At 48.7% G+C, this 121896-nt stretch overlaps 1 protein-coding gene across 2 annotated transcripts; it reads right to left on the bottom strand.

The window, feature by feature from the left end:
* Nucleotides 1-5894: 5894 nt before the first annotated feature.
* Ark2c (arkadia (RNF111) C-terminal like ring finger ubiquitin ligase 2C) lies at nt 5895-103389 on the bottom strand. Of its 2 annotated transcripts, XM_057789188.1 has the most exons (8): nt 103061-103389; nt 30706-31021; nt 26887-26997; nt 22204-22333; nt 19966-20070; nt 19573-19668; nt 12162-12268; nt 5895-11926 (listed from the first exon to the last, which is right to left on the bottom strand). In XM_057789188.1, the coding sequence occupies exons 1-8, from the start codon at nt 103119-103121 to the stop codon at nt 11809-11811; spliced, it is 1044 nt and encodes a 347-aa protein (XP_057645171.1). In that variant the 5' UTR covers nt 103122-103389; the 3' UTR covers nt 5895-11808. The 2 variants fall into 2 exon arrangements, with proteins under 2 accessions (XP_057645171.1, XP_057645173.1); XM_057789190.1 differs by lacking the exon at nt 26887-26997.
* Between the last annotated feature and the right edge of the window lie 18507 nt (nt 103390-121896).

The raw sequence follows: 121896 nt of genomic DNA, 5'->3' as shown, positions 1-121896 counted from the left end.
GAAGGCAAAGGTCCATAAGTTCTGTTAATGTCTAAACATCAAGCTCAAAGCCAAAGATGACGATTTTAGATGCTGGTGACAGGAAGCAAGCAGCTTTCAGTGTGATGAATGCCTGAGAGCAGACATGAGGCAGAGGTCTGTGTTGAGGAATCAGGAATGGCTTATTCTCCTAGTGCAATAAATATCTTTATCCTAGGAATCTAGGAAAGTGTGTGAAGCCCCGCTCTGGCCCATCTAAAGTACCAACTAGTTCTTTATATGTGCCGTTTCCTAGCTGTGTAAGATACCCATAGAAGGGGAGGGTGGGGAAACCATACATCTGTTCTCCTACAGAAAACTTGCCCTGTTTACCATGAAGAACCTTCCAAAACACCCTCTGGCACTGCCCTGGGACTCAAATTCTTATGGTTCTACCCTGTCAATGGATATTTCTCCAGAAACACCTACAGTTGCCCAATTCCTAGTGTCCTGCCATCTGACTAAAGAGAAGTCCTTCCTGTTGAGCTTGGTGCTAGGGGACAGGAGGAGATTTAGGGTCCAAAGACTGGAAAATTCAGCATTCCTCCAGTGGGTTATTTACCCACTATAACACAAAATACCCCAGTTACATGTGCAAATTTGAAATGCATGGGCCATCATGGACTGGAGATGCTAACAGTAGCCCCCTAGGCAACTTGCCAAAACACACAGCCTTTCAGTGTGTGTCCTTCCAAGACCATGGGAGCCCTGCTGGATAGGGACTTTCTTCTCAAGTATTAGGATTGCTGTGGGAATCTCTGTTCACTGAAGACAAGAGAATAGAAACCACGTGAACCCTTCACGGCCGTGTTCCTAAGTGCCAACACAGGACTTCCTAGCATTGTAACCATCTGTGTGCTTCCTATGTGTGTGAGCAACGACCATCATGGAAATGACATCATCATCTCCAAGGAAACTGTGTCAGACAAACTCCATCACTGACTTCCAAAGGCAACGTCATCCAGAAACAGCGGCTTTTAGGATGCACACGCAGAAATGAATCTTCCCTCAGTTTCTTCTGATCTTCCTATCAAACCTGCCTATCTGGACTCTGTTTGGCTCATTACAAAGCCCTGAAATGCTGCACAGGAGATTTCTTAAAGCTATATGCAGTGTGTCTCTTAGTAGATACTATAACTATCTACATCAGATTTTAACACAAAACTGAAGAAATATTTTTTTAAGCAACTACTTTGAATCTAGGTCCTTAGGATAACCTTATCATTACCGTTTTAAAACTTGTTGTTTAGCCTGCTTCCTCCACCCCCTCATGTTTTTTAACCCAGGCCCTAAACTGCAATGGACTAGACAGTTGCCCCTGGTTTTCTTAATACACATCTCACAGACTCTCCCCAATTTCCTTCAGCTTCGCCATTTTGTTTCTACCTGAAAACTAAAGACACTGCGGGGAAAGGCTGACCATTTAATGGCGGGGCAGGGGCTTAAAGGTGTGGCTCAGTTGATAGAGAACTTCCCTACCATTCTCAAAAGCCCTGGGTTTGATCCCTAGCAACCCATAAGCTGTGTGGTGATGCGCCCCTGTCACCTCAGCATTCGGGAGATGGGGGCAGGGGGAGCAGAAGTTCAAAGTCATTCTCAGATACATGGAAAGTGGGAGGCGTGCCTGGACATGTGAGACCCTCCCTGCCTCAAGTGTATAAGCTGGGACATCTTATGAACTGTATGGCCCAAGGTACAGGCTCCCATCCCCAGTCTTGGTGCTTTTGTTCCTTTGACTCTGGTCTGGCTGTGACAGGGTCTACTCTTCCTTGCCAGTTGCCAGGCACGTGGAGTGTCACTGACCCTGTCACATTCAGCAGTAGAGGTAACGACATTCATCTGTCTTCAGGGCCGACACGTGATGGCTTCTCACGCTGCCCCTCAGATTCACAGGCTTCGCTCCCCAGTTGGAGTGTTGAGATGGCCTTGCACTGGCGTTCATTCTTTACATAATATAGTAGGTGTTGATTGCTATGCTCAGTGGGCCATCGTAATGTCCATGTTAAAACTGTGAAGACTATGCCATTACTAATGGTCACCCATGATTTGATCTTTAAAAAGGGCATTGTGTGATTTTCATAGTCCCAAATATTTTTCTGTTTCAGGGAAAACAAATTCAGGTTCGTGGTAAATGAAGGTTAGTAATGTCTTCCAAGTATTCTGTTATCCTACAGTTCCTGAAACACTGACAAAGCCTTTGGAACTTCAGGACGATACAGCTGTGCTAATTTAGGGCTTGTTTCTGGTTAGCCTTGCACCTGGCTTGTATCTGAATGGCAAAAAGTAGGGAAAGTAGGTAGTTGAAGCTTTAAGGCTTTGAAGCTCTGAGGTCTATCTTTAAATGAAGGCAGCAATCATTTATTTAGTGAATGTGACAATATTTTTTATGTGTATAACGAATCTAATGTCACATTAAAGACTCGGCAATGATGCTGTGAGTAGGTAACACAAATGCAGGAAGGAGATCTAAGTTAAACACTCCACTGGAGCCCAGAGTCCTGCTAACACGTCTGGGCTCTTGGTTTAGATCACATGAAAGCTGTTCTGTTGTATTCATAGGTCAGTGCCTAGCCCAACTTCACCCAGCAACTGATGGAAACAGATGCAGAGACCCCCATCCAAATATTAGGCAGAACACAGGGAATCTTGCAGAAGAGGGGGAAGATTGTAGGACCCAGTGGTGTTAAGGGAACGGAAGAAAGCCCACAGAATGAACTAACCTGGGTGCACAGGTGCTCACAGAGACTGAGCCAACAACAGGGAACCTGCGTGGGCCTGACCTAAGCGCGCTGCATATATGTTAGTTACACTTGTGCGACTTGGTCTTCGTGTGAGACCCCTAACAGTGAGAACGGGACCTGCCTCTGACTCTGTTGCCTCTTACTGGATTGCCTCATCCAACCTTGGTGGAGCAGTGGGTGCCTGGTCTCAGTGCAGCTTGACATCCCGTGGCTGGCTGATATCATGGGATGCCCACCTGAATCTGAAGAGAAACAGTGGAGAAGAGTGGGTGGGGGTGGGGGAGAGGAGGTGGGGATGGAGAGCTGGGAAGAGGGGAGGGAAGGGAAGCTTCGGTTAGGATGTAAAAACAAGAAATTTTTTTAAAAGAGAGAGAGAAAAAAGACATTCCCAAGAATGGAAAAAAAATGCAGGTGAGCAAGCCAGGTATGGTGGTGCTCATTTTTAATCTCAGCATTCAGGAGGCAGAGACAGACAGATTTCTGTGATTTTCTAACCAACAAAGTGAATTCCAAGACAGGGCTACACAGAGAAACCTTGTCTCAAAAAACCAAGCAAACAAAACGTAGCTAAGGGCATTCATTCCAATTTTTAGACTATGATTCTATGACCAAATTGACCAGATTAGTTTGTGATTGTCTAAACTATGCTGTTCTGAAAATATAGACATCAATAGTAAGAGTAGACTCACATATGTAACACACACACAGCGTTTCTATGTCATCCCTGTCATTTTTCCCGGTATACTTATGTGATGTGGTTGTTTTCAACATGCTAAAAGTTTAAAAGACTAAAATAAAGACCAATGAAACAGATGCTATTGATTATTCCAATTTCAATCGATGGATAAAGTGAAGCATCAGAGTTTCAGTAACCTTCCCAACGTCACACAGCTACCAGGAATGCATGGGGAACCCACAGCAAGGGCTTTCCATCAGATGGAGTGTAGGGAATCAGCTCTAGTCACAGTTCAAAGGCATATGTGGAAAAAGACATGAACCTGCCGTGTCTGAGACAGGAAAGTTCCTGGTAAGAGAAGGCTTGAGAATGGAAGGTGCTTCTGGGACTGGAGAGGTGGGTCAGTAGAAGCTGGTGGCAGAGTGTGTTGTGTCCTGGAGGCACCAAGGATGCCCAGGAATGATATAACATGAGGGCCTGCTTGTTGGGGCTTTTGTCTGCCTGGTTTCTGTCCTCCCACAAGGTCCCACAGCCATTCAGCCCCAAAGAAATCACAGAGGTCTACATAAGTTATAAACTGATTGTCCCATTAGCTCAGGTTTCTTATTAACTCTTAGAACTTATATTAGCCCATTATTCTAGTATATGTTAGCCTCATGGCTCGGTAATTTTTTTTTTTTTTTTTTTTTTTTTTTTTTGGTTTTTCGAGACAGGGTTTCTCTGTAGCTTTGGAGCCTGTCCTGGAACTCCCTTTGTAGACCAGGCTGGCCTCGAACTCACAGAGATCCGCCTGCCTCTGCCTCCCGAGTGCTGGGATTAAAGGCGTGCGCCACCACCGCCCGGCTATGGCTCGGTAATTTTTTCAGCAGGGCAGGTCACATCTTCCTTCTTCAGTGTCTGGACAGGACTGGAGAGGAATGGGCTTCCTCCTTCCCAGAATTCTCCTGCTCCATTGACTCGCCTACTTCCTATCTGGTTGTCCCGCCTATACTTCCTGCCTGGCTACTGGCCAATCAACATTTATTTAAAACATAACTGACAGAATACAGAATTGTCCCATACCAGAATGAGGACAAGCTCTGCTCCTCCTTAACCTGAGGATCATTCTAGTGGCCAGAACTCAGGGAGCCCGGAGAGAGTTCACCCCTGTGCTTCCTGAGAAACCACCTTCCTCCTGGCAGTGCAGTGAGAGAGCAAGAGGAAAGACCCGGAAGGCTCAATGGGTGGAGAGTGGACGCCAAGTCCAGAGGGGAAACTGGTCCCGATTCCCACCAGCTCCCACAACCCTGCCTACCCCTGCTCCACCTAAACCATAAACAGGAGCTAGAAGGAACTGGGTCTGTAGAGACCCGGACTAGAGAGCTAGACCTAGCTGATGAGCCACACTGACAACACCTGGGAGAGGCAGTGCTATACCCATGTTCCATGTTTACACAGTGGGCATGGCAGCTGGCTGCTGAGACAAGGACCAAGATTCTGACTCACGGTTCCAAAGGAAAAGAAATGCATAAAAACCCACAGACAGAACTTGGTTCCTCTGGTTGAACACGAAGTAAGAATTTAAATGGCTCATTAACATAATATAACTTATGGGCTTTAATAATAATGTGTCAATATTGGCTCACGTATTGCACTAATGAACAGTGTTAAGAGCAGAGCAAGGTTGTCAGGTGTACGTGTGTGTGAGGGGGGTGTCTATACAGACATTCTCCGCAATTTATCTGCATTTTTTCTATGAGTCTAAAGCTACTCTTTTAAAAAATGTCCATTTTTTTTTTTTTTTGTAATTGGTTGCTGTGGTCTGTTTGTAGCTTATAAGACAAAGTGAGTTTTCAGGCCTCTGAGACAATACATTGGAACTAAGTCCGTGGCCCAAGAGTTTGGGCTCTTCAGATGGGCTGGAAACCCACGCCAGCTGTTTAAATCAAGCTCCGTTTTGCTGCAGAACAAGTAATTATATAACAGGCTGTTTGAAAGTTGATCAAAACCGGGAACTTCCCCCTTAAAAATCTATAAAGTTCGGAAGACAGGTAGCAGGTGGCTGACTCTACTAAGAGACAAAGGAAACTGTTAGGCAGCTTTCTTTTGCTGTGTCAAAATGCCTGGGGTAATCACCATACTAGAAGGAAAGCATCATTCGGGTTCCCAGTTTTGGGGAGCAGAACACCATGACAGGATGGAGTGGTTGAGGAAGTCCCTGTCTGGTGGCTTACAAGTAGAGAAGAGGAGGTTAAGCCCCCAGGACACTACTGGAGTTCCCGGCCACTGTAACCTAACATCCTTCCACCAAATCCCACCTCATAAAGGTTCCCACTTCTCAGAAGTACCTAGCTGGGGACCAAGCAACACATGAGCCCTTGGGGAACACGGTGGCCAGCAGAAGTTCTTCTGACGTTCCCCTTCCACATGCCTTAGGCAGGCACCGAGACAAACACTCTGCACTCGTGAGGTGTAGTTAGCAATGCAGTTCGTTTTTATTCATTGTAAATAAAGTACAAAAAAATCCACCCAAAGTGAATCTAAGCGTTTACACAATTCCTAATGTCTCCGCCTGCTCGTTGATGCACTATTGCTTTAATAGTCATAATAAATATTTTTCTAGCTTTCTGCTATAAAATAGTCTATGTAGCAAAAGGTTGCACAGCACAACAGAAGAGAACAGCAGGAGGATTACAAAAGAAGGACAATCAACACCAGGGGTAATCCTTTCACCTACCAGGGGCAGCAAATGACCCCTCGGAGAGCCTGGCGTGGCCCTCTCCACAGCTGAGGGGGGAAAGACCGCATCCCAGAGTGGGGAGGCTCAGGGTGGGTCATAGCCAGCCAGAGCGTAGGGCCTGTCTTCCTCTGACCCCACACAACGGCATAGCACGGCCATGCGGAGCCCTGAAGGGGGCAGTGTCTGCCAGGCCTGGCAGTGTGTGGCGATTGTGCTCCACCAGCGTGGTGGGTGACTCCACAGGCCATCTCCAAGGAAAGCAAGGCTCCGGGGTATCGGCAGAGGAGAAGCAAGGCAGCAGCAAGCAAGAAGCCCCATCACAGGGGTGGGGCCGAAGGACCACATCTGGTCTAGCCACACAGGTAGGTGGTGTGGCAACCCCAGGTCTTTATTTCCTCCTTCGTGCCAGAGCTATCCAAACCCACGGGGCCTCCTGTGGAGGGTGGAGCTACCCACCAGGCAAAGGCAGTGATGTCAAGAGCCAAGAAAGGGGGAGGGGTGAGTGAGGAGCAGAGGGAGAGGGGAGGGTCGGCATGCCAGGGTGCCTGCCCACTCACAGGCTTAATCTAGGGCGGCTTCCTCGAGGCCTCCTCACCATCAGCTCTTACAGACTTGCGAGGCTGGAGCCAGACCCCTCTAACTCCACAGCAGGCCCTCGTGTCTGCAGCCTCTGTGGAACACAGGCAAGGAGCGGTGGTGGGGAGAAGGCATGGCGCAATTCTATATCCCAGTGCTGGCCAAAGAGCGATGGCGCAACCACGAAGATTCCAGACAAGCCTGGTGGTGGTGGAGGGTGCGGATCCCAAACACGCTAGTCTGGGAGTTCTAGTCTCCCAGCTCGTTCCCTCTGGCAACAGGACATGGATCTCCGCTCACTCTGGGAATGACCTAGCCCTGAGAAAATCCACCTTTCACACCCAAGGATGTAGCTACCTAGTTGGCCTCCTTGCCACCTGCAGGACGCAGTATTTAAGAGGACCCTGCGGGTGGCTGTTCTGACCAGCTCTCTAAGGTCATTCTTAACTGGCTCCCTCTGGTCTCCATTTCTCTCCGTGCCTTCCCCCTTCCTTTCCTCTTCAGTCTCTCCCAAGAGAATGAGACCCATTCTTGTGACCTCACCTGGGACTGTGGTATATTCTTTCTGAATGGGGGACCCATCTTGCCCCCCTCTCTAAGAACAGAAAGCTGACTCAGGGAAACCCTGAACTTGCCCTTGATCCCAGGGAGTCTGCCGTGGAGCTGGTGTAAAAACCAAAGTCTTCCGGCCTGCCCCTTAATAAAACAGACTTTTTGTCTTTCAGAGGACCATGCCCGCTGTGACTGAAGGACCCCAATTCTGGAACCTTAGTGAGTGGGAGCCAATGACCCCCTGTGCCCTGAGACGGTCCTCAGGGGAGGGAAGATGAGTGGGCTTGAGGAGATAGGAAGGGGGAGGGAACAAGGGAAGCAGGCTTGAGGTGGGAAAGAGGGCTGGGGGAGGGGCCAAGGGTGCCAAGTGAAAGGATTACCCCAGCCTGCTGACGAGTGCAAATTATATTTATATATGTGCTAAATACAGTCACTATGTTGGAGCTTTTCACTAGATCACAGCATACAGAATCAAAGGTTTGCATTTCGTATGGAATGTATCCAAAGAGGCCAGCACCACAGTAGGACAGCTTGCAATCACACACCCTGATAGTTTGGACGAAATAAAGTTCGCAGACTTATTTAAAATGGGTTTTTTTTGTTTGTTTGTTTTCGCAGTTGTTATCGTACCAATGCATGCAAAGCATTCCACTCCCAGAAACGACGCCAAAATGAGGTAATAGGAGCAATAAAAAACATTAGTATCCTTTCTAAATAAATAAATTATAATTAAAAATGCAAAACAACTATAAAAATAATTAAATAAGAACCCACGATATCTACAAGTTAGTCATAAATTATGATTGTTAAATATAAGGCATTGAAACTCACAAAACCCTGTAAACTAGCAACGTGCCATGTTTTTTATTTTTTGTGTTTTTTTTTTTTCTTTTTTTGTTTTTCTATCAGCTGAAATCGCTCTAGCATTTGCTCTACACGCGCGCGCGGGAGATGAAACACAAGGGGACCTGACAGACGTTGCTACAGCCCCACGTGGGGAATGTTTGTCCCGCAGGCAGGGCGGCTTGGGGGATTTCTTCAAGAAAAAAAAAATAGTCTGGTGCTTTTTCTTCACCATTGAAAAAACTGTGCTTGTTCGTTAGGCGTAAAGAGTTAAGAATGCTTGCACGGAGGCTGGGGGCCTTTGCAGAGGAGAACTTGAGGCCTGTCACAGGTGGTGGCGAAAATGACACGGGGACCTGGGGGCCTGGCCAGGTGGAGGAACGGAACGTGCAGCCCCTGCTGCCCTCTGCCTGTGCCCAGCTGGATTCGTGGCGTTGGGTTGATTGGTGTCCTAGGCGGACCTGCTGAGCCATGGCTGCGGTTAGGAGGCCCAACTTGAACCTGGGGCCGCTGTCAAAGGCACTCATGCGTCTCAGTCAGAAAAGGGTCTGAGTCCCTTGAGTTGAGCAGGAGAACTACATACGTCTCTCTCCTGAAGATGGTAGATGTGAGATGCTGAGGCCTGGCCCTGCCTCATCTCCACTCAGCTCTGGCTCAATGGCCAGTCTGGAGACCCGGAACAGAGGCACTGGCTTTCCTCTAACCAATCAGAAGTCCCGAAACGGGGACTGGGCGGGTTCTAAGTGCTACTCCAGCCCCTACCATCAGGACACAGGGACCCCCAGGTAGGTGGGAACGGGAGGGGGCGGCAGGAACAACCCCTCCCCTGCCCAGGTCCTAATGTTAGCCTGGGGCTTTCAAAGAGCCTGTGTGAACGGGAACAAGGAGAAACCACTCTACCCTCTCCCCCAGCCTGCATGCCTCAGCCTCTGAAGCAGATATGTGGGGGCATAAAAGGCCTCTCAGCAGCATGGGCAGCAACAGCTCTACCTGAAGGATGCATTGACGTTAGAAAGAATCACAGAATGTGTATCGGGAGAATTTAGTGAGCATCCAATCCAACCTCCTTGGGTCGCAGCTGAGGAAGCAGAAGCCCAGCAGGGCAAGGGGTGTGGGTGAAGGTTCCAGCATCTCTCCGTTTGCCCGTGAGGAGCCGGGACTAGAATCAGGGACACTAGTTCCAGTTCCCCCCGGGTCTCTGCCAATTCTCTTTCCCTGTCAGCCTTGCAGGACAGCCTCAAAGCAAAGAGTAGAGAGTGAGTGGCCTCGGGGAGCAAAGACCTGCCTGAACCACCCGTTATCTCTGAGCCACAGTCGTCTTCTGGTGAAATCTTGGTTTTGGCACGGCCACGGGGAGGAGCAGGAGAGAATTCACAAGTCCTGGTGGCTTTCGGTCAGCAGCTCCCTGACATCCTGACTCAAACATTCTTTCCCCACCTGGTGGGTATCCAGCCCTGGCGTTGGAGACATTGTCCAAGCAACCAAAGTTGTCCTGGTCTTCACTGTCTGACCGTCCACCGTAAGCAATGTTGGATGTTCCCCGATCCTCTCATAATTCCACCAGGCAAAGACGTTGCCTTAGTGATCATCTTCATCAACTCTTGCCCCAGTAGGCACTCAACAGATTTTAGGAGATATCAGAAGGCGGGTCGTGGGTGTAGCCTTCGTCTGGATAGTGGATAGACAGCCGCTCCTTCATGATGGTATCCGTTGTGCTAGAAAGATCTCTCTCGAGTCCAGTGGTCACCTGTCAGTTTTGGTCCTGATTCATTCTCATGGGGTTTCTTCCTTTATCCGACCAGCACCCTAGTTCCTTGACACGGGAGCACTGAAACGGGCTAGGGGTCGAGGTCGGACTGGATTCTGAGGGCAATGCCAATGAGGGACGACGAGGAGGGCCGGGGGCAAAGGAAGGTCACAGCATGCCAGGTGCCCTGGCGTTTTTTTTTACACGTGATTAAGAGCTACACTTGGGTTAGAATTATCAGAATGTTTCTCACTTCCAATATTCTGTCATCTCTCTGAAAAATTATGGAGCAGTACAGAGAGCACACTGTCATACAGCATCACTACATCTTCCCTATCTTCCCATCAGATCTTCCCATCTCTTCGTCCACACCCATCACTAAGCCCTCTGAGACCGCCATGAGAGAGCAGGGCGCACACAGACGCTGGATAGCGCCAATTCTCAGATCTGGGTGAAGTAGAAGGAATGGGGGACATGGGGACACAAGGTTGTCTCTCCCCACTGGAACTGAGGCACAGAGAAAGAAAGGGACTTTCCCAAGATTACAGATGAATCAAAGGATCAAGAGGCTAGGGACACGGGCCTCCCAGCCCAGGCAAGTGGTCTCATAGCAAGGGCCATCTCTGAGGGGCTGATCAGACAGGATCCTGAAGGATGCTCAAGTTACTCCCAAATTTAGGGACTTGGCTTCAGCCCTGAGTGCTAGCGGAGAGCACGTTGGCCAAGGCCAAGTGTACACTGCCAATACTATTTCATCTGCATCATCTGGTTGATTGTTTGCATAGGGAAGCAGTGGCTACATTGCCTCTTTATGGCAAGATGAGAGCTCAGGATAAAGTTAGGAACTGGAGTGCAGAGGGGGCTGCTAGCTCCCAGGAACATAGGACCACTGTGGCTGGAGACAGAGTCTTCCCTGGTTCAGTGTGGAACCTAGGAAGACAGCTGGGGCCAAGCAAATGGGCCCCAGGACTGGGGAGCTCACCTTTATATGGGCCCCCTTCACCGGCGAGGGTTCTGCCCTCCTCACCTTCCCCAAAAGCCTCAGAAACCCAGAGACCCCATCTGTTCCTTTTAAGCCCTACCCCCTTCTCAGATGCCCCTGCCACACTCCGTGCACTGTAAACATGAGAAAAACAAAGCCCAAGGAAACAAACAAACAAAAAAAAACAATAACAACAACAACAAAAAAAAAAACAACAAACGAGAACCCCCTCCCGCCTCCCAACCTGGGTGAAAAATTTTCATCCTTTTTCACCGTAAACAGGATTTGGCTTTTTTCTTTTTCTTTCTTTTTTTTTTTAACCTTTGATTCCTTTTTTTTTTTCCTTTTTGCTCATAAAGACGGGAAGATTGGGGCTGTCGTTGGTTGGTTGGTTCGGTCAGGCACCAAAACAAGAAACTCAATGAGAAATATTTGGTGCAAGTTCAGTAATAGCGACATGTCCACCACAGATGACGAGAGCACCACACACGACATTTTTCTTAAGCTAACATGCTCTGGCTGCCATCCACAGAATAGCTAGAGACCCCTACATGGTTTCTACGTGGTCAAGAGGTATATACACAATCCTTCAAAGGACAGGATTGAGGGGCCGGTCACCAGCTAGTACCCTCGAGATCACTTCTAGTTCTCAGCAGCTGGGCCCCCCGCTTCCCGCCCCTGCTCTGGGCACGGCCAGCTCCCTCCCCCTGCGCAGCAAGGCGATGAGGCAGTCACCATTCTGGATGGGTGGGTCCCCCGGGTGGGTCCCCCCCACCCCTTACTCTCCCTCAGACACTGATACCAACTCCTCTTTCCACCAAATGTGCTTGCAGGCTTCTTCTCTACGTCAAATGGCTCAGAAGGCAAAGTTTGGCTGCAAGGGCTATGGCCGTGGGGGGCGAGGGGGCGGGGCCTGGTGAAGGAAACAGGGCGTCCACTGGCTAGCTTCCTCCCTCAGCTGTCGGCTCCCAGTTGTGTCTCAATGTCCACTCGGCAGATGGGGCATTTCTTGCTCATGGCGAGCCACTGGTCCACACACAGTTGGTGGAAGAGATGCATACAAGGTAGGCGTCTGGAAAAGAGGAGAGTTGGTTTTCTGGATAAACCCAGACCCAGGAGATGAGAAACCATGGCTGCAAGTAACTCTCAAAGCCCTTCTTCCATAAAGGCCTTGGCGTTGGCTTAGACCCCTCAGAGCCGATAGCACATTGTGGCCACGCCCCCATGTTCGTGGTCACCACCTCTATACTATTTCGCCCTCAGCTTTACTAGTGCAACCATGAAACTTTGTGGCAGTGGCCTCTTACCTCACGTCTTCTCCATCCTCCAACATAGACAGACAGATCGTGCATTTCTCATCTGTGTCTGACTCCTCCCCTTCGTCTTTCTTGCCCTTGCTGTCCTGGGGTCTTCGCTGTGAGTAGAGGAAAGAAAAAAAAAAAAGAATATTCATTTTAGTTACTTGATGATACCAGCTCTTGCTGACCATTGGCTTTCACCCACAGGCTCCTCCCACACTGGTAGCCTCTTCCTTAGCTCACTGCTATCTCCTCACTCTTGCTGATGCAGGGAAGTTAAAAGCAAGAGAGGAAGAGGTGGGTAGACTGCTGGTGGCTGTCCTAGACACTGTCAAGGGGCCTCAGGGTTTGCAAAGGAGCTAGGCTCCTAGTCATTCTGCCCTGTGCAGAGCTACAGCCTGTGAATTTTGGCTTCCCCTGTCTCCCTCACATTGTCCACTCCCTCTCACACCCTGTCCAACATGTGCCCCTGCCTCTAAGTCAGAATGCGTCATTCATTCATTCATTCATTCATACACACATTCCTCATTCATTCTTTCCACTAATGTCCATTCATCTATGCTCTCATTATTATATGAACACAAAATTTCTCCACCACCATTAACCCCTTTAATTTGTACCACGTGGTTCTAAACTGTTTTCTATAGTTGTGCTTCTCTCCCTAGACAGAAAGTTCCCTTAAGCTACTAAGTGATAGCTCTAGTACGAGGTTAAACACCACGCAGCTGCTGTTCATACTTCCCGATATACACCTTTCTATCCCTGATGCTACGGTAATTATTTGACAACAGTTAAGCACTCTGCAGAAAGTTTTCAAGTGGCACCTGTGGCCATGTACAAGGCATATCATTGCTGCTTAATAAATATATAAATATTCTGGGGAAGGAAAAATGTAACCATCGAATTAAATCTGTCTGCCTTCCACGTCCCTATGCCCCATGCTGCAGATGTCTGATTGTAAGGATGAGAGTAACCACGGACAGAAAGTCATCCAATCTGGCCTCCCTCCAGAGGCAAGCAAACTGCAAAGTCATTTTGCAAAGAGACACATGGAGTCACAGATGAAGACCAGAGAGTGACATTGGGTACATGTCAAGACTACCTCCCTAGTTGAAAGCTCAAAAGCTCCCTACTCTGATTTCATCTGGGGTTGTCCCGCCCTGGTTAGAACACACAAGGAAGCCTATTGCTTCCACTGGCTGCACCCGCTCATGTGCCCTGTGTCCCAGCTGCAAGTGATGCCAGGCTGCTGCAAGGTCCCCTTTATCCAGAAAACCAAGCAGTAGCCATTGTCCTACATGTTGGCCATGCATTATTTTTAGTATTAATAGAGTCCTGACCCACTGTCACTAAGACAGAAAGGCAACCCACTGACTGGGAGAAGATCTTCACCAACCCCGCAACTGACAAAGGTCTGATATCCAAAATATACAAAGAACTCAAGAAATTAGACCGTAAAAGGTTAATCAATCCAATTATAAAATGGGGCACTGAGCTGAACAGAGACTTTTCAACAGAAGAAGTTCAAATGGCCAAAAGTCACTTAAGATCATGCTCAACTTCCTTAGCAATCAGGGAAATGCAAATCAAGACAACATTAAGATACCATCTTACACCGGTCAGAATGGCTAAAATCAAAAACACCAATGATAGCCTCTGCTGGAGAGGTTGTGGAGAAAGGGGCACTCTCATCCATTGCTGGTAGGAATGCAAACTTGTGCAACCACTTTGGAAAGCAGTGTGGCGGTTTCTCAGGAAAGTCGGGTTCAACCTACCTCTTGACCCAGCAATACCACTATTGGGAATATACCCAAGAGATGCCCAAACATACAACAAAACTATATGCTCAACTATGTTCATAGCAGCATTGTTTGTAATTGCCAGAACCTGGAAACAACCTAGATGTCCTTCAATGGAAGAATGGATGAAGAAAGTATGGAATATATACATATTAGAGTACTACTCAGCAGTAAAAAACAATGACTTCTTGAATTTTGCATACAAATGGACGGAAATTGAAAACACTATCCTGAGTGAGGTAAGCCAGACCCAAAAAGAGGAACATGGGATGTACTCACTCATATTTGGTTTCTAGCCATAAATAAAGGACATTGAGACTATAATTCGTGACTCTAGAGAAGCTAAATAAGAAGGTGAACCCAAAGAAAAACATATAAGCATCCCCCTGAATATTAACCTTCATCAGGCGATGAAAGAAGACAGAGACAGAGACCAACATTGGAGCACTGGACTGAAGTCTCACGATCCAAAGGAGGAGCAGAAGGAGAGTGAGCACGAGCAAGGAACTCAGGACGGCGAGGGGTGCACCCACACACTGAGGCAATGGGGATGATCTATCGGGAACTCACCAAGGCCAGCTGGCCGGGGACTGAAAAAGCATGGGACAAAACCGGTCTCGCTGAACATAATGGACAATGAGGACTACTGAGAACTGAAGAACAATGGCAATGGGGTCTTGATCCTATTGCATGTAATGGCTTTGTGGAAGCCCAGGTAGTTTGGATGCTCACCTTAATAGACCTGGACGGAGGTGGGTGGTCCTTGGACCTCCCACAGGGCAGAGAAACCTGCTTGCTCTTTGGGCTGAGGAGGAAGGAAGACTTGATTGGGGGAGGGGGAGGGAATGGGAGGTGGTGGCGGGGAAGAGGCAGAAATCTTTAATAATTAAATTAATTAATTAATAAAAAAAATCAGCAAGAAAAAACAAACAAACAAACAAAAAAAAAATAGAGTCCTGACCATCTGCCTGCTGAAGGTCAACAGTCTTTGTGGCAGGACTGGCTCCACTAGAAAAGAAATGTCCAACCAAACAGCGTTAAGCCCCAGCCATATGCCTCGTTTCTATTGCTTTTAGCCACCATTTTTATGATTTCCTTTTTGTGTCATAACTTCAGTTCAGCACTGTCTTGTTTAGCTATTTCTAATCCTTCCTTCTCTCCTTTCACAGCGCATTTCTTAGCCTCAATATTTAATCTCTTAAATCTTTCTTTTTCTCCATTGTCTCCAGAACTTTGTGATGTGGAATATTATTTTAACTAGGCAAAGATGTGCTACACTTATTTCTGCTGTGGATTATTACTTTGTGTAAAGGTGTACTACATTTGTTTCTGCTTCCTTTGTTAATGATGTAAGGGTGTGTTTCATTTATTTATGCTGCATTTGTTTAACAATTATGTAAAGATGTGTTGCTGCCAAATGCACCTGATTGGGCTAATAAAAAGAGGAACGGCCAGTAGTAAGGCAGGATAGGGATTGGCAGGGTGACCAGCAAGAGAATAAGTAGGAGGAGAAATCTAGGCTTGGAAGAAGAGAAGAATAATGAAGAGAAAAGAGGAGAAAGAGAGGCACATCCTGGGGCCAAAAGCCAGGCAGCTTCCAGCCAGATGTGGAGACAGCAGGAAAGTAAGATATACAGGAAGAAAGAAAGAAAGAAAGAAAGAAAGAAAGAAAGAAAGAAAGAAAGAAAGAAAGAAAGAAAGAAAGAAAGGCAAAATGTAGACAAAGAGAAGTGGGTGAAGTTATAAGAGTTAGCAGGAACAAGCACAAGTTAGGGCCAAGCATTCGTAACTAATTTTAAGGGTAAGTGTTGTCATTTTGGAGCTGCTTGTGGCCCAAAAGAAAGCCTGGTGCAACTTTGATTTTAACTTCAACATTTTTCAGCATTTATTTAATATTCACTACTCATCTACCTTCTTATTTCATCAGCATTTCTTTTTAACTTTGATAATCTTGGTTTTTGTTTTGTTTTTGTTTTTTTGCTTTTCAAAACAGGGTCTTACTGTATAGCATTGACTGTCCTGTAACACAGAGATCCCCTGCCTCTACCTCCAAAGTTCTGGAATTAAAGGTGTGCCCTACCTACCATTCCTGACTTAACCTTGATTATTTTATACTCTGCTTTCATTCCTCTTCCTATTCTTATTTCTTTCATATGGTTCTATTTTTAATGTCTATATATTCTATTTTTATTATTAGTTAAAATACACTTTTTACTTTATATTATTTTAGTCTCTGTTAAAAATTTAAAAACTGTTTTAACATTGATTTGGATCCTAAAGTTTATTAAAGTTGTCTTACCTTAATTCTTCCTATTCCTTCTCTACAATATTTTTCTCTTGATTCTGCCTTGAGTTTTACTCCTCCTATTTTTTCTCACTGATTCAGCTCCCTGAGCTGATATATTTATATGGTCCCCAGTTAGTGGAATTGTTTGGGATGGATTAGGAGGTGTGGCTTTGTCGGATGACATACGTCACTGGAGGCAGACTTTTAAGATTTCAAAAGACCTGTGCCATTCTTTTTGGATCAAGATGTGAGCTCTCAGAGGTTCTTTCTGCCATGCCTTTGTTCTGCCAATGGGGTCTCCAACCTCCTGAAACTGTAAGCCCAATTAAACACTTTCTCTTATGAGTTGACTTGGTCATGATATTTTATTATGACAACAGAAGTAACAAACGTGGTGGGGACACTGTTTGCTGATTCGTGCTCTTTGATACTGACACCCGGCACACAGGCAGGAACTGGGAACAGTGGCTCACCGTTGGCTGTTCCTTCACACCAGGCACCTGGACCTATGTATGAAGCTGCACCATCCCACTGTGTCCTGAAGCAGCCGTGTTGAAAACAGAAGGAATGGGCCACTGTCCACACCCACACAGCCATGCTCAGAAGAAGTGAAACTCAAAACTGGCTGACTTTAGTCCCTGATGGAGGTGGGTCTTGTATTAATCTGTTGCTTTCATTGGTTAATTAATAAAGAAACTGCCTAGGCCCATTTGATAGGCCAACCCTTAGGTGGGTGGAGTAAACAGAACAGAATGCTGGGAGAAAGAAGCCGAGTCAGGAGTCGCCATGATTCTCCCACTCCAGACAGACGCAGGTTAAGATCTTTCCTGGTAAGCCAGCTCATGGTGCTACACAGATTATTAGAAATGGGTTAATCTAGATATGAGAGCTAGTCAGTAAGAGGCTAGAGCTAATGGGCCAAGCAGTGTTTAAAAGAATACAGTCTCCGTGTAATTATTTCGGGGCATAAGCTAGCCATGCGGGCGGCTGGGTGCCCGGGACGCAGCCCTGCCGCTCATATTACAAGTCCCAAGTGATTTCAACGACTGCCGTGTTGGGTATCAAGAGAGTGAATGAAGGTCTCTGGGTGGACCACGATGAACCTTGGCCTGTCCTTATTTTCTCTAAATTTGTTTAATTTTCATTCGACATTAACTTTTTTGGTATAGTGATTCAAGGTTACACAAAAACTAAGCAACAATAATGTATTTTCAACTTCCACTATAGGGAGCAAAGGAAGTCCTGAGTTGTTGGGACCAATTGGAGTCCTGGCCTTCAGCTATTCTTCCCTGCTCGAGCCTTCTGATTGGAGTTACTAAAAGCTGTGCCTTGCCTAGAGGATCAGAGGATGGGGTTTTCACCTGTTGGCCCACTTGACTGCTGAGTATTTAAGCCTCCATGGTGCTATGAAATAAAGGGCTTTGTACCAGTGATTAGACATCCATGTGTCTGTCTGTCTCTGTGTGTGTTTGTGTTTTCTCAACCTCCAGCCCCTTGCCCAAAGCTCACGAACTGTATTGTAGCACAAAGAGCACAGACGGGCGTTGTGTGCTGCAATGAGTGATGTAATCCTTGTTGAGTGTGTATTTTGACATGTGCATGGTCATGTCAAGGATGCCCAAGTCCCAGACTCGTGGGACAACTGGCAAATCTGTTACCCATAAGGCTGGGTCTCAAAAGAAATGGCAAAGCTTCTCTTGAAAGTCTAAGTGTTTACATACATTTCATCAAGACGTGCAGACTAGCAACTTCAGTTTCCTCTGCCTGGATGTTTGCATCCAGCTCACCTACAGAGACTACCAGCCATGCTGAGGTTCCGGGCTGCAGTGGTCACGTTAGAGAATCCTACCTGAACCCAGCTTCATTGTATGTGTGTCTGAGTTTTTTCATTCCGTCACTGCCCCTAGCCAGGGTTCTAGGACCCAAGTCACAAGCAGGATGTAGCCCCGCCTCACAGCATCTCCTTATGTGAATATCTCATATTACATGGTAAACTTGGGACAAGTGATGAAACAATACTGGCCATTATTAGCTCAAGCCCCATTAGTTTCCATGAGTTAAGGGTTGGAGCTGAAATGTTACAGGTTTGGCTGCACACTGATGGCTTTGGAAAGTGTTGTCGGGGCATTGGTTTTATTAATTGATTAATCCACTGTTGCATTCCTAATTTGATGACATTATAGGTGGTGGGAACTAGGAGGTACGACCTGGTTGAGGAAGTATGTCACTGTGCACGTTCCCGGGAAGAGTAGACCTCCTTCCCAGCATTTCACCCACTCTCTTTCCTATCTACCAGGCCTTGCCACAGTCCCAGAACCAGAGACAAGAAACCACGAACAGACTTCTCAAACTCTGAACCCAAAAGAATCTTCCCTCGGGGAGGATGCTTTCTTGGGGAGTTTGTCATAGTGATGAGCAAGTTTCTGACTCAGAGATAGATCTTGCCTGTAGTTTTGATAAATGCATTGTGTCACCTGTTTAAATAACGATGCCATACACAATAATTTGCTGCACTAACAAAATCCTGGCACTTTGCCTGTGCCTTCCCTCTGCAGTGGCAATCCCTTATCTTTTTTCTTTTTATTCTTTCTGTTGTATCATTTCCAGAACGTCATATAGTTTGCAGCACAGTTTACAGCTGTGTGCTGTCTTCTTTCAGTTTTTAGTGTATATTCAAGCTTCTTCCACAGTTCTTCATGGCTAATGAATTATTTCTTTTCATTATAAAACAATAACCCATTATGGATGTTTACTTGTCTACTTATTAAAGAACACTTTGGCTTCTTCCATGTTTTCATTTCTTTTAATTAAAATAATACTTTAAAAGCTCGTATTTCTGGGTACCAGCCCTACAGATTCTACTTCTAAGGTCAGTGGGTACATTCTACAGTTTTGAAACTTTCAAACGTCCCCAGAAGAGCCCAATCCCACACTGTTTAGAGGCCTCCTTTATCCCTTTGTTCTTATGCAATAGGGCTTTGAATTTTTTCTAAGGTATTTTCTATTAGCCGTGTGTGTAGGATCCCTTTGCTCACCAGACTGGTGCACAAACACTGATGTGTCTGTACGGCTACACATGCATAAATACGCACGTAACCACTCAAGCCAACATTTGCACACTCAGCCTTTCTCCCTTCTCTGTGTAGAGTCCCATCTTCCCTCCTGACCACATTTGCTATGAGCCTATGAGAAAATCCTGAGGAGCCATTCAAACAGAGCAAAGGCTTCTGGGCTTTGGATTGTGTCCCCTGCAGATAGCCAGGCTGGTTCAAGCAGACACACTAATGACTCCCTTCTCAGCCCCTGACTGTGCAGACAGTCTAAGCAGCCTCACCTTCTTGTACTTGTGGGGGAAGGTGAACCTCTCAATGGTGTTTTGTACGGCTCCTCGGGTCACGTTTCCTAACCTGTCCTCGAGCTGCAGCAGCTCCTGTAGAAAGGGAAACACAAACGTGTGATCGACGTGTACGGATAGACATAAACACACGCGAGAGGAATGAGCAAAGAATTCACGTGCAGGAAGCAGGCACGCCACAGCCGGAAGCGCTGGTGCAGTGTGGGAAGCTGCGATTTCTTTTCATGCCCCTGTTCTCTCTTACTTTCAATCCCGGGACTCCCCACCACCATCGGCATCTACCCACTGGTACAGACAGGCAGAGAGAATGGTGTGTGAACGATAGCTCGCCATCCAGTCGGTGCCGCGGTGCCGCCGTATAAAGCAACATACCTCGTAGCTCTCCCGAACAGCAGAGGTGTGCCGACTAGGATTTAGTCCCTGGAGCGCGAGGAAGTGAAGCTGTGGGTAAGGGTAGTTTCGAATTTCATGGACAACCTGACAGGGAGAAAACAGTTTGGAGAGAGTGACTAACGTTCCAGGCTTCTCCTGGGCTTGAGAGGCAACCCCTCCTCCCTCAGCCACCAGAGAGCACACCCAGACCTACTGCCCAGCAGGGCTGCCCCTCCTGATCTTGTTTTCTACCCTGTTCATGAAGAGCCAAGCTTGTGCACAGACTCTGATGCCCATCAATACGGTGCCGCTGACCCTGACTGAGCAACAGTAGTATTCTGCGTGCTTCCTGTGACCTCACCTGATGGAACCTGCAGGGACAATTACAAATCCCCCTTCTACTGAGGGGATGAAGACAGCACCAGGAGATTAAATAATCAGCTCATGTCACTCAAGCAAGTGACAGAGTCAAGGCTCAGGCCCAGGCAACTGGGTGGCGGAGCCTCCTCTACTATCTTCAAGAGCAACAGGATGGCTATGGGTCATCTCCAGGGCCGAAAAGATCAGTAACCAAGGTAAACAGTATTGTAATGCAATAAAAATAAATATGTAAAAATAAATTTTTAGAAACCCATGAGGAACAAAATATTAGTCTTTTAAATACAGACTCTAGCCCCAAAGTTGCTGATCTGTTTTATTCAGCCTTCCATAACCCTGGCGAGGTGACAGACCAGCTGCCATCAAGGTTTCCACTGCATACAATGGAACCAATTACTTCATCTCTCTAGGCCTCAGTTTACCAGTGTGCAAAATGGACATCATGGCTGGCTGCACAGGGTACTGGCAGGAGGAAGTAAGATTAGTTATATGAGGTGTTTATAATTGTGTCTAGTGTGTAGTAAGTGCTCCTTTCCCAAGTCACGGGGTGGCTAGGTGACAGAAACAAGGGTTGAGAAGGGAGAATTCTATTTGGGGACAGCAACAAGAGTTTCTCTTGGTATTATGTGTCACTGGCAGCCTCAAACCCAACCTGAGTTTTCTGGCACATTCTGGGTTCTATAGCCCCAAGAGGGCTGCTCCTGGGAAGCGGGTGTCCTAGGTCTGTGGGGAGGTCCTTCTAGGATCTATTGTGACACTCTCTCAGCCCTGTGAGAGACACGTGTGGTGTCTACATTCCATCTCTCTCCTCTCACACACACACAAAAAGCGTAGTCACGCCCAGGGATGCTGTGGGGCAGTGGTCCTGTGCTTTGTAAAGATTCGTCACTTGTATTTTAATAAAACGCTGACTGGTCAGTAGCCAAGCAGGAAGTATAGGCATGGCAACCAGAACAGAATTCTGGGAAGAGAAAAGACTCAGTCTATAGTCATCACAGATTAAGCAAGATGCTAGCGCCTCACTGATGAACCATACCAAGCCACATGGATAACACAGACAATTATGGGTTAATGCAGGATGTAAGAATTAGTTAATAAGAAGCCTGAGCTAATAGGCCAACCAGTTTATAATTAATGTAGACCTCTGTGTGTTTCTTTGGGGTTGAACAGCTGAGGTACCAGGAGGGACAGAAACCTCTGTCAACACAGAGAGAGAGGAGTGTGTGTGTGTGTGTGTGTGTGTGTGTGTGTGTGTGTGTGTAGGCCTAAGGTCAGCTTCAGGTATTGTCCCTCAGGAGCTGCCCTCTTCATTTTGTGAGACTGAGGTGCTCAGAAGCACCAGGGGCTCACTGATAAGGCCAAGCTGGCAAGCCAGAGCCCCCGGGGGATCTCCTGGCCTCCACTTCCCCAGCTCTGATGTTACAGGCACACACCACCACGCCTGGCTTTTGGTGTGGGTGCTGGGAATCAAACTAAAGTCTCATGCTTGTACAGCAAGCGTTTTTTACTGACTGAGCCATCTCCCCAGCCCCAGGGCAGAGTCTTTCAGCACTGGGCATTTCCCCCAAAGACTACAGCCTGCAGCGCTGCCTCTTCTACCTGACACCCCTCAGCAGGGCTGGCATTTGGACTTGCTCTGTCTCATCTTCCTCAAGCCGGAATAAGAACTGGGGCTGAGAGTGGAGGGCAGCTACTGGTCTGCCTAGGAGCCGGGACTCGGAGGACCCTGAGCACCGGAGAGGAGAGCCACGGCCTCACCTCAGCGCTAGCATGCAGGAGGCAGTGAAGACTTTTATACCCCGCCCCCGCCCCGCCTCCACCCCCCCCCCCCCCGGGCGCCCCCAGGACTCTATCACTCACCATCTGTGTGGAGGAAGAGTTTCTGGGGAAGTGGTGCATTCGAGGAGCGGCTAGGTAATGCTGATACTGCTGCGGGATGGGCCGCACCTGGAACTGGGCAGGACTCAGGCCAGCGTCCACACTGAGATCCCTGTGGGGACACAGCCTCCTGAGCTACAAGGTCGGGGAGGCACCAACCCATTTCAGAAGAGGTCTCCCACACCACCTTGGGGCTAAGTCGGAACTCATGCTACCGACTCTGCCCTTCAGAGTGGAAGAAAATGGCATTGATTAATCTTCCTACAAGCTGCCTACCCACAACGAGCCATTTCCATGTCTCCCTCCACCCTACCCCCTCCTCGGACCCGCATCTAAGACCCGAGGCACCTGGAACAGCCCAGAACCTTAAGAACCATTCTCTAAGAACCAAGCCCAAGGCTCGCTCCCACGGAAGAGTCCAAATGGAATAGGTCAGGGGTACTGAGCAAAGGAAGCCAGGACCAGATTGAGGACGGGCAGTGACCATATTTTCCCCACTCGATAAAACCTCAGGTGAGTGACTCCCCTCGACTGCTTACCCTACAGGCTAGAAATGAATCCCAGTCCACCCTGTCACTTCCTAAAAGTTTCGAAAAACTCACTTCATTTAAACATGAGTTTCACTAAAACATTTCCAAATTCAATGGAAACTGTAAACCTACAGGCTCAAAATGATAAACAAATTTCAACAGTGTAACATAAAGAAAATAACTCAACGTACATAACAATAACATTTTAAAAATAATAAAAAGTTTAAAGCCAACCTGAGATTAAAGAAAAAGGCCCCTTGGATAGAGAAGGGTACAAATTATCACAGAAGCAGCCAGAAGAGAAAGAATTGACAGAAATAAGAAGAAATCAAAAAGATAATATCAAGCATGAAGGCTGCATCCAGTAAAAATGAAGATGAAGCAAAGCTTTGTTGGACGAGCAAAGGCTGGAAGGAGGTATGGGTGCTGATGGACCAGCTCCACAAAAAATAGTAAGCAAGATCTGCAGACAGAAGAAAATGATGGCAGTAAGAACTTAGATCCTCATAAAGAAACAGAGGAACCGGTGGCTAACAAGAAACGGAGCTCATTTGGGGTCTGTGGAGACCATGCAAGAGGAGAAACTGGAACATTCTGCCATAACCAAAGGCAGGAACGCTATTAATGTGCACCAGGGTCACGGCAGAAGGAATTTTCCAGAAGAGGCTTGCAGCAGCCAGGTTTGGATAATGTGCATGTCAGTAACTAACTGCAAAAAAGATAGTGAAGCCCATGAAAGACATTAAATGTGGGCTGAGATGATGCTGAACAAAAGATCCTCTCTGAAGGATGCCAAGGGACCAGCTCCTAACCCAGCAGCCGAGTAAACAAAGAGAAGACCCAAGCGTCTGACTTGCCCTTTCCCTGACTAAGGTACTTCAGGGTAACCAAAGGGCTGATGAGGGTCATTTCTCATATGAAGCTTTCCAGCAAGCATATGAACAAGAAATTATTAAATTATCTGACACCATTTTGCATCCTTCAAATAGATAAAGACCCAGACAGAGGTCATCAATTGCTGCCAACATCACAGAAGGACAGGAAGCCATACCAGAGTATTTTCTGGTATTCCCAAAGTGTTTCTGCTAAGAAACAAGAGAGGGAGAGAGAGGGAAAGTGAAGGACAAAGTGAGGGAGAAAGGGAGAGGGAGGGAGAGACAGAGAGAACTAGGTAGGAACTTTTAAAATGGTTTCTTAAGACAGAGCCTTACTCTGTAGCCCAGGCCAGAAGTGAACTTACAATCCTCCTGCCTCTGCCTTCAAAATGTTAGGATTGCAGGCATGAGCTGCCATTGGTCCACTTTTGAGGATCACCTGAAGTGACTTCAGAGTGGTCAGAATGTAACAGCAAAAACTAAATAATGGGAACTCAACAGGAGGAGCAATCTAGTTTTCACCCTCCCCAACACACACACACACACACACACAGAGAGAGAGAGAGAGAGAGAGAGAGAGAGCGAGAGCGAGAGAGAGAGAGAGAGAGAGAGAGAGAGAGAGAGAGAGAGAGAGAGAGAGAGAGAAAGAAAGGCATCCTGCTTCCCGTCATGTTTTAAGGTAGCAGAGATTGCATTTTTCCTTCACTGTGAGCCACTGGACAGACTCTATACAGCATCTGCATTCAGATATTGCATAAACCAGCACAGAGCTGTGACCCAGAGCGGACCCATGACAAGGATGGAGACCCTGGGCTGTGGCTCAAGTTCAGGGTCAAGTTTCAGACAGAGATGGAGAAGGGGGCTACTTGAGAATCATCTCCCAAGGCCTGATGCTCTCACTCACTCTTAGGCCAGGATATCTACTTGAAGAATTGACTGGGAAGGGTATGATATCACAAAGTAAGACCAGGATAGCCTTAAACTTGGGGCTGGCCCAGACCTGAGGCCAAATCCTCAGAATGACCCAGGGCGGAATTCGGTGACTTCTGATGGTACTAAAGGAAAGGACTGGGTAGGTGGCGGCTGTTGTGACAACCTTCCAGGAGGTCCCTGCAGAGGGTTAGAAGATCTTTCCCTACAATGCATCTCCTGTCACCCAATTACTCGCTGTCTCCTGGAAGATAAGGCAGCTCCATAGAAGAGAATAGAGATACAGTTAGCATGAGTGATGGACAAAAACAAAGGGGGAAAAAAGCCTTCTCACCATTGGGTCCACCCTTGCTGAAGCAGAGCTCCTTGCAGGGAGGAAAATCTGCTGCCCCAGTGGGGACAGGACCAGCAGAATGAGCTCAGGGGTGGGTCCACACAGGACTGTGGAATGTGGATCAGGCTCACCAGCCTCCCAGATCCTTATTCTTAATGTTTCTCAGAGCAGCAGGGAATGCAGAGAGGTTGACAAGAGAAAGAGGATGCGGGTTGGATGCATAAACCAGCTAAGGACAGGGATGATGCTCCGCACTGCTCCTGACTCCTCCCAAGGGTGACGTCCCACTGTGGACCCCGCCTGTGACACGCCCCACACCGTGTCAGACCCGGTGTTTGTGTTCAAATCGCTCAGCTGTGGACAGGGTTCTGGGGGCTCCGTTTACTGCTGAGGGACAGAACTGAATCCAGACTGCAATTAAACTTTCCTCATTTGAATCTGCTAATTGGGAAAAAGGCTGGGCGGAAGTTGGCAGTAATGCGATCTGTCTTTTAAGAGAGATTGTTCAGCTTAGCGGGGAGTACCTGAGAATGCTGAAGATGGCAGCCAACAGAGCATGCTCACAACACTCTTTCTGGCGCCCAGAAGCATGGGAAACAGTGAAATCAGTCCCAGCTATAATGGAAGGGGCTGTCAAAGCCGTCCTGACCTAACCAGCTTTCCCGGCCCCACGTGTGGAAGAAGACACACTGGCATGTCGTCGCTCTCTTTCCATGGAGGAATATTCTACCCACCCCTTCTTGTATTCTTTATCTAAAAGAAAACAAAGAATTCCAGCATCTGCTTCACCTCCATTCCCCCAAAAGCCACCATTACAGCCTATCTGTTTCTTTCTGTGACTCTTTAGGTGCACATAAGTACACACACATAGATAGATAGATAGATAGATAGATAGATAGATAGATAGATAGATAGATAGATAGATAGATAGATAAGCATATGTGTAGATGGGCACATATATGTCAATATGTGCATCCCTCTTTTGAGTGAACTACCGCAGTATATCACTGTCCTCTGAACAAAACTGCCACCACTTCCTGCTTGGCATCAATCAGGACAGGGCCTGGGGACTGCTGACATCCCCTCAGAGAAGGAGGGATGGAGAGGACCACTAAACTGTCCAGTGAGGCTGCCTTGGGGGTTCCCCATGCTCCTGTAAGCATCTCCCTGCCCCTAAAAGGAAGCCCAATAAGTTCACTGGTTCTCAAGGGGAAACTTTGGTGAAATACAACTTTTGATTTGTCATTTGGACCTTGAAGGGAGCGCATAGACACTGTCCCATTTCCCCAGGAAAGGAATTTTATCAACAATTACTCAGAGTTGCACTGCAGGCATGATGGATGCCCTGTATCCAGAAATACCCAGTGAACTACAGGTCTTTTAAAATTATCTGGGGAGGTCTAGTCTGACTCTAGTTAAGACCAGATCTCTCCTAGATGACAGCTGAGGAGGTGAATGGGCTGTAAAGCTCCAGAAGCATGGGAAAATTTCCTAGGGGTCACCTGTCTCTAAGACACAACACCCTCCATCTTCCTCTTTCACTCCTAAGTCCTTCCCTTACCTCTAACCTCTGCCCACGTCACACCCCATGCATGGCCTTGCTGGTGAGTTTTACCATAGCTCTGTGGATTCTTCCAGACCATCGTCTCCAGAAAGCTTTCCCTGACCACCCTGGCACCTCTGCGTTCTCCTCCCAAGCGGTCCTCTAGAGTCTACTAGTTTGTAGTTCTACTGAACCTGGGAAATATTTCACATCCTGTCTCCCTTCTTTCTGGCAGGACCATCAACCAGAATTGGCCCAGGATAGTGTCCAGTTACACTGAGTTCCTTCCTGTAACCACACCCTGTAGGTGACTGAAGTAGACACCAGGTCTCAGTAGACTGGGGTTTAACCTATACCCTTCGAAAGTGATACAAAACGAAAGCCCCCAGGTCTGGTGAGATCTCTCTCCCTCCCTCCTGCGCTCTGCAGCATCCCACCCAACCACCCACTCACCAGTCAGTGCCCTCAGCCAGATACCGGGGCTGAGGTGTCTGCAGTTGGTGGCCAAAGTCAAAGCTGGGGTGGAGGCGGTGGGGGTGGACAGACACTCGATCCTGACTCCGCCTGTACAGAAAGAAAGAAGCCTTTGTGTTAGGGGCTGCCTGGGCCAGGCAAGCTCCCAAGAGCTCTGAGTGATCTGCTATCCCCACAGAAACTAGAGTTCCCTAACATCAACGAATTTCCCAGGTGAGCAGAAACTGGTCCCCTGTATCCTCCATCCGCTCCCACCATCCGTCTCTCCACCACACTCTTCCTAGTTTTCAAGGAAGTGCCATCCTTCTCCAGGAAGCCTTTCCTGAACACACCAGATCATGGCAGCCTTGCTCCTTAACTTCTCACAACACTGTCTGGCGGCCCCAGCCACCCCAGCCACCCAGTCCCAAATGCCTAAGGACCTATACCTATCATGGAACCTTAGGAATCTCTGGAGCCACCCAGTCCCAAATGCCTAAGGACCTATACCTATCATGGAACCTTAGGAGTCTCTGGAGCCACCCAGTCCCAAATGACTAAGGACCTACACCTATCATGGAGCCTTAGGAGTCTCTGGAGCCACCTAGTCCCAAATGCCTAAGGACCTATACCTGTCATGGAACCTTAGGAGTCTCTGGGGCCATTTAGGTAGCTTGAGAGTGAAAAACCCTATTTTCCTTTTCACCCTTCACTCTCTTGCAAGCAAACAGTGGAACTTTCTGGAAACTTTGTGACATAGGACTCTTCAAGATCTAGTACAGAAGCAGACATGAGGGCACAGATAAGTTCTGCCAAGCTGTGTGTCACAGAGACTTACAAATACATTTTGAGTGGTTCTTCTCACTAAACTGATACATGCTCATTTTTCATAAGAATATTTTATAGCCCCGGGAATCCACAGGTCTCTCCAGCCAGGGAAGCAGTTAGGCTAACTGCAGATCTTCACCTCCCTCTCCTTCTCCAGATCCAATCCCCCAGTCTCATCCCACCTCTGTAGCAGACTACCTGCTGTGGCCTCTCCTCACCCCTCTGTCCCATTCACAGGGGATTAGCCAGATCCTCATGGAACACCCTGCTATCCTCCCTCCTGTGGACCCCCTTAGCACCCCTGTTAGTCCATCCCCATTTATAAGTGTCAGCTCCCAATACCTAGAAACACATTTTGCCTGGAACCCCAGTGGCCACAGCTGTCAGGATCCCAGAAGAATCTCCTACCAGGCAACACACAGTTACCACACTCTCCCAAGAATCAGAGAGGAAACAGAAACCAAAGAATAAAGCACCCAACAAAGACGAGACCAGACATCAGCACCTAGAATTTCAATCTTCCCAAACCCAGATGCCCAGACACCAGCATAAAAACACAAACAATAATAGCCAGAAACCCTACCACAGCAAGCCCTAAGTTTCTAACCCAGCTTAAGCACAAGACAAAGACTTTAAAACAGCCTTTGTAGATACGATAAAGGCCCTTAAGGAAGAAATGGACAAACCCTTAAAAAAATTCTATGAAAACAGAAACAGTGGAAAGAAAGGAATAAACCATTCAAGACCTGACAGTGGAAAGAGGATCAATAAATAAATCCCAAACTGAGGGAAATCTGGAAATGAAAAATTCAGGAACAGAACAGGAACCTCGGAGGCAAGCCTCGTGAACGGAATACAAGAGACAGAAGGGAGCATCTCAGGCACTGAAGACCTGACAGAAGAAATGGATAGCTCACTCAAAGAAAATGTTCACTCTTTAACAATCCCGGCACAAAACAACCAGGAAATCTGGGACACTCTGAAAGATGAAAGCTATGAACAATAGGAATAGAAGAATAAGAAATCCAAGTCAAAGGTACAGAAAATATTTTCAACAAAGCCATCAATGAAAATTTCCCTAACGTGAAGAAGGAAGTGCCTATCCAGGAACAAGAAGCTTAGAGAACACCAAATAGATTGAACTAGAAAAGAAAACTCCCTTGACACGTAACAACCAGAACGCTAAGCATGCAGAACAAAGAAAGGAAACTAAAAGCTGCAAGGGAAAAAGACCAAGTAACATATAAAGACAGACCTATTAGAATTACACCTGACTTCTCAATGGGGACTTTAAAAGCCAGAAGGGCCTGGACAGACATTCTATAAACTCTAAGAGACCACAGAGGGCAGCCCAGATCCAGATGCCACACCCAGCAAAACTTTCAGTCACCATAGATGGACAAAATAAGACATTCCATGATAAAACCAAATTCAAGCAATGAATCTACATCTCCAAACCTACAGAAGGTGCTAAAAAGAGAACTCCAACCTAAAGAGGTTAACCACACCCAAGAAAACACAATAAATAAATAACCCCAGTTCAGCAAATCAAAGAGGGAAAACACACATACACATACACGCACGCACGCCCACACATACACACGTGTGCCCCCACCCACACGTCAGGACAGCCAGAAACACATGGTAAAATCCTGTCTTGAAAAAAGAAGAGGAAGAAGAGGAAGAGGAGGAGGAGGAGGAAGAGGAGGAGGAGAAAAATAAAGATTTTCTAGAATTGAATGAAAACAAGTACGTAACATAACCAAACTTCTAGGACACAGTGCAGGCACGACCTTGGGCACACAGCTCTAAATGGGACATCTCCATCAAATCCCTCCCCTCAGAGCTCAAGGGACTCTGAGGAAGAAAGATGGAAAATGTTTAAGAGCCAGAGGGGATGGAGGACGCGAGGAGAACAACACCCTCTAAATCAACATGATCAAATCTCATATGAACTCACAAACTGATGCAGTACACACAGGACCTGCAGGGTTCTGCACCAGGTCCTCTGTGTAAATATTTATGGCTTCCAGGTTCGTGTTTTTATGGGATTACCGAGTGCGTGTCTTTTCTTGATGTTGGTCTGTTTCGTCTAATTCCGACTGCTAATTTCTTGTCTATTTTATCTTATTTCATTTCATTTTATTTTATTATTACCCCTTAGAAGCCTGTTTGTTTTCTAATGAGAGACAGAAAGGGAATGGATCCTGATGGGAGGGGAGGTGCTGAGGAACTGGGAGGAGCAGGGGGAGAGGATATCATAATCTGTATATATTATGTGAGAAGAAAATTCTATGTTCAATAAAAGAATTAAATTAAAAAGAGAAGGTTTTATTAATTTAGCACGAGGAGTCTATTGTTATTTTTAATAAATTAATAGATGCTTTAAAATTTCTAAGCCCCTGTAAGCAGAGATTCTTCGTAGTTGTTACTTTTTAGTGTGATAAATCCCTGTAAGCAGAGATTCTTCATAGTCGTTACTTTTTAGTGTGAAAAGAACCCCGGAACCCAGAAGACTGAGAGGCGCCCAGCTGTGCGCATCCATTTCTTCTTTACAGCTGAGGCGCAGGTAGGATATTTGGACATTAGGACATTTGGTCTCTGCTAATTGTATTCGGTTTCACGGGTGTACAGCCAGTCGCCAACGCCAGTCTCCAACTAGACGCTGGCCCTTTGGAGGCTCCCTTTGGTATCCTGGTGTGGTTTGAGGAAAAACAAAATCAGGCCACCATGAGAGCTGGCGAGGACTTGAGAGACCTTTAGTGAAACCTCCCGAATGCTACAAACATTCATCGTGCCGCTGACCCCTAACCTGGGTGATGTGAGGAGTCATACTAGACTCTGTCCTGAACGAATGCCACTAACTGAAGCAAAAAGTCATCCCCTGCAGAACCACTTGCGACTGCATCCAACTTTGGCTGCTAGAAGCCCAGCCGCAACCCTTGCCCCTCCGCGACCCCGCCCTCTTTCCTCGGCCCCGCCCCTGCCAACCTGGGATGCGAGACAAGCCTGCGGTGCTGAGCTTCCAGGAGCTGCTGCTGCAGCAGGTATTGCTGGTGCAGGGCCTGAGGTAGGAAGGAGGGACCTGTGACGTCCTGGAACTGCAGGGTGGGCAGCGGGGTCAGCGACTGGTGCAGCGCGCCGCTGTGCTGGTGGGCCGGGGCCATGTGGGCGCTGAGGCCCGGCTGCGACTGCACGGGGTGTGCCAGCGGGAAGTCCGGGGCTAGCTGCTGCGGCTGCGGGGGGCCCAGGTGGAAGTGGCGGCAGGAGGTAGCGTGAGGATGCTGAGACCTTTGAAAGGGGGCACCTGTAGAGGCAAAAGACAAAGAGGTCTCCGTGAGGACCTGCAAAGGGCTCTCCCACCTGAGCTGAGCGGGGGTCCCCCACCCCTGGGCAATCGGAGCTGGTGAAAGACAAGCCCTTCCTAACACAGCTGATCCTACAGGTTTTAATATGGGTGCCGCCATCTTTAACGCTCCCAGGTAAAGGTCCTGTGTGCGCTAGCAGAGAAAGAGCGTTTGTTTTCATGTACGGAGAAGTAGCCTTTTTATAAGCACACGTATTTAAAGGTTCTAAACCCAGCCTGGTTTTCTTGAATTAGGCTCCTCCCATGCAATTTCTTATGTACACCCAGAGAAAATTCAGGGCGACTTAGCCAAGCCCTGGGCTTTCCGGAGCAAGTTCTAATTCCAGTATAAGCAACTAAAATTTTGTGTTGCAGTTTTAAGCAGGAAGGGATCACAGAAAATCTGACCTTTTAAAATACCGATCAAGCCTGAGGTTATTGGCTCACGCCTTTAATCCCAGCACTCGGGAGACAAGGTCTCTCTACATAGCCCTGGTGTCCTTGTCTCAAAAAAAAAGGGGGGGGGGGGTAAAACAAAAATATTTAGTCAAAAAAAAATACCAATGTACTTCTGGTAAGATTAGAATTTACTTAGAAGCAAACAAATTCAGGTATAAGCTAGACTCATGTAACATTTAACTTAGGCTTCAGTAGTTTGTGAATAGAATTGAGCTTAATTACAAAGTTTTGTGGATGCCTGGTTGGACAGCAGAGCATCAGCACTAGAGAAGTCCTCCCATGGGGCAGCCAGCAGATTTTACACTGTATAAAGATTCCCAGAGGAATTCCTGTTAAAACTGGTAGATTCAACCAGGTGATGGTGGCACACACCTTTAACCCGAGCACTTGGGAGGCAGAGGTATGGGTTCTCTGAGTTTGAGGCCAGCCTGATCTACAAAGCGAGTTCCAGGACAGCCAGGACTATTACACAGAAAAACCCACTCTCAAAAAACCACAAACAAACAAAAACCTGGTAGATTTAATCCACATCTGCCTCTTCCCCAACCCCACTAAGATAAGAGAGAAAGGATAAGAAAAAGATAGGGACAGAGGGAACAGGAGAGGTGACACCCGCAGACAACAGAGTTTGGAAAGCAGATGGAGAAATTAGCAAAAGTGAGAAATCAGAAACCCACCACCTACCAAAGGGTCAGGGTGAGTCACAAGCAATGGGCAGAAGCCCTGTGAGGCTAAAGCGTCAGTATGGGGGCAGCAGCTACTTTGGAAGGCGGGCTGGAGACAGCATGGAACTGTAAACCTAGGGAGAAGGATCCTAGGTCTGACAGCTGGGCTACAATGCACAGCTCCTTCCCTTTCCCATCCTCCCAGAAAGGTCCCAGTGCATGGGGGAGGGGACACTAGGCACAGAAGGTAGGGGTACTAATAAAGCCAAACAGGGTCCAGCGAAAATCCATCCCGAAATCTATGGAACTTTGGGACCCCTACTTTCCTCTGTCAACAGCTATATGGCATTGCTCTGCATTCTATACAGGCATGGTGGGCTGGAAACTTGGGGCTGCTTCTTCAAAGAAAGTCGCTGGTCCCAGAAGTGCTCTATGGGTGCTTGTGGTTCAGAACACCCCCAATAAAATGTCCAGTCTATATACCCTGAAGCCCACTTGTCAAATTATTTCTATATGTGTGCATTAGGTTTCTAAACAGCATCTCATGACTTGCTCTGACACAATCAGGAAACTCTACAAAGTGAAGAGAGAGAACATACCTACTTTCATATGAGAAAGAGAGAACGAAAAAACAAGAGAAGAGAGATAATGCAAGGACCAGAAAAAAAAATTCAATATCTTTTTCAAAATAAGATATGAAATCTGTGAAACAACAGGAAGTGCTCTCAAAGGGAACAATGACAAAGATGAAGAGCGCTTGGAAATTAAAATCACAAGGTAAAATCTAGAGTTCAATAGGAGGGCTGGAAGGCAAGCTGAAGACACTCCCTGGGATGCAGATGAGACCAAACTCTGAAGAAGGGAGGGGATAGAAGAGATGCTGAGGAGAAGATGGAGGAGATGCTGAGGAGAGGATGGGGGAGATGCTGAGGAGAGGATGGGGGAGATGCTGAGGAGAGGATGGGGGAGATGCTGAGGAGAGGATGGAGGAGATGCTGAGGAGAGGATGGGAAAGAGGATGGGGGAGATGCTGAGGAGAGGATGGAGGAGATGCTGAGGAAAGGATGGGGGAGAAGATGGAGGAGATGCTGAGGAGAGAATGATTAGGGGAGGATTTTTAAAAAATACTTCCCAGACAGACTGTTTTTCCAGATAGGAAAGGTAGTTTCAGCAGCCAACAAGACAGGCAGTGGCAAGAACCACACACCAGGGCATACGATAAACAACAAACAGTAATTTTAGGGTTGGGATCACCACAACATGGGGAACTGTACTAAAGGGTCACAGTGTTTGGAAAGTTGAGATCCACTGACCTAGAACTTACTGAGTTCAAGGATGGCCTTGAACTTCTGATCCTCCTACCTCTGCCTGCAGAGTGCTAGGATTATAGGCATGCCTGGTCCAAACATTAACCTTCTTTGCTCCTTCTATAAGAGATGCTGACACATATTTAGAAAGAAAAACAATGAAATAGTAGGCCATACTTTGAAGAGGTGGGATATTCCCAAGCATACAGCTGCTCAGGACCCCAAACAAGCTGTGGAATCTGAAAGGTTGTCTGGGAACAGGAGGACAGAAATAGTATTTGAAGGAATTTTACACATTGATAGAGACTTCTGTAAGAATTTGCATAAATACCATAAGAATCTAGGCAGCCATAAAGGGGCAGTGATCATCTCCAGGGAGATAAAAAGTTATGCAAGCAAGTGTAATTATTTCACACTACTTGACTCAACAATGAACAATGGATACTAACCATAAAGCAAATAATAAGAACAAGAATATTATTAGAACAAAAACAGTGTGAGGAACATGAGCAATGGTCAGGAATTTTTAAATCAACAAATAGCAATCTAATAATTTAGTTTGAAATTTACATAGTAATGTGTGTAATTCAGGAATAAATGCCCAACTCAAAAGAGATATTGGCCCTGAGGAATTTGATTCTCAAGGAGAAAGTAGAGACAACAGTTGTTTGGCTAAAGTTATCTCATGTTGAAGTTTGTAGACAATGCACAGTCTGCACAGCTTTGTAACCTGCAATTTGGAAAGTGATGTGAAAGTAAAATCCATTCTTGCTTGACTCCAAGTCTGCCAGAGAAGATTTGCCAAAACATCAATTCCCATGAACATCTGGATAAGTCAGGTCCCTCAGCCATATGACTCTGGCTCAGGGTATCCAAAAACCTGCAGCCTGAGAGGGCAGACACTAGTTCCCCCTTCCCAAGCCTCCATCCATCATCAGACACGCTAACAGGGGAGGAGAAAGTCAGCAAGACAGAGGGAAAGAGGGCTTGAAGAAGAAGGAAAAGGCTGCTCTGAGAATGTACAGGAGCAGAAGACTACACTGGAAAGAAAGAAGTGGAGTTGTCTGTCTGTCTGTTTTTGTTTTTAAAGGATATAGGTGAGACTAAAGCCAGCTCTGCCCAGAGTTATGTGAGAAACACACAGGTAATTTTAAATTTTCACATCAAAAGAGACAGGTACAATTGATTTTAAAAACATTTAACAATATACCTAAAATGGTCTCCTAACAGGTATTCAGTATAAGAGTGTTTTGAGCTTTGTTCTGTCTTCTTTTCATACAAGTCTCCATGGTCGGCTGTTGTTCTGCCCTTCCAATGCCTTCTAGTCAGTGGAGTCTGTGGTGTGTGGCTTCCCTGTGGACAGTGCAGCTATCAGGAAGAAGCCAACACCACAGAGATCCAGGCTTTCCCAGATGGTCTTCCCTCCAATGGAATGGGAGCCCTCTCCTTCCTACCCGTGAAACCCACACACCATAGCCTGGTGTTAAAGCTTCTCCTCTACTTTCCCTAAGTCTTATATGGTATGGATGGATGCTCATTGAATGCCTGGGTTTCTGCCTGGTTATGGGAGGAAATGAGGGGGAAACAGAGGAGGTTAGGGTCTGGGGCCAACTGAACTCAAACCTGCTTGAAATGGGCAGTGACAGAAAGGAGTAAGGAGGTCCTGGATGAGCCATGAGTTTAACAAGGGCAGAGCAGGGACAGATCAGGCCAGCGTCCAGTGTCTTCCACCTCTGCCCCACTGGATTCTGTCTTGCTGCCAGGAGCAGCCGCTGTCCCTCCCATCCCACAGCCCCTCCTGCTCCTTGCAGGGAGATTCACATTCTAGTTGGCAGATGCCCCTCTCCAGAGTGAGCGGCGGAGGAAGCGCTTGTCAAATAACACTAAATGCAAGTTTTGCCTGCAGAGGACTCTTCTCTTGTGGGACCAGGCATTCCCAGGGAGTTCCTGGGCCTCATCACCTCTACAAAAGTGCATAGAAGCTGGGGACACCCTAACTAAGCCCTATGCCGTGTAGTCTTTATGAAAACAGCTGCTTGGTTTGGTTTCCAAAACCAACAGTGGAACTCAGGAGAATGTGGCGTCTTTGACAAGCCAATGCCAGAGATATCTGAACAACCCTGACATCTCCAGTCCCCCCCCCCCCCGCCGCCCTTTAGGAGGCAACCCACATTTTTTCCCATTAGAGTCATTCCATCTCATTAAAAAATAATTTCCAGATGTCCCTGATTATTCTATGCATTTATCATATGTCCATCCCCAGGGTTAAAATGCCACCAACTGCAAGATTCATCATGGACTAAATAACATTTTCAGTAAGGAAATAAACAAAACCCACCATATTAAATAAACACATCAATTATAAGACACAAATTGCTATCAGAAGGGGGGAAATGTATGTCTTAGGATGGTGGAAACAGATGCTGACAGTTGCCACCTCTTGAGACTTATCCAGGAGCACTGCTGACAGGGGGAGGGGGGGAGGCTGGTCCCGAGTGATGCAGGTGCAGGGCTGGGGATGGGAAGCTCAGGTCAGGCCTGAACAACTGGGACCAGGGAAGCCCACAGGTGTGTGGCTCACCTGCTGCTCGCCTGGTACACATGGGACACAAGACAGATGCTCCATAAACGCCTAGAAACTGGTTGCATCATGCCTCTCAGGCAAGGAACGCAAAAAAGCCAGCAGCTGGAGAGTGGGTGGGTCTAAGGACTGAGATCACTAACAGCAGCAAGTCTGAAAGGTTTACTGATTTGCATAGCACATACCCCTTGGAGTGAGTGACAGGTGGAGATTTAAGCCTAGATGTCTCACTGTGGAGTGAGAAGATGGGCAGAGCCAAAGGAGCTAGAAGCCTCGAGGAGCCATAAAAGAAGCTGTGGTCTGAAGGTCTGCATGTTCAAATCCCAACTCCCAGCGTGGTTGTATTAGGAGGTAGGGCCTTTTGGGAGTGATTAACTCTCAGAAACGGATTAATATCTTTAGAAAAGAGACCCCAGAGAGTTCACACTGGCCCGTCACAGTGGAAGGATACAGCTGGAAGGCACTGTCTAGGAAAAGGAGAACCATCCCCAGACACGGTGTCTGCCAGCATCTTGACCTTGGACCAGACTCCAGAACTGTGAGCAATGAATGTCTGTTCTTTACCAGTCACCCAGTTTATGGATTTGTTATAGGAACCCAAGGGGTTCAGGGTGGAGCCCCCATAGAGGACAATTATGACCATTCACCTTTATTGTCAGCCTGATATCACTGAGAATCACCATGTCAATAACTCTCTAGCCATGGCTGTGAGGAGTTAGCTAGATGGGCTTCATTGAGATGGAATGACCCACCCTAAAAATGGGTGGTACCATTCCTTGGGCTGGGGTCCTAGAATGAATCAAAAGGGAGAGAAGTAAGCAAGGCATGACATTGGTCCCTTTGTTTCCTGACTGTAAACACAATGTTACTGGCCACCTCTGTTCATACCATCATGCCTTCCCCTCCATGATAAACTGTATCCCCTTGACTGGGAGCTGAAATAAACCTTCCTGCATTGACTGCTTTTGTTGAGTATCTTATTGCAGTAACAAGATAATTAAATTAAAACAAGGATGATGCAGGGACAGGAAGAAGGTACCTAGAGGACACCCTGCTCTGTCTGAAGCCTTCGCTGACTGGATGAAGGGAGTCAGAACTGGGCCTAGGTGGAAGCCAAGAGCCCAGCTAAGACCAGAGTGCTCAGTGCCAAGATCCCGAAGACCAGCAGAAGTTCCTCCAGGGAACACTCACACACACAGAAGGAGGGGGAGAGGAGAGTTAATTCATTCTTCAGGCAGTGACTCACATTCTCAAAACTTGAGGACTGAGACACACTGCATTCAAGTTCTCAAAGATGGAGCTGTCTGGGTGATGGATAACTTCTGCCCATGAATATGTTGAGCACAGGCCTGTGACAGACTTCCCAGGTGTCCTGGGCTAAACCTTCCCTGACTCCTCCCAGGAGTAGGTGCAAGACCCTAGGGGTGGGGAGCAGGGAGGATGGGAACCAGATCCTCTAGGAGGGCCTCTAGGAAGCTGGCAGCCTGCCCCCTCCTGCTCAAACTGGTTCTCAGGGTGTCTAGTTTCCTGTTGTCTTCAGCTCACTGACCCAGGCTACTCCCCATCAGCCCTGGGACAGAACAGAGAGCAGATACTGGAACAGAGCCCTTGGGAGAATGAAGCGAAGCTGGTGCAGGCCAGAGAGACCCCTCCTCAGGGAAACTATGCTGGTACAGAGAGAGGACAGGGCCCAGTCTCATGGAGCTTTGTGTACTCCTTTTTGTAAAGCTTACACGAGCGAGAGACCAAATCCTCCTCAGAGCCAATGTCTGTCCACAGAGGCCACTTGGCAAGCCACTTCCAAGGGCAGGCCCTCTGGTCTCAGGGCTCCATCTAAGAGGTTAGGCCACCTCTCTTCATGGTCATAGTGGACTTCTCTGAGCCTCACGTTGACCTGTGACCTGTGTATCTGCTAACAAGGAGCCCCCAGATGAATACCTTTGGAACAGGCCTCTTCCACTCATTCACAGGAAAGCCAAGCAGAAGGCATAGGAAGATTCTGATGAACCAAATTGAGGGCACCTGAATCCTGGTGTGCCGTGCCCTGCCCTGTCTGCCACAGAATCCTTCCTCCCTCTCTGGCATCCTCATACACTTGTCCGTGTCTGCACACGGTCTTCCCAGAGATGGATCCTCCTGCAGACTGGATGCTGAAAGGAATGGCATGCCTTGGCCCTGGTGACCTCCCTCCCTTCCCTTTCCCATGCATTTCCCAAGGTATCCTAGGAATACGTCTATTTTTGCCTAAGGAAGTAACTGTGAGCGGGCAATGCATCTGCCTCTGACATCACGTGGAAAGCTGGAGAGGTACCGAGGGACAACACATAGCGAGATGGCTCAGGCCATGCTCGTCAGTGGCTCCAGCCCTCTCTCTGGGCTGAGATCAAGGATGAGTCCAAGAGCATGACAAAATGAGAGTCTCTCTAGCAAGACAAGGCTTCAAGAGTTTAACTTCAAGAGTTTAATAGAGTTTAACTGATAGAAGAGCAGACGCGTCTAGAGTGCTAGGAACCACTCAGACACCTTGTAGTAAGGTGGACATTCATGACCCGGCCCCTGATGGTGGAGAGTGGGGTTGTGAGGCCACTCAAATTATCCGGCATGAAGAATGGATAGAAATCTAGTTGTGATCAGGGAATCAGTCAGAGCCATCATCAAAGGGACAAAGCCCTTCTGACAGGGAGATTGGGGTCCACATCAGGAGGACATCCTTCAGGAGACACTTTGTCCACCAAAGTTCCTGATCGCTGATGATGCCACAGAGAAGGGGAGAGAGTGCCAGCTTTTGAGGGGAGGGGACAGGGGTGCTCTCTGGGTTTTCCAGAAAGATAGCCCAAGTTCTTGGCATTATCTACCCCCTATTCCCCTTTATGTATGTCAGTTAATCATAGGTGAAATTGCCAACTGGTCGACCTCAAGTATGATAACCTTGATGCTGGGGGAAGACAGAAGGGGCTGAGCAGTAGGGAGAGTAAGCGACAGTACAAGGAGATGCAAGCCACCCTTCAGAGCTCCTCAACACTGATCAAGGAGCCCCTTTCCTTGGGATAACACAGTTTACAATCCTGTTTCCTATATTCTCACTGCATTCTGGGAAACGTTCAGACTTGGACTCCTTGGGACAAGGGAATGTATCCCTTGTGGTTGATTCAGAAGCAGATGCTTCGGGAAGTGCCACAGGAAAAGAGGAGGAAGGGGACCCAGCAGAGAGTCATGAATGACAGCCTGGGAGGCTGGGGTGTATTTGTAAGTCACTACTTGTCTGCAGCCAGGCAAACTGGAGATGAAGAAAATGAAAGTGGGCCATCTGCCCAGAACCCAGCTACCCAGGCCCCTCTTGCAGCCTGCCTCACCTCCAGCTAACTCTGCTCAGCTATTGTTCTACGCTGATCAGCCCTAGGAGGCCTATTTCCAGGCTGAGTCTCTTGGGCAGCCAGATGTCTGCTTCCCTCCTTCTCAATATTTTGGCTCCCTGTCCAATGGAGGCTTAGACAGGAAGTGATATGCCCAAAGGGGTCCTTTACAGCCCAAAGCAGCTTTCTGCTGCTTCCCCAGGGCCAGTCTTTGATCTCTGATGAAAAGCTCAGCTTCTCCCAAGGAGCCGGATTCCTTCTCTCAAAATGCTGCAGGGAGGGGACTGTGCAGTCTGAGAGAACGGATTTGTCCATGGTTTTGAGGCAATTAAGCGGCGTGCCTCCAGCTAGAAGCAAGGACCAATGTCGTGACTCCATTTGCCCCATGGGGCAGGAGAGAGGGAGGATGAGAGGTGGGTGGTCAGAGACAGGATACAATCACAGAAAAGAAACCATTTAAAGCCATTAAGGTGTCGGCAAGCACTCTTCCTCACTACAGGCACAACAGAGCGTTTTCTGGAAAGCATCTGGAGTCCAAAGACCTTGCTACCCAAGGCTAGAGCTAGGTCTGCCTCCTTCCCCTCCATCCCAGCACCTGGCAACAGACACCAAAACACACAGAAGCCTCACTAAATGAAGACTGAGTGAGGCCGTACGGACGAGTGTGTGTAGGAAGCGGCACTAGGCTGCAAACTTCAGGAGAGTTCAGGTCAACGCCTCCCAGCATGTAAACCCAGTGTGGAATTGCAGATGTCAGGGGACTGGAGATCATTCAAGTAGACACGAGCAGGGAGGCTAGCCTGGAAGAAATACAGGAAGGAAGACCATTCTTTGCAACCAGCATCGAGTCACATGACCAGTCTCGTGAGGCGGCAGTCAGTGTGAATCACCGTCAACTAGCCCAGAGAAAGAAGTACCTTCAAGAGCCGGAGAGGAAGCTCCCTGCTGCCAGCATGGCAGAGGTAGAAAGCCTATTCCGCAAAGGCATTGGTTGGTGTTGTGGTTTAGAATGTTACCTCATGCATCAAGGGTTTTGTTCCCAAAGCCATGTTCAGAGATGGGCCACGAGTGTCTAAACTCATCCACTGCTGGACTCATAATTGGGTAGATGACTGGGAGCTGGTGGAAACTGTGGTAGGTGGGGCCTGAATGGAGGAAGTGAATTGCTGGGGGGAGGGGTGCTTTTGAGGACTGTATCTTGTGCCTCTCTCTGCTTCCTGACTGACAGGAGATGAGCAGCCTCTGGCATGTCCTCGTGTGTCTCTGATATTCTGTCTCACTTCAAGCCCAAAGCAATGAGACGAAGCAACCATGAATGGAAACCTCTAAACCACGAACCAATAAACGCCTTCCGTCTTAAGATAATTTTCTCAGACCTTTGTCATGACAATGGAGTCCCAGCATGGCCAACTTACATAAATCATAAAGTCTTCTCAGATCATGAGTTCAGAGAGTTTCCTAACTTATATCCTTAATAAAACTCAAGTTAAGGCCAGGCACTGGTGGTGTATGCCTTTAATCCCAGCACTAGGGAAGCAGAGGCACATGGACCTCTGTGAGTTTCAGGCCATCCTGGTCTACAGAGCAAGTTCCAGAACAGCCAGAGCTACATAGTGAATAGTGAAATCATGTCTCTAAAATAAATAGATAGATTAAAAACAAAAACAAAAAAAGAAAGAAAGAAAAGGAAAAAAACCACAGTACTACTCTTAAGAAAAAGGGAAACCACCAAACCCCAACATCTTCCTAAATGAGTCCACTCTACATAAACACTGCTCACTTAACTGGGTGCTCAGAGCAGTGGAACAAGTTCACACCCCACCCAGACCTCCCTATCGAGAATGCAGAGCAAGGCTTGTACACACACAGGCCAAACTGACCTGTGTGGACAGGACAGACTCCAACATCCTCCCTTGGCCTCCACTGCTCAGAGAGAATTCTGACATCAGATCACTGCTCCCCTGTCTGCCTGGATCTGACCCCTGTGCAGTGATGAAGGATGACAGAGACGAGCTCTGGCGGTGGCTTTTCTCAGGGGCATCTGTTTCAAGAGACCATGTTCTGGGATTCCAGACAATAGCCTGGTGACACACTGCTGTTCCAGCCTCCCTATCCTCCCAAAAAGCATCTGAGAGGTGCTGGGTATCTGCTTGCCTTCGGAGGAAGCGAGAGTCGGTTAAATTCCCAACCAATACCTTCCTGGGATCCTCCATCTAGCACTGTGTGTGTGTGTGTGTGTGTGTGTGTGTGTGCCTGTGTGTGTCTCTGTGTGTGTGCACGCAACAAAGAGAGAGAGAGACAGAGACAGAGAGACACACAGAGAGGATGTTTGTAGAAATAAAAGAGAAAGGAAGGTGGGAGAGGGATAAGGTTATAAAGAACAGGAAGGGAGATAATAAAAGAGAGGAGGGCGGGCGGGAGGGAGAGAGGGAGGCAGGAGAGGGAAGAGGATACTTGGGAACCAGAGAATTGAAGGTTTCTCATAGCTGTAGCTGGCGGATCCCAGAGGCTGATCTTGCAGCAAGGCCCATTTCAGCTAATCTCGCGTGACTCCCTCAGCTCTCTGGCTGCCTCTGGTTTGTACTGTGACTAGCCCTCTCTTACCTTTCCCCAAGAAGACCTGGCTTAGCTGGACCTTGTGGCTTCAGCTAATCATTTAGAATCCTGCATAGATGTTTCAGGCCAGCCTCCCTTCCACCTCAGGTCCAGCTTTCCTGCTCCCATGCTGGAAAGCCCTCAGGCAAATAAGTGGGACAGATACCTTCTTATCTCTGGTTCCAGCTTCTGATCTTCAGGGCAAGTCTTTAGCATTCGGACTGTCTGAGGTGGCAGGTGACACTGAGACGGGCGTCCCACCAAGTAGAAACGTTTTCAGTTTTACTGGGCCAGCCCAGAGCTGACTGCAGACACTGGGCTCGGCTGAAGAGCCGTTCTGGTGTTGGAGCTCCCCCCAGATTATGAGAGCACCTATTCCCCTCTGCCAGCCCCCCCTTTCTGTCCAATAGAGGGCAGTCAGCCAACAGCAGCACCCCAAGCTGACACCACCTTAGGGGAGAACCAGGGACTCCACTCTGGGAAGCCATGGTGTTGTAAGAGTATTCCCGCTAGAGCCAAAAACTCAGGGAGGGGATTGTGGCTTGGGATTAACCACTGATCCTCTCACCCATTTTCAGAGTGGAGATGTGTTGACAGAGGGTAATACATTAAATCCCTACTGTGCAGGGTGGGGGAGTGGAAAACCATGGCAACATCAAATGAGGTGATAGGGCTGGGGCGCAAAGCCTAGTTCCGCCCCAGCAGCTGGGGATCGACAAAGTGCTTAATAGCTCTCTCTCTGGGTCATACTGCCATGCCGCAAAATTAGATGTCACTCAGAACTTGACTTATTCATTCAGAATAATAAGGCTATGAAGAGCAGGAGGGGCACGATTATGTGCCTACTATGTGCAAGTAATCTGAGTGCAAGAAGTCCAGCCACAGCAAACCAGTCAAAAGCAAAAGCCCTGGCCCGAGGAAACGTGGTCTCCTTCTGCAGTGCTCAGGTGACTAGCACAACAAGAAACAATGCACATACCAGACTCCAGAGACTTAGTAGCAACTTATTTAAAAACAAAACAAAAAATCTTTAAATTGATTATATGTTGAAATTCTATTTTAGATCTATTAGATTAAATAGTGCATATTATTAGGTTTAATTTCACCTGTTTCTTTTTATTTTTATGTGGTTGCTAGAAAAGTTTAAATGACAAAAGTGTCTTGTGTTGTATCTTCAAGGACTCTGGTCTAGATGCTGAGTAGGCACAGAAGAATTTAAGTCACCTGTTAATGGTGGTGGTGATGGTAGCTATGCAGAGACCTGAGGCAGGGAAGGATGGGGTGAGGGACACCCCAATGCAAATAGATTGGCCAGGAGAGTCTTCACAGGAAGGTACCTTTCTCATAAAAAAAAAAAAAATGAGGCACATGGCCAAGCAGAGGCAGATGAACTATGCATGCAAATGCCCCATGGCGAGAATGACCCTGGAAGCATCTTAGGAGATTTGTGTGGTAAGATTTCGGCAAACATGCAGGGCGTATTGGTTTTACATATTGACTTCCACTCTGAATGGGATTAAGCAGCCAAGAAACAAAAGAATGTGATGATCTCCCAGGAAAAAGCAGCAACTGAACAGGAGATAATGGTTTTTGGGGCCAGGGCAGTAACAGTGCAGAAGGAGCAAGGATTGGCCAGGTCCAAAATATTCCTCTGTTCTAGACAGAGGGAGCCAGCCTTGCATGTGGGGTCAAAGTGGAACATGGAAGACAGAGGACGAGGAGCAATGGTCTAACTAAAGCAATGGCATAGTTGATGATTTGCTAACACGGCCTCCTCCTCCCGTATAGTCGCCCACTGTAGCTCTTCTGTCAGGAACTGTTTCCTACCTCTTGAGCTGGCTTGGTCATGTGACTGGCTTTGGCCAAATAACAGAGCAGAAGTGACCCCATGCCAGTTCTGAGACTAGACCTCTAAAGATTTTTGAAGTTCTCTCTGTCTCTCAACAACTCTCAGTCTGTCTCTCCTCACTCCTCGCTCAGCTACCACCATGAACACACGTAAGCACAGGCTAACCCCTGCAGGGGGGGAGGTCATGTGATGCAGACTGTCCTAGCGGAGGACCTAAGGTAGCCTTGTACAAGACAGTCTGGTGGCTGTTTAGCATAAGACTGAAATGACTTCCTAGCCGAGCCAAGTCCAAGCAAGCTGAACAAATAGTGTTGTTGTTTTCTGGGTCAAACTTAATCATTCTGATAAAGTTGCCAGTTAGTGAGATCAAGATTATGTTTTTAGTTCTGTTCTAATTGGTCTGAACATTATATTAATCTAAACACTTAGCAAAAGCCTCCTCTTTTCTCCCTTGACACCCAGATGACCCTCAAGATGGAGCTAGATGGCAGATGGGGTGGGTGTGTGGATGAACTGGATGGATGGATGGATGGATGGATGGATGGATGGATGGATGGATGGACAGATGGGTGGATGGGTGGGTGGACAGATGGGCGGGTGGGTGGGGTGGATGGATGGATGGACAGATGGACGGATGGACGGATGGATGGATGGGTGGCAGATGAGTTGGATGGATGAATGGAGGGATAGTGGGTGAGTTGATGAATGGATGGGAGGATGGGTGGAGGGCAGGTGGGTAGATAGATAACAGGAAGGATGGATGGTGAATGTTCATCAATTGGATCTCCGATCATAAGCTAGGGTCCTATCACCCTTCTCCTGACAAAGTCAGAAGAGCACATCTTGTCTCCCTCCATGCCCACTGCTCTCTTGAATTTGCAGAGAGCCCTTGATTTCCTAGAGCTTTTAGGACATAACCCATGAGCTAGCAACAAAATGTGAAGCCCCATGTTTTCTTTAGAACACGAAGTACTAACTAGCTTGCTTTGACATCCCACACCCAGCCTCTCCCAGACGTGCTAGCAAACAGACAAATCAATTGTTTTGAATTTTTCTCCCTCTCCACCCCCATGCCATGTTAATTAGCAGCAAAAATGCCAGCAGCAAAGTCAAGAAGGCTGAGGACAAACCCTCGCGCTGCCCAGCCAGCCAGTACTGGGCTCCCTAGCTCTCCCTTACACTCTGGTTTCTCTGCTCCGCACTGATTCCTGTCTCCATGCTCAGTGGTCCTCCCACCCTGGTGCTCCAGCTTCCCTGTAAACTCTCCTGCTGTCCCTCTGTGGGGGCCACAAATTGGTACTGGATCACTTGACATCTTAGAAAGCGTTCCCAGCTCATCACTACTTCAAGGACAAGATATGGGCTCATTTGGGGTCAGAGATAAGAAGCCTGGGTCAGGGATTTGAAGCCTGTGGTCCTGTCTTTCACCCCCTGTCAGCATTGTCAAAGGTGTAAAAGGTATGCAGCTGAGGAGCTCCTGGAGACAGTCACTTGGGGACCATGGCTGAATCTTAAGAGGTCAAGGTCAGACAAACGCTAGTAGGGGGTCTCTCCCCAGACAGCTCCAGCATAGTGGGGTGATCTGGCTTCTGCCCCCTCCCCACCCCATCCTCTAGATGTTACCTGAAGTTGTGGGATGTTCCTGAGCCCAGGAAGTGTGGCTTAGATGAGGCCCTGATCACTCACATCCTCCTGTAGCCCTGGGTGTCAGTCCTGCCTTCCCAATTACAACACTGTGATGACATAAAACGGATCCTAAGCAAACCCAATGTAACCTTTCTTACAACCCCTTTCCACCCTTTTGCAGAGGCAAGAGAAGTCCTGAGGATCCTGATTCCACAAGTGGTATATGACCTTCTAAAGTGTGTGTGTGTGTGTGTGTGTGTGTGTGTGTGTGTGTGTGTGTGTGTGTGAAGGGGGGGGGAGAAGTGTATGTGGTGTGTACAAGAGTGTGTACATAACCAGAAAGTGGGTGGCCTGAGCATCCACCCACCCCATGGGATAGTCACCCTGCCTATTGGCAGTGCCTACAGTGCCTAGGCCAAGTACTTTTGAGTTTTTAGATGGGGTCTCATTATGTAACCCACACAGGTCTGGAATGCAGTCTTGCCTCAGTCTCCTGAGTCCTGAGGATACAGTCTCTGCCACTCTACCTGGTTCCAGAGACTTTTAAAATTAAGCAACTGTTCTATGCCAGCACGACAGAGAGGCTTTCTTGAGGACACATCAGGCTGCATCTGCCTGGAAAGTCAGGCAAGCTGCACGCAAGTCCAGCCTTATTTGCTGTGTGACTTTAGCAGATACCTTAGCCTGGCTGAACCTCAGCTTCCTGACCTATGATACACTGTCATCGCTATTCTAGGGTCATCAGGAGTTAAAAGAGATGTGCTGCAGGAGATGGCTTTTGTAAAGTGACTTTCACAAATGAGGCCTGATGTTACAGATGCTGCCATGAACACTCGCAACTCAAGAATGCGGTGGGAGTTGCATGAAGTAGTGTGATTCTAACCGAAGCATGTAAGCAGTACAGTAAATACATGAGAAGGCCCATACACTCCGAGCACAGTGGTTTTCATGAGGAGAGAACCCAGGTGGCTGGGAGAAGGGAATGTGGGTGTCTCTGGGCACTTATACCCTTCCCTACTACAGCCTCTGCACTGTGTACACATGTGATGTGGGTTTTTAAATACCTCGAGTGGTTCTTCAAAACAATAAAAACGTGACGCAAGAGAAATGGAAAAGGCTGTGCTCACCTGCCCTCTCTTGTCCCCACCTCCCAGCCCCAGGTGCCTAGAGCTCCCACAATAGACTCCTTCTCTTCCCAGACTGCAGCCCTGAATTTGGTCTCTGGGACCCACATGATGTAGCCAGACTGCAGCCCTCCCTGCCCCAATAGAGATAACCCAAGTAGAGAGATAACTCCGCTGGCTGCTGGGCCTGAGGACCTGAATTTGGTCCCTGGGAACCACATGATGTAAGGTGAGGGTCAACTCCTACTGACTGTCCTCTGACTTCTACCTACGCACATGTGGCTTGAATGTGCACACATGCATGGCATGCACGCGCACACACACAAAACTTTTATAAAAAAGAAAATATAACTGAAGTTCAAAGAAAGAAAATGCCATGTTGTGACATCCCAGAGCACAGTGCTGGGCTGGTGAGGGATCCAGGGACTTGAGGATGCCAAAGACTGGGAGTATCCCACCCCTTTCAGAGCTGATGGGAAAGCTAAAGAAAGGCCACCCATGGGAGTGTGAGCTCAGACATATAGGTGTGTAGCATCTAATCACAGGGCCTACTCCCTGACTAGGTCGGGCTGCCATGGCACCAGCTAGAAAGATGTCTTGCACTATCTGTAGCCTCTTGGAGAAAAGAGATCTTGCCTGCAATACCTTAGCCAACGATTCTGCAAGTCAGGCTTAAGATCTGTCAAAGTGACAAACTTGAGATGAGTCAGGGCTCCCTAACACCATGGTTTTCAACCTGTGGGTCTCAACCCCATAGAGTCACATGGCAGACCTCCTGCATATCAGATATTTATATTACTATTCATAACACTAACAAAATTACAGTTAAGGAGTAGCAACAAAAATAATTTTATGGTTAGGGGCCACCGCAACACGAGGAACTGTATTAAAGGATCGCAGCATTGGGGGGCTGACAACCACTATCTAATAAGAAGAATCCTGGACACTTGCAAGTTCTCGGAGTTGGGCTGTGGGTTTGGAATCGTTCTTTGCATCCAAAGGACTCATAAGTTTCGGTAGATCTTCAGGGAGAGGGAGGAGCTCTGATCAGGGAGAGAGAGGATGTGGCAGTGAGCTTGGCCAAAGGTTCCCCCTTTGGGCCTCTCTGACATGTGGTGACAGAATGTGGTATCATATGGCCTTGAGCGTGCCATCTAGAGCGTGAAAGGTGGTCACTTGATGTCAGCTGTGGGCAGCAGACTCCACTTCTGTGAAGGTTCCCTCTGAGGTGACATGTCTGTATCTAAGAGCCGTGAGAGGTGAGATCATAAGAACCACCTGAAATTGCCCGCATCTCTGCCCTCAGGCCCTGGGAACATCTCACAGGCAGCACCTGAGGTGGAGCTGGGAGAAAGGAAGGACAGGTGAGAAAATAGTCACCTGCAGCCTTGTCACCCCAGAGAGCTCCCTGACCCTCAGAGTCCTCCCCACCTCCCTGGGCAGAGGCAAGACAGAGCTCAGCTCCCAGCAGGAGTGACAGACAGAGAGGTGGTTGCTCTCTCTGACTTCTGAGCCTGACAGACAGCTGTGAGCTGCCACCAAGAGTTGTAGACAAAGAGGCAGGCAGGGACACATCTGCTCACCGGCTTCAGGGTGAGCCTCTGAGCTGCCAGTCAACCAAGATGCCAGGACTGTGGCTTGCCTCCAGTCGGCCGGGCAACGCGATCACAACACAGGGTGCCACAGCACCGACCCCCCAAGACCTCCAGAGTCCACCCTTCCACAAACCAGTCCCTGTATCGTGCAGGGTTCATGAGTGGCTCCCCAATTGGGGATCTGATACTGGAGGGTGGGGTGAAAGAGCTGTGGAGTGGGAGGGGGCTGTGCTTTGGTTCCCAAGGCTGAGGGATGAGCCGCTCTCTCCCGCTGAGCTGGAGCTCTGCTCTTGGGGAGAGAGGGTGTTTAAAAATAGCCCCAGCTGCCTTGAATACTTCTGCTCCCTGCCTGCTGCAAGTCAGGTCCTATTACCCTGCTGAGGAAAGGCTTTTAGCCCGGAGAGCTTGGATCATGGATGCTACTCCAGGGTGTTAGGCTCCATGGTGCCCAGTGTTCCGCTGAGCTTCCAAGGGCCCTGGATGGAGGGATTAAGGAGATAGAGCATCCGCACACACCGCCCAGCCGCACGCCGTAGTCTGTACACCAGAACCTGCTTTCCTTGCCTCTTTTGCTTGCATGAGGTAAGCATCCCCCAACAGAAGGTCCCTGGCCGAGACTTCCCTGGGGAGCCTCATGCCTCTAGAATATGAAGTTTATCAAGGTATGCCCCTAAGATCCAGCACCCCTCATTTGGACGAGTTCCTGGTCATAGGTTGTGACACTTACGTACCACTAACAGACGTATGGAGAATCACTTCCATGAGGCAGGACCTTAGCTTAGCTACTGACCTCGCTGCTAGCTTTTGACAGTAGCTTACCACAGGTGTGTTGAAATAAATCCATCACTAGAAAAAATACTTGGCAAGGAAATCCAAATTGTAGCCTGACCCTCCTCTCTATTGCATGGATGAAAACTAAGCTGACTCAAAAGCATGTGTCCTGATGGCAACATGGCATCCTGTCATCTTCAGACGCCAGGTCCTTAGACCCCCTAGGAAACCTGCCTTTCCTTTCTCTGGCACAGCCACTGGAGCGCGGTTCTCTCCTCATAAGCCCACCCAATCCAGAGCTACTTGTAAGTGGCCCCAAGTAAACAGCAATCCTCAGAGCTGAGGTGCTCTCCAGACAGGCTTGCTTCTCCTGTCTGCTCTCGCTCGCTCCCTTCATCAACTTGTACCGTTTTCAGATGCTTAGGGATTGCACGCTCAGAATGGTCAGCAGCAGGTGCCAGAGTCCAGTGGGCGCGCTTCCTTGCCTTGGCACGACACCCGTCACTATTCACAATGTGCTTCATCACGAGGAGCCTTGTCTTAGAAGGCTCCCCAGGGTGGAGATGGGGCCTCAATTATCTGCAACCCTGGCCTTGGAGATGTCTGAGTAATAAGTCAACGTGGGCGTGTAGAAGGAGTCTCGTCAGAGTTGCACAGGCATATTTAAAGGATTCAGGGATCAGCTGCTGGCCACACCCATAGGCTGGGACACCTGAGGGAAGGGAATAAGCAAATGTACCACGAGCCAACTGCATCGACGACAACGGAAGCCACAGTCCTGTTCAGGTTTCTGTTTACATCTCCCGTGGGATGGACCTCCCACTCTTTGTTGGTCGTTACCTCTTGCCCGCCCCATCATCTAACTCCAGGGACTTTGCTGGTGTGAGATTTGGGTGCTTTAAGGTGTGGTTTCAGAACTCTGCTAAGAACTAGGGCCTGCCAGCAACTTCCTGGGGTTGAAATCAGCATCAAGGTGTCAGGGGCCTTGTGTAAGCTTGCTAGTTGTGGTACTCCTGCTGAAGGCCACAGAGAAGCCAGGATGCCCCTCAGGCTCATTTCCCCAGAATGAGAATGGCAGGACTCTGACCTTCACCTTGTAACAAGGGCTATGCAACCCCAGCCTTGGGCATGCAGATGTGTGTGCATGGGAGCTGCATACAGTGGCAGTCCCAGCACTTCTGTACTGGAGCACGCGAAACTCTCCCCCTCTCGCTTCTTCTCCCTCCTGTTCTCTCTCACTCTGTTCGGTTTCCTCTCCATAGCTAGAGAACAGAAAGGGAAGGATAGAGGCTGAGGTTCAGGAGAGCAGCAGGAACCTGAGGCTAGAGATAGTTAGACCATCACAGGGATGCCTACTTCTTGCCCTAGAAGTAAACCAGCCACACCCATAGCTTGCCAGTAGAGTGGCAATTTGGTGCGACCTTCACAAAGAACTGTCTGGCAGTGGCCATGGGAAGGGACAACCCCAGCCAACTGACAACTCCACTTGGCACCCTGAAAACAATCACACACCAACTTCATGAAGCTAACCATACACACGGGCACCTGATACCTGTCAGGTCAGTTGGAGGCCAAGGTAGTCCAAGGCCAGCTCTGGCTCAGAGAAGGTTATGGGGACAAGAGATGGCAGGCAGGGCCTGCTTCCAGAAAGATGCACTCACCTACTTTGTGGCAGTCATTGTCCCTTAGAGCAGAATCAGATACTTCTGCTCATCCTCCAAACTGGATGTCGCAGCTCAGCCCCAAGGCCTCCTCTCCACCTCAGGGGATCTTTGCCACCCTGGATTCCTGAAGATGCTGCTATGCCTGCCCCCATCCCCAACCCCACCATGCTTCTCAATAAATCAGGCAGGCCTTCAGGGGGCCTTGTGACATTGGTGATGATGTAATACCTGGGCTTTTTAGATGAGTGGATCTTGTAGATTGCAAACTCCTTCTATGCAAGAGTTATTTGGTATGCCTCAAGGTTTAGAGCCCTATGCCAGCTCACAGCAAGCGTTCCCTTGCTCTTAATTTAAAAATCCAGCTATGACTCATTTCTTCCCATGCAAACCACCGCTGGAGCCTCAGGTCTGAAAATGCCCTGGGCATTAGAGGGGACTAGCCTCCAGCATAAAATAACAACCAAAACAAAACACACTAAGCAGCCCTCATCTGCCTGGGGAGAAAATCTAGATGGATGGGCTAACGTGGACCCCCTGGGTGATGGGATTAGAAAGGATATTTGTCACATTTCCTGATCCATGATTCTGTAATATGGAGAGTTAGAGCCATGTAACTACAATAATAACAATAAACAGTGTATCCCAGAGAGGAAAAACACAGGAACAGATCAGCAGCCATGCTTGAGGGATGATAAGGGCTGCTAAAAGGAGGTGACAGGGCACCTCGGAAAGATTGACAGCAGGCTGGGAGTGGAGCTGCTAGGCCAGAACTGGCTCCCCCACATGTGGGTTAAGGACTGAAGTGGCACTAGAAGGGCAGGCGTGTCCTGTGGCACCAATCCCAGGACTTCAGATAGGTCTCACGAACGACGATTCACGTTGAATGAAAGCCAAACAGTTTTCCGTGTAAGATACAACTTTTAAAGCTCATTTCCCACCACGTAGAGGCAGGGGCAAAAGTCAAGGGCACAGAAGTTTTAGGCAACTCTCAAGCAAGAGTTCCGTAGTCATTTTTGAAGGGAAATTTGGCTTTCTGGCAACATGACGAGGCGGTGTCAGGAAAAACAGTAAAGCGTTTAGCTAGTCCATCCTTGTGTGTTCCCATCAGGTCAGGAATCAAGAAGGAAGGGGCCAAAGCTCAGAGCCATGCAACACCTACCTTCCCAGAAGCTATCCTGTCTCAGAGACTGAGCCAGCTCTCTGAAGGGCATGTGGGGAGCACATGTGGACCCACAGGTCAGGACCTGGTCATTGCTGGCAGGGTGTCATGTGCCTCACCCTCTCACGCATGTTAGAGCATGCGTCTAACCACAACTTGCCAGCCTGTTGCTCTGAGGACACCTGGCTCAAACATACATACCTGGGGCTTCAGTGCCCAGCTTGTCCCAGTCTGGCAAGCCTTTCCTGAGCCTTGATCCCCTCACGCGCACACAGAGCCAAGTGAAGAGCCCTTCAGCTTCTTAAGGTGCTGAGATTAAGTACGTTCCAAAGCCATCTGGCCTGGTGGGTACCACTGGTCTAAAATTAGTAGACTAGAGGGCTTCAAGCACCACAGATGTGTCACTGCGGCTCCTGTCCCCAGCTGGCGTCCACAAGGTCAACGGTGGTGGGGAGCCCGTGTACCGCCTCCCTACGGACCACTTGGCTGTTGCCATGGCACATCTCCTATAGGCATCAGTTCCCAATGACGGCCACTATCTGAGGAGGCTGAGAGCGTATGAATATACAGAACAAGGGCAGGCTGGGACCTGAAGCATGTGCCAAGTGAGAAGGCACACATGCATGTGGCATGTATGTGTCTGAGCATATGCATTGAGAGCGTGTGGGGCTAGGGATGTGTGTATACAATGGAGTGTGGGCGTAAGTGCAGGGGCATAAAAGGCAAATACATTCGGAGTGTGTCCACATGTGTGTGAGGGGAATGTTACATGGGAAAAGGAAGCATGTGATGTGTGGGTGGGTGTGTATGTGTAAAGAGGGTCCCACAGAGAAGTTGTGTTGACAGGGATGCTTTGGGGGGTATATAAATCGACACCTCCAAGAAGTGCTCCCCTTGTAGCATGATTCCCAAACTGTCACCCCCTCCAGACTGTAAGAAGCTCTGCTCTGACCCCATGTATATTACCCTTGACTCATCAAAGCAAATTTCTTTCCCTTCGACTCCCAGTTCTCTCTCTTGGGATGCAGGACCCTGGATCCTTCTGAGCATTTTGGTTTTGCTGTCTTGCCCTCTCTCTTTCTGGCCAGCTCTTCCATGGCTTTTATGGTTTCTTCCACTTCCTGTAACCATCCCCGACAACCACCTCATCCCCCTGCCTCAGCTGTGTATCCTTACACAGTGGCCCCACTGCCACTCTGGCACGCTTAGCCAGTCTACTTCCAACTGCCAGCCCTCCCCGGCTTCCAGCAGCTGCGCAGATGACCTCTCTGACGCCAGCCCCACCCTGACCCTATAACTTCTGGAGAAGCCTTAGAATCGAAGAGTGACTTCCCAGCACTTGAGCTTAAAAGGCTGGTATGGGCCACAAAACGCCTGAGCTCTCTGTGTCCCAGAGAACACACAACAGATGTGTCCAGAATGAATACACTACTATTTGGAAACAAAGTTCTACCTAGAGGAAACCACTTGATGAGCTCTCTAAAAAGTGGACAGGGTAGCCATCCAGCACTTGCTTGAAGTTAAGCTCTATACTGTGCATACCATGGAAAGGTAAGAAACCTCGGGGCCCAACAGAGCTGAATGAGAGTTCCGTATCTGCCACAGGTCCGTGTAGCTGTGTAACTTCTCTGAACTTCTTCAGCCTCACTTTCCCCAGCTCTGCAATGGGACTGACCGTCAGGGCTGCTGTGTTCTGAAAGGGAGGTGATGCAATGTATCCTAATGCTATCTGGTGCCTCACATGGTCCACGCTTTCGTCACCCTTCCTCCATCCTTGACCTGCCCTCCCCACAACTCCTGAGCAAGAATTCATTTATTGAGTGAAGAAGTAACGGAGCCATTCAGTGCCAGGCTGCACCCAAACTTTCCAGCACATGCAACTATAGTGTGGCACCAGGAAAGAGCTTGCAGATGTGCCTGGACCAACCAAGCCATACTGAGAACTCAAGAATCCTGCAGGGGCTGCAGGCTATAAACTGTATTTAAAATTTCTTACAAGGAAAAATGATGAGGTCCAGAACTTGCTGTGGGAATATAAAGCACCTTGACAAATGATGGAATTTGAAATGGTTTGTGATTGCTTAGAAAGATGAGGCCCAGGAAGGGACTGAGGCTCACCAGGGGCCAGCGCAGCTCCCTAAACTATGTGCCTTTGTGATGGGGTCAGCCAGGTTTGTAGATGAAGGACACTAAATTGTAATGAATCTCACTCTCACCAGACAGCTGCCACATTGTGTAAGGAAGCTTTCAATATAGTCATTGAAATGAATGGGTCAGAAAATTGAAGTCGGCTGCCCTGAAATGTTCATGGGTAGAGATGAGCGATGTTGTCTGGGTGACAGCTACCTCACTTGGGTCAGCTGCCCCACCTTGTGGGCTGCAGTTCACAAAGAGGGCTGAAGGGAAGAAGAAAGAGGGGGAGAAGCACCCCTAGGTGGGTGTGCTGGATCATGTCTCCGCCAGTTATTGACTGAAGACCTTCAAACAGGGCGAGCCCAGTTTGACGACATTCAATCCTGGCAGAGTAGGACACTTTGCTAGGTGACAAGCTGTACTCCCTAAGATTCAAATGGCCTGGAAGGGTGACCAAACTGGCATGATGAGTTCTCACGGGCGGTGCCCAGAGGCTTGGGAGGCCAGCCTGAAAGCAGTCCCAGCAAGAGTAAGTCTGGGGTCCACGCTTAGCAGGAGCCATGGGACCTGGCTCAACAGAGCCAACACAATTGTGACTACTGTTGGTGAGACTTGGCACAGGGGTTGGGGGTGGTGCGGCAGGAGTCAGCTCCCTGGGTCATGGACACGCAGCTCCCATGTCTTTGTTTGCAGACAGGGCTTATGGGGAGCAGTCTTGCCCTTGTCCTTACCTCTAAATAGGACCAAGCGGTTCCTGGGGGGCCAAGCACGCAGTAACCCGAGGCTGCAAGCCTGTGTCTATGGCCCTGAGAACTCAGCCTGGGACAGAAATGCTCCTTGTTTCCTACAGGGGTGGTCTCCCCCAAATTTCAGCTGGAGGCTTAGCCCTGGCCAGGAGTTCATTCAAATGAGAGACCACGAGGACAAACAAATGGTTACAAATCAGTATTTGACTGTGGGGAACACAGAAAGTTGACGTTACAGAAAGAACCCCTCCCAGGTTGTGTGGCCACAGGTGAGAGTGTGTGTTAAAGTGCCCTGCAAACACCACCAGCAGTGAGGGAAAAGCTAGACAGACAAGCAGAAAGCACGGGCAGGCTTAGCCAGGGAAGAACATAGGCAACCAAAGTGTTTTAACCAGAGGTCACAAAGTACGAATACTAACTGTGAGTTGAGAGTCCAACCTCCAGCAAAGGGAGTGGCTTAGGGCAAGCCTGTCTGCTTCTTGGTTTCCTTACGGGGGGGGGGGGGGGGATAGATAGGTGGATAGAAATAGATAGATAGATAGATAGATAGATAGATAGATAGATAGATAGATAGATGATAGATAGATAGATAGATAGATAGATAGATAGATAGATAGATAGATAGATAGATAGATAGATAGATAGATAAAATATCTTCCACTGTGGCTGCATGATTCCCAGAGCTCTATCTGTACTCCCAAGAGTACAGGCCAATTCAGGCCTCCAGAGTTGTCAAGACAACTCAAACCACTGCTTCATCGTCTCTCCTTTCCCCTCTTCTCAAAGAGGTCCTGTTAGTCTGTCAGGAGGAATTTGATGGAGGAAGGGAGTAGGGGTCCCTGTATCCATGGGCCCCAGCACAGCCCCGCCTATGACCAGGCTAGCCCATTCTTCTCAGCCACTTCTGAGCACTGCATAGGCACCAAGAGTCTGTTGTCATCCCAGTTCCATCCCTGTTGTTTGATCCTGAGTTGACCCTTCTCCTGCAATCATCTAAATAGTGGGCACAGCCGTGCATCCCATAGGGCACAAGTGAGTTCAAGGAACACCCTACAGTTGGAGGTATTTTGTCAATCATAAGGCTTGATGCAGTTCCTCAGGACCCACCAAGACGCCACTAACTGCACATCGTCATTGTCCTATATGAATTCTTATCATCGGGATCTCTAGGACCACATCCAGAGTCTGCTCTCTCCCAGATGCTCTTGGGGGCTTTGGGACCAAGTAAAATTTCTAGTCACTGGCATATCTGTGAGTTCTAGATGGGGGTTGGATTCGCATCTCCTAGAGGTCATCAGTTGCATGTCTCCTTTGAGATGTAGATTAGAGAGGGACAGAAGCTGCAGGCCAGTGGAATTTTACGAGCAGCAGGCTTTTGGTTCAACAGCAGGTGTCTGGTGGCAGCCATCCCTCACCAAATCCTACCAACCCTGAAGTGCCAGCAGAGCTGAACCCAACCCTGTCCCTCCCTCCCCTCTCCTCTTTTGATGCCTTAGTCCTCAAGCCCTGGCTACATCACTGCATGCTTCAAAGAACACCTTGGCAATCCAGAACCCTTGGCAATTGTCTCACCCGTGTCAGGCTCATGTCCCCACCACGAAGCACCTAGGGCTGGATCTAAGATGCTTCTTCTGGTCCTTCCTTCCATAGCTTTGGAGAGGCCCAGGGAACCTGGCAGACACTTAACACTCATATCTGGTTTTCTGGCATTTATTCTCCTTACTATCCTGCATGATTCCTTTTCTTGCCACCTCACCATGACCACACACGTGCACAGACATGCACACACGAGCATACACACACACCTTCCTATCTCACCATGACCACACATATGCACACACACCCCTTCCCATATCATCATGACCACACACATGCACAGACATGCACACACGAGCATACACATACCTTCCTACCTGACCATGACCACACACATGCACAGACACGCACACATGAGCACACACACACCTTCCCACTGCACCATGACCACACATATGCACACACACTCCTTCCCATATCACCATAACCACACACATGCACACATACCCCTTTCCCACCTCACCAAGACTACACACACACACACACTCCCTTTAACATCTCACCATGACCACACACACATGCACACACACACAAACACTTTCCTCCCACCTCTTCACACATGTATACACACCATTTTCCATATCACCATGACCACACACATGTACACACATCCTCCCACCTCCCCATACATGCAGACACACCTTCCCACAAACACACCTTTTCATCCTACCACACATGCATGTGAATGTTCTCCACACACTATGAACATGCATATACACACATTCCCTCTGATTGCACTATCATTACACAATCCTCTGGCTCGGCTCCTTGCACACCTTGGTCTGACAGGCTCTGTCCAAGACTTGACAACTCACTTCAACAAAACTTGACTTAAGTGGTCTTTGTTCCAGATCTGCTGTCTACTGAATTCAGCTCCCGCTGTCCCAAGAGGAGCCAAGGACAGTGCTCAGTTCACAGTTTAGTTGTCAATACCATGTCCACAGATAATCATGTCCATTCGGGGCTGCAGCATGACCCCAAACTTACCTGGTTTCCTCCACTCCTGATGGCAGTCCCCGCCTCTGGGCCCAGGAAGGGCTATAGGCAAGGACATGAGATGGAAATGCCGCCTAGTTAAGGTCTGTCCCTCATCTTCCAAGCTGGGCTTAGGAAGCAGTGGCATCTTTGTCACAGGCCCTTCTGGCCAGCACCGAGCCTTAGCCTGGCCCAGGGGAGGCGAAGCTCCCCGACTCCTGACACAGACGGCATCCTGCTTCTAAGAATCTAGCCTTAAAGGCGGTGCTGCCCTAGCTGCTTCACACAGCCAGCATTGTGATGACTCTCAAGCCTGTCTCAGATTTCCCCTCCAGAGCTCTCAGACTTTCAAAGGGAAGGAGAGCCAGCAGGCTGTTTCAGACGCCCGCTGCATTTGGCTGAACTAAGCCATCTGAAAATCCACCCAAGTCGCATTATGCCAAGACTTTGTAAAGAGTTTCCAGAGACTTGGCCCCTGTCACACCTTCCTCTTGATGGCTCAAGCTGTCTTGGCCGAGTGGAGTACACTAGGCCGGCATTACCAAAGTTGCTCAGATAGCTTTCCTACAGTCCCATAACTAACGTGATTATATGTGGACATGGTCTTGTCAGCCAGACTGAAGACTGAGCTGAATCCAATAGGCAGCAGGTACTAACAAGGGCCACTGCCATCAAATTACATTGAAGGGAGCTGGTATGAATGAACTGGATTAAGTTTATACTTAGTCATTATTAACAGAGTCTACCGTGAGCCAGGCACATGTTAGATCTTAGTGCTCACATGCCAGGGATGAACATTGGGGATAATGACCATACCGTCACAGAGCTTACATCCTGAGCAGTGGCAGGGATCTGTTTTGTGTCTGGGTAGCAAGAATCTCTATACAGATGCCTATGCCCGCTGATATTTCCCTGTCTTCTCTGGTGGACCCTGAGTTTCCCATAGCTAAGTCAGGACATGTGAGCACTATGCAAGCACTATGCCAGGACAGCATGGCATCCGAGACACCCCATCCCACACCTCCGCTGTGCATGGCATCTGAGACACCCCATCCCACACCTCCGCTGTGCATGGCATCCGAGACACCCCATCCCACACCTCCGCTGTGCATGGCATCCGAGACACCCCATCCCACACCTCTGCTGTAAGGTGACTCTTCATCGTCTCTGGTCAAGAGAGGAGGTCTATTCCCTGCTATGCAACTTGGCTAGCTTGGTAACTTATTGGCCAGTAGAGAAGGGCAGAAACTATTCCCCTTCCGAGCCTAGGCTTCTGAACATCTTACATCATCCTCTCTCAGACTCCTGCTCCTGCCATCCGAGCAAAGCTGAGATCACCCATCACACCAAGGAAGCCGCAGGGAACAAAGCCAGGCTGGCCAGGCCATCCCACCCAGGTCCACAGACACCAGAGAGTAAAGCCACACCTACATGGATGAGCCCCACTGAATCTACACGCGTGTGGAAGGATGAGCGATTAGCATTAACATGACGGTAGTAACCAACCTGCACCCAAAGCAAACAACCTACTGCAGAAGAACAGCATCTCCATCCGCTTCCTCCCATCACCATCTGGCCCTGGGAAGACCCCGAGGAAGATAATTCAGAACTTGGGGCACCCGCTCTGGTCACTAGGTAAGTTGCATCTCCCCAATGCAAACCTAGGTGGGTTACTAGGTGCACACGGCTGAGATCCTCCACTCCAGGGAGATCTTGTGTGTGGAAAGAGTTAGGAATCCTGGTCAAAATTCAAGAAAACAAACTTTGGAAGAGAGCAGGAGGTCTGGCTTTGTGTCATAATGAAGATGGATGCTTAAAAGAAATCACACACTAGCTCAGAATTGAGAATAATAGATGGCTATTTATTTAGGGGTAGACTCACAAATTAATATCCTCTGCTGGAACAGAGAACAGCAACCGAATCCCGCAGCCAGAAAAGAGGCTGGACGCACGCTTTACATCGGCATAAATAGTATAAGAGGCCACGCCCCCAGTGGGCGGGTAACTTAAAGGCTACTGGCTGTAGGATTTCCTACAGCATCAAAATGTTCATGGTGTGGGCCAGAGGTGATATTGAGAAAGTCATGGTTATCGTCCAGCTGTGTGTCCAGTGCCACTCTGCGGACAAGGGAGGCGGGGTCAAGTCCCAGTGGCCTATCAGGATGGAAGACGGGCCAGGCCTCTGGATTCTCTCAGGCAGATGCCACAAAGAACAAAGGCATCACCCACAGAGAGGGTACACTGATGAAATAGTTAGAGAATCCCTAAAAGTACATCCTGGAACAAAAACTCTCTCTCCTGGGACTAGAGGGGAAAAGGGCGGGGCCTAGTTAAAAGTCTACCAGTAAGTAACAGCTACCATCTGATTCATCATAAAAAGCAAATGCCTGGTGTTGTGTAACGTGTACCACAATTTAATTCAGAATTCAGATCATGAATGGATAACAAAATTGTTGCTGGATAGTCCTAACTTAAGTAAAATTGGTTTTATTTAAAAATAGCAATTCTTAAAAAAAATAGCAATTCTTAAATTGTTTAAAAATTTGTTTAAAAATAGCAATTCCAGCTCCATAAATACTATTACTGTTATCTTGTTCTAAAGATAGGGGTGAGCTTTCCTTAAAGATGAGAGATGGCACCTCAAAATCTACTGAAGATTGGTTTTATACTTATATTCATATGAAGGTTATGTAAACATATTTGAACACTGGGGGGCTGAATCTCTCCACCCTTTCAGAACTGAGCAAAGGTTGGTCTGTGCTTCCATTTGTGATCATTTAACTTTATCGGCAACAGCTAAAGATAAGGAGGCAGGTGTCCCATTGTTCTTGAGTATGCTAATTTAATTAGAGGTCTCTAATAGTAAAAAGACACTGCCTTTTACTACTGACGGGCATGTTAGTGGTTATGCACAATACCACAAATGAAGACTATTTAACACTTTTTTTTCTCACACACACATAAAAACCACAGACTTTGATGTCGGGCAGACTCAGGTTTGAGTCCCAGGTCTGTCGTTTACTAACTGCAGAGAAGCAAGCTGATTTGTTAAGGCATAGCAGACTCATCTGTACAGCAGGGACGGTGCTGAGCTGGGGCCTCAAAGTCTTGCCATGAAGACTGCATGTCACACGTGTGGAACATCTGGGGACATCTAGGAGCATTTATAACTGCTAAACTTGGGCAGGTGTACCATTGGTATGTGGTGGGGAGAAGCCAGAGATGCTGCTGGAAAAAAAAAAAAAAAAAAAAAAAACTACCATGATGACCACAGATCTCCAGTCGGCCCAGCCAGTGTCCAGGGTACTGAAATTAAGAAATCCCGTTCTTGGAGCACAGCAAAAGATAATGCCGATGGCTGTGTAACTCCCTGGGAATGTGGGGCGTGGCGATCCCTGCATCCTTCGGGGGCTCAAGGAACACTGACAGCAAATATGCTAGACAAAGAGCCATGTGCCTTCTGTTTTGAATTCACCCAACCCAGAGCCTGAAAAATTGGAGAGAGTGCAGCTTGTCTGGGCCGAGTTCAGGCGGGAAGCTTGCGCTCTGTCAGGGAGGCGTCACCCTGAGTTTCTGACAACCGTGAGTGAGGCTTTGCATGGGACTCACGGCACGCCTGGAGCAAAGCCCGTGCATCCAACGCCCTGGCTCGCCGAATGCTCCAGGTTCATAGGGTTCCCCTGACACGCTCCCACAGGGCGTCTGTTTTAAAAGAACTACCCCGGACTTGATTCAGAAAGCCCTTGGCTGTGGCAGAAACAGTGTGGGGACCATTTCTGAGATCCACAGCTGTTGGGATTGGGGATGGTGTAGAGAGGGGTCGCTAGACTGATACAAGCATGCCTCAAACCGGTTGAAGCTGCATGCTATTTGATGAGTCTGGGTAGAGGGCTCTCTGCGACCGTAGTCACGAGAGTGAAGCGAGACTGAGTGCCAGGCCTGGCCACAGCGAGGAGAGGATGGAGAGTTGTAATTCACAGCAGGAAATATCTCCAAGGACCACGTGGGCATCGGGCAGCAGACTGGGAGGGAGGGGGAGAGGCACGGCAGGATTGAACCCATCACAGCTGACTTTCCTGGACAGCTGGCAGGCTAGACGGGGAGACAAAGCTTCAGGAGACAGGAGACATGACTGGCCAGGGCTACAGCTTCCCAGACGAGGGCTGTACTTGCCATTGTCCCAGAAATATGTTGCCACAATAACGTCAGGGAAGGTCCTGTCACTTCAGGACCCCCCGCCCCCTTCACCCTGTTTAAAGTCTTTCCTCTGCAAGGGATGGGTGCCGTTTGTCTCACCATCTCAGTCACTTGTAGTTAAGTGGAAAGAGTATTCACTCAGGAGATCAATGGCATGCACTCTCTGGGGCAGCAGGAGGTTAGTGGGGAAGGCGGCTCATCTAATTCAGACTCTATCTGCTTCCTGTGGTGCTGAAGACAACCCAGTGGAACCTTCCATTGGAGCCCCCTATATTCCAGCCAAGTGGTGGGCATCTTATCTCACTGGGCATCCAAGAGGGTTAATATTAATGGTCAACTTGACGGGATTTAAAGCCACGTGGGAGATGGGCCTCTGGGTATGCTCGTGAAGATTAAACTTGGTTAAACCAATTAAGACCCACCTCAATAGTGGGAAGGACCATTTTCTGGGTAGGAGATCCTGGGCTACATAAAACGGCCAAAGGGAGCTCAGAGCGGTAGGTATTCAGTCTCCTGCTTGCTACAGCTGCTTCAACCTCCCACCGCCTTGACTGTCTGCCATGACGGATGGTTCCTGGAGCTGTGAGCTAAAAGAGACACGCTCTCCCTCGAGTGGCTTTGTCAGAGTATTTTATCACAGCAATGGGACAAGGAACTAAGACAGCTTGACAGTATCTGGAAGGGTTACAGAGCCACACTGCTGTAGGACAATGGTTTTACCATGTGAAAATTTGTTTCTTGTACTTGTTTAATAAAATGCTGATTAGTCAGTAGCCAGGCAGGACATATAGGTGGGGCAACCAGGCAGGAAGTAGAGGCAGGGTGATGAGAACAGGGGAATTCTGGGAAGAGGAAAGATTCACTCTGCAGCCATCACCCAGACATAAAGGAAGCAAGATGAGAAAGTCTCGCTGATGAAGGTACCAAGCCACGTGCCTGACACAGACAAGAATAATGGGCTAATATAAGTTATAAGAGTTATAAAAAGCCTGAGCTAATAGGCAATCAGTTTATAATTAATGTAAGCCTCTGTGTGTTTCTTTGGGATGAACGGCTGTGGGACGGGGCAGGACAGAAACTCAAGTCAACACCACACAGCTACTGGGCAGCAGACAGGCTTGCATTAGGCTTCACAGATCCAGTCTGGCTGGGCCATAGGAGTGCTCCTAACTGCTAGTCTCTCCCACACAGCCATTGTGTCTTCTCTACTTACAGGCCATGTCCCCAGTGACCCCTGCAGAGCAGCCAGTGCTCCAGAACACTGGGGCATGTCTTCCCAGGTAGATGTGTGAACACTTGGAGAATTCATCCAGGTTGAGAGACATCTGGAGTGGGTGACAAGGGGTCACACGGTGTGAGGACAAACTGGAGTTTTGCTAGATGAAGAGCAAGGCGCCATGGCCCGAACTGTAAAGAAGTGAAGCTTTGGAAGAAAGAAGGGAGCCAGCCTCTCCAGTTGCATTTCTACGTCCCCAGGGAAGAGAGGATATGACACGGACTGTGGCATGGGCTTCCACTGTGGCCTTTTATTTGGGCAGCCCCACTCTTAGGAAGAGCCCCTGGCGGGTCGGGTGGGGTCTGGCCAACTGCCTTTCTCCCCTGAGACCTGGGATACCCACAAACCCAGCACAAGGCTTGGTAGTGTTCGCACACAAAAAACGGGAAACGTTCAGGAGAATGCAAGTGGCCAGGCTGTCTTGCAGCTTAGCATTCATAACACAAAGACCTTTCTGGGGGGTCTTTTATTTCATTTATTTCTAGTTTTAATTTAACCCAAGCTGGCATCAAACTCACAGCCATCCACCTGCCACAAGTGCTGGAATTACAGACATGAGCCACTACACCCGCCTCCCTAGTGCAGCTTTTAAGTGTAGACTCATGACGAATCTGCACACGTGGGAACCCAGGAGAGCTTGTGCATCCCACACGCCAAAGCACTCGTCCTGCCACTAAGTGACTCCAAGCCTGTGCAGCTCTCTGACCTCTCTGGTTCTCTCACCAAGGGACAACCCTGGGCAGGCCAACGTTGCCACAGCCAGGAAGGCCATGTTTGCGGGGGTGGACAGGAGCAGGCGTAATAGCCCCCCACCACGGTCACCCCTGACAACAGCACACTCTGGACCATGAGTGGGAGACTCCCTGTGAGCCTTCAGCAGGGTGACTCCTCCAGAGCCCTACTCAATGTTTCTTTGCCTACCAAAGACAAGAGTGGAATTCAATAACAGACATGTATTGTGTTCTATAACATACCGTGTATCTGTCACATAGGAATTTATCAAAAGCTTTGAGAATTTATAGGGAGTGACAGCATGTTTGTCAACACTGCTAGGGAAGAGTCACACAAGCGAATTTCGCCCACAGCAGAAACACAAGTGTCTAGTGTAGAGACCCTTCCTGCATGTTCGCCCTTGCTTGTTCTTGGCTCCGTGGGCAGGGAATAAACATGGTGGGCTTGTTACTGTGGAGCCCTCATGGCATAGCGTTGAGCTATGAGACAGGGAAGTAGGCATGAGTCCTCTGTTGTCAGTTCCTGGGGTCCCTAACTCCGGGATCCCCTTCAAAAGGGTTGTTCCATTTGCTGTGGACTTAGAGGCTACTCCGGATCTGGTGGAGCTGTCCATAAACTGGAAGTCATTAAACTACAGAGGAAATCCAATAAACTGTGCCAGAGCCGGGCGTGCGGGCCTTTTAACCTCTGCCTTCCTGGCTCTGATCTGATGTGATCACTGTTTGGGAGGCCAGCGGTGAACACAGGTAAGCACATTTTCTGCGCGACCTCCCAGCCCTTGGGTCTGTGTTCATGACTGTAAGCGGGTGTTACCATGTCACTCGAACTCCTGCCCACAATGACATCTCACCAGCTCTTCCTCAGCTATTCCCTTTGCTAGGATGTGCAACTTTCTTTGGCATGTCCTAAAAACACCTCTTTTTCTTGACTAGGACTTAGTAAGCCTAACCTGCCAGAGGCAAAAAAAAAGCCATAAAGATCCATTGCACCCCAGATCCTGGCTGACGGCAAGTTTATTTAGCGCCGACACCATGCATTTCCCGAGCCTGTGACCATGGGCAAGGCAGACTCTGGGAATGCATATTGCCTTGTAACCTGTCCTCTTGGTTGGTCAGAGGATTCCATGCCTCCCGGTAGTGAATTATCCCAAAGCAGCAGCTTCTATGCTTCCAAAGGGCCCCAGAACCAAACCCACAAGCACCCAGAGTGTAAGGAGTTAAACAGGTGCTCCTTAGTGTATCACAGGACCAGAGCCTTTAAAGGAAGCAGCTGTTTTGAATGGAATTTCTCAAGCTCATCCAGCCAGGGAACCCAAGCTCCTTCTGAAAAGGCCACGGTACTAAGTAGCTGCCAGCTTTCCTCAGCTCTAATCTACAAGAGTCATGTGACATTGGGCAAATCATCTCTCCCCTCAGGTTTATGTCAAATAATGGGGTAGAGGTCCAGATTGGAGTTGGTAAAGAGGTTTACCTGGGCCTCAAACACCAACTTGAATGTTGGGAAGTCACAGCCTGGGGGCTGTGTTCTGAAGGATTCTGATGCTACATTCCACTTGGGGTGGAAAACGCCATGTCAATTAAACTGTTGCCATCCCAAGAGCCAGGCTGTCAGCCTGAGAGCCCAGCACCAGCTACCCCTGTAACAGACTGTGTGTAGGTCAGAGGCAATGGTGATGTTTCTGATAAAAGAGTGGCCAGGGAGTCAGAGGTCACAGCATGTGGATGGAGAAGGCTTTATTCAACATGGGAGCCAGAAGGAAGAGCTGCAGGGGAGTGGGTACCCAATCACAGTCCCACGAACATTCTGTCTGAACCAATGGGCCAAGGCATTTGCTGCTGAGGCCTCATGAAGCTGGGTGTGAACCCCAGAACCTCCTTTTCAGCAAAAGACACTCAGATGCCCCGGAAGCAATGTTTTCCTGAAGCTAGGGCGCTGGGACTGGCAGAGGCCACCATGAGGCAGTCAAGCCCCATCAGCTCATCTCATGGAGACATTACAATCTCCTCGGCATGGATTAATAAAAGTGATTCCTCCAGCCCTGGACACCTTGCCAGGCTCCACTGAAACACCTATCACTTACAGAGGGAAAGAGAGCACTTCTCCAGGAAGAAGGCAAACACTGATTTATTAATTAATTACCTCCAGGGGGTCCTACCAAACTGCAGGTGCAGAGCAGGAGGGAGGCTGGGGAGGCACAGAGAAGCTGTGAGGGGGTGGGGTGCTTGGGGGCGCTTGGCTCACACTCCAGGCGCGAGAGCTGACACTTCCAGATAGGGCTGTGGCCTGTGATGAGATTCATCATTGTATGCATTTGAAAAGCCAGCCTTATTCCTACTGCTGTGCATCAGCAGGAAGGAGCAGAACTGGGGGGGGCTGGGGATAGGGGTGGGGGAGGCTTCCTAGGGAGGAGCAGAACTGGGGGGGCTGGGGATAGGGGTGGGGGAGGCTTCCTAGGGAGGAGCAGAACTGGGGGGGCTGGGGATAGGGGTGGGGGAGGCTTCCTAGGGAGGAGCAGAACTGGGGGGTTGGGGATAGGGGTGGGGAGGCTGTCCTAGGGGGGAGCAGAACTGGGGGACTGGGGGTAGGGTCCTAGGGAGGAGCAGAACTGGGGGGTTGGAAGTGCAGGCTGTTCTGTGTTCTCATAAGTCAGCACAGCCACCATGGAAAACCTTCCAGTCCCAAAACTGACATCCATCACCTTCCTCTTCAGTGCCCCCTGCACGCAGGCGCATACACACACACACACACACACACACACACACACAGTCTGGCTAGTGCTCAGAGCCCTCCAGACAAGACAATGTGTTGTCAGTATTTACAGCCACTCTTGATGATGAGCCTCCACATCTGTTCCCCAAGGGAACTGGCAAAGTGACTCACATTACTGTGCTATTGGATTTGGACCTAGAAAGCAACCTTTTAATTCGGAGACAGGATAGCCTTCCTCTGGCCCCTGACATCACACATCCTCTCTGGGACACGGTAAGGTTGGCAGCAGCGTGGTAAACAGGACCCTTGAGGATGCACAGCACTGGCCCCTGGGCCATCTTCCAATCGATATTAGAGAGGTTCGCCAGCTGAGAATTTGAGGGGTCCCTGGAGACCACTCCAGAAACCCCTGTGGGGAGGGGACAAAGCCACCATTTATAGATAAAGGTATCCAGCAAGGAGCCAGTGGGAATGAAGCCCTGGCTCAGGGCCGCCTCTGTGAACTGAAAGACCATTTCCTACTTTGTGCAAAGGTAGAGGGCCGGACCAGCCACAGCCCATGGAGCAAGGGCAAATGAGAGCATTTTCGACACTGTTCCTCTCCTGCTGCCACAAGGCATCTAAGTCAGTGTGGGCTTGCTCACGGCAAGGGCCACGCACGTACCCAGGTGGCTGTGACTGAAGCAGGTATCCATGAGAAAACTTCAAGGAGAAAGCAATAGGTTTGGAAGAAGACCGAGAACAGGAAGCAGCGTGCTCTGGCTAAGAATCATTCCAAAGGCATGCCAGCAAAGGGTCTGTCTGGGCTCAGCCTGCAGCATCACTTCATCTAGCTACAGCTGAGCTGAACCAAACTGCATAGAAGGACCATCACTGGAGAATGGGTCAGTCATTCGTGCTCAGTGATCCCGAAGATGACGGTCTCATCACCCTCATGATGCCCAGTGTTGTTCTCTGTGGGCATGCATTTATACACATACGTGTTTTTATATCTTACTTCCAACCAAGGAAATTGCTTTGGTGACTCCTTTATTAACTAATAAACTTCTCCCTACTCGTTTTGCCCTATGTAAATGGACTAAATATTGTAACTATAATTCTTGCTTGGTGTATGTAATTTTACTATGTTAAAGTTAAAAATCTTCCTTTTTATTTAGACAGAAAAGGGGAGATGAAGTAGGATTCCCCTCCGTATGCTGTGAATTATGTTTCATTACCATTGGTTAATAAAGAAGCTTAGCAGACTAAAGCCAGGCAGGAAATTCTAACAGATATAGAGAAAGAGAATAGGCAGAGTAAAAGAGACGCCATGTAGCTGCCAAAGGAGACAGATGCTGGATCCTTACCAGTAAACCACAGCCTTGTGCTGATACATAGATTAATAGGAATGGGTTAATTCAAGATGTAAGAGCTAGCTGGAAATATGCCTGAGTCATTGGATGAACAGTGTTGTAATTAAAAAAAAAACAAACTTCTACCTACTTGTGTATAAGTAAGTAGATATAAGATAATTCTAAGATTGATATATTTTATAATTATTTATATTTCAAAATATAAGATAACTATACTTTAAAACTTTACCTTTGCTGTTTATCAGGCCTAACCTTCCAACTTCAGCCCCCCTCCCCCCACCAAAACTCACTGCCTTCCCTGGCTGGCTGAAGTCTAAATCATCTCCTTTGTAGGCATTATAGAATCAGGTCTGGTATTCTGCATCCTTCAGGCCTGATCTTAGTCCAGCTCCTTGAGAAGAAAGGAAGCACCAGGTGGGTTCCATCTCTTACCTCAACTGGTCTAGCTAGCTGATGTGTGTATGCAGTCCAGGCTCAAGTTCTTCCCCCGTTCTGTCCCTCTCCCCAAGAAGGTGACCTCACCCACCCCTGCCCCAGCATGAAAGTCCACCAGCTCCCTGGAACTGGGCTTACTCTTGTGGCTTCAAACAGAAAATTGTAACTTCTCTCGGAGACCTTGGAGGGGACAGCAAGTCAAGGCGGGAATCAGGCATCAGCCTCAAATCACGTGTTTGCCTTTCTCTCCAACCCTGGTGGGTACTCTGCTACCTTCACCCATCCCAGTGGGTCTCGGGGGCAGCACTGTCTTTATTCTGCAGCTGAGAAGTTGAGAGTCAGTGGAGGGCACACCTAACCAAGACATCCACACTGTCTCTCTGAGGACGTAAGGCAGGAATTTCTGCCAGAGCCAAAGATTGTTTTGACTGGTTTGAGAGAGAAGCACAGGGCAGCCTTTGTTCTCGGCAGTCTTCCTTAGCCCCTTCCTTCCACTTCTACCATGGGTAGGTTCTGGAGTTTCCAAGACCAGGAGGAAGGGGCAGCCAGCCTGTGTGGGACAGCTGCTCCCTTCCAGGTCTCTACTCTTGGCAGGTGCCCCTTGAACATACAGCCCAGGACACACAGGCTAGACTCAAGGCTCCAGAATCTTGGACACTGGATGTTGGGGAACTCAGAAATCCAAGCCACCACTCACGGGGGGTGGGGGACACTCCAATGCCCAGCAACAGCGTAGTATCTCCCTGAGAAGGTATGCTTGCAAGACCAGAAAACTAGAGCCAAAAGAAGGACGCAGGCCCCCTGACAGAGTTACAGAGGTGAAGCGCTGTGAACAATTCCTGATCCAGCTCACACACCACGCAAGTATCGCCCGCCCTCGCTGTGACCATCAATGGCCTCTGAGGAGACCGGCAGGGTGTCATTATTTTCACTTCTCAATGACGCTCTAGCAGGCCTTCTTCAGAACAAGGGATGCCCCCTGCACACCCTGCCCGTGTCTAAAGAGACAGTCAGTCTGGGCACTGCCCCCACTTCAGGTCCAGACAGGGTGAGATAGACTGGCTGCAGCAGAAGAGATGGGTAGGGTTAATATCTGCAGAAACCTTCCAACCCCAGCCTCCCACTTTCCATCCCAGCAAACTGAGGCAAGGGCAAGGCTATACAGAAAAGTGTGATCTAAGGTACTTCCCTCTTTGAATTCTGAGTGACCAGTTTTTAAAAGATACAGAGAAGGTGGTTAATGCCACAGTACAGCTCATACGAGGAAGTTCCAGGAAGCACAGCAAAAGCCGGTGCTGAGAGGGAGGAAGGGTCCACAGCAGTGGCTCTCAGACTTCCTAATGCTGTGGCCCCTTTGATACAGTTCCTCGTGCCGTGGTGACCCCCAACCATAAAATTATTTCTGTTCCTACTTCATAACTGTAATTTTGCTACTGTTATGAATCGTAAAGTAATTTCTGTTTTTTCGATGATCTTGGGTGAACCCCATGAAAGGATCGTTCGACACTAAAGGGGCCACAGCCGACAAGCTGAGGACTGCTGGTCTAGAGGATGCTTTCCAGGCTTAGAAGTCTTGGTCCCTGCACTGCCCTGCCCTCCACCCGCCCACCCAGCCATCTGCCCTCACTTTTCTTATCTTTATCTTGCCTTGAACACCAACTGCACAAATTCGTTTCCTGGTGCAAACTGACGGATTGGGGGAGGGGGATCTCTGGGAGCATGAATGAGGTACATTAGGAGCTGGCAGAAGAGTTAGCTCAACTGTGAACCCCAAGGCCGTCTTTCATGGGCATCAACTCAACCACAGCCATGGCTCAGCTGTCAGCACACATACACCTGAATCCGCCTTTTCCCACTGCAGCTCCTCCAACACAGCCAAACAGCACCCATGGCGGCCCTCCTGCCACAGAATTCACCTCATGGCAAGCCCCACCCACTTTTGTACCAACATGTTTCATTGTCTAAATATGCCATGCACTTATTGGTTCATACCGCTTCCTCTGTCTGAAATGTTCTCAAACTTTGCTCAGTGAACTCCTATTCATCCCACAATGTCCCAGATGACAACTCTAGAAAAAATTCTACCTCCATGCCTCTGCCCTCGAGCAAAACCAGTTACACCCTTCTCTCACCTCCCAGACCTTGTCTACAAAGGAACTTTTTTCTCAGACATCACCTCTCTCTAGCCCCGTGTCTGTCGAACCCCCTACCCCTGACTCTCACCTGGCAAACACGACAGTATTTCTATAGCTTCTTACAATCCGTCTCAAGCTGGTCAAGACATTTTGGAGCTGTGTTGGCACCACCTTTTGTTCGTCCTGCCCCAACCACCTTACAGAAAACACACACCCTCTGTGACTAGCACAATGCCCAAGGCATTGTTCCAAGAAGGAGTGAGGGAGCACATTTTAATACCGTCTCCAATTTCTGGGCTTAGTTTCATGTTAAAATCTAGTTATTGACAGTACAAGGTTGGCTGGTTAGAGTGTGGAATTGTTTGTTTCAGTTTTTCGAAAGAGGAGCTTCTTACATAGCCCAGATCGGCTTCAAATCATGATTTCCTGCCTCGACCTCCAGAGTGCTGGAGTGCTGGTATCACAAGAGCACCTTTGTGCCCACTTTGTGCCCAGCTTTGACACTGTAATTTAAATATGACTTTTCTTTAACCTTCTTCAGGTCTGGCATGTTCACCACTAGAAAAAAGTGCATGGTCAGACCACGTGCTGTTCTGGTGTCAGACATAAGGACATACAGAATCTTTCCTCAGGACAGAGAGATGATGGCCACCTCCTTCCTAGCCTGGAGGCGACCCAGGGATGCCATTGGTTTCACCTCAGAATCTCCCACACGCTCTGCACAGAAGTGACTCTTAGCGGGTGCTTGCTAAATGAACTTCAAATGAACTGAGGCCCCCAAAGATGCTCCTATCCAAGTCACAAGGACGTGATCCAGAAGCATCCTACAATGACTGGCCTAACAGTCCAGTGGGCTCTATAGGACCATGGGGTCCTCAAAACACCAACCAACCAACCAACCAAGCAGACTAGGAACTACATCCCTGTTATGCTTTGGATCTGAAGCGTTTCCCAGGAGAGCAGGTGCTGAGAGGAGACTGGTCTCCAGTACAGTTGTGCAAGGAAGTAACCAAGTTATGAGAGCTCTGACTTGCTCTCAGCACCCCCCCCATGTGTGTGTGTGTGTGTGTGTATGTGCGTGTGTGCCAACTGAGTCAACCATGGAGCAAATCTATGAGGTGAAACAAGCCCTTTCTCCTTTCAGCTAACCGCTCTTCAGTATTGTCAGCACAAGAAGACACATTCCACGGGGGCTACACTTGCTGGCTACTCCATGCCCACACTCCTTGTTTTCACTGTTCAAGAGCAAAGTTCTGTCTGGGTGCGTCTGGGTGGCACTGGGCTTGCTCCTTGCCCCGCTTGTCCATAAAGCAAGCATGATTGCCCACAGATGAGGTGCCCAGTTCCTATGGGTCCTGTGCCATCTGCTGCCATCTGAGAGAACTGAATGGACAAGTAACCACCTTGCCACTAGGCTGGTAAAAGTCAGGAGCTAACAACAAGTATACGGGGGAGCCTGCTACCCTCGGCCCCAGATAGGAAACACTCTGGCAGCCAGTGCTCTGGGCTAACACTGGCTCACTCACTCATTAGTGAGTTCACTGATCCCCAGACTATACACTGAAACGTTATCGGCCCATTTTGCAGATGAGCAAGTGGAAGCAAAAGAAGATGGAGGTAAAGTAGCCCAACATTACAGACGGTTGTCAAGGGCAAGGACTAAACCTGTTCTCTGTGCCCTGAGTACAGGGATGCAGCTGCCATCAACACACAACTGTTTGGTGTGCTGTCCATGATGGCTGGGATGAATTGATGTCTCAATAGAGCCTCGGCCTTATGTGCTACTCCTATCCCATAATTATTGTCCCTGTCTTGTCCATCACGGGGTCTGAAATTCCATATGCAATTTGGACCTCCACAAGAGTTCTGGATCCAAGAAATGGGAGTCTCCAAGGGCAAGCAAGGCTTGGAGGATGTAGGGGACAGACAGTGGAAAGAGTGGTAGGGCCAGTTAAAGCCAGCCTGGACAAGATATGTATGGAAAAACCCCAAGTGCCCCAAACAATGAATACTGAACCTGTCTCAAGACCTCTACTCGTGTGAAAAGGGTCTGGACATCTGGCTGGGGCCTGAGCCTTGAGGAGGACACAAAAGGAGAATGCTGGGAGAGCAGCAGGGGACGTGGCAATGGAGAAGGCCCTCCTCCTCGGTATGCACAGTTGGGCTCTATGATCTGAGGTTAGTCAAATGGTATGCCTCCCTTTCTCCAGGACATGAGGTCTATTAAAGGCAGAGAAACCTAAGAACCCCCAGCAGGTGTCTCCAGAGATTCCAAGGCTGTGCTGCGGAGCTGGTCCCCAGCCCCACAATTCAACAATGGCCCCCTGCTTTCATGTGCCCTACTTCAGGGCCCGCAAGTAGAAAAAAAGGCATCGAGCCACCTGGCTGGGGAAGACAGTTCTGATTCGTGCTACGGCACAGAGGAACCTTGAAGGCATTATGTGGAAAGAAATAAGGTAGGCACATATTCAGACGCTTTCGCGGGTCTGCGTCTATGAGAGACCTGGAGTGGATAAATCCACAAGCAAAATGTAGACCAAAGTCCGCTGAGGAGAAACGGGCAATCAAAGCGTAATAATAGGTAGCGCTGCTCTAGAGATGGACTGCAGGGAGAGCGGTACAACCCTTGTGAATGTACTTATGCCACTAATTGTAGTACTTAACATGGATTTAAAAGCCAAACATACATTCTATGTATCTGACCACAATAACACTGTAACCATTTTAATGAACTAAAAGTCATCTGGCTGGTACCCAAGTCTCTTAGTGACCCCTGCAAGCTTCCCATGGCTGGTGCTCTTGTTTGTGAGGGCTGTCCTTGGTAGGGAGGGGATGTGGGGGACAGGGTACCATGAATGGCCCTGGCCCAGCTTGCACTCACACCATGGGAAGAAAAGAACACCGGGAGTAATTAAAAACACGAGGGGCCTGAACTTACCATGGGAACTGCGGCACAGGGCGCCACAGCCTCTTTGTGGGAGCTTCCTTCCATCTGCTTCTGGAAAAGCAGGCAGCTGCCAGGAGGGCTCAGGGCACAGGCAGGTCTGGGATCCCAACACGCCTCAGCTCTGCTCCCTTAGGCATTGAGTTACTCTGAGCTCAATAACTCCTTCTAGTCCCCTGGAGATTCCTCGGAGGGTTGAGTCCCAGGAAGAACCATGCAAAGCCACACCTATCCACCTCAGGGATGTGCTGACTTCAGAGCCCAGGGGGTACATCTAAGTGCTCAGCCCTCATCCAGGTTTAAGTAGGCAGGGTTTGTTAAGCTCTTGCAGCGAGCACTATATTTTCTCTCTTGCCACATCATTCTCAACAGGTTATCCATCGCCAGAGGTACCCTCACAGAGACCATTCACTCCTAGTATGCAGCCAACTCTGCCAGGCCCTTCTGCCCCAGGACGAGGAACTCAGAAAGCTTGGAGAGAGCTCACGATTCCCCAGTACCTCTAGCCCAGGCCTCCAAGCTCCCTCGGCACCTCCCTTTCATCATGAGCCTGGATGGCTGGTCACCTTCCTTGGGACTCTGGGCATGAAGGGTGGAGACGGAACCCTCACACTGCAAGGCCCACAAGGGTAAGGGCAAGAGCCGTGCTGCCAAGCTCAAGGCCCTGAGGTCTCAGGAGGCCTTGGAGGAGAATACAGATTTCCTGGCTAGGACAACCAGGGCAAAAAGTTCTTGTGCTCATGTCAGTGTGCGACATGGAAGGACGAACAAACCCTGTGTCCATTTATCACCACTGAGCGTGAGTCCACTCTGCACACCCCACACGCACTCACACAGACACAAATACACATATGCATTCTCCTCCCTTCCTCCCCCTGTGAGTGGGAGGGTCCCCCCATCACTGAAGCTGTGCTGGTGCCATTTGGAGGTTGTGAGGTGAGGTGCGGTGGTGAAGCTTCTCTGGTCTGTGCCCTCATGGCTTTTTGAACTCCGTGCAGTCATCATGGAACAATATTGCAATATAAGGTCAGAATAAGGGAAGCACAGATTAGAGTCTCTCCAAATGTCCAAAGCTGAACAGTATGAACAAAACAGCCTGGCTGCGGGCAACTGGTACCTGTTTCCGTAGCTAAGTGGGAGACTTTACTCCCTCCTACTCCCAGATGCTAATAGAAGACACCTCAAACTAGCCCTTTTGAGACTCCTGTGAGGTCAGCATCCACACCCCTGCCTGTTACCATGGTAACGTGGACTTGGTCCTACAAATAGTGGATCTCTTTTCTGGGACTTCGGTAAGCTGAAGGAAGCTGGGAATGAGCCTGGTAAGGTGGCCCCACATAGTGGTAACAAAAGACAAGGATGTCCTTGATGTCGCATAGCACTGTTTTCAGGCTCGTTTGGGGCCCCACACGGAGCTCTGGAGGGGTGGTGGCAGGCGTATCCCAGCTGAGGAATGATGGAAGCCAGGCAGGAAGGAGTGGGATGAATGACCAAGGATGCAGTGAGTGGATTGTGGCATCCCATGGCTTAGCACCCAGCTGGTGGTGACTTCCGTAAGTGTCCTCTGAGGATCCCATTGCAAAGGCTCAGGTGCCATATTATGGCCACAGAAGTGACCCCCGTCCCCAGCACTGCCATCAAGTGGACTTCTGAGTAGATGTCAGTCCCTTGATCTACCCTAAGGGTACCACGTCTTCTCTTTAAGACATTGTCCAATATGGCCCATCCAGGGCTCTGTACTCCGCTTGCAGAAATGACCTATGGTCAAATCCAGTCCATTGTGGGTCCGTTTATAATGCATAGCTGTTGGACAAGCAGATATGCGTGAACAATGAACAAAAGGGCAACCCATCCACCTCTGAAATACACATGTTCTGCAACCTTGCTAAAAGACCCCTGCTCCCATCTATCCCTGCCTCACTGTGACTCGGACCCAATGCTCACTCTCTGGGCTATACCACTGGGAACAAACCCTACATAGAGCCGGGGTACAGCTTTCAGATAAGCGACAATACTTCATGGAGCGGATCCCCAGTCCATGATTTCAGTTCTCAGTTCCTACGTAAGTAAACTAATTCTGCTGTCTCCTCTATACCAGATACTAGATGGGGGCTCTATGCCCACATCATCATCCAAACCTACTGCTTCGTTAAAAATCTTGTGTTTGCACAACTTTGTAAAAATATGATTCCCTCAACTTCTCTCTCAACCAGAGGGCATTGCTGAGTTTTGCATGTGTGATTTGGGGATCCAGCAAGGGCTGTGTCATTCCTCAGACTGTTCCATGGTCAGACACCCCCACCCCCAACCCAGATGTGTTACCCTTCCCACTCACCGAACTCCACTGTGCCCCATCCCTCCCCTGTAGCTGTCCCTCCTGTTTGCTGGCCTCCTTTCCTCCCAAATGCCTCTTTTCCTGTGCCAAATTCCTACTAATCTCCCAGTGCCCACACTAAATCTGTCCCCTAAGTGCCACAATTCTCTAGGCTGACCTTCTGCAATGTGGGGACCCCTGTCTCCTCACAACTGTCCCTCCAGCCTTGTCACCTAGAAAGTGACTCCCGAGAATGAGGGATCTCTTTAGGGCTGATAGGGGGCAGGACATGGAGAGGCTTTGACCCACATCTGGAATGTCCAAGCTCGAAGTGGAGACAGGGACCTGGGGACGAGGCTTCAGTGCGGAGGTGATTTTTCTTTTCTCTATACCCAAGGACGGAAAAAAGAAAAAAAAAACATCAAGAGACCTGCCGAGGGATTTGTCTTTCACAGCCTCTCTTCACCACCACCCTGCTCACAGAACTAGGGCTGTGTGAAGAACCAGGCCAGGCAATAAATTCCGAACACTGATCTCCTTCACATAAATTCTGCCTCCACCCCTTATTAGTGGTCTTGTCTTGGACAAGATAATGAGCCACTCCTCGGTCTCCTTCTCTGTAATGTTACATCCCCCTACCTTCCCCATAGAGGATGCTCCACGGATAGATGTGAAGCCCACTGAACAAGACAAGGCTGGTCCATTCTAGTCTGTCTTTTTTATTACTATTCATTATCTCTCTTTTTTTTTTTTTCAGAAGAGATGGAGGGACCCAGGCAGACATGGCTGGAAGGAGATGTTTTGGGGGGACAGGAGCAGCAAGAAATTTTCCAGTTCCTTCCCCTTAAGGGGAGCCCCAATAGCAAGAAGCTCCCTTGTTCCCCAAGGCGGCCGGGTCAAACCATCTCCAAATGAATGCATCCTTGCACGCGTATGTGGATCACAGATCACCAGCGGCTGTCCCCGGCTGGAGCACTCTGGCTGTTGGCGGCAGATGGGTCCTGACAGCACCAGGAGAGCAGCCCCTGGCTCCCTGACCTCTTGGTGAGACGGAGACGGAGGGGTGAAGTTTGTCTCTGCCCCCTGGAAACTGAAGCACTTGGAGAAAAGCTGAGCAGAGCCCAGTGAGGCCAACTAGAAAACCAGCCCCATCTGAAGGCAGAGCAGTCGCCAGGCCATCAGGCTGACTGAGCTTTGCACCGGGTACTAGGGGAAGGGAATCCTACCCTGAATACCTAAAGCCACACCTCAGAAGCCGCCTTTTGAGGCACCTGCCACCTCCCTCGGTACTCACATGTGTGCAAACATTCCCAGAGGCTCCTATGCCTCACCCCATCCACATGCCAAATTCTCCAGGTGTTGTCTCTCTCCTGGTCTTGTTACATGTACACACACACACACACACACACACACACACACCAGGCTTCTCCTGCTTCTCCATCAAGTCTAATACAGGCAGTCCCTGACTCAACCTACAAACTACACGCTGGCTCTGCATACAATTTTACAACATATTTTCCGGATTTCCATAGAACACTCACACAGAGAAGGAAAAATGTGGACTCAAGTCACAGAAGGCTTAGGTTTGATTCTGGTGTTTTGTTTCCATGCTGTAACCCCAGGATTCACACAGACCTTCACAAATGGTACACGCACTGCTCCCTGACTCCCTAAAACAGAATAATCCCCACGGAGTTGCCCTAAAAAGCAGAACTATACTGCCCCAGAACAAACTTCATGTGGCTTTTTCTATATGATGAATGGGGACAGGAACAAAGGCCAGGCCAGGTTTCGATGCAGGTGACATGTATAGCCCTGGCCCGTAAGAAAGCTGGAGAAACTTGTGGGCATCTTCACCCTCCTGTGTCTCGCAACCAGTCTTTGACTTGGGAATTTAGGGTTCTCACTCAATGACCACATGTATTTAGGGTGGTGGCACAGGCAGAGGGTAGGGAAGGAAGCGGGGAGGTAAGGATGGATATCGGTTGCAGTGGTTTGGATGAGAATGGGCCCTGTAGGCTCATATGTTTGAAGACTTGGTCCCCAGTTGACACAACTGATTGGGAAGGAGCAGGAGGCGTGGCCTTGAGAAAGTGTGTCACTGAGGGCGGGCTTGGAGGTTTCAGAAGACTCGCGCCATTCCCAGATTCTCTCTCTCTCTCTCATGGCTGACTGTGGATCAAGATCTAAGCTCTCAGGTGCCCCATTGCTCTGCCATCATGAACTCTACCCCTCTGAAACCATAAGCCAAATTAAATGCTTTTCTTTATGAGTTTTCTTGGTCATCATGTTTCATCACAGCAATAGAAAAATAACTCCAATGAAAGTGGGTACCAGGGGGTGGGCGATTGCTGTGACAGGTCTGACTGCACTCGCTTTTGGGGGTATGTGCAAGACTTCGGGGTAGGAAAGCACTGAGTGCTGTAAGTGGGGCTTCCTGGGCCATCCCAGCAGGAGCTTGGAAGACATTGGTGCTGAGAGCTATATGGATCATGGAGGCCCAGCTCAAGAGGTTTCAGGGGGGAATAATATCAGCCACTGGGCTAGAGACCATTTTTGTGATATTTTTGCAAAGAATGTGGCTGCTTCCTCTCCTTGCCCTAATAAGTCTCCTGAGGCTAAATTGAAAAGTAATGGGCTAATTTCATTGGTAGAGGAGGTTTCAAGACAGTCTAATATCAGCTGTGGTGTCAGCAATCAGTCTTAGGCAGGTTTACAGTGGAAAGGAGAAAATGAGGCAAAAAGAAACCCAAAGTGTAGAGTGTGAAAAGGAAAAGAGCTCCAGGAAATTTAAGGGCCAAGGCTTGAGCTGAGATGAGGAGAGGAGGATGAATCCTAACCGGAACAAAGAGAAGGGTACCCTCAGGGAAAGACCCCAACAAGCTAAGATTCCAACTTGTGAAAGGAAAAGGCCTAGGAATGTTCTGCTCCCAAAAAGCAACAAAAAAGAAAAGAGGCTTCAAATGTGATTCAAGGGGACCAGGCTGTGTCCATGCTCAGCTGCCCAGCAGAGTTGTGTACACCGTTCTGGATTTAAAGTCAAGAAGGATACACAAGTACATACACAAGGGATTGTGAAATCTCTGTAGTCAAGGAGACTTGCTGAGGCCAAGGTGTGGCAGAAGAGTCTATGGATAGAAGCCCTGAGCAGCTACAATGTTAAGCTGGATTGTACTGAAGACCCTGTGGTGTCAGAGGTGCCAGAGCCATGGGATAACTGCCAAGAAGAGCTACACTCAGGGAGTAGAATCCAAGAAAGCGATGTCAGCAAAGCCAGAAGGGCAGGGTCCTGGAAGCCCTCTGACAGCAGACTTGGAACTACAGGTTTTGGAGTGTACCCTGCTGGGCTTCAGTCTCTCTTTGGTCCAGCAATTTCCCTTTATGTCCCGATTCCTCCCCTTTTAGAATGGTAATATACATTCTGTTTCATTGTGTGTTATAAGGATATAATTTGCTTTCTTATTCTGTAGGAGATTACAGTTAAGAGATTGCCTTGAGTCTCAGAAGAGACTTTGGGTTTTTAAACAGTGTTAAGACTGTTAACAGCTATGGGGACTTCTCAAGTTGAACTAAATGCATTTTGCATTATGATATGACCACACGCCAGTGAGGGTCAGGGAGCAGAATGTGATGGTTTGGATAGGAATGGCCCGTAGAGGCTCCTATGTTTGAACACCTGGTTCCCAATTGATGGGACTATTTGGGAAGAATTAGGAGGGTTGGCCTTGTTGGAGGAGGTGTGTCACTGGGGGTGGGTTTGGAGTTTCAAAAGACTCATGTGATTCCCAAAGTCTCGCCGTGCCTCGTGGTTGATTGTGGATCAGGAGGTAAGCTGTTCCCTCCACCACCGTGGAGTCTAGTCCTCTGAAGCCATAAGCCAAATTAAACGCTTTCTTTTATAAGCCGCCTCAGTCATGGTGTCTTATCAGACCAATGGAAAAGTAATTAAGATATGGAAAAAGAGTCAAATGCTTTTTCAAAGACATTTTGTTTTCTATTTTAGGTCTCTGGAACCCAAGTCTATCTCACCCAACAGGAGTATATATGCACAATCTCTATCTCTAAGGATGAATCCATTTAGTGAATTCTAACCAGATTTAGCACAGAGAGGATTTCTCTCATCAAATACACAGGTGCCAGAGATTCAAAGAAGCAAGCAAGGTCTAGAACACAACACTACCAGTGTGCATCAGAGTGCCCACGTAGGTTCTCAAGTTCAACCTCAGAGCTTCTAATTCAGTAGCTCTGAGGAGAGGCCCGGAAATTCACCTGTTTAACAAACTGTACAAGTGGGAGTGTTGCCTAGGAGATGACATCTAGGAACTCAGTGGTTTCAGGTAGTGGTTCTCAAACCTGACTGGGCATCAAGTAGTTAAAGGTATAGATGTCTCAGTAGAAGTGAAGTAAAAGTATCTTTTCCCAAGGACCCCCAGGAAAAGGTGACATTTGAGCTGAGTATAAAATAAAAAGGAAGGGTTTGTTTGGAAAAAAAAATTTTTTTTGAAAAGGGGTTTAGAAGAGAGAACATCAAGTTCATAGAAAGGCAAAATTTTGCCAAAGTAGCCAGCCTTGCGAGAGACTGGATATGAGTAAAGGATGTAGGGAAAGAAAACATACACCTGTCCCCTAACCAGGCCTAGCCTCAGTCAAATAGTTTCTTGTTGTAAGCATCGGATAGAATGTGTGAGAACTAGCCTCACATCCACGGGGTTTAGGGTGTGATCTTCACTATAGTACAAAGCCATAAGTTGCAGGTAGAGTAGCCTAAGCCAGTTTGGTAGAGTATGCTGCTGAGGGTCATACAAATACAGCTTTCTCCTTGTCAGTTTTATGTAGTGTGGGTTAAAGGCCTATACAGAAGCCCATCTTTTCTCTGAACAATCTGATTATAAGGGTAACAAGAAATGGGCCCGACAAACCTATCTACCACTCAGTAGCCAACCGTTAAGTCACGGTCTCAGTACAAATGAGCAGAGGCAGAGCTTACTCCTTCTCTTCTAAGCAGAAGCCCGCTGCCATCCAGGCCTCTGCTATGAACAAGCCGCCCCATTGCCTATGCGTGCAGTCCCGCAACTGGAGTTCAGATCCCAGTCTCCTGCGAAAACTCCAAATTGTTGAACTTTAAGGCAGACAGAAACATCAGGAGTCATCTGGTCTATCCGACATCTGGGAAGCAGATATGGGAGTCAGTAAGAGAAAACGCTGGATGAGAAGCTAAACATCCTGAAAGGCCTTTGGTAAACCTGCCAAACTCTGTAACTGTAAATAGAGTAAAATAAAAAAAGTAAAATAAAATAAAAAAAACTCATGTCCCACAGCACTGGGGCAGCCTAGCAGGAGCCTTTCATCCAGCCAGCCTGTGTCTTCCTGTTGCTTGCTTTAGAGGATTCAGAATGTTTTGGTTGGTCACTTACTTCTTTTTTCCTGGAAGTTAAGTATATGATGAGTTTCCTCTTGGTGTGAATCCCAGACGAGTGCAGGAATGGGCCCCAAGCCAGTGTTAGGAAACCCCTTATTTCCAGCAGGACACCAGGATCTTTTTCCGGACTTGGGTCTTCCTGCTTGGAGATGGCTGTGTTTGCTAAAGCTCCCCCAGCCCTGTGCTGAATTCAGAGTGGGCACCGCGTCCCATGTGCTGAGCATGTGGGTGACGGAGTGGGTGAAGACGAGCAGGTGAGTGGAGCTGAACTAACTGTAGAGTGCTCTGAACACAGAGGTGAGAGCAGCTGAACTTCTGTGGATACTGAGCCCCCGGACACAAGCTGCCCGATTTCACTGCTAAAGGCTTACATATTCTATGTTTACAAATGGCAACATTTGGGGGTTTTCTTTTGCCCAACAGGAGGTGCCGAGCTGAGCCACTGTCTGTTTGAGTGGCTTCTATATTACCTTTCCTAATAATAGGGTTCCTAGTAACGCTAAAGCCTGGACCCTAAGGACGACACCTAGAACGGAACCCTAGGATTTGGTAGAGCAGCCCAAAGCTCCTATGGCCTGCCAGGCCTCCACAGCTCTCTACTCCACAGCCCACTCCTTTATGTCGAGCCTCTTGAGAGAAGTTTCTTAGGAGCATCTAGCTGGCATGTAAACCCTGCATGCAAAAACCTTATGGGGAAAACCGGCTTTCCCAATAATTCATCCCAAGGGTCTGCTGCGCCCAGGCCATGGCCTCTGGAGAGAAGCTATTGTTTGCCCCTAATCTGTTTCCTTATCTTGGAACTTGCCCCCAAGCAAACCTAGGGCATCGCTATGGCACTCCACTCACAAGTGGGAGCTGGGAGCAGAAGGGGGTGCCTTTAGCAAACCAAGCATAGTCAAATTCGAGCTCCATTTTGCTTGCAATCTGGAAATGCCTTTGAAATCCTTCAGGGACACAAATGAGCTATTATCTTCAATGCTGCTCTATTTCTAATTTCTTTAAGTGGGGAAACGGGGCATGAAGTAGATAATAGGATCATGGAAATTTGAGCTAAAAGGGATCTTCAAAAGCATATCATCCAACCCCCTCTCCTGCTAGTGCAGAAGTCTGAGGACTGGGGAGGGACAGAGAGCGTCACCCAGGAGCACACAAACAGAAAAGGAGAGGGTGACTGGTCTCTGGGGTCTCTAGCTTGTACTTGAAGAGGAGCTGGTCTCGGCTCTATGTAAGAGGGGCTCTTCTATAGAGAGCCAGCTTGTTGGCTTGCTTCTCCCTCATTCTATGATTGTGTGCACACAATGACAATCACAGAGATTAAAGGGGCTGAGACGGAATGAGAATGACAATATTTGGAAAGGTCCAGAAAGAAACCCTGGAGGCCAACCAGCCCTGGGGAAGGAGTGTTGCTTGTACACAGTGCCTATCCTTAGGCCATTGTGTTATGTGTCTATAATTCCCAATCAAATCTTAATATGCACATACATAACATATACGCTGCCTCGTACCCAAGTCTGCACAGTTTATCCCTGCAGCTTGAGCTGTACTGCCCCCAAAATGGTACGCTGGAGTACTAGGCCAAAGCCTGCAAATGGGAACCTCTTTGGAAATAAAATCTCCGCAGATGGAATCAGTTAAGGTGAGATCCTAGTAACTAATGTGTTATACGACCTAGAGAGGCACCGAGATACACAGAGAAGACACAGGTGATAACAGAGGTAGGGGCGGGAGTGTTGTGTGCACAAGCCAAGGGACTCAAGGACTGTCAGCATCAACAGGCTGGAGGACACTGCTGGCCCCTCGAGTCCATGACCCCCTCCTCCAGGGCTGGGAGAGAACTGCGGTTGCTCTAAGGTACAGTTTATGGCACTTTGTCCCAATGGCCACAAAAAAAAAAAAAAAAAAAAAAAAAAAAACAGGACAATATTTACCATGTCTGATGGATGGATGTCTTCCTTCCCAAATTGAGAATGAGGCCCGAAAGTATCAGGAGTCTTGTTCCCCATGCACCCCAGGCTTCAAGCCCTGAGCAAGAATAAATAATGGACTGGTGGCCTAACAGATGGCCTGAGGTTTCCCAAGTTCCTTCACAATCACAAGGAATTCTGGGAAGGTCAGGAAATTTTATCCTGACTGCCACCTCCTCTATGTTCACATGCACACATCTCTCTGTGGATCGTGTGCTCGCTGTCGCTTCCATGAGGCTGAGCCTGATAAACTCCATATCATGTCTGATGCTGGGCTGGGTACTCGAGTGTTGACAACTGTGACCTCCAGGAAAGGGGCCCAGAGGGTAAGGGGACAGTAGGGGACGGGAGCTAGCAAAAGGGCACTGTCCGCAGTCAGACCCCGGCACAGCAGCTGGAGCAGAGGGCCACTTCTCCGAGGCTCGGCCGCTCTGGAGGACACCCCCACACCCTCTGGAGTCCCTGTTTTTCCGTGCTGTGAATCCTGTCACCAGCACCATGACTAGAAATGACCAAGGTCTAGACCTGACGCAGGAAATTACAGAGAAGTGGCCACACAGTTAAAGGAGATAAAAAGAGAGAAAAAGCCCATGGCAAGGACTTAGAGAAGAACCTGGAGAAGGAGAGGGTGTAGAGGCCTAGAACCCCTCGGCCCTGGGGTGAGTGGCTGGTGTCTCTGGCAGGACTCATGGAGGCTTCACGGGGTCTGACTCGGTGTGTGCTCAGGTGAGCATGGCGGTCCTTCATATTGACTCTTAGTGATGCTTAGGAATTGAGTTCCAGGATCCCGCTCAGATTCCCAACCCCAACGGTGGTCAAGTCCCTGAATAAGTGGCATAGTAGCTGCATATAACCCACGCACATCCCCCACGTGCCTTCAATCCCTCTGGTTTATAACAGCAATAAACGCAAATTTGCTGTGTTAGCAGTTGTTCAACTGCGTTGTTCGGGGAAGAGGGGCAAGAAAGAAACGTCTGTGTTCAATACAGAAACAAGACATTTTCTGGTTTTCTGTGGCCAGAAATGAATGGCTGAATCCTTGGATATGGAACCTCCTGGTGTGGAAGGCTGATTATACTACCCTCTGAAGTGTCCAGGCTAGCCACATAATGTCACACTCAGACAGAACCCAAGGCTCATGGTTAATGTCCACAGGGCTTCCGAAACTTGAGGGCACTGGCAAACATAGCATCAAGGAATAAGATCTGCCCTGCATGACACACAGGGCAAGCTCCTCTCTCCACCTCCTCACTGGCATCACATCCCCCTCACCTGTGTCAGTTTGCACGGTGGCACACGTGACCTCCGATACACTACTGACCAGTCTACTGTCATCTTCTCTAATAGAGAATAAATTCCACCAAGTCGGGACTACTCACGGCGGCATCCTCGGCACCAGAGCATGCCAGGAGTGGGGCAGAGGCGGCAATGGACTTTGGAAGAATGTGCGAGTGAGCGAGGGAATGAATGAACGAACGAATGAATGAATGTATGGAATGTGTGGGCATTCATAAGGCAGTATCTTTCTCAGCTTCTGCAGAGTTCCTGACAGACTAGGGCCTTAGTAAACACTTCAGTAATAAATAAAAACAATAATAAGGGTTGTTGTGGACTGTGGACCCCCAGACCCTGAATTTCCTATGACCCCTGACTGCTAGAGTAAACAACTTAACAACTTGTTTTCCTATGCCTGTTCTGAGCAAGCAACTTGTTTTGCAGCTGCTCTAAGCACGAGACCCTCAGGAGTTCCTGATGGTAGAGGAGTGGTTTCTGGAGGGCTTGCAGCTGAGAGTTAGGGCGTGGCCATTCAAGGGGAGCCCTATATAAGCTGCCCTGGAATACAATAAAGGGGGCATTCTTGGGTAATTCTTGGTGTTCTCTCTCTCTCTCTCTCTCTCTCTCTCTCTCTCTGTGTGTGTGTGTGTGTGTGTGTTTCAATCTCCAGCCCCTTGCCCAACTCACCAGCCTTCCCACAGTACAATTCAGGTGTAGTACCGTAGTACACATAGTACAAGCACTACAGGACCATAGTACACGTAGTAGTATGGATGCTACAAAGAAGGATGGAAATTTGGACCATGGGCCAGTGGTGGTTAAACTACGGTAGTGGTTAAGTGGTTAAGAGGCCCAGAGCTAAGAGCCACTGAGATTGTGCTGAGGAAGAATCCGACAAGTGCCTGGGCCAGCAGCGGTCACTCAACTCACTGCTGAGCCCTCTAGATCATCACAGTCATCGCTATCACTGTCACCGTCACCTACAGCGGTAGTGGGCCAATGTGGCATGACCAATCTGGGTATTTAGGTGGAGCTGTTCTGCAGGCACAGTGAGCCATGCGAGACTTTGGCCGTGTGTGCAGAGCTGAGTCTGGGAAAGGACTAGGCAACTGAACACCCGAGGGGTAGAGAAATGGAGGGGGCAGCCAAGGAGCCAGGGGACAACAGGGACCTAAGGGCCATTCCAAGATACTTAGAGATCATGGTTGCTGGGGGAACAAGAAACAAGGAGGGGACAGCATCCTTTTATATCATCTGTATGGGGGAGATTGGTGTCCTGACTTCATCCAGGCACAGGAAGGGGACTCGGTGACCGGTCTGTGGGGAGGAGGGCTGAAGCTAGTGTTTTTTCTGGAATTAATTCTGGGGTTTGTGTTTCCTCTTCAAGCCTTCTTAACTTCACATATCTTCTGAGATTCTCCTTAGGGGCTACACTGTAAAGAAGAAAGAGGAGGTGTGTGCATCCCTGGGCCATGAGAGAAGAGAACCAGGTTGGCCTTCTGGGGACTCTGGAACTTTACCTCCTAATTCTTTGACTTCTGACCTACTTGGATGTGTTCATCCCTTCGAGTGCTTGAGTTAAACTACACATGCCACAAGCATGATGGAGGAGAAGCCTTAGTTAAACTACACGTCACAAACATGATGGAGGAGAAGCCTGAGTTAAACTACACATGTCACAAGCATGACGGAGGGGCAGCCTGAGTTAAGTTACATGTGTCACAAATGTGACGGAGGAGAATGACTAAGGTAAGAAAGAAACCTACGACTTAAAACCCACAAACTTGGCCATGCTTGTTTGAGAATTCTGTGGATGTGTGGTTTACAAAGCTTTGTTTACGGATGTCAAATGGCATCAACCCTACAAGGCCCTCAGTTTCACCATTTCTTTATGAACCATTGAAAGACTTCCAGGAGGAAATTAAACTAGGGTTACACCATCCTGAGAAAGCACAGTCCACTCCTAAGATGTGAGGTGTGAATGTGTATGTACTTTCGAATCATATGACAGCTAACGGCAGTGAGATGTTCTTTGAAAACCCCAAAGAGGACCAGATAGAGACCCAGAAAGTAGTCCAACTGACATCAAGTCTCATAAGGGTTTTCTCCATGGTGCCTATAAGACGGAAGAGCACATCACCATCCTGCCAATAGCACTGATGGTTTGAGAAGTGACATGTGCCTCTTCCACAGGGCTTTCTGCTTGTTACAACTTCTGTGTTATGGTGTGGCTATGAAGCGCCCTACCCCCCACCCACAGAGCCCATGGGTTGGAGATTTGGTTTCTAGATGGTGTTCTTGAGAAGTGAGGATGGTGAATTAACCCATTGATGACTTTCTTCCTCAGTGACATACTGAGAGGTGGGGCGTGGTTGGAGGAATGCCAACCTGGGAAGGTTCTGTTCGGCCCAGGCCCCTTCCTGACTCTCTCTCTGCTTCTGAGGTGAGCTATGCACATCTACCAGGATGTCTCTCTTCATCCTAGTCCTGAAACAACAGAGCCAGCCCAGCACAGAATGCAACTGCCAACATCTCCCCTCCTTTACGTTGTTTCTCAGCTGTTTATCATAAATAATAATTAGTCATAAAAGGTAACACATATAGTGGGAACCTTAGCTTCATTACAAGGAAGACACAATTGTCCCAGACAGTTTGTGGGTTACACCAGTTACCCCGGAAACTGTGTCTGGCTTTCCCACACCTGCCCTTCAGCATGCACCAGTGAGCTTTGGAGCTGGCATTTGAGCTCAGGCTCACAATTCCTGACCTTGAAAAACTCACCTCCAACTCCACCACCACCACCACCACCACCACCACCACCACCACCACCACCACCGCCGCCACCACCACCTCATCCTCCTTCATCACCTCCTCCGCCACCACCACCACCTCTACCACTACCTCCTCCAGCACCACCTCCCCTCCAGAGGCTGCCCTCCTCCACTGATGGTACTTCTGCCGATACATATGCCCCTCTCTGAACCACAGCATGGAGGAAAACACTAACAAAACATAATAATCTATAGTTGTGAGCAGACAAAAAGGGAGAGATGCAGGGTTCAGGATGACTTTGAGATTCCTGCTCTTCTGTGTCTCTGCCTATGAAGGACCTTGGCCAAGTCCCTTCCCCTCCCAGAAAGTGAAGGGTAAGGCGGGGGCCAAATATCTCCAGGGCTTTCCCAGTCTACAAACACCGAGAGCTATGTTCTGGTGAACTAGGAGACAGAATGACCTGGAACCCAACCAAGCCACCCACCTTGCTATTCCAGGTCCCAGGCTCAGATGTCTGAATTCTCACCGTGGGTCTCTTGGTGTCTACCTGTCTCTTCCCAAGAGCAGCCTCATTTCCTCAGAAAAAAAGAAGAGCTGGGCAGGAGTGGAGGGTGGAAGGCACCGCCCTAAGAAGCGAGAGTCCTGGCTTTCCACCTGTCAGCAGCTGGGCCCTAAGCCTGTTGTTCTCTCAGAACACTTCCATCTGCAGACAAGGGAGTGTGGTTACATGGCAGTGAGGCCAGGTACCATGAACTGGCTAACACCGAGTCCATAAAACTAGTTAAAAACAAAGCAGATCTCACTTCACTCTCCCAACAGCTGGCTTGGGAGGTTTCATGCCTTGGCTCACACTGAAGAGCCTGACCCAGGGCCCGGGCACTGTGCCAGGCACCTCCTATGGACTCCATCAACCCAAAGGAAATGTCAAAATCCCATCCCATTACTCAGTTCAGAAAACTGAGGCATTGGTGGGTAGCTCTGGTGAGGATTGTGGTGGTTTGGATGAGAATGGCCCCCACAGGCATATATATTTGAATGTTTGGTATTCACTTGGTGGAAGGATTAGGCCTGGCATTGTTAGAATAGATGTGTTACTGAGGGGTGGGCTTTGAGGTTTCAAAAGCCCACACCATGCCCCCCCCCTTGCCTAGCACCTGTGGATAAGTATGCAAGCCCTCAACCACTGCCCCAGCCCCATGGCTGCCTGGTTGCCCATTGCCATGCTCCCTTCCATGATCATAGACTCTAATCCTCTAGAGCCACGAGTCTCAATAAACTCTCTTATAAGTTTTTTAGTCATGGTATCTCTTCCTAGCAACAGAAAAGCTGCCTTGGTTACAGCAACAGAGAAGTAACCAAGACGAGGGTCTATTTATACCAGTCCTGGGCTAGGCATGTCATGATCGTCATCTTATGTTTTGCTAGTTCTACAGAGTCACCGCCACAGGCCAAGCCTGACTGCAGACAGGCCTGTGGGAGCCTGCACTCCCCCGAGAAAGATCTGGACCCTGAAGCGAGGGTGAAGACTGGATAACGGAGGAACGTGTGCAGTTCATTTTAGCAAGCTTCCAGATGATTCTTACAGAGTGTAGGTTCATGAAAATGAAATTTCCCAGCCAGATGACACCCTCCCCAGGGTCTCCCTCCCTGCATGGATGGCGGAGTGTCCCTGCCTGTCCTGATCTATCTGCAGGGCAGTCTGCCTGCCAGGATGTCTCCTTGGCACGTGAGTGCTGGGGTTTGCCTAGCAGGAGCTCCCGCCCTCTGGTCTCAGCGGTGACTGATGGCTGGGACTCGTGCACAGAGAGACCTGGAAGGATGCTCACAAACTTAACCCAGTCTTCCTCTCCTCCCAGGTACCGGGCACATCTGATGATGGAAGAGCTTATAAACAGCTATCGTCAAATTAATCTCAATGTTGGAGAAATCATAGTGGCCGTAAAGAAGACTGAGTGTGTCTGACTCGCCGGCTCGTTAGGATACTTCATAAAACAAGGCAGTAGCATTAATATCACCCGGCCTCTTCGAATCCACAGCAGGGGTGGCAGAGGGGAGTGGCCACCTCAGCCGGGGTCAGGACCAATGAGGCAATAGGGGAAACATCAGCCATGGTTCAACCTCCGTGGACTATGCCCATATCTGATGCTCAGACCTTAGGACCGGGACCACGGGACACGGTAACTCTCCCTGGTACCCTCTGCATGGTCTCTATGCCCCAGTGCTTCCTTTCTCCCACTCTGTCCCAGCTCAAGATCCGCCTCCTCTGGGTGCCCTCCCAGGCCACTCACCATCACTCAGGGGCCTTGGGATGTCTGCTTTACCAAAATGATAGAGACCACACCAAATCAGCAGGGCCACCATCCTTGGCAGCAGTGGCCTCCTCTCTCCACCTGTGTTTCACAAGGGTTCGCGGAGGCAGCAGAGTCCTGAGGACAGTGATTAAATAGGTGTGTACATCCACGCTCTGAGGCTAGCCTGGGCATTAGCACAATCAGCCTGGCTAGGTCTGGAAATGAACCTGGCTAATGACCTCTGTCTCTGTGTTACCATAGTTATCTTGGGAATTTGGTGATGGCAGCGTGAGGGCATCATGGGGCTCAGGGGACAGGTGGAAGAAAAGAAGGCGAAAACCCAATGACAAGACACTGAAGCTTGAGTTCCTGTGAATAACGTGTATGTGTGCCTGCACACACGCAAGTAGTAAGTGCTAAATGTGCATGACTCAAACAAAAGAGATCCTCCTTCTTCATCCATGTGAAGTCACAGTAAACAGACAGCTGTCAGGAAGTGGACCCTCTCCACGCCCCAAATCTGTTGACACCTAGATCTGGGACTTCCAAGGTTCCAGAACAATAAAAAATGAACTCTGTGTTTGTTATTGCAACTGGAATAGACTCAAATAGTCCCTAAGGACTTAGAGGAAGATCCAGGTGTCCCCAATCAACACACGGCCCCCCTCAATATGGGGAAGCTGCCTTTGACCAGCCTTGACCTAGATTCCCAGGCTAATCCTTCCCACGTCGTGTTGCAGACATCAAGTTTAATGGATGTTTCTAGAAGTCATACACTCTGATCCACATATGTGTGCACATACAGAACACAAATGTCTGTGGTTGGCCAGTTTGGGAAAACCAAAGATCTCTTCTTATGGCAGGCCCTTGCCGAGCTCCGAATGAACACAAGATGAAACTCTTCATGCCAGGGGCATATGTGCAACCCTGCAGGACTGTGAGCATCTGTAACCTTCCCACGGGAAAGCCACTTAGCAGCAAAGGGCCCTGGCATCTGATAGAAAGGCATGAGACTGCACTCCAAGCTCCTATGTCAAGTCCACTCCCATCTGCGTCTTCTAGAAGTCTCTTGGACACACACCACTGCTTTTCCTCCTCCCAGCCCCCAGGCCCTAGAAGCATGCTAGCTACCCCCTTACTGAGAGCACCGCCCATCACTGCTTTCTGGGAACTGCGGGGATCCTTGTGTGTTGTCATGGTCTTCTAGAACAACACCTAGCTCACAAGCCTGGGCTCAGAGTAGACCGTGGATGCTTGATCCCTGGGCACCAGGCAATGTTGTTCTGTCAGTTAGGGTTGACCGTGAGGACTGGCGATGCCCCAGGTCACCTCGCTCTCAACAGAGCTCCTGCCCCACCATCCCTGCCTTCCCTGCAGCATGATCCCCCACCCCTGGGCAGCTCAGGGTCCATCCTTTAACCCTTGTTCAGCCTCAGCACCTCCTCCCCCATCATATCCATCCCCAGACTAAGAGAACCATTTTCCAGAGTTCAATTTCTTCAGGGCAGGTAAGGGACTGGGACCACGCATGGGCACAGAGTGAACATTACACGGATGTGTGCTGATGCTCTTGTGTTGGTACCATCTTTCTGTGCCCAGAACCTGGCATGGGGTCCTGGGCCAAAGGCAGAGACCCGTGCTCAGTGTGCATCTGCTAGATGAGTTGAACAAACTCACACCTACTGAATCAGGGCCTCCTTATAACCTTATGACCTACTGGGAGGTCACTGTGATGGTTCCCATCTCACAGATGAATGTGCTGAGGCTCAACCTTCTTCCTCTTACCATAGTCAAGGTGGCAGGAGGCAGCAGAGGGCATCTGCACATGGCAACTCCCAGCCGGCAGCCACGTGTAACGGTGAGGCGTCCTGCTGCACACCAGGCCTCACCGCAGGTGCAGGACATCCCCAGCTTACATCATCGTGGCAGGCGAGAATGAGAACCCTATCGTCAGAGGTTAGGACCAATGGCCCAGAAGGGTCGGTCACAGGAGACCTCAGACTCCCGTCAGCCCTCGCCCGGCTCTCCGGAAGTCAGAGAAGCTCCCCACCCGGGCACTGGGGCAGGTTCAGACCAGCAGAGGGGAGGGACAGGAGAGGAAGCAGAGAAACAGCAGAAATGACCAGAGCAGCAGGAAGGCAGGAGGAAGTGGATGGAATGGGTGGGATGACAATGAGGCGGGGGGGGGGGGGGGGTACTCAATACTCCAGAAAAAGAAAAGAAAACTCAGACAAAAGTGACAGCCACAGGACTCTGACATTTACCTCTTGGATTGGATGTGGGCCCATGGCGGGCGGGGCGGGGCCAGAACTGGCCTGACAGCTACAGAATCCAGACCTCCCTCCCTTAGAGGACCCCCAGACTTCTGTGGGGTTGTGTGGCCTCTCCCCATCCCATGTGGCAAAAGACTGGTCCACTGATGCCCAGACAGACCACGGGGTTAGTTCTGATTATGGAGTCTGGTGATACGTTCTCTACCCACTTCAGGGGTGTTCGGAGGTGTCCCCAGGGAGGCTGTGGAGTCTGGTGATGCATTCTCTACCCGCCTCAGGGGTGTTCGGAGGTGTCCCCAGGGAGGCTGTGGCTATGGGCCATCTGTGTCTCTACCACCCACAACCCCAAATGGAGGCTCACTAACTGCTTAGACAAGTAAGCTACATGTGCCAAGCCTGAGTGTTTCCTGTCTATCTAGATCCCATATGAACCTCCCAGTACCCTCAGGACCGTTTCTGACCCCGACAGGCAGGCTTGCAGGAGGGGAGGGACCACACCAGTGAGGCTCAGAAAATGACCATCTTTGGCTAAGTACTTCCAGGCCTTTGCACATCTCACACTCTATAGGCATCATAGTTGGCGTCTGTCTTCTCATGATGCTAGGATTAAAGCAACTCTATCCCATCTTTTCAGAAGGGGATAGCAAGGTTCAGAGAAGAAAACCAAGTTGCCCAACTGGTAGATAAGTTAGCCAGATTGCCTGAGGGCAAAGGCTAGGCATTCTTTGCTATCACTGTGTGTGTGTGTGTGTGTGTGTGTGTGTGTGTGTGTCCCTCTCTTCTGCTCTCTCCCTATCCCCCACACACACATATACACACACCACCACCACCACTACATCATGCCTTTCTGAAGGACACTCAGCAAATGTAGCCCCAGCCCTACCTGGGAATTGAGAAAAACTAAAGAAACCTTAGTTTGCCGTGATTAGAGAAAGGTTTGGAGACAGCAAACAGTGAGGACTGCACAAACTGTGTGTGGGTATATGTAATACCACTGATTTAAAAGGCAAATGTTATGCAATATGTATTTTACCACAGGGTGAAGAGGGTCCTTAAGACATATCAGGGCACCAGGGACAGTTCCAAGAGTGTCTCCTGAGGGGGCCTCTCTCAGGCCCTAACTGTGGATTCGCCCTCAAGCTCTGACCCCTTCGGCCCAGTTACACCCCTGTTGTCTTCAAGACTCACTCAGGCCCATCTTCCCTAGAGCCGCCCTTAACTGCGCCACCTAGAGGGAGGGGACGCATGGCACGTCTACGCCATCTTAGGCCAAGACCCAATAGCCCACTGGCCTTCAGAGTCAAAAGACCTGGCTCTCATCCTTACGGGACTTTGGAGAATAGAGTCCCACCTCCAGCCACTAGATAGCTGGGGTCTTCAGCACAGGAAAGATGAGGCGTTGGACAACCACGTATTCTCCCCTAAAGCGCTCCCATTTAGAAGGGGCATGATGCAACCCCACAATCGGGCATGGCCTAGAATGGATACATTGCAAAATTCTAGCTTTTCCCTCAAGTTCACGTAAAGTAGGCGTCCTTGCTTAATCTATCTAAAAATCACTTTTTTCTACAAATTCAGAACTGGAAACTACAGTTTGCCCCGCCTTAAGTCCAGGCCCTCTTCTGGCCCCAGACTCAGAATTCTGGGATCTTCCAAGCACATATCTAGATTCCCTGCTGTCTAGAGGCGGACACCCACTTGCCAGTGGGCCACAGACCTGGAATCCATGGGACTGATAAATGCCCCTGTTGGGGGAGCCAGAGGGCAGCAACAATGGAGCTAGTCTCTGTCACCCCTCTTGCCTTTTGTCCCATCTGCTTTCGCTTGCTCCCACATCTCTCTGGAGAGGCAGGGGAACCCTCCAGAAGAAGCACCACCCCAGGTTAGCACCCAAGCTTTGCGTTCACCTCTTCTGCCTGCCCTCACTTCTGCCTGCCTCGCACTGCGGCTGGCCTATCTTCTCACCCATGCATCCGTCCCCTGCGGTTCTTGCAGCAGGCAGCACCCTGCAGTGGGGCCACTGCAGCATCCCTCAGTTCCCTAGCGCTGGGTGCCTCCCTCCTGACCTGGGCTGACTTCTTCCTCTGCCCACAAGGTGAGACCTAGGCTGTGGCTTGCTCACTCTGGCATCCAAGGTGAGGGGCTCTGGGGAGCGCTGACTGGGCCAAGACTGAGGCCAGTTCCCACACCCTTGTGGTCACCCTCCCCTGGCAGAAGCTGGATACAGTTTGGGCTGTGGGATGAAAACAGTAGTACAGGCAGATGCGAGAAGAGATGTCCAGACCTGTCTTCCCATCCCTCCCCTCTTTCTGGGAAACAGGACCTTCTTCATTCAGCTCTGGTCAGCGGGCCAAGACTTCAGTGGTAAAGAGACAGGTAGTGGGAGGACTTGGGGCTTTTCACCCCAGGGAATGTGCCCTGTCAAGCAGGCTGAGGTCTTTTGGTAAGGAAGGACAGCCCAGAGTGGGAAAGGTCACATTAATCCATGTTCCCACAGAGCTCAGGAGCCAAAGCTGTTGCTCTGGGATAGGGGTGGGCCAGAAAGGCAGGCAGCCCAGAAGGTGCCCCGAGTTCTCAGGAAGGGGGCAAAGGGGGATTCTGGAAGCTGAGGAGGGAAACTAGAGCAACTTGAGCTGTCTGGTGAGAGAGGGAGCAAGGCAAGCCCTCAGCTCCTGCATCAGAGGGGAGAGAAGCAGCCGCTGTCCAGGCTTCTTCCATCCTTGAGACAGGTGTTAGCTGAGCCTTGCTCCCTCCAGTCTGAGGCTCCTGCCCCTCCGCCTCATCTCTGACACTTCCTCTCCTGAGCTGGGGAGGCCAGCCCTAAGCGTTAGGAAGCACATGTTAGCATCACCATGCCCAAGAGACCATGCCCCCAGACAGCACACCTCATTCATGTTTCAAGGAAAGTCGCCTCCTGCCCAGCACGGCTCCTTCCCTGCCTGCAGCACCCTGTAACCTGCCAACAGAAGGGCACTCACCCACCAGGTGCCAAGGCACAAGTGGCTGCCTCCCAGAGAAAAGGCAAAAAGGGCAGAGGAAGTGCAAGTTCACACCAAGAGGAAATCATGGCTTTTTAGAGCAGGAAGGATAATTAGGCCAATTATCTCCTTGACAGACAGGAAGTGAAGTCAGAGAGGCCTCAGCTTTGGCCAGGCTCACAGGGCGGTAAGTGACAGAGAGGAAGCCAGGGCTACTTCCACTGAGCTCTACAAGAGCCTTTATATTACTCGTGCCTCTGGCTTGCTTCTCTGCGTACTTCATGTGACAGACCCCAGAAAGCACAAACTCCAGAGTCGCCATCTGCTGAGCAGAGTCCCAGAACTGATGGGAAGACATCCTTCCTCCTGGCGGAAGAAGGACCAGTCCCTGGGCTGCTGATGAGTTTATGCCAGCTGCACGTCTCCTCTAGCCCCTCGCCTGTACCCTCACTGAGCCTGAAGACAGAAGGGCCTGGTAGAGGGCAGGGACTCCCACAGTAACCCTTAGCCAGGGTAGGCCGACCCGGAGAGGCCTGCAGTCCATGACACGCTCGGTGCACCAGGAACGTTTCTAGGGAAATGTTACACAGTCCCTAAAAGTGAATGCCTGCGAGAACAGCACAGAAAACTGTGGAGCTGCTCATGTTACGATGTTAAATAAAAATGGAGAGCGTAGCTGGGCCTAGTGGTGAAAGCCTCCAGTCCCAGCTACACTTTGAGGCAGGAAGTTTGTGGCTGGTCTAGACAACTTGTGAAGATTCTCAAAACTTTAAAAACAAAAAGCAAAAAACTGGAGGGTGGTATTTTTAAAGACCGGGATGAAGTCAAGAGTGAACACTTGCCTCGTATGCATGAGGCCTGATTCCATCTCCAGTACTGGAGACATGCATTGTTTATATGCCAACTCTAGGAGCACACCAAGTGCACATACAGATAATCAGGAAGGAGCCAGGCGGTGGTGATGCACGCCTTTAATCCCAGCACTCGGGAGGCAGAGGTAGGTGGATCTCTGTGAGTTCGAGGTCAGCCTGGTCTACAAAGTTCCAGGGCAGGCTCCAAAGCTACAGAGAAACCCTGTCTTGAAAGAAAAATTTGGAAGGCATCTCATGCATGTGCTCACTGGATCACACCAGGGTGAGTGTGGAAGGCATCTCCTGCATGTGCTCACTGGATCACACCAGGGTAAGTGTGGAAGGCATCTCCTGCACGTGCTCACGGGATCACACCAGGGTGAATGTGGAAGGCATTTCCTGTTTGTGCTCACTGAATCACACCAGGGTGAGTGTGGAAGGCATCTCCTGCATGTGCTCACTGGATCACACCAGGGTGAGTGTGGAAGGCATCTCCTGTTTGTACTCACTGAATCACACCAGGGTGAGTGTGGAAGGCATCTCCTGTTTGTGCTCACTGAATCACACCAGAGTGAGTGTGGAAGGCATCTCCTGCATGTGCTCACTGAATCACACCAGAGTGAGTGTGGAAGGCATCTCCTGCATGTGCTCACTGGGTCATACCAGTATGGATGTGGAAGGCATCACGTACACATGCTCACTGGATCACACCAGAGTGAATGCCTTCACTTCACTTTCTAGACTTTCCAGATCGGGATTCCATCATTTCTGTGATGTAACGCATGTCCTCTGTGATGCCGCCAAGGTGCTCTAAGAAACACTGCAAGGCGGACTCCTGGCATGAGAGGCATCCATCGCTAGTCTCTGCTCCCAGACATTGTCAAAGTCCCCTTCCCTCTGCCAAATTCCATGTTTGTCCACATGCTAGGCGCTCATAGTTCCCCAAAGCTGGCTGTTCCCCTTGTCTCTGTCTTTGTGATCTTACATTGTCCAAGGCATGCTAAAGACCTACTGTCTCTCGGTCCTCCACATTGACTTGATCCTGGTCATCCCCCTCTTCATGGCAAGGCCCATGATGGAAGCCTTCCTCTCAGTCCTTAGACCTGGGCCTTGGGCCTCTAGCACACCTAGAAGGCTGCATGGCCTCCCCCGGCCTCAGTCCCTTAGTATCAGCTTTCAGACACTGGTTCCAGAATAAGTTGCATGAACACCTCTGTTTGTCCCATGAGTTCCAGTGGCCAAAGAAGCAAGATCAACTATTCCAAAGGCCTCAGAAACTGGTCTCCCCCTTCCAGACTAGGCTCTACATTCTAGAGACCTTGTGCTATGTAGCCCTGGAGTTAGGACTTAGAGAGACTTATTCAAACACAGGGCCATGATGAAACTGCAGAAAGCAACAGTTCCACACAGGTCTCTCCGTCATCACCCATGCGCACATACCACATGTCCTGTTCTTGGGCACTTGTCTCCCACCCTACCTGGTACTCTCTACCTCAGGGTACATGCCACCTTCGAGGCACTCCCAACATCCCTACGCAATACCGTCTCTGACTTTACATGATCCTGATCCTTGGGACAGTAAAGACCTAGAGCTATGAACTGGGGGGGGGGGGGGGCAGGGAGGCAGCTATCTACCCTGTCTTTGACACCAGCTGTGAGCCAGGTGCCTTTGCATAGTTTTTACACACCCTAGGAGGTAGGTTTTAAAATGGTCACTATCCAGATGATGCTCAGAACGGTCCCTAAATTCCCCTTCCAGGTCAAGACAGCCAGGACTCAAGTTCTAGACTACTCCAACTGAGGCCACTCTGCCACCCTTGTGGGCCATCTGCTCAGATGTCTCGGGGAGCCTAAGTCTTAGCAGGTCTCTCTTTGGCACCTCTTAGCGTAGTGTTTGGTCCAAGCAGGTATCTAATGAATATTCATTAACTCAAATGAATGAACAAGTAAGCGAGTGGTGGGATGGATGGGTGAACACATGAGGAACAGGCATTGCCAGCGCTTCATCAATCACCTGAGCCGCTCCAAGGGAAAGCCCCTGTGTGGCTGAACCATACCAGAAGCCGAAGCTAATTTGCTTCACACTATGCTAAGCCGGGAGTTTTTTTTGAAAGCTATTACATCCATGGAGAAACTAATGTGAAAGTATCCTAGACATTTGGGCAGCTGTGACCCGGATAGAACTGAGACACCCACAGTCATGGGTGAGAGTCTTCTGGCCAGCTCTAGGAAAACTCCACCTAACACCAGATACAGCCCAAAGCAGCGGCTTCATCTCCCAAGGAAGCCATTGAAGTTCCAAAGAGAAACTTCAAGATGTTTATTTAAAGAGAAAAAGGACATGGGGAAAGGAAGGTGAGAAAACGGAAAACGAGGTTGCCGGGCTGGCATCTGCACACGTGAGTACCAGTCTGGGCGACCTTCCCCCCGCATCTGGAACGTACAATTGTAGTTGTTGCTTTGTGGGAAATTTTTACTTAAGAAGACTCGTTAACTAGCGGGGCTTATCGAATGCTGGTCAGAAGGGAAATCCAGAGAAAACTGGAACAAGAGCGATACTCCATCTTCTCGGGGAGCCGTGGGTGGGGTACCTGATCCATTTACAGGCGACTTGTGCAAAATCCTGAAGTCAGTTTTCCTACAGCGGATGGGTGGCTGAGAGAATAAAGACAGCGTGCATTGACTTTGTAGTGGTTGGGTCTTAAGTTGGGGGAGAATTCTTCGGAACATGTTAGATATTTAGTTCTGATAACCTGGGTCGTGGGTATTGCTAAGGCACAAAGGCCATTAAGTCAATTGCATTCTGCACTGTTTTGGATTATTGAATAACTATCCTTGAGATGTACTGCTAGCTGGAAAAATCTGAAATACTGAACATTAACTTAAAAAAAATAAAATCTTAGAGTTGATTAATATTGATCTATCTTTAGGGAGAAATGAAAAGTGGCCACCCAGTTTGTTTTGATTGTTACTGAGATTGGATGGAAGTGTTATTTTGCTTTACCCAACTTAAGTCTCAAATAAACCAAAAAGAAAATCAATTAAAAAAAACCCAGAACCCCTCTTCAAGGGTCTGGCCTCGTAGACCTGCATGTCTCCCTTTACACACAGCACACAGCACAAGCCTCCGCCAAGAACATCCGTGTGTGTCCATGTGTCACAGTAAATCACTTCAGCTTTTCCACCCAGGCTGGGAAGAAAAGAACAAAGAGCCAGAGCCAAGAGGGCAGCTCTCGGGGGTGGGGAGTGTCTCTCGAGGCCACAAAGAAGGCAAGGAAGCGCTGTGGTCAGGCAGCAGTGAGGTAGCAGGCCATCCTCCCTGAGGGGACGGTTGGAGGCCCGCCCCAAGACTGCCTAGACAGCACGGACTGAGAACATCCGCCAAGAGAAATGGCTTCAAAATGATGACCCCTTGAAGGAACCATGAATTTCTTTAATCAACTGATTTCCTCTGGTGTCTAAAACGCCTCATTTAACAAGGCTTGTTCTGGGCTGAAACTGAATAGATGTAATTGACAAACGCTTGAATTTGGGTTCCACTCGGGGGGGCGGGGAAAACACTTCTCTGTTGGCTTTTCCAGAGCAATTGTAGGAAGGGGGTACAGACACTTGGAAGGGTTCTTGCGATTCAATTTGGACACAGGTCCTGACTTTCCTCCTGACCTCCCAACCCCCACTCCACGGAGCACACAGTCTGAGACAATGGCCAGATCTGGTTTGCTTTCTCCCCAGAGAGGCCCTGGGGCCACAGATGAAGCAGCTGTCAGGCTAGCAGGCTATAATCAGCTTTAACTGGCTCACAGCCCACAGAAAGACCAGATTCTTATTCCAACAGTCCCAGGTGGGGCTGACAGCCCTGGGATGGGGAGGGACCTCAGGGGCTTCTGTCCCAAGCATCTTCCTTACCAGGGATCCAAATGACAAACTTACAATTGTAGGTCTCCAGGATGTCAATATACACAGAGGGATGTTTTAGCACTTTGGATCATGGCTTCAGCTACATGTCACGTGTCACCCCCCAGAATGATTTATAAGGACAGTAAATCAATGAGACAGTGAATGAAAAGTTAAAACACAACTCAAAATGGGTTTTTCAGGTGAGTCAATACTACAAGATTGCTAGTTAAGTCCAGTACCCCTTTTCTCAACCCCAGTGTGACTTCTCCTTTCTTTCCAATGCCTTGTAGCTTGGACACTAAGATGCCAAGTGGACGGTGTTGAGGACACAGGTGGCCAAAGATAGAGGATCCCTATGCGGTTGGGCTGTTTCAGTGTGACAACTGACCCTTCCCATGGCCCCAGGCTTCTACTGTTATAAGATATGGGCTATATGAGATTAGAGTCACCATATCTATACCACAAAAAGGGGAAAGGAAAAGAGGGCGAGAGAGAGGAAAGAAAAAAAGGAAAGTAAAAGAAAAGGCATTCACTCAAATCTTACAATGGGAGGTGGGGGTGGTGGGTGGGCGAGGTTGAGGACAGAGAAGCAAGGAGGTTCTAAACAGCAGGGAACGACAATAAATGGGAAAACAGCAAGAGAAAAAGCACACTAGGTTAATATAGGAAAACTAGTTCTTTATTGAGATTGTATATTAGTATTAGTGGATTCTGTGTGTAACAATGTCATCATGCACACAATACAAAAAAAAAAAAGAAAAAAAAGAAAGAAAAAGAAAGAAAAAGAAAAGGCTGGGCCCACCATGCTTCGGAAGGGTAACAGAACAAAAGCAGCGTACAATGAGCAGATGGCCGGGCTACAGGACCACATTACGGTTCAGCAGGGGAACGTCTCTAACCGAGCGCTGTACATTGTCAACTGGGGGATGTAAAAAAATACAGATCATGCTTTAGTTTTAGTACAAGAAAAGGTGAAAAGATACACAACCAAAAGGATATTTGATACATAAAAAATTACCCACAAAATAAGAACAGGAAGTAATTCAGCACAGCGGAACACGCTACCCCTGTTTAATGGAAAACCATTTTGCTGAGGTTTTTTTTGTTTTGTTTTGCTTTGCGTTATTTTATTTTGTTTTTGTGCTTTTCTTTTTCTGTTCAGATTGCCAAAGAGCGTTCTGGGGAGGCTACTTATGACTATTTTGGAAGGGCCCTCAAAGTAGGCGCCTTCTTCTTTCATGACTGCTGCTCTTCTCCGTTTTCAAGCAGGTCTGGCTGGCCAGGCAGCAGAGGGAGCCGGCTGTTAAAGGGGCAGCCCTGAGGGCCAGGGCAGATGTCCAAAGATGCTCTTGACATTGTACAATTAAACAATTAGGACCCTATGGCCACGGTGGCTGCCCTTAAGCCAAGGACCTTGGTGCACCAATTTTTCAGAGGCTGAAATAGCAGCAACTGTCATTCTCATCATAGATTTTCTTTCATATATTTAATAAATTTTGCCTCCAACTAAATTTTATGCCTGGGTGCTGCCAGGAGGCCAGCTGATGGTCACCCAGACAAGTGGAAAGCGGGCTGCTACAGCCTCCAAGCCAAGGCAAAAGGAATCCACTTAACAGGGATTTACAGTGCAATGTACTCAGCTAAACAAGATGAAGATACAAAAATGGTTATTTCTCTACATCTATTCTGAAATGGCCCACATCCTACACTACTACAATGGAAACTAAAAGAACAGGCTTCAGCTAGCAGACTATAATAGTTTTACAAGAAAATTGTGGTTTAGGACCTTTGAATTAAGCATTAGTATCCTCTATCAGAAGGTCATGAGCTCTTAGCACATTGTGCTGAATTTTACCCACAGCCCAACTCACCCCTCAGACCCTAAAATTTCTGGTGGGTGTGTTTACCGTGAAAGTTTGCCATTGCAATTCTGATGGGCAGAATTGGTTTTGTTGGATTTTTGTTGGTGGAGGGGAGGGTTATTAAAAATAAATTTTAAAGGCAGCTGAACAATTTGAATTTCAAAACCTGGAACCAGCATGCTGCAATGGTATTTAGAGATTGGTGGTATTAATGAGGATGATAATGATTTAATCAGGATAATTATACTTTCAGGCTCAACACCCTTCTTAATCATTTTTGAATTTCTGCCGAGTGTAATGTTCCACACCCGTTTTAAGAGGAAATGCCAAGTAATAAGAGTTAATTGTGTATTGGGGAGGTGGGGTGGCATTTCATGATCTAGTCTGACCTCCTACTCCCCCCAACCACCACCACACTGGCCTGAGATAGGGGATACTGCCGCTTAAATAGCAATGCCTTCCTCGGATGGAGACAGGAAATGGTTAAGAGGGTGTCACAATACAGCTAAATGCGGAGGCAGAAGGGTCACAGCGCACACAGCAGCGAGTTGACCATTCACTGAGCTACACAATGAAGAAAAAAAAAGATTTGATAAATGCAGAATGTCATCATTCTATCATCACACACACAAAAAAAAAACTGCAGTTAAAACAGGCCTACGGGACCAACCTTGCCTTTAGGTTTCTGGGGAGAGGCGCGGGGTTGGGGACAGTTTGAATGAAAGAGGGCTGGGCTTTCCTAGCCTGGTGCAGTCTGGCCCCTGGGGCGCACTAAAGCGCTGGCTCTACGACCCCCTCCCCCGCTCTGACTCGGAAGACCAGAGGGGGTCCGCGAAGGGAAGACATCATTCTTGGAAAGGGAGGGAGTGCTCAGCCAGTGGGAATTTAAGCAAACGTGGAGTGGGAGAGAAGAAACATTTCCAAGAGAAATGTGAGTCCAGAGCAGAATACAAAAAGAAGGAAAAAAAAAATGAATTGATGTATCTCAGATTTGATTTGGGTGGTGGGAAATTTTGATTAAAAGAAAATGGAAGAAATGTGGAGTGGGGGGAAGAAAGGGGGAAACCAAGCTATTGTTGCAGGGGAATGTAAGGAAAAGGGGGTGTGGGAAAGGGGACCGTGCAAACACACCCCATATACCACAGTTAAAAACAAAGACATCGCCAGCCTGCTGCTTGGTCAACCCCTGCCCCGGGCTAAGGCCTGGCGTGGGGCAGCTTCCCACCTCATTCTCACTCACAGCTCAACACCCAAGAAACAGACAACCCGCTCTGGACGGGCCCAGGGGTGCAAGGCAGCGCACGTCTGATTTCCGAACCGCGCAAGCACGCGCGCACACACGTATACATGCATACACACACAGACACATGCACACGCATACATACAAGCATTTTGAACCTGTAACTGCAACTGTCATACAAAGACAGTTGCGGGGGGGGAGGTATGCAGGGCCACAGAATAAGGGCAATGGGACAAAAAGGATTAAATGAGAGAAAAGGAAGGGACAAGAAGGTGTAAGGTACCCATGAGAGGGAAGAGCTTGGAGCATGGGATAGGGCTGATCCCCAGCTCACTGGCCATTGGCCTTAAGGCTCCCAAAATAAAAATTACAAAACATAACAAAACACACATATGCCCTTAAAAAAAAAAAGCAAATCACAGAAAATTAAATCTATTCACCACCATATCTCTCTCTCTCTCTCTCTCTCTCTCTCTCTCTCTCTCTCTCTCTCTCTCTCTCTCTCACACACACACACACACACACACACACACACACACACAGAGCATGCATCTCCCTTCGGTCACACAGGGCTAGGTAGGGGAAGGGGCTGTGATTTGGAGGAACCACGTCCGCCGCAAATAATAATAAAAAATATGGGGCTGGGGAAGAAGGGACCCAAATTCACCAAACCCTAACTTCACTATAAAAGCTCCCGCGAGGGTGCCACCCCACACTCGGGGGTCTCCCCAGAAGGGAGTGGGAAGTAGCACTGCTCGCCTCGCCTCGCCTCGCCCCGCGGCTGTGCCTGCGCCCCCCGCCCGCCGCGCCCGCCCCCGCCCCCGCCCGGTGCCTGCGGCGATCCGCGCTCAGAAGGAAGCAGACCCCCAAAAGGAAAAAGCGATACCTCTGTTTCGCACAGAGCCAAACACTGGAAGCACGAGATAGCCGACGTGGACCAGGACCATCCTGGCTCCTCGCGCGGCGGCGGCGGCGGCGGCTGCGCGCGGGCCCTTTGTGGCGCGGCTCCGGGGCGCGGGCGGCGGGGCTGCGGGAGCCGCCGGGGCGGGAGGCGGAGCGCGGGGCGCAGGCGGCGGGGCGGCGGCTGGCGGGGAGACAGATGGCCCATGGAAAGGCTCCCTTCCCGGCCCCTCTCGACATTCAAAGGCGCTGGGGCCGCAGCTGCCGCCACACAAAGGCGCGCGCAGCCAATGGGAGCGGAGCGCAGCGCGGCGCGGCCTCGCCGGAACCGCGGGGGACAGCGGGGACCGCGGGCGCGCGGGGCGGGGGAGGAGGTGACGGCTAGAGGAGCGGGCGGCCAATCGCGGGGCCCGCTGCGGTGCGCGCGGGGGAGGGGGGACGGCCGCGGGGCGCGTGGAGCCTGGCGCGGTCCTCCGGCCGCAGCGCACGGCGCTCTGCGCACACACACACACACACACACACACACAGGCTGCGTGCACACGGAGCATGCACACGACGGGAGACGTGCTCTCGGACATGTGGAGGTGCGTTCGTCAGCGCAGTGACAGGCAGCGAGTGCACACGACCCAGAGGTCCCCGGGCACCGCACACGGGTCACTCGGGGACGTGCGCACAGAGGCTGGCGCACGTGCAGAGCCTGACTGCAGGCGCAAGTGAAGCTGGAAAGCCAGCAAGCACCCTCAAACAGCACCCGGGTACTGCCGCACAGACACATTTGCACACAATGAACAAATGCCTTGTGAAAGCAGGATGCGTGCCGAAAACGCATTCCCAAAGACACACAGATGGGGACACACAATGCAGTCGCGGGTAAGACTGCACACTCCTAGCTCTCTGCCCGACACACTGCGATCTTGCTCTTGCAGAGCACAAAGCTCCCCAAAATTTGCTTAACTGAAAAGCACACATTCCCTGAGATGTGCATACGACCAGTGCAATAACACACTGTCCAGAAACCCAAGCTGCCTTCACCTTTCACCTGCTCTGCCTCCGCCATCTCCAGCCATTTCACAGGCACGCCCACTTCCACATTCACAGGCAAATAGGTGCAGATTTGCACGCGGAAGCCCAGGTATCATGTCATGTGTGACCCTTGGCCAGCCAGCTAGATATGTGGAGATCAAAACACCTTCTAAAACTCTGTAGACAAAGTAGACAGCCCAGACTGCCTCCAGCACATTTGGCCTACCTGGTAGAAAGACAGAGTGAAGGCTTCCCAGTCCATATCAAAGCCAGTGACTACTTTAATTCATGTAGTATAAACTAGCTGGAAAACCACATATGAAAGTGGAAGGAATCTCACCCCACTCAGGACATCCATTGTGCTCAGTCATGGCACTGAGAGCTGGTGCACACAAGCCTGAGAACTCAAACCCCAAAGCCCAGAATGCCTCAGTAGTGCCAAGAGGAAATCCCCCTTGAGTCTCACTACCACCTCGGGCAGCGGAGATACAGAGATGCGCCACCAGGTGCTTGCTCTGAAAGGGAGGTAGCTACCCTGGAGAGGGGTAGGAGATAGCGGAGCAGTTGAAAGGACTCCAGCAAAATGTCCTCTGACGATCCTGAGACTGGCGAGCCCCTGCGAACTCCGGGTGAAGGCAGTAAGGGAAACCTAGCAAAGCCCCATGCCCCGCCCACATGCTCACCTCAAGTGAGCCTGCCAGCAGTTCTGTCCTGTTTTGTTATCTCTTAAACATTGCAATCACTAAAAAGTCCAAGAACAAAGACTTTAACCAACACCAACTACTAGCATTTCCTCTGTCCTCTTCCAGGCCTTGCCTGCCTCGGGCACGCGCGACTGTCCTCACTGGTGTCATAGTCTACATATTTTTACATTTGAACACGTGGCTCGTTTTCCTGCCCTTTAATAGTCCAGCTAGTGAGTGTGGTGCAAAATTACTTAGTCATGAGTTACTTAGGCTACTGACTTGTTCCCAGTTTTCCATTTTTATAGAACATGGCGCCCTGCATTGGCTGAACCACAAACTGAGTAAACTCCTGGGTCCGGCATTCCTTAGTCCTAGAAGGCAAGGTTTCACAGATCTTGCCACATAGCGCATTAAAAAATAAAACCCACTTGTCAGTACTGCAACAACATACATTATGTCCGCTCCAATGTCAAGTTGCTAGCCTTAGGGAGGCATTTTATTTTTAATCACACATTCAGTTACAGCAGCTCACAGGGTTTCTTATTATCCAGTTCAGTCTTGGCATCAGTGTGGTAGTAGTGCAAACTCTGACACCAGATTGCCTGCCTGGCTTCCCGATCTGACTCTGACAAATTTTCAACCCTAGGTCTTGGTTTCAATATCTAGAAAATGGGGGTAAAGACAGAGCTTTACCCTAGAATTAATCTGAGCGAGTGTATTGGGGTCAAGAGAGTACACAGAGTAGGACTTGGCTCATCTGGCCATTTGGCTTTTTCTCCAACCTGTCCTCTCCTGACCCATCACCTTTTTCCATCCAGGTACTACTTATGACTGCCTATTTGATGCATTCAGGGTCCAGCAGACAAAAGCAATCAATGACAGAGCAGCAATCATGACTACACCTAAGAACTACATACTTTGAATTCACGCACCAAGTGCCCGCTGCTCCGTTATACCAACATCCACCACAGCACAGGTCTGTGAAGAAGGAACTATTATGGAGTAGGAAGAGGAGTTTCAATGTTAATGAAACCTTGACCCAGCATCTAATAGTTCTCAGCCTCAACATACCCAAGTGTCTAAATGGGCACAATATCTCCAGTCACACATCTACATCACCATGGGTTTGCCATGAGGAGTAACTGAAAATAATACAGAGAAATACAAAAGCATAAATGCAATAGGGGCTCCAAGAATGAAGCGTGGTTGTTATCTTGCCCACATAGGCTTTATAGATGAGGAAACGGACTCAGAGACAGAGTGTAAACAAGGCCGCCATCATTCCTGGCTGAGTTAGAACCTGAACCCATAGCTCCTTAGGTAGAGTCTAGATATAACTCATTTCTTTCTCCTTTTTAAACTCATAATGTTGGGATAAGTGTTTTCAACTCTCCCTCCCTTTAGTTAAAATCTACTGAAAGTCCACTAAAGCATATTCCCATTATGAAATGGTTCTGTAGACATTTTCTGCTTCTTGAGGAAAGGCAGTGGCGTCTTCATAGATTGTCTCCGTCCATCGCCCAAAGTCATGCACTGCTTGCTTGCAGGCTTAGCGTGAATCTCAACAAGTGTACGAAACAGTGAAGGCCCGTTTGTACTTGCTGAGCTAAGACGGAAAACACGGTCCTTTAGAGTTAGCAGTGTCGGGGACAGGGTCCAGCCCAATGGCAAAGCCCTCCCTGACACGCCTGTGACCCTAAAGCCATCCCATGACAGCAAAAACAAAAGAGGGCTGGAGAGAGAAGGCTCTGGTTATGGGCATGTGCTGCTCTTCCGGAGGACTTGGGTTTGATTACCACAGCTCACCTGGTGCCTCACAACCATCTGTAATCTGAGATCTGATGCCCTCTTCTGGCCTCTGCAGGCACCCGACATGCACGTGGTACACAGACATACTTGCAAACAAAATACCCATACACATAAATTAATTAACTAATTTAAAGAGAAAAGGCAGAGATTGAACAGAGTCAATGCTATCTTTTGTCCCAGATCCACACTTCGAGTCCTCTCTTTCTGCTCCACTGTGGCCACCCACGGGGAAAAAAAAATTCTACAGCTCAACATGTTTCTGGAGCCTAGAGCATCTGTTTTGAGAACAACCTCAGAGCCTGTTCGGTTTGGATACAAAATATTCCCAGTGGCTCGTGTGTTGAGGTTTGGTCTTCAGCTGGGGGGGTTACTGAGTGGTAATTGAACAAAGGTATTTACCTAATCAATAGATTAATCTCTAGCTGTGTGCACTATTAAGAGAGGGGTCTAGAGGGAGGGAGACTTTTGCAAGGGTGAACCTGACCACTGGCCCCTTCCTCTGGGTTTGCTTTCTGGATACTGTGAGGCAATCCTCACTACTCTACCCCTCCACGTTCATCACCGTGATGCTCCGTCTTATTCTGGGCCCTAAAGCACTGCAGCCAAAATTGATCTTTGGTTGGTTTTCTCAAGTATTTTTCACAGCGATGCAAAGCTAACACAGAGCCCAGCACTGATCCAAGCTGTGAACAATCGTTGTTCTTGAATCCACAGATGAAAACAATCCACCACAGGAGTCAAGGAGATAGAAAAATGTCCGAGCCTAATGATGAAAAATCCCCTACTCATCTCCACGCCGTGCTGGTATCAAAGTCTGTGCAAAGCAGTGGTACTTCTCTGAGTGAACACTCTCCCGCCCCCCAGACTAGTGCCTCCGTGTTGAGCATGATTGGGCTTACAGTCAGCTACAGAAAGCTGCTCAACTCCTGAGGGTCAGGTCATAAACTCAAGAATCTCCAGGCAGTGGTGACGCATGCCTTTAATCCCACTTCTTGGGAGGCAGAGTCAGGTGGATTTCAGTACGTTTGAGGCCAGCCTGGTCTACAAAGCAAGTTCCAGGACTGTCAGGGCTACGTGGAGAAAGAAAAAGAAGTGGTCAAGAAGAACCTCTCACACAGGCCAGGGAGAGGGTGTGGTGGGATTGAATAATCAAGAAATCCTCTTAGTGGGCCAGGCTGAGATGAAGACCTTAACGTTTTGGATCCATCTGGAACAGGCTGAGACGCTTAATTTGACACTGGGGACAAATCTCAGAAGGAAAGTCAAAGAAAGAAAAAGGAGGTGCTGGCAGGGGGCTGGGGGCCGGGGAGGAAGGCGAGGGAGGCAGAGGGACCCCTCAGCAATTTAGGATGTAGCTCTGTGTGCAGGCTGATCTGATAGTCTGGGCTGAGATACGCGTAAGAACAGACGGGACCGGACTCCCAGTTTGTACTCCTCACGCAGTCACGGCAGAACCTGGGTGCTGGCAATTGTTCGAGCAGAATGAGGTAGTTCTGCTCTAACCAAGGCCCCACGTGTACAGTGCCCGTCTCCAGTGCCACAGAGAAATGATCCTCGCCCCTGACTGTCCAGATGAGACGCTAAAGATCCTTAAATCCTTAGCAGTGAAACTCAGAGATGTCGTGAGGTGGATTTCTCAGAGGACAACCCTCCTTCTGAAGAGAGGCTAGAACCTTCCCTTTCCTCTCCTGACTGCAGGCTGCTAAAATATGAATTTAATAGGAAATAATAAAAAAGAAATTTATAGTGTCACCCACATAACATCAAACTTTTAGGCAGTTACCTCGATTGACTGCCATTATCAACAAAAGAAAGGCAATGGGACATACATGTCACTGCTCAAAAATGGTTACCAGCTGAGGACACACCATCACCTTAGTCTTTCCAGAAAGTGGATCAGAAAGTTTGATCAGAAAGACTCTGATCAAACACCCCAGAGAATATCAATCAATAGGAAATGGAAACATAATGAAAATCCTTTGGGGATAAAATCAATAATGCGCAGGTCAAAGACTCAACGGGACACGCCAACCATTCCTATAAAAAATAAATTATCAGAAGGAAAGGGGTGATGGAGGGGAAGCCTGCAGAGGCATAAAAGATCAGTCATCCACACGGTATCTAGGCTTTTGTGAAAATGTAACTGAAAGAGACAAACTTGTGTAATTTGGGAAAGGCTGGTCTTTGGGATTTTGAGAATTGCTGTGTTTCAGAACAGACAGTGGTGTTGTGGTGGTGTCTGCACAGGCACCTACCTGATGATATGAAGCTATGTAGAGCAGGGGTTCTCGCATCTTCTGAACACTGCGGCCCTTTAACACAGTTTCTCATGTGGTGGTGACCCCCCAACCATAAAACCATTTCATTGCTACATCACTACTGCAATTTTGCTACTGTTATGAATTGTAATGTAAATACTTTTTGGAGATAGAGGTTTGTCGAAGGAGTCACGACCCACCGGTTGAGAACCACTGGTCTGGAAGGTTCTTACTGCTTGGCAGAAAGAGGATATATGCATATAAATGAAACCACACCCTTGCAGACAGGCTTTGAGTTAGTAATTGGGAAAATACATGAAGGTCCCTTACCGAGTAGCCATCCTGTGGCTCTTGCTTCTGATGGTATTGGGTCAGCTCCTGTGGTGATAGCATTGCTATGGTGACTCTACTCCTCCTGTCTTAGCCTCCTTAGCTGCTTACACAGCATGCCCTCCAATGGTGGCAAGGGAACACCCGCATGCTGATGGTTATAGCTTATGCAAAGGGCCAAGGAAATATGATGGTGTATCTGTGTCTGTGTGTGTATCTCTGTGTGTCTTTGTGTGTGTGCATGTGTGTGTCTGTGTATATACATGTGTATGCATGTGTGTGTGTCTGTGTGTATGTGCATGTGTGTATTGCGTGCGTGTGTGCATATATGCATTCACGCACCTGGCAAGGATCTAAACCTTGTATTTGGTAGGCAGCAGGGAGTAACAGCACTGTGAGTGTTGGTGTGCAGGGTTAAGACAAGTAATGCGTCCATACACAAAGTAAGCAGGGCAGTAAATAGGGCCTGGACATCAGTTAGGTGGATTTGAAAAACCAGGTACCAGAACATCATGTTGAGTCTGAACACAAGTGCAAGGGTGGAAGAGAACACACTGAACATTCCTAGTCAGGGAAAAGAATGTTCTACTGACAGCTTTCCTTATGACACATGAGATTCCAAAAGCGGTGCCAAATCCATCTGTCCCCAAACCCAGAGCGGCACCATTCAAAGGCCTCTCAGACTCAACTCTGAAGGGCAAGCTTTCTCCTTGTTACCCATACAGTGGTTTGGCTCTCAGCATGTTCTGACTGGACAAGAAGATGACCAAGGTGATGCTGAGGACCTGCTAGCAGCCCCAGCATCTGTTCTGCTCTTCTTTGTTGATGAAGCAACCTCTTCTTCTTACTTGAATATAATGACTACATTTCCCAGATTCCACTGCAGTCAAGTATGGCTCTTGGCTCACTTCTGACCAATGAGATGCAAGCAGAACTGCGTGTGGGACTTGTAAGAAATGCTCTTCAAGGCAGAGAATTATGCCTTTCTTCTTTTTGGTATCATTTGTACTAACTGGAAGGTGGGTATAAAGGCTGGGACTGGTGCATCCATACACAATAAACTGGAAAGGACAGGCCTACAGGCTGGAGATGCTAAAGGGGCAATTTGAAATGTCTCAGATACTGAGTGTCTTAGTTAGGATCTTAGTCATGATGTGAAGAGATACCACAACCATGGCAACCCTTATAGAGGAAAACATTTAATTAGGTGGCTTACAGTTTCAGAGGTTTAGTCCATTTTTATTATAGCAGGACATAGCAGCATACAGGCAGACATGGTGCTGGAGAAAGAGCTGAGGGTGGAGGAGACACATCTTGACCCACAGACCACAGGAAGTGAACTGCCTCCCCACTGGGCGTAGTTTGAGCATAGGAGACCTCAAAGCCCGCCCCCACAGTGACATACTTCCTCCAACAAAGTCACACCTACTCCAAAGCAGCCTGACTTGCTAGTCTGTTTGTTCACAAATCCCTTCTTCTGCTCCGAGGTCTGGGACCTGGATTGTCACAGCATGTCATTTTTGTTTCTCTGCTGTGCTTGGGGGAAGCGCAACATGTCTCAACCCGGACAAAGTTTAAGCCAAACCTGAATCTCATTTATTTGGTTGGTTGGTTGGTTGGTTGGTTGGTTGGTTGGTTGGTTGGTTGGTTGGTTTGTATTGAAAATAGTGGAGCATGGAGCTAGAGAGTTGGTTTAGTGGTTGAGAGAACTCGCTGTTCTTGCAGAGGACCTGGGTTCAATTTCCAGCACCCACATGGAGACTCATCACTTCTTCAGACACCAGGAATGCATTTGGTACATAGACAGATGTGCAGACAAAACATTCATACACACAAAGTAAAATAAATCATAAAAAAGAGAGAAAATGCTAGGACACAGACAATGTAACACTTCTGTGAATTTGCCTATTTGGGGTTAACTCTGGTAAGTAGTCATAAAACATGCATTCTTTTGTTTCCGGCTTGATATAATGTCTTCACATGTTGAACCACTGACGGAATTTTACACATCCCATAAACTGATTGTCATGCCATTGCACAGATGTATCACGTGTTGCTTATGTCCTCGTCCTTCTGTAACCCCGGGTTGTTCCTACCCGGCAGCCACTGTCAGGTCAGGGGCGTGTGAGCACCAGAGCTTAATATCTAGCTCCCAGAACCAAGTTATTTTTGATGTATATCTAAGAGAAGGGTTTCTGGGTCATATGGTAATTTCATGCTTAACTTTTTAAAGGAACCTTCAAACTGTTTTCCTGAGTCTTGCTTTTAAATGCTGGGAAAACATCAACTCCACTGTGAAACATCCCAGGGGCCCTCCCCTGTGCTCTGGAGCCTTCTGAGCACACAAAGAGCACAGCCCATCACATCCGCCTCTGACCTGGCTGGTGTCTAGCTGCCGGTGCCTCACAGGCACAGATGGGACCTGCTCCACCCTCGTGTCCCCTGCACCTCCCATCGCTGACCGTGCACGTGGTAGACCTCATGCATGTTTAAGTGAATCCCCTTTGTTAATTGACCAGTCAGTCTGTTGCTCCCTTAGACTGCCAAATCACCTGGTAGGCATGCTGAGGGAACAAACAGGGTACTTCCTCCTGTTCTCTCTACTGAGGCATGTTCTTTTCCTTCTGCCTGGAAATGGGATCAAGTGTGGGGCCAGAGATTTAACCCGTACTCGTCAAGCTGCCATGGAGAAGCCTCCTGGAGCCTTTGTCTCTTCATATGCACCCCAAATGTTGTGCTACTGCCTCCCACTAGAAGCTGGCGAGCCACTGAAAGGTGAATACTAGCACAGCTCTCGAACACCCCAGTTTCTGCACACGTAGTTAGACTCCCAGCACCCCAGTTTCTGCACACGTAGTTAGACTCCCAGCACCCCCGTTTCCACACACATAGTTAGACTGATAGCACTGGGAGAAAACCTCCTTAGTCTCTTTCCAGTTTCTGCCTCCCACAGATTCCTAGTTTGGTCTTGGACTTCCAATCTCGAACCTAAATAAGTGCCTGGTGTACAGACACACTCAATAAACATTGCATGAGCAAACTGCTAGTTTGTCCTCAACTCCAGTGAGTCATAAGCTTTCATTGCAGGCACCAGAGGACTCTGAGACCAGAAGCATGGTTTGAGAGTGCTGTTCGTCAGGCCACTATCAACTGTGATGAGCAGGAAATCTTGTACTTGAGGCTTAAACCACAAATCCATGCATTACTGACTTGCCATGACCCACTGTGGGAGGAGCCACGAGAGCAAGACAGGTGTAGAGGCTCAGGTAATCAAGGCCTGTGGTTTTTTGTGTTTTCTGCTGCTGCTGGTGGTTTGTTTTTCCAATCGTCTCACCCTAATTGCCAGTGTTTGGGTTTTCGTTTTCCAGTTTATCATCACGATTGCAGAATGGTTACCCAGCCTTGGTGCCACATCTTCATGTAGTAGCCTCACAATCAGACAGAGGAGGAAAGAAGGAATGTTTGTCTCTCACTGCTTCCAAAGATAACCATCTTGCTCCACCGCCACCATCCACCTCCAGCCCAGACGCATATCCTATTGGCCAGAACAGGCTGAGCTAAAGGTGTTAACCCAGAAGTCCCCCCTCCAACACAGGTATCAAGACCATGCTACTATGAGTTGAGGAGTTGACATGTCTCCTATCATTCAGGTAAAGCAGCAGTGTACAGAATGGGAAAAGATGTTTACCAATTACACATCTTATAGATGGTTAGTATTTAGAATATATAAAGAACTCAAAAACTGAACATCAAGAAAACAACTCAAGTTTTAAGAGAATAGAACTAAGCAGAGGATTCTTAAAAGATGAAACACAAATGGCTGAGAAACGCTTAAAGAAATGTTCAACATCCTGAGCTGTAAGGGATATGCAATTAAAAACTACTTTGGGATTTCATCTCATATCAGTCATGATGGCCATGATCAATAAAACAAATTATAGCACATGCTGGCCAGGATGCAAAGAAAGAGTTACACTTATGCATTGCCTGTGGGAGTGTAAACTTGTATGGCCACTATGGAAAGCAGCATGGTGGTTCCTTGGTCAGCTGGGAATACATCTACCCCATGATCCATGTTCCACTCTTGGGCATACACCCAAATGACTCTACATCCTACGACAGAGATACCTGCTCATACATATTCATTGCTGCTCTATTCCTAGTAGCCAGGCATAGAAAGCTGCCTAGGTGTCCATCAACAGATGAATGGTGCATGAAAATGTGGTGAATTCACACCATGGAATATTATTTGGCTGTTAAGAAAAATGAAACTATTAAATTTGCAGGGAAATGGATGGAGCTAGAAAAAGAAAGCATCTTGAACGAGGAAGCCCAGACCCAAACGGACAAATGCATATTTTTTCTTATCCGTGGGTGCTGGCTTTTAAGATCTCAATATGTGTGCTACAATCTGAATAGTTGAGGAGAGGTTAGGTACCTCGTAAGAGACCAGGGGACAGGAGCGGATCTCCTAAGAGAGGGGAAATGGAAGACAATGTTATGGAGTAATAAATGAGAAACTAGAATGGGGGGGCTTAAATGGGGAGAGCAATGGGAGAAAAAAATAAAGGAGGGGATATGAAGAGGGACAACTGTCTTAACTAGGATCGCCATTGTGGCGAAACACCATGACCAAAAGCAGCCTGGGAAGGAAAGGGTTTATCTCACTTGCACTTTCAGGTAACAGTCCATGACTGATGGAAGTCATGGCGGGGAACTCAAACATGTCAGGAACATGGAGGCAGGAGCTGATGTACAGGCCATGGAGGATGCTGTCTACGCCTCAAGGCAAGCTTATCCTGCTTTCTAGAGAACCCAGGACCGCCAGCTCAGGGATGGCACCGTCCACAATGGGCTGAACGCTCCTCCATCAATCTCTAATTAAGAAAACGCCTTACAAGCTTGTCTCCAGCCAAGTCTTATGGAGGCATTTTCTTAACTGAGGTTTCCTCCTCTCAGATGACTCTAGTGATAAGTTGAGAGACAAAACTATCCTGAACAACTAATACTCAAAGTCATTTGAAAAACCATATGAAGAACCAATACTGTAGAAGCTTCCATATATATGTGTATACATATATATATATGTATGTATGTATATACACATACACACACATACATATATTATATGAATGTAATCTAGGTGGAGTCACCAAATAATAGTGAAGATAATGCCTCAACTAGACATCTTATGCCACCAAATAAAACCTCCATTACCGGGAATGGATTACATCTTGTTGAGTAATTGACCAAAGAGGTCCCATAGAGTCTCCACAGCCTGGTGATAAGGCCCTACAGCTTAGGAGGGAGCTAACGCAAGTTCTCACACCTAACCAAGAAGCTATCTGCAATTGCAAACCACCAGCAAAGGGAAAATTCGTTCTCTCCAAGGAAGTGCCATTGGATACATCAACCACATCCCTAGGCAGGTCCCATGCCCAGGAGTAGCTGACCAACATAAAAGGTATGCAATGGTATTTTTGTGGATTTTTTTAATCTTGTTTTGCTTGGGTGGTTTTTTGTTTGTTTGTTTGTTTGTTTGTTTTTCTTATTGGTCTTTTGCCTGTTTGTTTCAGTTTTTGTTTGGGGGGAGCATGTTTCTTCCTTTGTTCGTGTTTCTTATTTTTTGTTATTATTGTTGTTGTTTTAAGAGAGAGAGAATATTAATAACATAAAAATGGGTGAGAGATGGGGAGGATCTGGAGGGAGTTGGGAAGGGTAAAAATATTTTAATTAAAAAAAAAACATTAAAATCCGACATATCTCTCTGACCTACCTGGAGTGTCCAACCCCATTTTGTCTCTTTCGTGTCTGTCACTGTGACGTAAGCGGATGGCCAAGATCCTCTACTGAGAAGGATGGAGACCAAACATCCTGTAAGCATAGGTAGGTACTGTGCAGGAGGAGGAAGACAGAATTTTAAAGACCATTAGATCTGCAGGGAAACGAGAGATGATATTCCACAGCGAAACACTCAGAGAACAGAAGGAAAATCTCTTGGAAGACAAAACCCTGAGAGCAGACATGAAGCTCCATCTAGAAGAAGAGCTGCAAGATCAACCTGAGGAATCTTCTGGAAAAGAGAAAAAAGAAGACACACCAGGAGACTGACACTGGATATGAGAGAGACAGAAATGGCGGAGGTGGATCAAAGCTTGGCAGATATAAAAGCACTTAATACCAACTTTGACCACCTGAGTTCAACTCCCCAGACATACATACATCACGGGAAGACAGCACCGACTCCCCTTTGACCACCACACATTTGCCATTGTATGTGTGTGTTGAATACAGAAAACTGGAAATATGAACACTTCCTCAAAATAATGCAGGAATATTCCATATCTGGAAAAATCTGAGGTACAGAACTGTTATTAAAAGTGGGCCCATCATCTGCATCTTCTCTTCTGGCCCATACCTGGGTTCATGGAAAATTCCCCAGCATCTTACTAAACTGGGCTTTGCTGAAGAAAGAGAAAGCGAGGCCAGGGTCTATCAGAAAAGAACTGGAGATGACAGATAAGTTTCTCCTGGGGCCTATTCTGAGCTGCCCTGCCTAGGAACTAAGTCTCTGGCTGGTTCCCAGTCTCCCATGATGCTGTGTGGATCGTGGTTTAAGTTTTCCCAGAAGCAGACCCTGTTTCCAATATTCCAGCTTGAGTATTTATTTCAGAGGTGACCCCAAGAAGACATTGCCAAGAGAGTAGGGAAAACAGACAGGGAAGGAAATGTGTGATAGATTGTTATATGGGCTTTATTCTCTCCACCATAGCATCCAGCACACCTTTCTTTGGTAAGGCAACTTTGCAGCTCTTCCCATCCAGGATGGAGTGTTCTCCTCCATACGGTTGATCAAGGGGAGCGTTGATCTTGTGTTGGTCAATAAGATGGACTCTCCGCTCATCATTGGTTGAAAGCTGCTTTTCCATTGCCATCAACTCTAACTCTTCCAGGTTGCCCTGTGCACTAGCCGGAAACTGTCATGACAGTAGGCAGTGCAAGACTCTCCACGTGGCACTGGCAGGCTGCTTCAGACCCAGGTTGTTTTCTGAAGCATCTTTTCTGTCTGATCGACAAGGCTCAGTGCCTGCCCTTGCCTCCTGTAAACCTGTGTCTTTTCCATCCCTGGCTTTCCTGGCTCCCAGCTAATCTTGTCCTTCTCTCTCAGTCCAAACGTGGAGCACTTAGAAAAATTAGCTCTGCATACCTCTCTTCCCCCATGCCTGGAGCTCTCTCAACCAGATAGTCTCCAGGTGGCCTGAATGGGGCCTGCCTGCAATCAGGGACTAGCTTGGCTAGTCCGGGTTCGGGTAGTTCTACAAGCAAGATCGTATATGCAGGCGCATGACTGATTTGCCCAAGGAGGTTGGAAAGAAATGTTTGTTGTCTGGGTTTGTGCCCCTAGCACAGCTCAGTGTGGGATTTTGACACTCGTTCCCAATTCAGGATTATAGTAGCATAGAATCCACATTGTGCATTGGTGTGTGTGTGTGTGTGTGTGTGTGTGTGTGTGTGTGTGTGTCTTGGTACCCCAAAATATTGACCCACCCTCCATTCCAAGGAGCTCCCAGGCCCTTGACATCACTTAGAAGTGAGATGCATGCCAGAATGGTTAATCCACTATTTGATGTGATTAGAACCAGCATAGAAACACACCTTTAGGTATGTCCATAACAGTTTCTAAACTAGGTACACTGAGATAGAAAGTCTGGTCCTAAATGTGAGCCATGGGATGGATTCCTGAACTTCCCCAAAAGAAGAAAACTAGCTGAGTACCAGTCAGCCATATTTCTTGGCTTCCTGACTGCAGATGCCATGTAGCCAGCTTCTGATGGCTTCCCCACCATGAGGGATGGTACCCTCAAACTGTGGGACACAATGAGCCCTTCTTTAAGTCCCGTTTGTCAGGTGAACTGTTGTAGCAATAAGAAAACAAACTAATACATATTTCTATAACCAAACTGAAACCTGAAATGCATTTCCCCACATCCTAAGTTAATGTTGCTCTCTTCCCAATAAACTGCAGGAATATTATGAGTTAAACAGAAATGTGTGGACTGGCCTGAAAAACCAACCACCATTTATAACTTGGTTTCTATGGGGAAATGCATTCAGAGTTCCAAAAACTGGCTCACGTAGAGATTTCTGGAACACAGCCTGGCCGCCGCGTTAAGAGCTGTAGGTGGTTTCTCGGTATACCCAATTAACGTGGTCACTGCAGTTAGTTAACGGAGGGCTCTGAGGAAGCCATGGAATGTTCTGGGGAATCTCGTGAAGTGTACTCCACCCCCATCCTTCTGGAAGTTGAAATTGAAAATGACCTAGAGCTGACGGAGACACTACAGAATACCTAGTGCCACATGGTCATCAGGGTAACAATGCTGGCACTATCTGCTTATAGACTTCCAAAGCCAAGATGGTCACTGCTCTTAGGTACATGTCCCGGCCTGTCTGGGGCCTCTGAGTCTTGCAGCCTACACAGAAGCACTTCTGTTGGCCATCTGTAGCCAGAACACAGCAGCTGTGCAGGATGGGGGTGAGGGGAGCGTCTGAGCCCTGGTGGGGAAAGGCAGCCCCTAAAGAAAAGAGGAGAGAATGACCAGGTTAAAGAACCCCCAGAAGGATCTGTGGAAATAACCCTAGCTGAGCTCTGCCTTGGAGAGAAAGGAGGCTCTAGCCACTCCCAGGGGCATTCTACAACATGGACCAGCCTAGCTCCAGACCTGAAACCTCAGAACCCCACCTCCCTACCTCCAGACCCTAAAGCTCCTCTTTCCGTACTCCCAGCCCTTCCTCTTTATGGTGAAGCTTCTACCTAAAAGACCACAGTGTCGCCTTCTAGAGTCCCCTGATACCTCAAGACAGGCCTTATCCTGAAGAAGCCCCAACCTTCATTCAGGACCCTGTGGTGGCTTCTGGAGCCAGCGATCTTTTCTACAGTATTCATAGCTACCGGTTTGAACCGTGTCTTTCTGAAGGCGTTCTATTGACACAGGTCAGGCTCCCCACAGACCACTTTGCGACCACCACTCTTAGCCTTTAGGCTCTTTTTCTCGGGGGGGGGGCTTCTGCTCCCCACTCTCTTCAGTTCCTTCACGCTGGACTTTTACTGGGCAATCCTGGCAGATTAACTGACCCCTCTGGGCCGGTGTTTCCGCACCCAAAAGATGGGAAGATAACACTTGCTGCTCCGAATGTGGCAAGAGGCACAGGGCTCAGCGAATTCAAAAGCAGCCCAGGACCTCCTGGGACGGTGAAGCTCTGAGAGCCGGGGTCCTCCACACAGGGCACACTCTCCAACAGCTTTGCTCGAGGGAGTCATGGCAGAGCGTAGGAGAGGGAAATGCACTTCAGAGTTTGGAAATCAGTTTCCTAGGGAGACCAGCGGCTCCATCCTCCCTTAGTCCACCCGTGGAGGACAGCTGCCATTTTCCCATGGGCTTTGCTTCAGAATTTGCCTCTGACTCCCTGTTCCGGCCTATTTGGAATCCTTCGGGTTATCACTGTGCTTAGGATGCCCCGCCCCCTCAAGTCCCAATTCTGGAAATGAATTCAATGTTGGGTGTGTGTGTATGAGGGGCTTACCCATCACCTCTCTCTCTCTGACTCCAACCAGGCTGGGAATGCAGGTCTCCCTAGCATTTTTCAGAGGGCCCAGTTCTCACTGACCTGGTGACCACACTGCACATAGTCTCAAAACCTCTGTTTCCGGCAAGGAAAACACCCAGAAGGTCCTAACCAGGAGGCTCTGCAGCCATGAAAACAGACATCCCGGGAAAATGCTTGCTTGATAGTGCAAGGCAAGTGCTCATTTTCCTTCATGTTTAGGGTTATTTTTTATTTTCACTTTATATGTCTGTATGTGCAAGCATGCATGTTTGTGTGGAGGTCAAAGGTCAATGTTGGGTGTCTTCTTCAATTGCTCTCTACTTTGTTTTTTGAAACAGGGTCTCTCTTACCAATTTTCTAGACTGGCTGGCCAGGAAGCCCCAAGGATCCTCCTGTCTCTGCCTCCCCAGTACTGGAATAACAGTGCACTGCCAAACCTGGCTTTCTATGTGAGTACGGGGGTTCCTAACAGAGCATCAGGCTAGCACGGGGACCCACTGAGTTGTCTCCCCAGCCTCTGTTGACTTCATAATGAGTGAAAATGCCAGGTTACTATGTGGTAGGTTCATCTGATATATGTTTTATATTATAAATGTTGTATGATATCATATAAATATTATGTTATAATGCTCATAGGGTAGAGTAATTGTAAGAACATTTCATTCTTTTTGTACTTTTTTGCCTTCTTAAAACACATTAGTTTAAGTATTTGTTATTAGATTAAATTTATTTTTTGGTTATCTAAAACTTTAATTTATTGTGTTCTCTTTCTTGCCCATAAAAACACCAAAAGCTCTTTCTAGCCAATGCAATAAAGTCTGAGAAATTTCTCCTGCCAGAAGCTGTTTTTCTTAACTCTTTGGCAGCTATAAACCTTTCAGAGAATCTTATGCAAGTTGTAGGACTCTCTCTAGAAAAGTACACATAGTGATAAAATGTAATTTTGACCCTAACAAAATCTGTCCGGGAACTTCGGATTAAAAGCTTCCGATCAAAAGTTTTTGATCCCAATAAACCCTCCTATTTCATGAGTGAGGAAGCAGACCAGAAGAAAGGAACAGCTAAAGACGGGGGTTCCTCTAAAACTCCCCTTCCCAGCACAGCCCTCTCTATCTCCGCCTGGCTTTCACAAGCATTCCCCAGCCCTTGGTGAACACCTATTCCCTTCCCCCTTCACTTTCAAACCCAGGACTGCCCTCAGCTGTGTATAACTGAACCCCTTCTCCCCCAGTAAGAATGGATTAATACCCATCCCTTGGGAACACAAATCCAGCAGTCCTTAATAAAATATTAGCAGGCAAAATCTAGAGCTGTCTGAAATAGCTCCACCAGGCTCGAGTGAGTTGTATTGCAAGGATTCAAGACTGCCTCAACACTAGAAAATTCAAGAAATCAGTGGCTGGAAAACAGCCTGGGACCTTTGTCTAAACAAAGTGGGTGGGAGTAGATTAAAACATTTGCATAAAAGTCTGCAAAGTTGAGAAGACAAATGATTTGAATTCCTTGTCCTAAACACAAACTTATAGTGTTTGAGAGAAAAGATGCATATTTGATATTTTTTTACCTAGGTAGCTGAAAAAGGCTCCTGGAACCTTTCACAAGGTTCCAGGATTCAGGAGAAGCAAGCAAAATCAGTTGCATTTCTACAGCCGAGCTATGAACAATTAGAATTCAATTATTCTAATTATTGTATCTACAGCAGCACTAACACAATGCGATACTTAGATACTAATCGTTCTGCTGGAAAGTATCCATGGGAAAAATGGACAGACAAAACTTTCAAACAAAACAGGCAAAACTTTTCAACCAACCAGAACCAGGTGGGCAGGCAACATCTCACTATTTACCTTGGATGGGAGAATATTGGGGTCTCATTGAACCCCTTCCATGTCCCAGATTAGAATCCCACAAAACAGAACCAGACTATGCTTCACCAGGAGGCCTACACAGATGCTTGCTGAGTTTCTCAACACTGGCAGTTCACTGTGAAACAAACGTAGCCTGCAGCCTTGGAAAGTCTCAAGACACATGCCTCCTGAAGTGGTCTGTATTGGCCGGCTTTGTGTGTCAACTTGACACAAGCTAGAGTCATCAGAGAGAAGGACCCTCAGTTGAGGAGAGGCCTCCATGAGATCCAGCTGTAAGGCATTTTCTCAATTAGTGATCAATAGGGGAGGGTCTAGCCCATGGTGGGTGGTGTCATCCCTGGGCTGGTGGTCCTGGGTTCTATAAGAAAGCAGACTGAGCAAGCCATGCAGAGCAAGCCAGTAAGCAGCATCCCTCCATGGCCTCTGCACCAGCTCCTGCCTCTGGGATTCTGCCCTGCTTGAGTTCCTGCCCTGACTTCCTACAATGCTGAACAGCAATGTGGAAGTGTAAGCTAAATAAACCCTTTCCTCCCCAACTTGCTTTTTGGTCATGGTGTTTCATCTCATCAATAGAAACCCTAACTGAGACATGGACCCTCAGCCTAGGAATTCTGGAGTGAAGGGTCCAGCTTTAAAATTTGGGTGGGTAGTTTGAATCTCACTGAGGCCTCCAGAAAATGTTAATCCCATCAGACAAGAATAAAATCACTGCTACAGTTTTGAGCCAAATTTGAAGCAAGCGTTAATTAAATACTGGCCAAGATGATAAACTCTGGCCAGGTTAATTTCTGGGTTCCCAGAAAATGGCCACGAGTCAGATTTTTGCAGAGGCTTAAAAAAACTAACCACAAGGCCACCATATTTCCAATCATGGACAAGCACACAACCTGACATATTTCCTGACTATGTACCTCCCTCCACAGGTGATCAGGCATATGTGGTGCAGTTGGAGCAAACTTGTTTAGAGGAGCAAAAGTATGTGACTTGTTATCTCCCATAAACAATAGCCTCCAGCATTTCAGGAAGTATCTGTCCTTGGGCAAGGGGTTTATAGGCTAGAGACGCTTTTATTTTTTGGGTCTCATAGGCACAGTACTTAAAACTTAAAACATAACTTTGGTTCTCACGGTATATGAAGGCAAAGCATTCATACACATAAAAAAAATCTTTTTAAAGATTCACCGTTGAGCAACGGTAATGGGCTGGCAAGGTGATGGCCTAGCACACGTGAAGCCCTGG

The sequence above is a fragment of the Chionomys nivalis genome, chromosome 14 (genome assembly GCF_950005125.1).
Source record: "Chionomys nivalis chromosome 14, mChiNiv1.1, whole genome shotgun sequence".
NCBI lineage: Eukaryota > Metazoa > Chordata > Mammalia > Rodentia > Cricetidae > Chionomys > Chionomys nivalis.
This window is presented reverse-complemented; position numbering and strand designations above follow the sequence as displayed.

What these genes read in the sequence shown, in the direction of transcription:
- Ark2c (XM_057789188.1), bottom strand. Translation starts at nt 103,121, where the DNA reads ATGGTCCTGGTCCACGTCGGCTATCTCGTGCTTCCAGTGTTTGGCTCT. An exon ending in TCCCCCACAAGTACAAGAAG is followed by an intron (nt 12,269 to 19,572) that starts GTGAGGCTGCTT and finishes CTCTACTCACAG; the next exon opens with CGAAGACCCCAGGACAGCAA. An exon ending in GAGGATGGAGAAGACGTGAG is followed by an intron (nt 11,927 to 12,161) that starts GTAAGAGGCCAC and finishes CCTCTTTTCCAG; the next exon opens with ACGCCTACCTTGTATGCATC.